The 103657-nt window shown below is 46.0% G+C and overlaps 4 protein-coding genes and 1 long non-coding RNA gene across 55 annotated transcripts; 3 read left to right on the forward strand and 2 right to left on the reverse strand.

Moving 5' to 3' along the window:
- The first annotated feature begins 6871 nt into the window (after window positions 1-6871).
- On the forward strand, window positions 6872-10286 carry Tufm (Tu translation elongation factor, mitochondrial). The gene is made up of 10 exons (XM_006980387.4): window positions 6872-7158; window positions 7259-7453; window positions 7924-8090; window positions 8303-8407; window positions 8483-8647; window positions 8767-8899; window positions 8984-9088; window positions 9199-9350; window positions 9449-9568; window positions 9950-10286. The coding sequence occupies exons 1-10, from the start codon at window positions 7116-7118 to the stop codon at window positions 10121-10123; spliced, it is 1359 nt and encodes a 452-aa protein (XP_006980449.1). The 5' UTR covers window positions 6872-7115; the 3' UTR covers window positions 10124-10286.
- A 1781-nt stretch (window positions 10287-12067) lies between these two features.
- Window positions 12068-24390, reverse strand: Atxn2l (ataxin 2 like). Of its 50 annotated transcripts, none has more exons than XM_076552312.1 (24): window positions 23962-24390; window positions 22468-22504; window positions 22299-22355; window positions 22148-22219; window positions 21762-21912; window positions 20982-21106; window positions 19338-19429; window positions 18542-18742; window positions 17528-17703; window positions 17278-17388; window positions 16686-16877; window positions 16534-16605; window positions 16238-16308; window positions 15777-16072; window positions 15619-15688; window positions 14950-15096; window positions 14774-14846; window positions 14484-14674; window positions 14094-14223; window positions 13883-14004; window positions 13498-13710; window positions 13169-13358; window positions 12806-12842; window positions 12068-12546 (listed from the first exon to the last, which is right to left on the reverse strand). In XM_076552312.1, the coding sequence occupies exons 1-23, from the start codon at window positions 24252-24254 to the stop codon at window positions 12811-12813; spliced, it is 3114 nt and encodes a 1037-aa protein (XP_076408427.1). In that variant the 5' UTR covers window positions 24255-24390; the 3' UTR covers window positions 12068-12546; window positions 12806-12810. The 50 variants fall into 50 exon arrangements, with proteins under 50 accessions (XP_076408427.1, XP_076408425.1, XP_076408319.1 ...); XM_076552310.1 differs by having other exon boundaries at window positions 12068-12569; XM_076552204.1 differs by having other exon boundaries at window positions 12806-12965.
- A 14696-nt stretch (window positions 24391-39086) lies between these two features.
- Window positions 39087-46081, forward strand: LOC143268834 (uncharacterized). Its single transcript, XR_013044958.1, has 2 exons — window positions 39087-44087; window positions 44639-46081. It is a non-coding gene; the product is annotated as an uncharacterized LOC143268834 (long non-coding RNA).
- Window positions 46082-51585: 5504 nt separating this feature from the next.
- On the forward strand, window positions 51586-53971 carry LOC121831669 (zinc finger protein 143). Its single transcript, XM_042283480.2, has one exon. The coding sequence runs from the start codon at window positions 51612-51614 to the stop codon at window positions 53526-53528; it is 1917 nt and encodes a 638-aa protein (XP_042139414.1). The 5' UTR covers window positions 51586-51611; the 3' UTR covers window positions 53529-53971.
- Window positions 53972-66439: 12468 nt separating this feature from the next.
- Window positions 66440-89232, reverse strand: LOC102916319 (eukaryotic translation initiation factor 3 subunit C). Of its 2 annotated transcripts, none has more exons than XM_006980393.4 (21): window positions 89116-89232; window positions 88871-89011; window positions 87196-87261; window positions 86927-87116; window positions 86199-86324; window positions 85850-85904; window positions 85703-85764; window positions 85285-85412; window positions 82607-82766; window positions 82373-82476; window positions 81718-81859; window positions 81438-81563; window positions 81247-81340; window positions 80743-80933; window positions 80283-80507; window positions 75277-75640; window positions 67282-67441; window positions 67125-67190; window positions 66954-67041; window positions 66702-66864; window positions 66440-66604 (listed from the first exon to the last, which is right to left on the reverse strand). In XM_006980393.4, exons 2-21 carry the CDS (start codon window positions 88969-88971, stop codon window positions 66522-66524), a joined length of 2694 nt encoding a protein of 897 aa, XP_006980455.1. In that variant the 5' UTR covers window positions 88972-89011; window positions 89116-89232; the 3' UTR covers window positions 66440-66521. The 2 variants fall into 2 exon arrangements, with proteins under 2 accessions (XP_006980455.1, XP_076408460.1); XM_076552345.1 differs by having other exon boundaries at window positions 85285-85410; window positions 85686-85764.
- Window positions 89233-103657: the final 14425 nt, after the last annotated feature.

Raw genomic sequence — 103657 nt, forward strand, 5'->3', positions numbered from 1 at the left:
TGATCAAAACTGATCCATATTAATCCTGAAAGTATCCACAAGCCTCTTGTTTCCTGTGGAAACAAAAACATAACTTATTCAACACCGCATTTTTTACTTTCTTTTGACAAATACATTTTTTTATTTCCATTTTAAAGTTAAGGCATTCTTTAAATGAATAGGCTGATTTATTTTAGCGGTCCCTCTTTCAATCCCATGTCTCTTAGCAGCTTATCAGCAATCAAAAAAGTCAAAGACAAACAATACCATACAGGATCCAGACTTTCTGTGTATTTCCCAGGTCTACATGGCTTATTCTTTTTTTTTTTATTACTTTACTCTCTCTTTAAAGATTTTACTTTATTATTTATAAACTATTTTTTCTATGACCATCTATATCCTTTTTCTTTTCTTTCTTAAGGCTATGCACATTTTTAAACACACCATAACCTGTATAGAGGTTTGGTTTTTGTTTTGTTTTGTTTTGTTTTTTATTTTTTTGTCTGGAATCTGCTTTACTACATATCTCTAGTCTTTTTTGACCACATGAGCCTCTAAATTGCTAAGTGGCTAGGACCGCTGCCACAGCTTTGGCAGCCAGCTCTGCCCACTTCTCGGGTCTTTGAGAGCCATGCCTAAAGCTTGAGGGCCCAGTTGGAAGTAGGTGACCAAGAACTGCATTCAACACCACCCCCCAGCTCTGGAATGCCAGTGCCCTGCACAGTGGCAGGCATTTTTACTTTCCTGTTTCTAATTAGTGTGAGAACAGCTGTTTTAAGTGCTCTGCTTTATGGCAGAGTTTCTTAAAGGAGGCGTATCTTTTGTTTTTTCACCTTTCTCTGGCCCTATGTGGAAATTGGGGCCTCACGTTGGAATGCCAAGATGTACTTGTTTTTCCCCCCTACTCTTGAGGGCCCACCACCCAGCTCCCAAATAAATACATGGAGATTTATTCTTTTTTTTTCCACATGGCAAGTTTATTTGGGGGGAAGGTAGAGGGAATGGAGAGAAGAAGAAAAGGGGAGAGAGAGATAGAGAAAATGAAAGAGAGAGGAGAGAGAGAAAAGGGAGAGGTGTGTGCTATCTCTGCTAAGGGAGAGGGGGATGAGTTTTTTCCTTTTAAGGGCATTTTTAAAAAATATTTATTTATTTATTATGTATACAACATTCTGCCTCCATGTATCCTTGCATGCCAGAAGAGGACACCAGATCTCATTATAGATGCCTGTGAGCCACCATGTGGGTGCTGGGAATTGAACTCAGGACCTCTGGAAGAGTAGTCAATGCTCTTAACCTCTGAGCCATCTCTCCAGCAACCTTAAGGGGCATTTAACATAAGATGATGACAGCATGCTAGGCAGGTCTCCAAGGGGCAGGTCAGAATACTAACATTCCTCTGTTTTGATTATTATAAAAAGGTGAGTTATGGATAGCAAGTGGAGGGGAATGAGGGTGCCAAAACCTCAAGACTGCTTCCTGCTGATAAGGGGCGAAGTGGGGAGGGGGAAGTTGGGAGTCACACATGGTAGGAGGTGTGAGTGAAGAAGCATTCAGTTAGCTGTCACCACGGAGATCTCAAGCATCTGTTCCTTGAGGGGGCTGAGAAGGCAGGTTGTAGCAGTGATGCTCCAGGAGCTTGGGGGAATGGCATGCCAAATCAGGGGAACAGGAGCCATAACATCTGCTGTTTCTCTGGAGGTAGAAATGCCTCTATTCATCCTGTAAAGAATATCAATGAATTAGGAGATAACAAAGTTTTCATGAGTAGGCATGTGGGTGAAGTTAACCTGTCAGTATTTGCCCAGTTGACATCCTCAGTTGGTGACTGGTATCCTCAGAGCTGGTACAGGTGCTGGTGGTATATCTGAAAAGCCCCTGAGGGTTGATCTTGGCACAGGTCTGGCAGGAGGGGTGGACCTATGCAGAAACCTGCAAGTGTGTAAAACAACTGGAACAGATTTGCATCTTGGTGTCATAGCAAAAAGCTATGGCTTTGGGTTAAATGGTATGAACATTTATTTAAATCTATAACCAGAGAAAATTTACTGAATTGAAGCAGTTGAATGAGTGAAGGAGGAGGGAGGCTTCTTAAACAGCATCAGATCTGGGAAGGAGATGTAAGTGAACAGAAGTGAGACAGCTCTCCTATCTTCATATTAACAAACCTTAAAGCTGTTTTATAGCTGAAGTTTTCCTGGTCCTGCCTGGCCCATGGTCAGGACAAATCTCTCTCACCTGCCAGTCCCACATCCGCTCAGACCCAAGTAAACACACAGAGACGTATATTATTTAAACTGTTTGGCCTAATGGCTCAGGCTTCTTGCTATCTAGTTCTTATATCTTAAATTAACCCATTTCTATAAATCTATACCTTGCCACGTGGCTTGTGGCTTATCAGTATCTTACATCTTGCTTCTTATTGTAGGAGCTGGCAGCCTTCCACTTCCCAGAATTCTCCTCTCTCCTCATCCTGCCTACACTATACTTCCTGCCTGGCTACTGGCCAATCAGCATTTTATTTATCAATCAGTCAGAGAAACACATTCACAGCATCCCCAGCACTGTTTCTTTTATTTAATTCTCCAGGAGATACTGAGAGCAGTCAATAGTAAAAAGTTACATTGAAATCTGTTCTGTGAGTTTATCTGATCTGGTAACAAGGTAAATTGTGTCTAGACCTAGTAGTAACCCTAGGAGAGGGAGACCTGTGAATTTTACATAGAGAACTGAGAAGGCAACTGAAGCATAGCCTGGTCATCAAATGGAATCAGAGATCCGAGAAGGACAAATCATATCTGAGTGCAGACCAAGAAGCTTTCAAATCTATTAAAAATGACAGGGACCAGTCCACAACCATGTCTCTACATCGGTGGAGGCAGAAGTATCAATCTTTGGCCACCAGGTCCATAAGGTGGGAGTTTTTCTTGTGGAAGAGGGACTTATAGAAGATTGATCTTACTTTCTATAAACAAAAGGGGTGCAATCAGTTCTCTGATGTCCTGCTGCTTGTCCACGGTCTGGCTGGGTCTTGGCGGCAGGTGTCACATCTTGGGACATCTTGCCCAGAGGTCAGCATTGCCATCATCCAGGTAGAGACATCATGGTGCCTTGTAATCTTCTTCAGAGACCTTGGGTCACTGCTAGCCTTCTAGCCTGTTTTGGGAACAGGAAGCACAGGACAACGTTTTCTCTTCCATAACTGCTTCAAGGTGATTGTCTCTGGTTGATGGGGTGGTGAGCGATTGAGTGAGCCAGCAGAGCCTGTTGTGGGTAGACTAGCAAGTGAGGAGCTGCCAGGAGGGCCTATCCAAGTCACACAGCACCAATGTAATGATATGGCTCGTGGGGGGCCTTGGCGGGCTGGGTCAAGGTGCCCCAAGGTGGGTGAGGCACTCCGTGCAGACACCACAGATGGCAGCGTGGCATGATGTGAAGTTACTCACACAGCAGATGTGACATCCACGTGCAAGTTTATTTGGGGGGAGGGTAGAGGGAATGGCAGGAAGAATAAAGAAGAGATAGATAAAAAGAAAGAGAGGGAGAGAGAGAAAGAGGTATGTGCTGCTTCTGGCAAGATGGGGGAGAGACAGAGTATGGAGACTTATTCTTATTTATGAACACATGGCCTAAGCTTGGTTTGTTTCTAGCCAGCTTTTATAACTTAAATTATCCTGTTTCTCTTTACATTTTGCCTCTGGGCTTTTTATCTTTATTTATTCTATATATTCTTCTTTCCTTCTTACTCCATGGTTGGCTGTGTGACTGTATGGATGGCCTCTGGCATCCTCCTCTCCTCCTTTTCTTGCTCCTACCTTCTTTCTTTCCTAGATTTCTCCTATTTATTCTTTCTACATGCCAGCCCCGCCTATCCTTTCTGCTGCCTAGCTCTTGGCAGTTCAGCTTTTTAATTAGACCAAGAAGGTGTTTTAGGCAGGCAGAGTAACACAGCTTCACAGAGTTAAGCAAATGCAACATAAAAGAACGCAACACATGTTTGCATCACTAAACAAATATTCAACAGCATAAACAAATGGGACACGTCTTAAACTAATATTTCACAATAGCCTTGGCTGTCCTGGAACTTGCTCTGTAGATCAGGCTGGCCTTGAATTTAGAGATTTCCCTGCCTCTGCCTCTCAAGTGCTAGTATTAAAGGCATGTGCCACCGCCACCCAGCTCACAAAAAACTTTTAAAAAATATGTTTGTTTGTTCATCTATTTATTTACATATGTGTGTATGTATACGTGCACATCTTGGTGCATATGTGAAAATCAGAGGGCAGCTGTGGGCGTTGGTTCTCTCCATCCAACCATGTGGACTTCGGTAATTGAACTCAGGTTATTAGGCTTGGTAGAATCATCTTTACTCACTGCGCCATCTCACCAGGCCCTCACCTTTTCATTGGCATTTTGGAGACAGGATTTCATGTATCCCAGGCTAGTCTCAAACCCCCTCAGTAACAGAGGGTGCCATTATACTTTCAGTCCCCCTGTTCTTGCCCATCAAGTACTGGGATTACAGGCACTGGCCCATCATCGAGCTGCTCTAAGTCTACAGCAAAACCAATGCAAATCTGTAAGTCTAGAGCTCTATGTAGTATTAAAGCTGCAGAGGTGAGACTCAGGCAATATGAGACACTGACAAACCAGACTGTGTCTTGTGTACTCCATCCTTGGACCTTTTTTGAGGCAGGCTCTCATGTATCCTAAAGTGTTCTTGAATTTACGAGGTGGAAGATCGATCTTCTGGTGGATTGTGTTGCCTGCACCTCCTGAGGGCTAGGATTGCAGGTGTGCCCCACCATACTGAGTTATGCCCTGCTGGGCATTAAATCCAAGGCTTCCTGAATAAGCATTCCAACTGAGTCACATTCCTAGCCTGTCTGTTTGCTTTTTGAGACAGTTATGAAACCCAGACTTGCTCAAACTAGTCATCTTCCAGCCAGAGCCTCCTGAATGCTGGGATCCTAGGTATGCATCACCATGCCTGTTTTATGTACTTTTTATCAGAGTCTGTGGTGTGCAGCTCAATTTTTTTGTGTGTGTGTGTGTGTAGCTCAAATTCTAATTGGTCTTAATAATAAAAACCCAGTCAGAGCAGGGCGGTGATGTCACACACCTTTAATCCCAGCACTCGGGAGGCAGAGGCAGGAGGATCTCTGTGAGTTTGAGGCCAGCCTGTGCTACAGCATGAGTTCTAGGAAAGGCACAAAGCTAGACAGAAAAACCTTATCTCGAAAAACCAAAAGAAAAGAAAAGGAAGAAAGAAAAAGAAAAAAAGAAATCCCAGAGTCAGATATTGGGGTAAATGCTGAAATATCAGAGACATAAAGGAGCAACCAAAGTCACCTCTTACCTCCATGAAATCTCAGACTGAAAAGGGGCTGAGCTCCTGTCTCTGTCCACTTTATATTCCTCTCTCTGCCCAGCCATATCATTTCCTGTCTCCTGTCTATACATAACTCCAGACCTCTATGGTTAACTAATGGCTAGCTCCATCCTCTGACCTTCAGGCAAGCTTTATTTGTTAGAGCACAAACAAGATATCACCACACTCCTGTCTTGGCACACACTGTCCAACCACAGGAGATGTATGGTTTGACCCACAGAACAGCTAGATGATATCTTGCTGCATGATGGAGGAACTCTCAGCAAGATATGGAGGAATAAGTCCACACAATCCACGCAGGATTAACCTACTTGTTGGATGTGAGCACTCAATACCTCTGGAATTCTGTCAGAGACGGAACCCCAGAGATGAGCTTTACTAATTGGATGTTGTCCACTTTCATCTCTTGACCACACTCCACTTTACTGTGTAATAAACTCCATCTGTATTCTATATTATACTTGCCTGTCTCTTCTGAAAAAAAATTTTTTTTCCAGAGCTGAGGACTGAACCCAGGGCCTTGAGCTTGCTAGGCAAGCTCTTCTGAAAAAATTTTAAAGATTTGTATGCGTAAGTGTTTTGCCTGTATTATGTAAGTACACTATGTGCATGCCTGGAGTCCACAGAGGCCAGAAGAAGGTGCCAGATCCCCTGGAACTGGAGTTAAAGATGATTGTGAGCTGCTGTGTGGTGCTGGGAACTAAACCCAGGCCCTCTGCGAGGGCAGCGAGTGCTCTTAACTGAGCCATCTCTCCAGCCCCTCTTCTGGATTCTTTAGAACAAAAGATCACAAAGACTAAGGGGAGTCCAGCACAAGATCCTGGTAACACTTCAATTGATTGTTCTTTATTTTTGCCTTTTCAGTCTGTGCTCAGGCCTCAGTGTCTCAAGTGCTGGGGTCATAAGTTGAGCCTGTATCTAGCTCTGTCTGGATTTTAGAAGAGGTGTGATGCAGCTAACTTCCTTGTTTGTGCCTAGACTTGGAATCTTCATTTCTCTAGGGATGAATTTTATGGAATCTATGGCATTTGGAACAAACACTGTCAATCGAGTTTTGAGAGGGTAAATTTCAGAAAGGAAGTCAAGAGTTAAGTAGCTTCTATTATCACCCAGGGAGAGGCAAGGAAGTCATGGATGTGCAAGTTGAAAGTTATTACTACGCTTACACTCATTGTTTTAGCCAACAGGCATTTCCTGGGTATCCGTCTTGAGAAAAGCAAGCAAGCTTCTTCTCAAGGTTCCCAAGGACTATTGAAGTATGACTTCGGAATGTTAGGAAGCCCAGGATCCCTGCAAGAGACATGGGGGCGGTATTTAAGGGCCAAGGACTGGAACTCTCTGGACCCCATCCCTTGCTCCAGTTAATTTTGCTTCCCCCAGGCTGGGAGGTCTTCCCTGTGGACCGAACCCTGCCCAAGCTGACGCCTGCCGCCCTGGAGACTACATCGCCCATAAGCCTTTGAGGGCGCTGGTGCATTGTGGGATGCTGCGCATCCGCCTCCTGAAACAGGCTGAGGTGTGGAAGTTCTCTGTCCTTCCCCGCGAGACACCAGAATCCTCCTCTTCCGCCTCATGCCCGGATATCGGCGGCCATGGCCATAAAAACTGGCGGCTAGAGGCTCCCAGACTCGCTCTCCCGGCCCTCATTTCCGCCGGAAGTGGCCTCTAGTCGCAAGTGCCCGTCCTTCCCTGCACGCGCGGGTTCCCGGTGCCCAGTTCTCGGTCCCGGTGGCCGAGTACTCCCACGATGGCGGCCGCCACCCTGTTACGAGCGACGCCCCGCTTCAGCGGTGAGGGGGCGGGCTGGGCGCAGGCAGCCTGCAGACCTGGGGGGCGTCGAGGCAGCGGGGTTCGGGTCCGCTCCCTTGACTCCAAGTCCTTTCCCCGCAGGTCTCCGCGCCAGCCCGACCCCGTTGCTGCAGGGTCGGCTGCGGCCGCTGAAGGCCCGGGCATCGCCCTTCTTGTGTCGCGGTCTAGCCGTGGAGGCCAAGAAGACCTACGTGCGCGACAAGCCCCATGTGAACGTGGGGACCATCGGCCATGTGGACCACGGCAAGACCACCCTGACCGCGGCCATCACGAAAAGTGAGTGAGTTTGGTTGGGTTTGGTTGGGGGCGTCCGGCAATGCCCTGTCCGCTGCAAGGACCAGAGTCGGGGGAAGTAGGGGGTCGGAAGTCCGCTGAAGTTTAGCCTGGCGCCAAGACACTGCAGGCGAGGGATGGTTTGGAAGATGCAGGAGACAGGTTCCCCCGTGCAAGAAGAGCTCTGTCAGGCACAGTCTGCAACAGTGAATGGCTTTCTATTTGTGTGGAACGGTTTGTGAGGAGACGCTGTCCGTGGGGAGGTTACAGCGTCTGTGACAAGGACAGACCCCTTGGACAATTCTTTTTGTCGGTACCCCGCCTCCCCCTGCAAAGTTATCTCCTTGAAGAATTGGAGGTTAGAGAGCTTTAACCATCCAGATTGCTCATGTAAGAGGGATCCAGGCGTGCGCCCCGAGCCTCGTCTGCAGCTCTGAACCCGAGTTGAGAGGTGTGTTCTCTTCCTCCCGTAGTTCTAGCCGAGGGAGGTGGAGCTAAGTTCAAGAAGTACGAGGAGATAGACAATGCCCCCGAGGAGCGAGCTCGGGGTATCACCATCAATGCAGCCCATGTGGAGTACAGCACTGCTGCCCGCCACTATGCCCACACAGACTGCCCCGGTCATGCAGATTATGTTAAGGTGAGGGTTAAGGCTGGGGACAATCAGAGCCTGCTTCAGGTCAGTGGAGGTTTGAGGGGAGGAGGTTATAAGATAGTGGTGGTGTCTGGCTACGAGAACAAGGATTTGTGGCCATGGCTGTGGGCGGCAGAGATGGGGATTTTCACAGCTACCTGTAATTGATGATGCTGGAGGGCCTGGAACTAAGCTGACTTTCTCCCTCTTCCACCCAGAATATGATCACAGGCACTGCCCCTCTGGATGGCTGCATCCTGGTGGTGGCAGCTAATGACGGCCCCATGCCCCAGACCCGAGAGCACTTACTGCTGGCTAAACAGGTACTGGGGTCTGAGTGGTAGGGAAGTGAAGTTGGGTCACTGAGGACACCATCTCAGCCTCTTTCTCACTTGCAGATTGGAGTGGAGCATGTTGTGGTGTACGTGAACAAGGCGGATGCTGTCCAGGACTCGGAGATGGTGGAGCTCGTAGAGCTGGAGATCCGGGAGCTTCTCACCGAATTTGGATATAAAGGAGAGGAGGCCCCGGTCATCGTCGGCTCTGCTCTCTGTGCCCTTGAGGTGAAAGCAGGGGCAGCTGCTGTTAGAGGATGGGGTAGAGCCTTCTTTCCTCTGTACCTAGGGACTTGCATTCTGTGAGAGGAGCAGAATTTCCGAGTCCTGTCATCTCTCTCCAACAGCAACGGGACCCTGAGCTAGGTGTGAAGTCCGTGCAGAAGCTCCTGGATGCTGTGGACACGTACATCCCCGTGCCCACCCGGGACCTAGAGAAGCCCTTTCTGCTCCCTGTCGAGTCAGTCTATTCTATTCCTGGTGAGGCCTGTGCTCACTCACACCCTGTCCCTGTAGGGAGCACCTGACCTGGGGTCCCTGGTGACCTGTCCTGTTTCTTTGCAGGCCGGGGCACAGTGGTGACAGGTACACTCGAGCGTGGCATTTTGAAGAAGGGCGATGAGTGTGAGTTGCTGGGACATAACAAGAACATTCGCACTGTGGTGACAGGTATAAGAAGGAAAACTTCAGAGCCTGGGGCGGTCTCAGAATGATCCTTCCCATGTAGGTCTTGTACCTTCCTTCGCCTCAGACCACCTTTCCTCCCATCTTCTTCCTAGGCATCGAGATGTTCCACAAGAGCCTGGAGAGAGCTGAGGCGGGGGATAACCTGGGCGCTCTGGTCCGAGGCCTAAAGCGGGAGGATTTGAGGCGTGGCTTGGTCATGGTCAAGCCAGGCTCCATACAGCCCCACCAGAAGGTGGAGGCCCAGGTGAGGGCTCCAGGTGACGGTTTGGCAGGGTTGGGCCAAGTTGTCCCTTGCGTAGACGCAGGACTTGCAGCCTTTCTACCCTTGCTCTTCCTCCCTAGGTTTACATCCTCAGCAAGGAGGAGGGTGGCCGCCACAAACCCTTTGTGTCTCATTTCATGCCTGTCATGTTCTCCCTGACCTGGGACATGGCCTGCCGCGTCATCTTGCCTCCAGGGAAGGTATGATGGGGCTTGAGGATATAAAAGGAGTGGAACCTGGGGAGGTGGTCCACACCTTTAATCCCAGCACTCAGGAAGGCAGAAGCGGAAACATGCCATAGAACAGGGTGTTTTGTTTTTTTCCTGTTGTGTTTTCTGAAACATTGGAGGGCTCAGAAAACGCCTGTTGATTAAAACTGCACTAATACCAAATTCCTGATCATGGTCCCTTGTACTTCTTCACGCTGTTTGCATGTGTCTAGCAACTGGGAGGGAAGGATGAAGCTGTTCCCCGCTAAGACTCTTCAGCTGGTTGCCTTTTCCCAGGACTTGATCCCTTGGCTGCCAGCAGTTCCACAGTGAGGGTACCCTGGTGACTGCCTCTCCTTCTCCCTCCATTAGGAACTTGCCATGCCTGGAGAGGACTTGAAGCTCAGCCTCGTCTTGCGGCAGCCCATGATCTTAGAGAAAAGCCAGCGTTTCACCTTGAGGGATGGTAACAAGACCATTGGCACTGGCATCGTCACGGACTTGCCAGCCATGACTGAAGAGGACAAGAACATCAAGTGGAGCTGAGTCTGGACTTCTGCTCAGGTTGTTGAGCTTAGAGCTGCCTTGGCCAGCGTCCCTCCTGTGGACACAGGCTGCACCCAAGCAGACAGAGGACAACTAGGAACACTTCTGCTCAGGAGTGGCCTGCCGGGAGAGGTAGGCAAATAAACTGTTCTGTGAATACCGACCTGTGTCGTGTGCCTTCTGTGTAAGTAGAGGACGTGGAGGAACACTGCATTTGAGAACCCCAGAGCCATTGGAGTTTTTTTATCTAGCATCAAGTCCATTTCTGGCATACATGCCAGACAAGCTCAGACTCAAAGCCACCATCGGTGCTGTGGCAGCCTGAGAAAAACCCAATCCACTGAGCTCTGTGTGACTTCCAGCAAAAGACAACTGTGTTATCTTCCTAGATTGGGAAAAAGTTCCGTTGTCACTTGGAGCCGCCATAGGCTCAACTCTGGTGTTAATCGTTTCTTTCCCCTACTGTGTGTCTACTAGATTAATGCCTGGGTTACCTCTAGATTCTAGCACTCAGTGCAGAAGTACAAGCATACCTTAGTGAACTGCTTGTATTGTACTTGACAGGTCATCACTGCTTCCAAGCAAAGATAAGGTTAACCGGAGTTTTTAAGGCCAAAGAGTTCATCTCAGTGATAGCCTTTTCCTAGCTTGTATGATCCTCCCCTTGATTCAATTCCTGGCACCTATGTACACAAAACATTAAGGCTTTGAAACAGCTGGCAACTGTATTAGGTTCTCGGTCCTGGGTTCTAACCTCAGTACTAGAAAAACACCAACAAAAGAGGGAAACAGCTGGAAAGAAACAGCACGTGCCTGTAACTGGGAGGCAGAGGCAGGAGTACAGGCCAGCATGGTCTACCTGAGGGCCTGTCTCAAGAGCCCAGAAACACCCAAAACAAGATACTGGGGTACTCAGGAGTCATGGTTCTTAGGTCCAGTCTGACAGCTGTTTTGAGAAACCAAAAAACTTAAGTCTTTGAGTACCAAAGAAGCTTCCTATAGCTCCAGCCTAAGGAGCAGACAAGAAAGACATGGAAAACCACAAAGTACCACCATCCAGGAAGTTCCTGATGTCACAAAGCTAAACTGCCTTATGAGTTTTGAGCTACCTCCCCAAGGATGATAAAACTTGAAATCTTCCCATGAAGTGTTCAAGGACAGCTGCGCCTCCCGTTCTGTGCACGTTAGACCTGCCGTTGATTTCCAGCTTCCCTTTGCTTTCCTGTACCGTCAGCCCAGAATGTCAACCTTCCCTCTTCCCCCATCCCTTTCCCTCACCAAAACACAGCCATGCCCAGATTCCGGGGGCTTTTCCTACCCTCCCCACAGCAAGCATCTCGACCACTAAGCCCTCCCCATCTCCAGTCCTGGAAGAACTGCCTGTTGAAGAAGCCGAGCTTAGGTCACAGAATTCTAAACCCCTCTTTAACATCTTTGGTGCCTGCCTCCAAGTGGTGGCACACACCTTTAACCCCAGCACTTGGGAGGAGGCAGAGGCAGATGAATCCGAGTTTGAGGCCAGTCTGGTCTACAGAGCAAGAATTCTAGAACTGCCTACACAGAGACCCAGACCAAAGAAACAACACCTTTGGTGGGGCTGGAGATGGCTCAGTGGTTAAGGGCACTTGTTGCTTTTGCAGAGGACCTGGGTTTCGTCGCTAGCGTACGCACACGCGCACACACACACATGCACACAGGCAAAACTAACCATGTAAGTTTTACGTGATGGGGGTGAAAAAAAAAAGACAAAAATTTAAACCTGATTTTTGTTTGTTTTTTGAGCCAGAGTTTCCCTGTGTAGCTTTGGAGCCTATCCTGGAGCTCTCTCTGTAGTCCAGAACTCACAGAGATCACCTGGCTCCGTCTCCCAAGTGCTAGGATTAAAGGCTCACGCCACCACTGCTTGGCCCAGATTTATTTTTAAAAAGCCAAACTACAGGCGGGTTAAGTTAGTTTAAAATTTTATTTTTTTTATTTATTTTTTTAAAATTTTTTATGTAATAAAAAGTAAAAGTCCTTGAGGCATCTGTCTGTCGGTCTCTCACACAGGATACTCAAGTTAATGGGGAAGAACAGGGGGCCCAAGTCTGAGGTTATAAATAATAGAAAATAAAAGATCTTCCGTCTCCAGCGGGGGAATAGATGAGAGGATGGGAGGACAAGACTGGGTGGGACCCGGCAGGGGCAGAGCAGGAACCTCCCCCACCCCCGCTGGACCCCAGCCCTGCCCACTTCAAGGACCCCTCCCATTCAAGGTGCTTGGCAGGAATTCCCCAGCTCCCCAAGGGAAAGGGGTTGGGGGCGGGGCTAGGACTGGTCCGAGCTGCTGGGGGGAAGAGACATAGATCACTCTTCCCTCCACTCATGGAGGTCTCAGGTCGCGGCCAGGACAATCTTCAGTTCCCCGGGGGGTGGAAGGGGAGCTGCTGGGAGGGATGAGATTGAACTGGTTGGAGGGGAGAGAGAGAGAGCAGGAGCATTAGAACCCGAGCAGCTGTCCCTCTGTCAATGCGTCCAGGGGGTGTGGGGGTGTGGGGAGGAGCGGCCTCCTCCAGGAGTCTCAGGGGGCTGTCAGAAGCACAGGTCAATCGCTGTTTCCCAGTAGGCCAGAGAGCCCTTACTCAGTTGCCCAGCTCAGCCCCCCACGCCCCAGTCTGGCCCTGTCTGCTGCGCTGACCTTACCTCGGCTAAGTCAGGAGACAGTCGGGGTCACTGAGAGCTGGGGAGGCAGTGGGGAGGGGGGCTGCTGGATCACAACTGAGCGAGGACGGAGGGAAGCAAAGGACAGAGCCAGGAGCAAGCCCCTGGCGGCGGCGACTGTGGCTTCTGCCCACCCTACATACTTCACAGACAGGTGTGGGTCGGCGGGCGCCCTCTGGGACAGCCCTGCCTCCAAGACCCCTCAATCCCCACCCAGAACCCGTGCATCCTGCCCCACCTGCAGCCCCTCAGCTCTTCCATGCCAAATTCCCCCAGCTAACGAGAACTCACGAATCCTGTCATCGGCTCCTCCTGGAAATCCAGGCGCCTGGCCAGGCTGCTCACCTTGGGGGTGTCCGATGTAGGGGTAGGGTGAGGGTGTGGAAGCTGAGAGTGCAGGCACCCCACTCGGGGGCACCGCGCCTTGGGGGGGCCCCCCATGGCCCTGGGGGGGGTGCAGCAGCATCACCTGGGGCGGGTGGGGTGCCCCGGGGTGTGGGGGCGGGGCTGCTGTGACTCCAGTTTGGACATGGGCCTGTGGAGAGAATTAGCTTCAGTGCCCAGTGCGACAGGACACTTTGAGATCCCTTATCAAAGCAGCACCGCGAAGTGGAACAAGCACTGAAATGGGGCTACCCTCACAGCACCGTGCTCTGGCATCCCTGGGTTCCTACCTGGGTAACATGGGCCATGTTGGTGAAGCCGTGGGGCAGCTGCTGGTGGGGATGGATGGCATACACAGCAGCTGGCTGGGGAAAGCTGCTCTGAGGGGACTGGGCAGAAGGTCCCGGTGGTAGAGAAGGCGGCGTGCCTGTTAGGGCCCCTGGATGGTACAGATTCTGCTGTGGCTGTCCACTGCCCAGGTGTGGGGCCTGCCCCGCCTGGTGCTGCCGGGGTGGAAGGGAAGTATGAGTGCCACCCATTCTGCTAGGCAAGAAAACCACCTGCTCACCTGTTTCTCTGCTGAAGAATGACCCAGCTCTATCTAGCCTTCTTCTAGCCACCCATTCCTGGCCCAACCACTCGGCCCTCCCAACCCCCTCCCCATATTACAAGCACCTGAACAGGACTGGGGGCCGCATGCTGGGACTGCGGCTGGCTCCCAGTAGGCGTGGTGGCCGGCTGCGGCTGGTGGCCATGGAGCTGCGTGGCGTGGTGTGGGTACGACTGGTGAACAGTGGCTGCAGGAAGAAGGAAGGAGACCAAGTGCTCAACACCCCAGATGGATAGAGGTACGCAGCCCAGAGAAGGAGCGGGCACCAGAACTCACCATAGAGGGCTTGGGGGGTAGGCTGCTCTGCAGAGGGGTACTGAGGAGTAGAGGATGACACAATGGCCTGGGGGTGGCTTCCCGATGTCAACATTCGTGGGTTACTTTGAAGCATAGGGGCAAACACCGGCTGGTGGAAGAAACCAAGTGGTAAGCAGAGCAGCCTGGTATGTCCTGTCAGCTTCCATGCGCTGCCTGAGCCCTCAATAGTCCTAAGATACTTAAAGATCCTACACACTTAATTCAGAGGGAACAACCGAAAGCAAAGGTTCCATGTCTTGTTACAGTCTGGGCACTGCCAACCCCACAGCTGGCCACCACACTCAGAATAATAACACTGTTCCCCTCACTTGGTTTGGATCCCTCACAACCCTCAGAGGTGGACTCTACCTGTGAAGGGTAGTGTGCCATGGGCTGCATCATGGCAGGCTGGCCTGGGAACTGCTGTGGGTTGTAGGGGATGTAGGAGGAATAAGGTGTGGCAGCCACCAGGGGTGGGCCAGCAGCGGCAGCGGCAGCCTGCATCATCGGAGGGGCTGAGGCTGGCTGGTGTTGGTCTGAGCGCTGGGGGGGAAGCGAGCCTGTGGGTGGAGGGTAAACAGTGCAAGTGCACAGCTCAAGCGTCATGTGCCAGGAGGCACGAGGCAGCCCCAACCGTCCTTCCCAACAGCCCTGCTCACCTTTTGCACCCCGGTACTTGCCCTGCTGCCCAGGCACCGAATTGGATACAGGATATGGATACATCTGAGGTGCCTAAGGAGAAGAACCAGGGCTCAACGGGCCGCTCATCAACACTGGGAACAAGGCTGAGCTGGACTCCCAGCACTCTCCTTGGCTCCCCGAGTCCCTCTCCTACCTGCACAGCTGGTCCCATGTGGATCTGAGGTATATATGAGATGTACTGGGGACTGTAGAGCCCGCTCTGGCCTGCTGTCAGCACCGGTATGGAAGGTGTTGAGTGAGTACGGGGCCCTGGGGAAGTGGGAGTACTGGTAGATTTGTTCTGTAAGAGACAGACAAGAGAACACGTTATTTCTCTAATGCCATCCCTGCCTTTTTAAATTAACAGCAAACATCCATGGAATGAGGTGTACCAAATACAGCTCTTATTTTTTCTTACAGCTTTATAGCAAACCACAAGATGGGCATTCTCAAACTTAGAGAGCAAGCAGGCAAAGAGCCCTAAACGGCTGCCTAAAAAAATCCAGACGCCCCATGAGTACACCAGTTAAAGCCAGGTCAGTTGATTGGTGATGCTCCTAGTCCTAACCCTCACACAGATACCTGACATGCCCAATAGTAAGAACCAAAGTAACCTGTCAGAATCGATCAGCAGCCCTCTTCACTCAAGCCTGGAGATGCCCCTGTTTTTCCAAAGCCAGTCTAACGGCTCCTGTCCAGACTCCAGCAGTACCCCTTCTCACACAGGGGACAGTGTGCTGCTGTCCTGACACTGAAGCGCTCTCCTACACCACTCTACTGTCCCCTCCAGGAAACCCAAGTCTACATGCAACAGTCAGCTCACCACAGACAGCAGAGGCTTTGTTGGATTGAACTCCTTGGCATTGGGGTTCAAAGTAGACTTCTTTACTTGTCTGTAAGAGAAAATAAAGCCAGCTCTTGAGCCATGCTCACCAGCTGGTAAGAACCAGATACTCACCACCCACCACCACCACCACTTACTCAGTCACAGGGCCCTCCTCCTTGTCATCTCCCTTGATGAGGCCCACTGGGGGACTGCCAGTTTGGCTGGGGCAAGATGGTGGGAGCTGCTCTGGCCCCTCAGTGGCCCCTACTGCTGCCAGGGAGGGTTTATCTTCCTTATCCAATATGGATTCTGTCTTGGAGGAGACTGGGGATCCCATGGGATCTGAAGTCAATAGGCCATCCACCTCCTTCTCCTTTCCTTTGGCCTCTTCTTTTAAGATCCGGGAAGGAAATGGATCCAGGCTGGTCTCAGGGGAGCTACTAGGTTGAAGCTGGGAGGAGAAATAATCAATGGGTCATACTGTCCACTCCAGACCCCACTCTTGACCTCCTACACTCACTCTTGCTGGATCTCATCTTTTCCCACCCACTCGGCCTTTGCCCCAACACACCCCACATCCTGCTTATATCCTAGCTCCTTTACAAGCCTCACTCACCTTAAACTGGGCCCCAAACTTCCTCAGTTCTTCCAACTGAAATCGTTTTTGTTCATTCTGAAGCCCAGGGACTATGAGAAAACAGTGAAATAAGGAGAAAATACACTTTTTTTCTGAAAGATTACAGAGGGATAGTTAGTGGTCCAGGACGAGAAACCAAAGAATGAGCTCCTGACAATCTTCAAAGAAAAACGAAACCCAAAGGCAGATGGGCACTGCTTTCGAATCCCAACAAACTTCCAAAGGGAAATACTCCACGTAAATGGGACCACATAGAGTAAATAAAACACCCTCACCTTTCCCAGCTATCCGGGCCAGCTCTTGGGCCTCCAAAGTCCTACCGGGCTCCTTGGTCGGGAGTTCTTTTACTGAGAAAAGAGAGACGCCTTAAGATCCTGCCATCCAGTTATACCCCACAGCTCTCAAGCGTCGTCGACCTAGTTCTTACCATCAGTGGGGGCCAGGGAAATTTTGGGAGACGCTGGGGAAATAGAGCCTGCTCCAGGATCCACAACTGATGATGTCACAGGGATGGAGGCAGAGGACACTACTGCTGAGCCAATGGGAGGCTCAGGACAGGAAGCCGAGACTGGGGCGGGGGCAGCAGACTTGGGAGACCGTGGAGGGTACATCCGGCCCACTGGAAGAAAAGAGAGAGCTATACAACCGTTAGTGCTGGCCAGGAAGTCATGCACAGAGGGGGAAACCCAAAGAAAGCTTCCAAGGATTTCACACTCAGGGTCCTAATGTCCTGCGCAAGACCAGGGCAGGTAAGTAACACAGGCAGGAAAATGGTGTCCTCGGGTATCACCAAAGACTGGAAATGCTGCAGCTTCTCCTGCTCTAAATGTTGCTAACAACACCGAAGTCTCAACAAAACATCTGACAACCAGCTACGGACTGACAGGTTAGAACCAGGGAAACCAAGGTCTTTCCCAAAACTTGCCTCCCAGCATTTCAACAACTCATTTACCACCACCCCCAACCCCACGTACACACCTCTACCCATGCCTGCAGCCATCCCCACTCAAGTTCTCTACCTGCAGGTGTTGGAGGAACGGAAGCTTCTCCAGAAGGCCTATTGTTGGGCGAAGATAAAGTCTTGGCACCTCTCAGAGGCCGCTGCGCCTTGGGGGACATTCGGGAAGGGCCTGTTTTGTTTTGTTTTAAATGTGAAGAAAAAAATAGCTGTTTATTACATGAACACTGACACATGATCTTGCCAACCACTTAAAATCCTATTGCTCACCCTTCCCATCTTCCCGTTTCTTCCACCACATCATAACCTACCTCCATTGATACCACGTGCCTCAGACCCAGGGCCGGGGCTGCTGTTATCAAGGTGGTGAGGGCCACGAGGTGGCAAAGAGCTAAGGCCAGGTCGTCCTCCTCGAGAAGCGCTGCATCGGACTCCTCCCCGGGGACCTTCCCGAACTCGCTGAGGCAGAGGGATATACTTCCCCTCCCTGGAGAAAAACTCAAGTAAGGGAAGGAGGCCCCAAATCCACCCACTGTAACAACATGGAGCCTTTCTAAATCAATCCCACACCAGACCCCAGTTTCCATTATCACACTTCCTTCATCTGTCATAGTACAATGTGTATCTATGAATTTAGGACATTATATCTCAACTCAGACCCAATCCAAGTGGCTAAGAGCGTCACAATTTTACCACTCTTCACCTATCACAAAGGCCAAGGAGACCCTTTTATGAGATTCTGTGCATGTGAAATCTCATTTAATTTGCTTTTCGAGACAGGGTGTCAATGTGTAGTTTTGGAGCCTGTCCTGGAACTCTCTCTGTAGACCAGGTTGGCCCTGAACTCAGAGATCCGCCTGCCTCTGCCTCCCAAGTGCTGGGATTAAAGGCGTGTGCCATCACCAACCAGCCTGGGAAATTTCATTTTTTTTGTGTGACAGAAACAGTACACACAAATACATTAACAAAGGAAAACTACATACCAAAACAACAAAAAAAAATTTGTTTTGTTTTTTGAAATAGGGTTTCTCTGTGTAGCCCTGGTTGTGCTGAAAGTTGTTCTGTAGAACAGGCTGGCCTCGAATTCAGAGATCTGACTACCTCTGCCTTGCAAGTGCTGGGATTAAAGGCATGCACCTGCTACCTCCTGGCCCAAAAAACTTTTAAAACTCCTCAAGTCTCTTACTGCAAATTACCAACTTTCTAGGCTTCATTCTAGACCTCAAACTGAGAACTACTAGGTATTAACTAACCCACACACAGTAAGGTGTACAGAACAGAACAGAAGAACGTACAGAAGCTCTTCCTGCCACCCCACTAGTTACCTGGACACCAAGCTGGGGCTCTCCCGCCCAGAACCCTGCCGCTGAACTGCACTGTGCTTCTCTTCCTCCGTTCGCCCATCATCATTTTCCATGGCAATCCGCAGGCGGTACTGGGGACTCGACTCAATCTCTCGAGCCAACTGGGCTGCACGGAGCTCCCGCTGCCGAAACTCTTCTGAGTTGTCCTTTTCCAAGGGAACCCTGAAAAATACACCCCCAGTGCACGAACACAATGAACAGACAACACTGCTGTAACCCCATAACCAGTTCAAGTCCACGGCAGTCAATCTATTTCTTTGGGTTTTTTTTTTTTCTTTTGTAGTGCTGAGAGCTGAACCCAGGGCCTTGTATGTGTCAAACAAGCTCCACTAGTGAACTTAACCCGCAATTTAGTCAGCATATACTCAACAGACATCTACCAAGTCCTAGGCAAAGCACTGGTATTTGGGAGACTCAGATTAGGTTAGGCTGGCTGGCCAGCAAGCAATCCCCACCCCCCCCCAAGGTATACCACCACACTCGCCTTTTTATAGGGCTGCTGGGGACAGAACTCAGGACCTTATGCTTATATAGCACGTACTTGACAACTGAGTTACATATTCCCAGATTAACAAAGGTTACTTCTACCCACAAGGAAAGCAGTTCAGCAGCAAACCATGAGGAAGGACTACTAATAAACCCAGAAAAACACACACCATACAAAAAACTGTTTCATTCAGAGGTCTGTCTTACTAAATAGCAAGTCCTGTACCTTACCCACCCAACACCACCACCCTCAAACTTCCAAAACACTTACGTGTAAGAAGACAGACTGCTGTCATAGGTAGTCTTCACTCCATAGTTCTCCTCATTAAATTTGAACATCTCATTGGGATCCCATCCATTGGACTAAGGAGAGAACAGGAAGAATGTTTAAAACCTAAAGAAAGAGAAACTGACATGCCATTCATTCCTTTCCACCAAATTAAAAACTCTGGTACAAACAGAATGAACCAACATGCACACATTAACAAGATTTGTTGTTGTTTTTTGAGACAGGGTTTCCCTGTGCAGCTTTGCACCTTTCCTGGAACTCACACTGTAGCCCAGGATAGCCTTGAACTCACAGAGATCCGCCTGTCTCTGCCTCCCAAGTGCTGGGATTAAGGCATGTGCCACCACTGCCCATATTAACAAGACTTTTGAAAGAAGATTTTATGTGTGTTTTGCCTGTGTATACGGAGTCAGATCCCTTGGAACTGGAGTTACAGATGGTTGTGAGCTACCATGTGGGTGCTGGGAATTGAACCAGGGTCCTCTGGAAGAGCATCCCATGCTTTTACCCACTGAGCCATCTCTCCAGCCCAACAAGATCTGTTTTTGAGAAAGGGTCTCATGTGGCCCAAATGCAAGGAGGCTAAGGACTGCCTCGAGCCCTTGGTCTTCCTGCTTCCATGCCCTAACCTCTGGAATCAGAAGCGCTATCATGGCTCTCTATAAGTTTTTTGTTTGTTTGTTTTAAAGAAACTTAAAAAAAAATTTTACATTTTAGGCCGGGCGGTGGTGGTGCACGCCTTTAATCCCAGCACTCGGGAGGCAGAGCCAGGCTGATCTCTGTGAGTTCGAGGCCAGCCTGGTCTACAGAGCAAGATCCAGGACAGGCACTAAAAGTACACAGAGAAACCCTGTCTCAAAAAACCAAAAAAAAAATAAATAAAAATAAAAAAATTTACATTTGTAGGTCTGTTCCTGTGGCACAAGCAGGCATATGGAAGCCTGAGGACAATCTGTAGGAATCTGTTCCTTTTTACTACTTGGCTTGGTAGCAAGCACCTTTATCTGCTAAGCCACCTTGCCAGCTTCATTTATACAACTTTAATTGAAGGAGTTGTTTTTGTAAAGAAATATGGACCTACACAGCAGTCACCTTATGCACCATTTTACTTCCTTTGTTTCTTTAAGAAGAACAGGTTTTTGTTATATAATCCAGGTTGGCCTGGAACTCACAGTTCTTCCTAAACTTCCCAAGGCTGGATTATGGGTATGAGTTATCATGCCTAGTTTATTACATCCGCCCTGGACCCTGGTACAGGGATTCTCTGTGTAGTTTTGGTTCCTGTCCTAGAACTAGCTCTGTAGATCAGGTTGGCCTGGAACCCAGAGATCCACCTGCCTCTGCCTCCCTAGTGCTGGGATTAAGGGTGTGCCCTCCTCCCCGCCCCTATACTTTTTACAACAATAAAAAATTAATGCCATGAAGAAATGTTAACAGTAGTCAATGTTGTTGACCCTTTTTCCACCTTCCTTTCCAAGAACCAACAGCTGGTTCCAAGAACAGACTTCAAAACAAATGAACCCGGCCTACACACACACACCAGAAAGAATGAACTTCTTCCACCTACACCAGGAGCCCACATTCACCACATTCAGCCTGCCCTGGTCTTGGGAAAGGAGCCCATACCATATCGGATTCCAGGTCGTAGTCATCGCTGTTGCTGTCGCCGCCCTCCCAACGCTGCAGCACCTTCTCCTTGTGCTCTCCGTTCACCTTAGAGTTCATGGCAATGGCCGAGTCAGTGAACTTGTCTGTGTGGCAGAGGTGAAGAGCGAGAGTCAGCTGATACATCTTTCTTCCCATCTTCACTCCTGACACCGTGTGGTTTCAGTTAACAAAGCAAATTTTTTAAAAATAGCAGATTTAGATATTATGTTTGTATTTGGCAACTGGTAGGAACATTAAATGACAAATCTAGATGGGGTGGCAAACGCCAATAATCCCAGCACTCAGGAGGCAGAGACAATGTGATGTCTGTGAGTTCAAGGAGGCCAGCCAGGGCTACACAGCAAGACCCTACCACACAAAACAAATAAGAATTGAAAAGCAGCCGGGCGGTGGTGGCGCACGCCTTTAATCCCAGCACTCGGGAGGCAGAGCCAGGCTGATCTCTGTGAGTTCGAGGCCAGCCTGGTCTACAGAGCGAGATCCAAGACAGGCACCAAAACTACACAGAGAAACCCTGTCTCAAAAAAATAAAATAAAAATTCAAAAGCTATAAATTAAACAAGGGAATCAGGAATAACTATAACACCAGTCATAATTCACTGAACTCTATTAAACATCAAGATATATTTTCAAGATGGAACACTCAATCATCTCTACCAAAAAAGGTGCTAGAAGATAATCAAGTCAGCATGGTCAACCTTCTACTCAATGAGCTTGACACACAGTCTAGCACAATACCTTTAGTAGCATAATTGAAGTCAACATTTCGGAAGTGGACAAGCAGAACATCACTTGGTTTAAACACCATGGTGTCCACAATGTCTTCCCGCCGAGGCCCACCTGCTGGCTCAGATGCTTTCCGGTGTACTGCGTCTACTGCCAGTTCAAACTACAAAAGCCCCGTTCCCAACATTCCAGGGTCAGTATCAAGGAGGGGGGAAAAGACTGTTTCTTTCTTATCCTTTCTAATCTTTCAACACCAAATTCTCATGTTGCCCCGCCTTTTTCGACACTAGCCAGAGACCTTAGCAAAAGCCTCACACCTGTCTGGTGTCACCCAACACACATCCTCAGTCTCATTCTCCTCCTCGGCTTCAGAAATAAGCTAATTGGAGTGCACTGACCTTTGAGCTCAGAGTCTTGAAAATGCCCTCATAAGTGGTGCCATTCTTCACCTTGACGTCACAAGTGGAACCCTGGCAGGGTGGAAGATTAAGTCACTGCTGGGAACAGAAACAGCACATTCCTCAAACACCCAAGTGAACGCTCTCTTACCACCACAGCCGTCAGGAAATGCAGCATCCTGGAATTGTTATAGACACCTTCAAATACCTGTCACACAAGGGGAAAGTAGGGGCGGCAGGTAAAGACTCTGTTTCTTACCAGACTGCCCCATATATTTTAATTCTTAGTGTCTCTATAGGAGGGGAAAAAAGACACTCACAGGTGACTGCGGGGGTCCCTTTCCGGTGCTCTGTCCCCTGTAAGAGAAGAAATAAACTCGTTTTACAGTGAACCTTAGAATAATGGACCATGTCAACTTGCTGATTTAGGTTACCAACCGATTAACTAGCAAAATTTTTCCAGCTCTCACATTAAAGAGGAAAGTAGGCATTAACGGCCAAAGCATTTTCTCCAATGCCATATTAAAATAAAAAAAAAGCCAACAACAATTTAATAAACAATGGCTGTCAAACGCTCTGGACAGCCAATGCAATACAATCTTCTGACTGTCTCCAGAGGCCAGTACTTCACGCTTCCAGTACACTGTCACAATATTAAACAAACCAAAAGCCTAATTAAGTTTCGAAGGTGAAAGCTCGGGCACCCCGGATGCAGCACTACTTAGCTCAGTCACATTACCTCCCAGAGGAAAAAAGCATTTTCAGCAGCCTTAGATTACAAATCCCGGGGTGTACGTTCCATACCCCACCCTTTCGCTCTCATTCAGCCTGCTACCCACTCTGAGGGGATCCCCAATCGCCAGGTAACAGCGCTCCTCGACGGCTGATGTAACCGGCGGTTGAGGAGGGTGAGGAGGGGGCCGTTGGCGGGGCTGGGGGACCGCGCAGCCGCAAAAGCCATCCACCGGGATGCCTCGCCCGGTCTGCGCCTGCGCACTGAAGCCCACAGCCCTCTACCAGCCCCTCCCGACCAGAAGCCACTGCGCCTGCGTCTCGCGCCGCTCTATCGCATTGACACCTCGAGAAAACCGAGGGCACCCACTCCTCAATCGCCGATACCAGACACCCCTAAACCCTCCATGCGAGCCCCCCCTCCCCGGCCTCTGCTTTACGTGTTACCGGGGCAAGCCAATGCCCGGGTCATAAGACAGCATCCGCGCGCACGTACGAGGAGGGCGGGCGGGCGCGCGCGCGCAGGAGCTTCCCAGCCTGCAGTCTTCCCAGTAGCCGCTGCTTCCGCGCCCCCGCCCACCCCGTCCCCTTCCTACTGGCTACACCGGGCCGAGGAGGGAGCCGTCCGCTCCCAAGTCCCTCCCTCCCCATTGGTCCAACTGCGGGCCGCGCGCCCCCCCTCCATTGGCTACAGCCGGGGACCCCTTCATGCAGCTTACTCCCCATTGGCTGACACCGGGGACCGCGAGATCCTTCGTGGTAATGGAGCTGGGGACCCCATCACCTCCTCAACCCCCCCCCCCAACTCCCTTTTTCCGACGGAGCTGGCGGGATGCGCCCCGCCTCCCCTCGGGGCCCAGACCCCAAGCGGCGGCCAGGCCCAGCGAGCCGAGCGCCGCCCCTCGGCTCCTGGAGACCGCCCGGAGAGGTTCCCCTCCGACCTGTTGGCACGAGGGGCCACCCCCACCTTCATGGGGTTCTGGGGCCCCCAGGTGCCCCTCAACGGCGCCGGGCTCGGGCTCGGGCTCGCCGCCGCCGCCTCCTCCTCGGGGCTCTTCCCCGCCAGGAAGTCCCGTCCTCACCTGACGCTGCCGATAGCCACGGCCCCTGGCCGCTCCTGATGCTGCGGTGGCGCTGGCGCCGCCAAGATGCTCTCGGCTCCGCGGCGAAGCCCGCTCCCGGCAGCAGCTGCAGGCCCCAGGCAGGAGGCGACGGCCGCGGGAGGCCCCGGGGGAGCCGTGGTGGCGGGCAGCGGCCCCGGGAGGCCGCCGTTGGGAGGGCTGCTCCCGCCGGGGGGCCGCCGGGCCACGGCCTGTTGCGTGGGGGGCGGCGGCTGGGGCTGCGAGGTCTGTTGTGGCGGCTGAGGCTTCAGCATGATGGCAGCGTCCGGAAGAGAAATGAGAGGGAAGGGAAAGAGGGCCCGGGGCTGGGCCCCCGTCGGAGAGCGCGGGAGGGAAGCGAGAGAGATCGCGAAGCCGGGGACCCGCCGTTGGCGGGCGGGCGGGCGGGCGGGGGGGGGGGGAGCCCCGCGGTGTCAGGGGTGGATCGAGGAGACGGCGGCGCGAGGAAGCGGGCGCCGCGAGGCGGAAGGGGAGGGGGGGATCTCGCGGGCCGGTGGAAAGCGAGAGGGCGCGAGCCGGCCTGGAGCGCGTGCGCGCCGCCGGGGGGGAGGAGAGAGGGAGGAGCGCGGGCGGGGGAGGGGACGCGGGCGGGCGGGCGGGCCGGGGGTGGGGGGAGAGGGAGCGCCGCCGGGAGGTTAGTTCCGGCGAGGAGAGGGAGGCTCGAGTGTGCGGATCCGGCCGGTCTAGCCCTTCGCCGCGGAGAAGGAGGCCGCGCAGGCGCTTAGGGCACCTCTGGGTCTCCGGGTCCCGAGCCACCTTAAAGGCTGGCGGCCGCGGTTGCTTCCCAACGAGCGTGGGCGGGGCCAGAGCCGCGAAGGGGGAAGCGCCGGCCGGCCGGCCCGCCCCTCCCACGCCGCCGGCGTAACGTCAGAAAGTCTCCGCGGTGGTGTGAGGTGTCACGTCGTAGCGTGAGGTTCTTCCGCCACTTAGGGCCCGGTGGGCGGAGTCTCGAGTGCCAAAAAATCCCTATGCCGGGGGGGGGGGCGGGGGGGCGGGGAAATCTGGTACAGGTTACTTTAGGCAGGTGGGGGGCGGGGGTAAGTATTAATGAGCATTAAGATGATTCGTTTGAGCGTATTTGCGTTCTAATAAACGTGCCCAGTTCTAAAATAAATGTCAGTAGTTGTTCTTTCCGGGAGATAGGGAACCCCTGAATAGCTGCTGCAATACAGGCCGTCTGGAGGCCGGGCTATTGCATAGCAAGACACTGTCAGAAAACCGTGGTACAGGGCTTGCCTATGAAAGACGCCTTCATTAAAAATTAGGGCAGCCGTGGTGGCTCACAGCTTTAATCCCAGCACTAGGAAGGCCAGGTAGGAGGATCAGAAGTTTGAAGCCAGCCTGGATTATATAGTAAATTCCAGGTCAGCTGGGAGACCCTGTTTCAAAAGCAAGAAAAGTTGAACGCCATTCCATGCTCTGGGCACAAGAATAATTGATCCACTCAAATCTCAAGCTAATAGGAGATTTACATAATTTGACCAGAGGTAATTTGGTAAAGCATAGAGAATTGGAAAGAGTGAGCAAGATGAGAACTTGTTAAAAAAGTAAAAACCGGCCGGGCCGTGGTGGCGCACGCCTTTAATCCCAGCACTCGGGAGGCAGAGGCAGTCGGATCTCTGAGTTCGAGGCCAGCCTGGTCTACAGAGCGAGATCCAGGACAACACAGAGAAACCCTGTTTTGAAAAAAAAAAATAAGTAAATAAAAATAAATAAAAGCCCAGCCGGGCAGTGGTGGTTGCACGCCTTTAATTCCAGCACTCAGTAGGCAAAGGCAGGTGGATTTCTATGAGTTTGAAGCCAGCCTGATCTACAGTTTGAGGTCCAGAACAGCTAGGGCTACATAGATCTTATCTCAGATTTAAAAAATAAAAAACTGGGGCTGGAGACATGGCTCAGTGCTTACTGCTCGTCCAGAGGCCTTCAGTTCTTCTACACTGGGAAGCTCACAACTAAGCCTGTACTGCCTGCAGCTCCGGCTTCAGGGTATTCCACATCTTCTGGCATGCAAATGCATGTGTTGCACATTTATTCAGACACATATACATAGATACATACACATTTTTTTTTAAATAATGAACTGAGGCGTATACCATAACACTGGTACCTCTAAAATTAGGGGAAAGAGAATAAGCCAGTTGACTGTTAACAGTTAAGTCTTGGGGGCTGGAGAGATGTCTCAGTGGTTAAAAATGTGTATTCTTCCAAAAGGACATGGGTTCAATTCCCAGCACCCAGGTCAAGCAGCTCATAACTGCCAGTAACACAAGCTCCAGGGGATTCAACACCTCTGGCTTCCGTTGGTACCCACAACCGTGGCATCCATTCACACAGGCACACATACACATGATTAAAAGTAAAGTATTTAAGAAGAGAAAAGAAACTTCACTGATACAGGAAAGCAGTATTTAGTCTGAAGAATATTCATTCCTAGGGCAGTCATTTTGCCACAATATCCCTAGTACCCAGGGTACTTGTGCAGGATGCCAGGTTGAGGCCAGCTACATAATGAATACTGCTTCACAAAAGAATAAAGAAACGGGATGTTCACTTCCATTTGCCACCTGCCTGCTGTTCCGCTTGAGCATTTGAGTTTGTAACCTGCTGCTTTTAAAACTGAGACTGGCCGGGCGTTGGTGGCGCACGCCTTTAATCCCAGCACTCGGGAGGCAGAGCCAGGCGGATCTCTGTGAGTTCGAGGCCAGCCTGGGCTACCAAGTGAGCTCTAGGAAAGGCGCAAAGCTACACAGAGAAACCCTGTCTCAAAAAACAAAAAAAAAAAAAAAAAAAAAAAAAAAAAAACTGAGACTGGGCCTGGGAGCAGCCACCACATTACCCAGTCAGCTATGACCTAGTAAGAGACAGAGACTGGACCATTCATCTCCACACATCTGCTCTGCACTGCTGCCCCGCCTTGGGCCATATCCAGGCCTCAGGAAGGAAATGTCCCTGCAGGCCATGCGAGAAGAGGTTATGGAATCTCCAGTTGGGATTACTGGTCGGACATAGTTCACTCAAAAGCAGTAAATGGCTGGTGGTGCCTTTTTTGGTCCTTGTTAGTTTCACCCTGTAGCCTTAGCTGGTCTTGAACTCTCCAATTTATTTTATGAGTATTTCTCTGCATGTATATATGTGTACTGCATACCTGCGTGGTGCCTTCAGAAGCCAGAGGGTGTCAGATCCCCTGGGACTGTGGTTACAGGTGTTGGGAGCTACGATGTGGGTGCTGGGAACAAACCTGTTTCCTGTGAAAGAGCATCGAGCACTCTCAATAGCCCAGCCACCTCTCTCTCTAGTCCCTCAATCCCCTCCTTCCTTTTTTTTCTTTTCTTTTTTGGACAGAGATCTGCCTGCCGTTGTCTCCTGAGTGATAGGGTATGTGCTTTTATCCCAGCACTCGGGAGGCAGGTCTTTGGAAGTCCTAGGCCAATCAGGGATACAATATAGTGAGACCTTGTCTCCAAAACAAATGCAAAATAAACTGAACTAAAATAACTAGAAATTTCCCAGCTTGGAGGAGGGAAGATTTTGTATTTCAAATAACACGTCTGCAGCCTACAGTGGGTGCCTTCTGGATTGGGTGAGCCCTAAGATCTGTTGCTGTCCTTCATTGGGTAGAGTAGAACTCTGCAACCTTACACTATTCCTAAACATCTTTGCATGGCACCAAGAGCAGCCTCAGCCCTCCCTGGGAAAATGCAGCAGCACCCCAGGTCGCCCTTTGCCATCAGTTTGGTGGATATAAGCTCCCTTCCTGAATTCCTCCTCCACCTCCTTCCCAAACGAAGGTTCTGGCTCTCGTTTCTCTCCCGGTAGACACCCAGGCTCAGTCTCCATAGCTGCAGCCCTTGGGAGCAGCACATGACTTCTAATTTGTGCTGTTTGTCTCCCTCCCTTCCATTCTTGTTTATTTGTGGAAGGATCTCACTGTGTGACCCAGGCCAGCCTTGATTCTCCTGCCTCAGCTTTTCAAGTGCTGGGTTTGCACTCATGTGCCACAGTTCAGGGTTCAGGTGGTTGACACCTGAACAAATCCCTCCCCATCTACTCCCACTCTGTTCACTGAGATTCTGCAGGCTCCTGGGGGTTACAGAGCAGCTTTTTCTGGCACAGTCCATTATATACTGGAACCTGGTTCTCAGCCTCTTTGCTCACCTCGTCATATCTCCACTCTTGACGTAAACACAGCCTCAAGGATTGAGCTCAGTTCATCCACAGATTCCTACACAGTCCTGAAATAGGAATTGACGAGGGAACAGAAAGGCATCAAATGCAAGAGTTTAACCGTGGTGGCTTGCACCTTTCATCCCAGTGCTCGGGAGGCAGAGGCAGGTGGATCTCTGTGAGTTTGAGGCCGGCCTCAACTACAAAGTGAGTTCCAGGTTAGCCAGGGCTGTTACATAGAGAAACCCTGTCTAAAAAAAAAAAAAAAAAAGTAAGCATGGGCCGGGCGGTGGTGCTGCATGCCTTTAATCCCAGTGCTGGGAGGTGAGGCAGGTGGATCTGAGTTCAAGGCCAGCCTGGTCTGCAGAGTGAGTTCCGGGGTACTCAAGGCTACTCAGAGAAACCCTGTCTTGAAAAGCACAAAAAAACAACAAAAAAAAACTTTTTGATGCATGCCTTAAATCCAGACACTTAGAAGGCCAAGGCAGATGTACCTCTGGTCTAATCAGCAAGATCTAGGCCAGTCATGGTTACAGTATGCGGCCTGCTCTCAAAAGAGGAAAAAAAAATTTTTTAACTACATTTTGCTTATTGTGTATAGAAGATGGGCACAGCATGGCATTTCAGTGGAGGTCACAGGACAGTTTACAGAAGTTGGGTCTTTCATTCCACCTCATGGACCCAGGGGCTAGAATTTAGCTCAGTCTTGGTGGCAAGAACCTTTACCTCCTGTGCCCCCACACTTCCACATGAGTGAACTCTGTGTTACAGCTTCCCTCCCAAGTCCTGACAAGCCCCTGGAAACAGGGTAGAACTCTCCCACCACCTCACTGAACACCTTCCGCAATACCACCAGGTAAAGCTTAACCTCCAGCGTCGGCCCCTCCCCCTCTCACTTTGCTCAGCTGTGATTTGGTTTTTTTATTTTTTTATTTTTTATTTTTTATTTTTTTGGTTTTTCGAGACAGGGTTTCTCTGTGTAGCTTTGCGCCTTTCCTGGAGCTCACTTGGTAGCCCAGGCTGGCCTCGAACTCACAGAGATCCGCCTGGCTCTGCCTCCAGAGGGCTGGGATTAAAGGCGTGCGCCACCACCGCCCGGCGATTTGGTTTTTTTAAATCTCTCCCATCTTAATCCAAAGGAGAGTGGATCCAGTACCCCCATCTCCAGAGAGCCTCAGCCTGGTGTCAGTGGGGACAGCATTTCCAAGCCTATATTAAGGGACTGGAACCTGTCTCCTGTGGTACCTCTTCCCTGCCCCTCCTTCCTGTGACACAAATTGCTAAATTGGTCTTTTAATAAGGATCCCAAGCCGGGCGGTGGTGGCGCACACCTTTAATCCCAGCACTCGGGAGGCAGAGCCAGGCGGATCTCTGTGAGTTCGAGGCCAGCCTGGGCTACCAAGTGAGTTCCAGAGAAACCCTGTCTCAAAAAACCAAAAAAAAAAAAAAAAAAAATCCCAGAGCCAGATATTAGGGTAAATGCTGAAAGATCAGAGAGACAAAGAACAAGCCACTGCCACATCTCACCTCACCAACTCCACAAATCCTCAGACTGAAATCCTCCGAGTCCTCATCTGAAAGGCTCCAGCTGAATAAGCCTTTAGTTCCCTTCTGCTCACACCTTATAAACCTTTCTCTGCCCAGCCATCACTTCTTTCCTAGTGCTGGGATTAATGGCGTGTGTGTGCTTCCCAAATACTGGGATTAAAGGTGTGAGATCTCAAGAGCCGGGATTAAAGGCGTGTGCTGGGATTAAAGGTTTGTGCCACCACTGCCTGGCACTGTTTCTCTCCTAGACTGAGTCAATCTCCTGTAGTCCAGGGTGGCTTTGAACTCAGAGATCCAGGCAGGTCTCTGCCTCCTGAGTGCTAGGATTAAAGGTATGTGCCACCACTGCCTGGCATCTATGTTTAATCTAGTGGCTTCTTCTGTCCTCTGATCTTCAGGCAAATTTTATTAGGGTACACAATATATCACCACACCTTACTGCCCTTCAGACTTGGGGGTTGGAAAACACAAATCGGTGATAGTCAAGGTTTCCTTCAGAAGGAACTTGCCTGATTTCCGTGTCCGCAGACCCCAACCCCCAGCATTTTCAGTGTTCCAGAAGGCAGTGGGACCTTGTCTTCTCAGATTGCCCTGCTTCCTTCAGGCCCGCGTCACCGTCTCCCACACCTGTCATTCCTCTCTCTCTCTCCGGGATCCCCATCCACCTTCTTCCTTCTCTCGATTGTACATAAAAGATGGAGAAACTGGATGGCTTAGTGGATAAAGACAGCTGCCGCCAGGCCTGACTGCCTGAGTCTAACCCCTGGAACCCTCGCGGTGAAAGGAGAGAGAGCCAACTCCAACAAGTTTCATCTGACATGCGAGTGAGCACCATGGCATTTGTGCCAGCTCAGACACGTGTGCACACACAAACCATGTAGTGATTTAGACGTAGAAAACTCAGCTGGAGAGATGGCTCTGCTCTTCCAGGAGACCTGGATTCAGTTCCCAATACCCACATGACAGTTCATTACCATTTGAGACTCCAGTTCCAGGGGCTCTGATGCCCCTTTCTGGCCTGTGAGGGCACCGGGTGTGCACATGGTACAGACATGCATGTAGACAAAAACCATATACATAAAGTAAACAAGTAAAAATAAAACTATTTTCTTTTTTCGAGACAGGGTCTCACTACATAGCCCTGGCTGTCCTGGAGCTCACTCTGTAGACCAGGCTGGCCTTGAACTCACAGGAGATCTGCCTGCCTCTTCCTCCCCAGTGCTGGGATCAAAGGTGTGCGCCACCATGCCTGGCCTAATTTCCTTACAAAAAAAAGTAGAAGCCTGCAGCAGCGGGGCTGTCCGGGATGGCAGTCCCCTGGTTCCCTGTCACCCCCAGCACTTTGTGTCCACTGCCAACCTCCTCAGCGTGGAGATCAGGAAGTGGGAGTAGGTTCTTGGAGTCTCCGGAGCAGGCAGCTCCCTGATCTTGAAAGCCCGGGCTTACTTCCAAGAGAAAGGTCTTCCCACGCCGGCCACACAGCATTTCTCAAACATCGGACTTTTTTATTTGGTTTTATGTTATTGTTAATTTTTTATTGCTCTTTTCTGCTTTCAGAATCAGGGTCACACTATTAGTTCCAGAGTGGACCGGAGCTCAGCTCTGCTGTCTTAGCCTCCCGAGGACTGGAATCATAGGCATGTGCCGACACATTTGTCTTCCAGACCCCAGTACCCCACTTTATTTTTTTTAAGTGCTTGGGATCAAACTCAGGGCACCTCCTGGGCAGAATCCTACTACTGTGCTGTTTTCCTAGCTCTTTGTTATTTGAGGGAGGAGTTTGCTATATAACCCAGGGTGACCTTGAACTTTCCAACCCCCACCTTCTCCTAAGTACTGGGGTTGTAGGGAAGCACTACCACGCACAACTAAGTCTCTAGCTAATTGTTTTTATGTGCGTGTGTTCATGTGTATGCAGATAGAGGTCAGAGGACAACTTGGGGATCCTGAGGATCCATCCCTGTGATTTTTTCCTAAGACAGGGTCTCTCACTGGATTGGAACTCCTGTAGCCCAGGCTGGCCTCAAATTCCCTGTGTAACCAAGGATAACCTTTAGCTCCTAGTCGTGCCTCCATCCCCCAAGTGCTGGCTTACAGGCATGTGCCACCACCACTCCTGGCTTTTCAGTGCCACGCTGTTCTATGTCCACACAGTGATTAGTGGCCAGGTCAGAGTGCTTGGCATAGTCATCACCTCAGATGTCCATCATTTGTTTTTGCTGAGAATATTCAAGTCTTTTCTACTGGCTATTTAACAAGACTCAATTGTTGCCAACCAAAGTTGTGCTGCTGTGTACTGAAAGATAATGTCCCTCCTGTGCAGCTGCCCGCTATACCCACTAGCTATCACCTCTGCCACTCCTTCCTCTTCCCAGGCTCTGATAACTCTGCCCTGAGCTCCGATTTGAAGCTTCTCCACAGAGAGAGCATGAGGTATTTCTGTGACCAACTTACAGTTGTCTTTATTTTATTTTCTCTAATTTCTTTCTCACTTTCTGGCAGATACGTTTTTCCGTGTGTGTGTGTGTGTGTGTGTGTGTGTGTGTGTGTGTGTGTGTGTGTGTGTGTGTGCGTGTGCCCTCTCCTGAGTGTGCACATGCACAAGTGTAAGTACACAGCATGCATGTGGAGATCAAAGGAAGTTGGTTGTCAGCCTTCACCTTCCACCTCGCTTGAGACAGGGTGTGCTGTTTGCCACCATGCACACAGGACGCTGACCTATGAACTTCCAGAGGATTCTTCTGTCTCTATCTCCCATGTTGCTGGAGAAGCACTGGGGTTACAGATCACAGCTTTCACATGGGTTCCAAGGGTTCTAACTCAGGGCCCCCTACTTGCATAGCAAGCACATTTACCACTGAGCCGTCTCTCCAGCCCCGTCTCCATCCCCTTCTGTTTTTCAGAACTTGTTATTTTTTTGAGCAGTGATGTAATGTTAAAATTCATTCATTTGTTCATCAGTGTTAACTAATATGGAATGGACTGACTGTAGGAAGCAGAGGGAGCACTGAGGGAATGTGTGCAGTTGATATTGATGTAGGCATGGCTAAATCAGTGGCCCCAGAGCCTCAGACCCATGAGAAAATGGCAAAGCCTTCCTCTGGTCTGTATGCAGATATTGATAGTGTAGGCATAAAACGTCCACCATAACTTTCTTCCCCAACAGATATGTACAGCCTGAAGACTGCTCCCCTACAGAACCTGGCCTCTGCTCGACTGTGTATAGTATACAAACTAAGCACTCTGGGTGTTGCAGTTTCTCGATCAGAGAGCCCAGACCACCCGAACGCAGCTTTCTGTACGTGTCCATTTCTTTACTTACTCATCACCCCCAGCCAGGCCAAGTCTCTGAGGCTACACAAGCTAGGAATACATCAATTGTATTAACTAATTGAGACAATTGACCTTGTCCATCATTGCCAAGTGATCCCACCTAAGAAGATGCAGTTATCCTTCATGAAAATGTTTTTATTCTTTCCCTAAAGGAGGAGTCTCAGTCCCAAAGGTCAGTCCTAGCCCTGAATATCCAGCTACCTAAATGCTGTGGAATAATCTTCTTGGACATTGTGAAGATGCATCTCTACCAAGGCACCTTCTTTTGGTTTAATAAAGAGCTGAATGTCCAATAGGTAGGCAGAAAAGGATAAGAGGGACTTCTGGGCAGAGTTAGGAACTCTGGGAAAGAATCATAGAGGTGGGGATTAGCCAGCCAGACATGGAGGAATTGAGACACACAGTACTCAACAAAGGTAACAAGCCATGTGGCAGAATGTAGATTAATATAAACGAGTTAATTTAAGTTGTAAGAACTAGTTGGGAACAAGCCTAAGCTAAGGCCAAGCTTTTATACTTAGTAAGAAGTCTCCATGTCATTATTTGGGAGCTGGCGGGACAGAAAAAGTCTGAGTACACTTAAACTCAACATTGTAAAGCTAACTTCCAACAACTAACAAAAACAAAGGTGAGAGAAACTGATTTGATAGACAAATGAACATGAATATGTTAAGTAATCATGTCAAGCTTTATATATATGGCTGTCCTGGAACGATATTTTGTATTTTATTTGTGTCTTAGTCACTGTTCTATTGCTGTGAAGAGACACCATGACCAAGGCCGCTCTTACGAAAGAAAGCATTGAACTGGGGGCTTGCTCACAGCTTCAGAGGTTCAGTCTTTACCATTCATGGCAGGGGACCTGGCGGCAAGCCTGGTGCTAGAACAGTAGCTGAGAGTCGCACCCTGATCCTCGTGCAGAGAAAACAAGGCTCAGTTTGGCACAGGCTTTTGAAACCTCAAAGCCTACCCCAGTGACACACCTCCTCCAGCAAGGCCACACCTGCTCCATGTAATCCTCTCAAACAGTTCCATCCCCTGGCGACCAAGCATTCAAACGTAAGCCCCTTTGGGGGCCATTCTTGTTGACATCACCACACTTGGTTTATATATGTGTATAGGTGTATGAGCCACAGCGTAAGTGTGGAGGTCAGAGGACAACTAGTGGGCATCCTCTCCTTCTACCACACAGTTCCCAGGAATGGAACTCAGCTTGTCAGGCGTGGCAACAGGCACCTTTAGCTGTGGCCAGTTTTGCCAGGCCTACAGTTTTGTTTTTGAGACAGACTCACTGTGTAGTCTAGGGTAGACTTGAACTCATGGCCTTTTGTCTCAATCTTCTGACTGCTAGGATTACAGGCATATACCTCTGTGCCTGGCAGACACGATTCTTGACCCCAACTGTGGAATATTTCTTTACTCTGTGTGAATATATGTCACTGTGATTGGTTTAATAAAGAAGCTGACTGGCCAGTAGCTGAACCGGATAAGGTTAGAGGGAGAGCCAAACAGAGAATGCTGGAAAGAAGAAGGGCAGAGTCAAGAGTCTCCAGCAGAGGCAGAGAGAGGCAGGATGGGAATGCCGTACTGAGAAAAGGTACCAAGCCACATGGCAAAGCATCAATGAGAAATATGGGTTAATTTAAATTTAAGAGTTAATAACAAGTCAGAGCTATTGGGCGATCATTTATGAGTAATATTAGGCCTCTGTATGGTTACTTGGGGGCGGCTGGTGGGACAGAAACTTCCACCTATACCCATCACATAAGCAGCCACCAAATTGCATCCTAGTCGAAGGTCAGTGATTTCAGCCAGTAAAGTAATTCTTTTGTCTGCAGTTTGTTCAATCCCAAATGTCTTGTCTCCCGATACAATGGAACCATTGTGTGTCACCTGGAGGGAGAATTCCTCCCCTGGGGGCTGAGACCTCTAAATGAGCAGAGCTCAAAGTTGACAAATGAGAAATAAACAAGCAGGTCGTGTATCATTGAGAGTACAATGGGACCCAGTTCCACCCTTGGTCCTGATTTGTGAGTTCTGGATGGAGAGAACAGCATCTCAGAATGGTCTCTGATTAAAGTATACCTTCTATCCTGTAAAATGGAACCTCATTTGTTATAGTTTGAATCTGAAATTTACTCCCAGACTTGTGTGTTAGAATATTCGGTCCTTCCCTGGTGGTGATTTTTTTTCCCGTTTTTGTCTTTTTGAGACATGGTCTTGCTATGTAGCCTTGGCTGGCCTGGACCCTCCCCATGTAGACCATGCTAGGCTTGAACTCAGGTCTGCCTGCCTCTGCCTTCTGAATGCTGAGATTAAAGGCATGCACCATGCCCCTTTTGACCATTTAAACTTTTTGAATTTATCTTCTTCATTTTGTGTGTGTGTGTTTGTGTGTGTGTGTGTGTGTGTGTGTGTGTGTGTGTGTGTGTGTGTGGCAACCCCATGGAGCCAGTCCCAAATTTTGCAAAGGTTCTGGGGATCAAACTCCCGTCATCATCAGGCATGTGCAGTAAGTGTCTTTACATACTGCGTCATCTTACTGGCCCTGGTGGTGCTGTTACGGGAGGTTGTGAAGCAAAGAAATAAAGGTGGAACCCAGCTGAAGGAAGTGGGTCAGTGGAGAGGCAGGCCTTGAGGTTTTATTTATGTATTTAGTTATTTATTTTGAGATGATCTTACTGTGTAGCTCTGGCTGGCCTGGAGCTCCCAGACCAGGCTGGCCTCAAACTCAGAGATCTGCCACCTCTGCCTCTGGGGTGCTGCAATTTAAAAAAGCATGCCCGACCACACCCAGCATCCTTGAAGTTTTCTAACTCGGCCCTACTTCCTGCCCGGAGGCAGCATCATGATGACAGACTTGGCACAACCACCTGCATATGCCACCGTGGAGCTGCCGGCGTGCACGCCTTCCGGGTTACGATGGACCGTATCCTTCCAAGCCGTGAGACAAACCCTTTCTCCTTTAGGTTGCTTTATCTGTTACTTGGTCACAGGGACAGGAAAAGTGACTAATACAGAAAACTGGTACATAGAAGTATTTATTTGTGATAACATGACTATGTGGTTCATGGGGCTTTGAAACTGGTTTGTGGGAGGAATGTGGAAGAATTGGAGCTATGGGATAGAAAGACTCTAGGCTATTGTAAGAGAGCTTACATAGGCCATTTTGGTAGAAGTGTCAAAGACCAGACTGCTGAAGCAGGCTTTTTCTTGGGCCACTAACCAGCTCCCAAATCATGACATGGAGACTTCTTATTAGTTATGAATGCTCAGCCTTAGCTTAGGCTTATTTCTTGGTAGGTCTTATAACTTGTTTCTCTTCATCTATGTTTTGCTTTAGGGCTTTTTACCTTTCTTTCCTTCTATATATCTTATCTTCACTGCTTCTTGTGTCTGGCTGGTGGCTACTGCTTTCTCCTGTCTCTCCTCGTCTCTCCTTTTTCTCTTGAGCCAAGATTTCTCCTCCTACTCATTTTCTCTGCCTACCAGCCCCACCTATATATCCCTTTCCTGCCTAGCTATTGGCCGGTCAGCTTTTTATTAGACCAATCAGGTGCCTTAGGCAGGCAAGGTGAAACAAATGCAACACATCTTTACATAATTAAACAAATGCAGCATAAACAAATGTAACACATCTTTACATACTTAAAATAATATTCCACGGACTGGAAAGATGGCTCAGAGGTCAAGAGCAGTGGCTGCTCTTCTAGAGGTCCTAAGTTCAACTCCCAGCAACCACATGGTGGCTCACAACCATCTGTAATGAGATCTTGTGCCCTCTTCTGGCGTGCGAGCATAAATGCAGGCAGAACACTGTATACATAATAAATATATAAATCTTTAAAAAAATTCACAATTGACTGCTGATGGAAATGTAGACAGTAAAGACAGTTCTTACTAGATTTCAGATGAGAAATCTGAAGTTTCCTGGGAAGTGAGCGTAGAGGCTATTTTCATTTGAATATGTGAGTTTCAGGAAGTTGTGTACTGCCTGTTCTGGTACTGGGAACCAGACACAAGTTCTCTATAAGAGCATCAAGTGCTCTTAATCACTGAGTTGTCTCTCCAGCCCCACCCCTTTTATTTACTTTCTTTTCTATCATCATCATCATCATCATCATCATCATTTTTGTTTTTCAAGACAGGGTTTCTCTTTGTAGTCTTGGCTGTCCTGGAACTCACACTGTAAACCAGGATGGCCTCAAACTCAGAGATTGCCTGTCTCTGCCTCCTGAGTGCTGTGATTAAAGGTGTGTATCACTACCACTTGGTTTATTATTATTAAGACCTGCCTCTGCCTCCTGAGCACAGGGATTAAAGGTGGGCGCCACCACAACCAGCTGCTTCTCTTTTTCCACCCACCCACCCCCATCCTGTAACAGGGTTTCTCTGTGTAGCCCTGGCTGTCCTGGAACTTTCTCTATATAGCAGGCTGGCCTCAAACACAGAGATTCACTTGCCTCTGACTCTCAAGTGCTGGGATTAAAGGCATTTGCCACTACACCTGGCATTGCTTTCTTCTTAAAAATAAATTTTGTGTTCTATTTTATGTGTATAGGTGTTTTGCCTGCATGTACGTCTGTGTATCACACGTGTGCATGCCTGAGGAGGCCAGAAGAGGGCATTAAATCCCCTGGAGCTGGTGTTACAGATGGCTGTGAGCCACCATGTGGGGCTTGGGAATCAAAGCTGGTCCTTTGAGGGCTGGAGAGATGGCTCAGCGGTTAAGAGCACTGACTGCTCTTCCGGAGGTCCTGAGTTCAATTCCCAGCACCCACATAGCAGCTAACAACTGTCTGTAACTCCAAGATCTGACACCCTCATACAGACATACATACAGGCAAAACACTAATGTATATAAAAGAATAATAAATTAAAAAAAAAAAAAAGCTGGTGCTTTGAATGAGCAGTCAGTGCTCTTAAATGCAGAGCCATCTCTCCAGACCCTAGAGTTTCTCTTCTTCATCCAGTCCAGGACCCCCTTCTATTAACCTAATATACATACTCCCTCACAGACATGGGGTTTGTGTACTTCTGTACATTTATTTATTTTTATTAATTTATTACTTAATTTATTAATTAATTTTTTTAATAATTAATTTTTTTCAAGACAGAGTTTCTTTGCGCCTTTCCTGGAGCTCGCTCTGTAGACCAGGCTGGCCTCAAACTCACAAAGATCCGCCTGCCTCTGCCTCCCGAGTGCTGGGATTAAAGGTGTGCACCACCACCGCCCGGCTCTTCTTCTTCTTCTTCTTTTTTTTTTTTAATGTACACTGGTGTTTTGCCATGGGTGTGGGATCCCCTGGAACTGGAGTTACAGACAGTTGTGAGCTGCCATGTGGGTGCTGGGAATTGAACCTGAGTCCTTTGGAAGAGTAGTCAGTACTCTTAACCACTGAACCATCTCTCTAGCCCCGAATCTAAAGATTTTTATTGGATCATTTATTTGATATTGGATCTCCACAACACTTCTACCTTGCACTTTAATAATTTCCAATGTAAATTTAGACAGGAGTGCATCCACAGGAGTGCATAACTAAATGCATTGTGAAATGCAGAAGTCTGTTGAACATTATCTGATGTTCAAAAAGCTATTGGAATTGTAGTCTGAGCTTAGAAAACACAGCTACTATAAGTTTGTGGGAGTGAAGACTTTTAGTGTTTTGGGTTTTCTGAGATTTTTTTTCCACCATAATACTTTTATTATTTGGGAATTTCACATTTTGCACCTCATCATACTTCCCTGGCCTCCCATCCCCACCTCCACCACCCCTGTGACCTCCCCCCTCCAAGAAAAAGAAGAAAGATATAAAAGAAGGAAAAATAAAACAAGTCCAGTTTCTGTTGTTCATATATTCATTGGAGCATGGTTAAATCCCAGTGGGCAGTCCCCTAAAGAACTGAGTCCTTCCCCACCAGTACCCCTATCAGAAGCCATCAATTATGGAGAGCTATATTTCAGCATCCTTATCACAGTTTTGTGTTTGTTTTGTCTTGCTCTTTTTTTTTTTTTTTTTTTTTTTTTTTGAGACCCTGACCGGCCTCAAAGTCTGATCTCTGCCTGCCTCTATCTCCCGAATGTTGGAAAGGCATGCACCATTACCGCCCGGTAGATATGCACAAAAAACTTAGGTCAGATCACACTTAGGAAGTTAGCTTTGAAATGCAAAATTTATATACCTGAGATTTAGGCATGTCTTATGAGTTTAGGAGTAATAGGTCTTAATACTTAAATTAACTTTTTAAAAAGATTTATCTTATTTGTATGAGTGTTTTGCCTGCATGTATGTCTCTGTACCACGTGTATGCCTGGGTCCAGTAGAGGTCCGAAAAGGGCATCAGATGCCCTAGAACTGGAGTTACAGATGGTTGTGAGCCGCTGCCTTGTGGGTGCTCGGAACTGAACTCGGGTTCTCCGCAAGGGCACTCAGTGCTCTAATTCACTTGAGCCATCTCTCCAGCGCCTTAAACTAACCCTTAAAAACAAAGTTAAAAAAACGCGAGAAGACCAGACTGACTACGTACCATGTGACAACTGCTGGCCAGGGAACATAAGTCATTTATGTGTTAACTGCGTGAATCTGCTTTAAATCCTTGGGCATGAATTGTGGGGACTGGATGAAGGCGGCCGAGACAGGGGCTTGAGCGAGCCGGCGAAGCGGAGCACCAAGAGGAGCAGGCGCGCCGGCGGGAACCCCGGTGCCAGTGGTGTGGGGGAGGCACAGTGGGAGAGTCCCATCCAGAGAGCTGGTGCGGGCTGACCAGGCTGTGGAGGGAGGACTACGGCGCGACAGGAGCTGGCGGAACGCAAGGCTGCGGAGGGCCGGCGAAGGGCCCGGCTGTGCGCGACGCATGCGCGGAAGCGGGGGGTGCGGTCTGGGCTGAGCAAGTCTGAGATTGGGGAGTGTCGAGCGGGTTTCTGAGCTGGTTAGTACCGTGAAAACAGCATTTTGGGAGAGGTTGAGGGGGTCCTCGGACCTCGCAGACAGGCGCCTGCACGGAGAAGGGTGCACTCCAGGGAGTTAGTGCTCGGCGGGAAATACGGCCGCCGGGAGAGAGACGGCCAAAGCAAAGGGCAATGACAAAGGTTTTTTTAATGGAGCAGCAGAACTTGAAAAGCCGCGCAAGAGTGGCACAGGGAGGGGCAATTTAATGAAAGGTTTTGGAAGAGGGTGGGAGAAGCAGGGAAATGCCACTTGCTGCTACTGTGTATCTGTTTCTTTTTGAGTCCTTAATCAAGGACTTGGACGTGACAGATACCGGTTTAAGACCACCGAGACGAGCCAGATGCTGTCTCCCTGGACAAAGCATTTTGAGATTATGTCCAAGGCATATGAGAGAAGAGGCTTTAGGCACTTGAGACAGAATGGCACCCGTGAGGTGCACAGACGAACAAGCGGAGAAGAGCGAGAGAGACGGGGTCCTGGAGCCCCAAGGCCAAAGATAATGTTGTGTCCTCCGATAGTGTGTATGTATGGTCTGGGCTGCTCCTGAACCGAGCCATGTGACCCAGCGCTGAGATTTTCCCTGGTCCAGAGACTGGCAGGTGTCCCTGGAAAGTTGACTCACTAGACAGGATGAAGGCCCGTGTTGGATATAAATAAAGGGAGTGCTAAGAGGACGGGGAAGTCCCCAAAGGGACATCGTTTTCAATGGTGTCCGATCCGAGTCACCTCACCGTTATATGAGGGGTGGGTATGGAAGAGGACACCAAGACAATTAACTGCGGACTAAGGAATTTGTCGGAAGGGTCACTATAACCATGGACACATAGAGAGAGGGGTAAGAGCATGTAGAGGCTCTGACGAGAGTTCAGGCCCCACCACCAGAGGCAGACAGGTGACTCTCAAGCGTGTCAGAGCCTGCGTGGAGAAAGGGAAGTCTTGTATAGCTCTCTGACGACGAGGGAGGTTGACAGAAGAGTTGAGGCCAGGATCTCTGGCTTCAGGTCGGCTGCAGGTAAGAAGGTGGAGAACATGGCGTGGACTTCTTTGCTGTCAACTCACTATCCAGGTAGAGACCATGGCTAGGTAGGAAGTCATAGCCCGTGTCTTAGGTGCTTGTGGGTTGTCTGCCAGAGAGGGAGAGCTGTGCAAAGCAGTAGCTAGATTCTCACACAGAACAGTAATCTGTCCACTTGTGGAATTCCATGAGAGACCTCTATGTCTTTTTTGTTTGTTTTTTGTTTGTTTGGGGGTTTTGGTTTGGTTTTTGGAGACAGGGTTTCTCTGTGTAGTTTTGGTGCCTTTCCTGGATCTCACTCTGTAGCCCAGGCTGGCCTCAGACTCACAGAGATCCACCTGGCTATGCTTTCCAAGTGCTGGGATTAAAGGCGTGCGTCACCGCCGCCCAGCTAGGATTTAATTTTTTTAAATTTCATTTGTTTTATTTTATGATTATGGGTGTTTTGCCTGCATGTACTGTGTACCATGTGCTTGCAGTGCCTGAGGAGGCCAGAAGAGGGCATCGAATCCCCAGAAACTGGAGTTACAGATGGTGTGACCTGCCCAGTGGACGCTGGGACTTGAACCGGAAGAGCAGCCATGCTCTTTGCTGCTGAGCCATCTCCAGTCCCCAGCATAGTCACAGCTGCAAGCAAGGCTGAGTCCACCCTATGGGTTTGGCAAAAATCTGAATTTTCCTCAATCGCAAAAAAGGCTTGTGTAAATGGAGTCAACCCTGTTGGCGGAGGTGTGGATGAGCCAGCCCCGAAGCAGTAAGCATGGAAGAGATGTCCGTCCCCACTATTCGTCTGTTATGTGGAGGTATAGGTAGGAGAAAGATGCCGCCCCCGCCCCGTACCGCCTGCAGCAGACAAAAGAGCTGACCCTCCCCCTTACCAGCTGCAACACTCCTCACCTACTCCTCAGGCCCTGTTCCTCACCTCCGCAGCCCAGCAGAACTGGCCTGGTGGTCGGAGGTGAGGGTGACCCAGCCCCAAAGTCGTGAGCAAGGGAGAGCTGTCCACATTACTCCTCTGACATGTGGCATCCTGGAAGAGAGATGCCCTCTCCACCCATCAACGCCTGAGACAGGTGGAGGAGCTGGCCCTGGGGTCATAAGAGCGGGAGGGGTGTCTCTGCCCCTCACCAGCTGCAGCACTCGGGAGAGTGGCCTCTGTACCTCACCTGGGCAACACAATAGAGCTGACCCTGACGTGTGGGAGAGCCGCTCCTGAGGGTGTGAACGCAGGAGGGCTGGCCCCGCCCCTCCCTCATTGCTACCGGAGGTGAATTAGCCAGGGCAATGCTGGAGCGCTCACCCTGGTGGTGAGGACAGGGGAGGGCTGGTGGGTAGACCAACCCTGCAGCTGCCCAGGCCCAGAACCAGGGTTATGACTTGTCCCGCCCCAGCATCCGCCCCCTCTATGATCTGCTGGAACACAGGAAGGGACCTGACCTGCAGATCCAAAGCTGCAGGATCTCCACAACACAGGACAACAACAGGATATCCAAGAAGAGTCCTAGTGAGGGCCCAGCATCGATAGTGTAGCAAAAACCAGAGGTCTCGAACAAGACTAGTGACTATTTGCAATGAACACTTGCAAGTAAAGATGTACGGACAATGGGGTTTACGGTGTGACTCACTGTGGCACACTGCAGCTTCCATGATGAGATTTTTTTTTTCCTTTTTTCTCTTAAATTTTGTTTTATTTTGGAGAGGGCATTCAGGGGCGGAGGGCAAACTCAAAGGGGTGGGGAAATGAATGAGATCAAGATACATGATTGAAGCATGATCCTAATTAGTCTTAACAATAAAAACCCAGAGTCAGATTTTAGGGTGAAAGCTGAAAGATCAGAGAAGCAGAGCAGCAGCCTCAAGAGACTTCTTACCTCTATGAAATCTCAGACCAAGTCAGGGAGATCCTGTCTCTACAAATCCTCAGGCTGAAGGGAGGGGGGGGCAAGATCCTGTCTCCACCTGCTGTATATTCCTGTCTCTACCTCCTGGATGCTGGGATTAAGGGTGTGTGCCACCATTGCCTAGCTTCTGTGGTTAACTAGTGGCTAACTCCACCCTCTGATCTCCAGGCAAGCTTTATTTGTCAGAACACAAACAAAATATCACACATTTCCCCCTTTTTGTCTAAAAAAAGTGAAGGTTTTAAGTAACATAGAAAAACTATATACAATAAGTACAACAACTATATACAAATATATACAGGCAATAATTACATTAACAGTGTCTAGTCCATTAGCGTTTGACAAATTCAATGAATACTCCATTATCTATCCTGTCTTGGTGAGTCCAAAGTGTTATACCTAATTCACTTTTTTTTTTCCTTTGGTTTTTTGAGACAGGGTTTCTCTGTGTAGCTTTGGAGCCTGTCCTGGAACTCACTTTGTAGTTCAGGCTGGCCTCGAACTCACAGAGATCCACTTGCCTCTGCTTCCTGAGTGCTGGGATTAAAGACATGCACCACTACCTCCCGGCTTATCCTATTTCTGTATCCCCCCCCCCTTTTTTTTCTTTTTAGAACAAGATCCCTGAATCTAATCTCCTTTGTTCAGCTTTTTTCCTGACCATTACCAACAACAACTTGTAACCAATCCCCCTAAATAATGACAAATATCCATAACACACTGAACGACCACAAACTACCCACCCCACCTCTAGGGAATGTGGGTGCCATGTTCTTAAAATTACTTCTTGCTGTCTGGGGGCAACGGCATCTTTAGGGGACCCTGAAAAAAATAAGATAATTTTCAAGTCCTGGGAGAGCTAGCTGTATCATTGGTTGTCCAGTCTCTGTGTAATGGGAAAGTGCAGGGCTTGTCTCAGGTCCTGGCTTGAGTAGTCTGTGAAGCTGGATCATCTCAGTTATCCACCTTGAAATTGTCCTGAGCAGTTTGTAGTTCAAAGCCAATCTTTAGATGGTGTTTGTCAGCTTAGTGGTGTTACCACAGTCCATGTGGAATCATTGTAGGATCCCATCATCTTTTTAGAGACTTCAGAGATCACATTAGGTCAGATTATTCCTTTTCTTGGTAATTTTTTCTGGATAGTTCTCCAATCTTTGAATGCTTATTTGTCCAAATGTGAGACCAAAATGAGCCATCTTAGAAATGCTTTTACCCTAAAACTAAGGCCTAAGATTTCTCCTTTTGGGAATAGGCCATTAGTTACTGAAACCAGTCAGTTCAGATTCCAGAAACCAGGAAGTGTAAAAAGTATAGAGTCACAAGAGAGTCACGAGGTAATGCCTGCCAGACTATGGAATGTCCTCTCCCTGGTTTCCAGGGTAACTGACTACAGAAATGCTCCCACCTGAGGGCAGCCAATGAGAAATGGTGGCGGGCAACCACTCCCTTAGAAGTAATTTCTAGAAGTCCCTAGAAGCGAGCCAATCAGAATTGTACCCCTACTAGCACCCCTAAATGATGTAACCTTGTGACTTTTCCCTTTAAAAACTGAGCTTGCAGACAGGTGGGCGCTTCCTCCAGCCTCCACTGCGTTGGGTGTATTGGACGAAGTCCCTGCCTAGGCTTGTATTGCTTTTGGATATCCAGAATTAAACCTTGCTTTTGCATTCCGGCATGCTCGTCTTTGGTGGTCTCTCTGGGGGTCACGATCTGGGCACAACACAAAGGTCTTTAAATTCTTAAAAATGGTTGTTTTTATTTTCCTGGAAAGAAAGTCAAAAACAAAATCCTCCCCAACCCTAACTTTGGGGAGTTTCCCTTTTGGCAAGTTATATCTGATCAAATGAAAAGCATTTGTTAGTTTTATTAGTTTAGATTGAGTGGTCACACTGTTTGATGAACTATTATCACCTCTTCTAATCAAGATATCTCTCTCTCTCTCTCTCTCTCTCTCTCTCTCTCTCTCTCTCTCTCTCTCTCTCTCTCTTTTGAAACAGGGTTTCTCTGTGTAGCTTTACACCTTTCCTGGATCTCACTCAGTAGACTAGGCTGGCCTCGAACTCACAGAGATCCGGCCGGCTCTGCCTCTCGAGTGCTGGGATTAAAGGCGTGTGCCACCACTGCCCAGCAAGAGGTCTCTCTTGTTCAAATATAATCTTTATCAATTTTTGCTTATGGTTTTTCCTGAAATTTTTGTTTTATTTTCTAAAGCTGTTCTATTATCCAGAGCAGTATGGTTTTTTACAATAAGCATTAGATTCTTTAATTGCTCTGGGAAGGAGTTTTCTCCACAGTGAATGATTGAACCAAATTTGATGTGGGAGCCTGAGAAAAGCCCCTCAAGGCATTTCCTGACAGCAAAAGGTTACATTGTCTGCCCTTTGTTGATCTGCATTCATTGGTCCAATGTCTGCCTTTGCCATACCTTCTGCATACTCCAGTAGGGAGGGGCCTTTTGTTTGGATTATTCCTAGAAAAAAACATTGTTTCTAGGAATGCTCTATTTACAATCCCTTTTTAAGGTACCTTATTTGCCACAATTAAAACACCTGAAATTTTTCTTCAAGCCTTTGGAAATCACCTCTCCTATCTAAGCATCATCATGAAATTCAATATTGATTGCATCTCAGATCCATTCCTCTATGGGTGCTGATCTTGCTTTTAAAGGCCTAACTATCCTTTTGCATTGTGCATTAGCATTTTCAAAAGCCAACAATTCAATTATTTGTCTAGCTTCTGAATTTGGAATCATTCTATTTACAGCTAAAGTCAATCTTTGTATTTAAAAAAAAATCAGTGAAGGTTTCTTGTGGGCCCTGTATAACTTTAGTAAATGACTCAGTTCTCTTTCTGACTTCCTTCAATTCTGTCTTGAGCATTCAAAGCTGCTGCATGACATAGAGCCAGGGTGTTCATTATATAGAGACTGTCCTTGTAAATCAGCATAATCACCCTCTCCAAGAAGTTGGTCTTGGGAGATTTTAATACCTCTAGCCCTACTTTGTTAAATGGTCCTAGCCTCATCTTTCTACCAGGTCCTCCACTGTAACTGAGGACTAGGTTCTAATACTGCTGTAACCAAGTCTCTCCAGTCTTGTGGGATAATTCTGTTACTAATTGACCATAAATTTAACATCTGCTTTGCAAAAGGTGAATGAATACCATATGAGATTATAGCTTCCTTGAATCTCCTTAAATCTAACATTTCCACAGGAATCTAGTCAGCTCTTACACATCCCTGGGGATACCTGTCATTTGGCAGTTGTTCCTGTAAGGTGACTGAATAAATTACAGTTGGTTGTTTGATAACCTTGGGCTGTTACTCTCTAATTTTATAATGCAATGATGAGGTTGGTTCTCCTTTAAATTCCTCTGTCTGGGTCTGAATATCTATATGATCTGTTTTTCTAAGGCTTATATCTTAGCACTCATATCTACCAACTTTCTTAGGGATAACCAAGAATTATCAAAGTGATAATAAGAATTATCAAAATGATAATTAGCATTATGTCAATCCTAGTTAGGTTGATTATCCTTCATTTAATTGTTCCATTTTTAAACCATTCATCATGAAATCATACAGAGACATAATTCTCTCCATTGTAATAGTGTTTCCCATTTTTTAACATGGGAAAAAACTCTTTTTAAACTAATTTCCCCCTTTAAGAATTCCTGGGGGTGCTGGGTGGTGGTGGCACATGCCTTTAATCCCAGCACTTGGAATCCACAGGTGGATGTCTGTGAGTTCAAGGCCAGCCTAGTCTACAGAGTGAGATCCAGGACAGGCACCAAAACTACACAGAGAAACCCTGTCTGGAAAAAAAAAATTCCTTGGGGGGAGCAACTGGGGGTCAGGGAATGGGAGGAGGAAAGAGAGGGGGATTTGTGGTTGGTATGTAAAATGAATAAAAAATTCTTAATAAAAAAAAAGGATTCCAAATTGTCTCACCAAATCTTCTGATGATGCTGAAGATGATGGCAAAGTGTGAGGCTGACTGCTGCTGCATAGAACAGTAGAAGCCCAATCAGATGTCAAGGCAGCTACCTAGTGTGGCAGCAGCCTGAGAAGGGGGCCAAGGGAAAGCTCACAACCCACAGGAGAGAAGCCAAAGGGCCAGCATCTGCAAGGGGGATGTGCGAAAGCGGCGACCCTCAGAGGCACTTGGAGCCCAAGCACCTGTGGAGTTTGATGCAGGGAGGCTGCAACAGGAAAAATTCCAAACTTGCTCAGAGGCTTGGGGAAAAAAAAGAAAGGAAAACCTAGCTAGGATCACTGCCTGGCCTCTATAGTTAACTAGTGGCTAGCTCCACTCTCTGATTTCCAGCCAAGCTTTATTTGTCAGAACACAAACAAAATATCATACAACACATGATGTAAAACACACATAAAATAAATAAAAAGAAAGTAAAAAAAAAAATCACCTAAAAATAGGTGCTTTGATATACAAAAACAAAAAAAGCCTTGTATAAGAGACTAATACTTCCATCCGACAGCACCTCCCTATCTTCCAACTTTAGGTGCCCATCACCAGAGCAGAGAAAGACTAGGTGTTTCGTTCTTAGGCTTCTCTGTGTGTGTGTGTGTGTGTGTGTGTGTGTGTGATATCAAAGGAATTATGGTTGGTGGAGATGCAATCCAGAAGTGTGTGTGATGGCTATTCTTGGTTGTCAACTAGACTGCATCTGGAATTAACTAAAACTCAAGAAGCTGAGTACATCAGTGAGGAACTTCTTAATTTAATCATACGAAGTGGAAAGACCCACTTTTAATTTGGATCTTTTGAGGTGGGAGGATACACCTTTAATCTGGGCCACCTTCTGCTGGCAGCCTCTGGAAAGGACATTGAAGAAGAAGCTTTTGCTTCTTGTTCTCACTCTCACCAGCAAGTCCGTCCCTCCACTGACATTAGAGCCGACTTCTTCAGGATTCTGGTGCACACTGAAGACCAGCTTAGTGGATTCTAGACTTTCCATTGGCAGACAGCCATTGTTGGACAAGCTGGACCACAGCTTGTAAGCCATTCTAATAAATCCCATTCTATAAAGTCCAATTTTTAGAGAACCCTGACTAATACAAGTTTTTGTACCAGGAGCGGGGAATTGATGAGACAGACCTGACTGTGTTGTGGACATTAGAACTTCTGAGTGTTTAAAGCTTGGTGAGCTTTTCTGTAGGAGCATGGAAGATAATATTGAGAATAATGCAGAAAGTGGAGGCCTGGTTCTGCTCTTCCAGAGGGAAGTCTGAGAGTCCCTTAAAGACTCTATCAGGCATTTGCTATTTTGAGTTGAGAATCTGTGGTTCTGGTTAGCTGAGGCTAAAGAATCACCCATGATTAACAAGAGACCAGCATGACTGAAGTAAAACCTTTGCTTTACTGGAACATTGATTGTTGTTTTAAAAATGATAAGCAGTGCTAGTTGCCATGCGGAAAGGTCATGAGGCACGAGCCATGACAAAACCCAGTATCAGAGCTTTATTGGGGGGGAGGGACAAAAGAACCAGGCCTGGGGAAGAAGCACATGCCTAGAGCAGAGAGAGAGAACAGAGAAGAGGGAGGAGTCTGTGTCCAGCTTTTTAAGGATTCCCGTGAACATGCGAAGGTGGGCTTACAGAGCTACAGAGCTACACCACGCATGTGCTGATTGCATGACCATGCAGTGTGCCAGCACGCACTGATGATGTAAGACGCAAGACCCCTTGCTTAGCTCCTGAACTGCACATTTGAGGCCATGCAGCTGGAGTGGTGGCAGAATCCTAACATTGATACTGGTCATCTGGGACTGAGAAATTAGTGGAGATTAAAAAGAGACTAACAGCTGGGTGGTAGTGGCACATGTCTTTAATCCCAGGACTTGGGAAGCAGAGGCAGGCAGATCTGTGTGAGTTCAAGGCCAGGCTGGTCTACAGAGCGAGTTCCAAGACAGCCAAGACTGCTTCACAGAGAAACCCTATCACAAGAAACAGAGAGAGAGAGAGAGAGAGAGAGAGAGAGAGAGAGAGAGAGAGAGAGACTAACATCACTGAGGTAAAATCTTCTGGGAATTGTTTCCTGAGAGTTAGCACCCAGAAGCTGTGTTCCAGTGGTAGCCAAGAGTGTACCTAAACCTGGTAGCCAAACTTGGTCATGTATAAGAGTCACCTCACTCAGGTAGTACTGGTTTGGAAGGCATGAAGGTCTCATGGAGAGTAGCTGAGGCTGGCACTGAGAGGCCATTGGTAAAGGTGCAGCTCGGTGGCCATTGAAGGCCCAAGATTGAAGGGGTCCTGCAGAGAAGTTGAGACTTAGCACATGAAGAGAGCCCAGGAGAGGCTGTTGGTGAAAGTGCTTCCCAGCGGCAGCAGAAGACCCCAGCAGTTTTGAGATGCCAGTATCGTCAGATGACCACCAAAAACAGCAGCAGCCATTTAGTGGGGTAAGCTGGAGCCTAGGAAACAAGCTGTGTGTGCAGCCCATGGCAGAGCCAGAGAAGTGGCCCAGGCCCTTTGGAGGAGATCAGAAGATCGTAGGAGGAGCCCAGACATTAGATGCTGAGTTATTTACACAGTTTAGTTGTGTGCTTCGATCTAATTGTAACTGTGCCCTGGTTCTTCCTTGTTGAAGTAAGAAATCATTTAATTTATTTTTCGACAACATTTTTTTTTTTTTTTGAGACAGGGTTTCTCTGTAGCTTTGCGCCTTTCCTGGAACTCACTCTGTAGACCAGGCTGGCCTCGAACTCACAGAGATCCGCCTGCCTCTGCCTCCCGAGTGCTGGGATTAAAGGCATGCGCCACCACCGCCCGGCCATTTAATTTATTTTTTATTTTATAAATTTAACAAAAATTATTTTTTATTTTATTTTTTGTTTTGTTTTTTGAGAAAGGGTTTCTCTGTGCAGCCCTGGCTGTCCTGGAACTTCTTCTGTAGCCCAGGCTGACCTCAAACTCAGATCCACCTGCCTCTGTCTCAGTGCCGGGATTAAAGGCGTGTGCCACCACACCCGACTTAAATAGACTAAATTTTAAAGTGATTTGTAAAGTCTGTGGGACTTCTTAAGCATATAAAATGTTTTGTATTGTGATGTTTACGTTAATGTGTGGTCTTGAGGATGAATAAGAAAGGAAAGGGTGTGGCTTAGCAGTGGCGTCTGTGTGTCAAGGTGACATGGGGTTAGTTGTGCTGGCTAATTTTATGTCAGCGTGACACAGCCATAGTCATCAGAGAGGAGGGAGACTCAACTGAGAAAATTCCTCCACAGGATTGGGCTGTGTGCAAGCCTATAGGGCATTTTCTTAGTTATGGATGGGGGAGGGACCAGTCCATTCTGGATGGTGCCAACCCTGGGCTGGTGGTCCTGGGTTCTATAAGAAAGCAGGTTGAGCAAACCATGAGGAGCAAGTCAGTAAGAATCACCCCTCCACTGCCTCTGCATCAGGGACCTCCAGGTTCCTGCCCCCATTACTTTTGATGAACTGTTATATGGAACTATGAATGAAAAACAAAACAAGACCTGGGCTGGAGAGATGGCTCAGTGGTTAAGAGCACTGGCTGTTCTTCCAGAGGACCTGGGTTCAATTCCCAGCACCTACATGGCAGCTCAAAACTGTCTGTAACTCCATTTCCAGGGGACCCAACACCCTCACACAGACATATACTTAGGCAAAATACCAATGCACATAAAATAAAAATTAATAAATTATTTTTTAAAAACACACACAAGAAGCCTTTCCTCCTCAAGTTGCTTTTGGTCATGGTGTTTTGCTTTTGGTCATGGTAATAGTAACCCTGACTAAGACAGCATGCCAAGTGCAGACTTGTTACCCACGCTGAGAGAGACGTGCTAACAAGAGACCGCTCCTTTTCAGTTCCAGTCCTCTTTCTCCCAAAGCTTTCGCCCAAAGCAGGTATGGACTGATGCATCCCCAGTTGCCAGGGCTGGTGGTGGGGAAGCCGGTGGGAATGCTCAGGTTTGTGGGGCCCGGCACATTCCCTTCTCCCCTGAGATTTCCTTTGCTCTTTCTGAGGCCAATGCCCCACAATTGACCTACAGATGCCAGGATGCCTAACACAAAATTTAGCCACAGAATAATTGCAGTGCCTGAAGAGGTGGTGGTTAAACTCGGGGAGGAATCGTCTCATCCCCTTTACTGCAATTAGAAAATGGGAGCTAGGGAGGGGGGCTTTCCAGACCGGGTGAGCGCACATTCCTTTCTCTCAAAATCACTTCCCAGGATCTAGCCAGAAGGACTGTCACAGGTGAGGGAGAGAGGGAGGGTCTAAGGAAATATGCTATCTCTTCTAAATCCCTTAGTCTATCTGTGTTTAAAAAGGAGAATCCCTTCCAGTCAGTTCCATAACACAAGCCAAGAAGTGATCTTGCTCTCTCAGAGAAAGTTACTCAGTCAATGAATCAAGGCAGGTGATGTAGAGCTAGCACATCACTGGCAGAGTCAGGATGAAGATGGGATCAGGGAACCAGTGAGATGGCTCAGCAGGTAACTTCACCAACCACCAAGCCCAATGACCTGAATTAGGTACCTGGAACCTACTTGTTGGAAGGAGAAAATCAACTCTTGCATGTTGTTCCCTGATCTTCACACATGCCCTGTGGCCTACACATGCCCTCTGCACAAATAAAGACATGTAATAAAAAATGTTAAGAGGGGATGGTAAGGATCTTAAGGAGAATGTAAGGATGGAATTACAAAGGTAGAAAATGCTGTTGGCCCAAATAAATCGGGATTCTCAGGGAATGACAGAGTTTCCTGGAGGAGGCATGGAGGCTCAGCATGTCACCCTGTGCCTGACAGAGGCAGTGACCGTGGCAGATGGTGACAATTTAGAAAATATGGAAGGTGTAAGTTTACAAGCTGTAACACTTGCAGATGGCTCTACTGCTTACATACAGCATAATTCTAAAGATGGGAGACTCATTGATGGCCAGGTCATTCAATTGGAAGATGGTTCTGCTGCCTATGTTCAACATGTCCCCATACCTAAAAGTACAGGGGACAGTTTGCGGCTGGAGGATGGGCAAGCGGTGCAGCTAGAAGATGGAACCACTGCATTTATTCACCATACTTCAAAAGATAGTTATGACCAGAGCTCACTTCAGGCAGTTCAATTGGAAGATGGCACAACAGCGTACATCCACCATGCAGTGCAAGTCCCACAGTCTGATACCATCTTGGCAATTCAGGCTGATGGGACAGTGGCAGGGCTGCACACTGGAGATGCTACAATTGATCCAGATACCATTAGTGCGTTGGAGCAGTATGCGGCAAAGGTTTCCATTGATGGGAGTGAAAGCGTAACAAGTACAGGATTAATTGGAGAGAATGACCAAGAGAAAAAAATGCAGATTGTCTTACAAGGACATGCTGCAAGAGTAACTCCTAAATCTCAGCAGAGTGGAGAGAAGGCATTTCGGTGTAAATACGATGGATGTGGCAAACTCTATACAACAGCTCATCATCTTAAGGTCCATGAACGTTCACACACAGGAGACCGGCCTTATCAGTGTGAGCATTCAGGCTGTGGGAAAGCATTTGCGACAGGTTATGGATTAAAAAGTCATTTCAGAACTCATACTGGAGAAAAGCCATATCGATGTTCAGAAGATAATTGTACAAAATCTTTCAAAACTTCAGGAGATCTACAGAAGCACATCAGAACCCATACAGGAGAAAGGCCCTTTAAGTGTCCTATTGAAGGCTGTGGTCGGTCCTTTACAACATCAAATATCAGAAAAGTGCACATTAGAACACACACAGGAGAAAGACCTTACTACTGCACAGAACCAGGATGTGGGAGGGCATTTGCCAGCGCAACCAATTATAAAAACCATGTGAGGATACACACAGGAGAAAAGCCATATGTCTGTACGGTTCCTGGTTGTGACAAAAGGTTTACAGAATATTCCAGTTTGTATAAACACCATGTCGTTCATACTCACTCTAAACCGTACAACTGTAACCACTGTGGGAAGACATACAAACAGATCTCCACACTAGCCATGCACAAACGGACAGCTCACAATGACACAGAGCCCATTGAGGAGGAGCAGGAAGCCTTCTTCGAGCCTCCCCCAGGTCAAGGTGATGATGTTCTTAAAGGGTCCCAGATCACATATGTTACAGGTGTAGAAGGAGAGGACATTGTATCTACACAGGTAGCCACAGTAACCCAGTCTGGGTTGAGTCAACAAGTTACACTTATATCCCAGGATGGCACTCAACATGTCAACATATCTCAAGCTGACATGCAGGCCATTGGCAACACCATCACCATGGTAACGCAGGACGGCACACCTATCACGGTTCCCACTCACGATGCAGTCATCTCCTCAGCAGGAACACATTCTGTGGCTATGGTCACCGCCGAGGGCACAGAAGGACAGCAGGTTGCAATTGTGGCTCAAGACCTGGCAGCATTCCATACAGCCTCTTCAGAAATGGGACACCAACAACATAGCCATCATTTAGTAACTACAGAAACCAGACCTCTGACCTTAGTGGCAACGTCCAATGGCACTCAGATTGCAGTTCAGCTTGGAGAACAGCCATCTCTGGAAGAAGCCATCAGGATAGCATCTAGGATCCAACAAGGAGAAACGCCAGGGTTGGATGATTAATACTCAACCACAGAGCAATAAAGTAGGAGGAAGGAGCCTCCCATCTTCTGGCTGCAGAGATCCCTGAGGCCCAGCCCAGCAGAGCAGAAGATCCATTCCTGAAGCACTGTACACGTTTTTTATGCAAGAGTGGAGAACATTTTCTTCTTGACACTTTTGTGTACATAGCCCCTGGAATAAATTCCCAAAGTGATTCATTGTGTACAAGGAAGTATGAAATTAGGGCACTACAGCAATCCTTCATGTTACTCTTTATCACACAGCAGACTTCTGGAATCCACCCACAAGACCGTCCAGGTCTATACAGAGTCAAGATGAGATTTTAACTTACTGTGAAAAAAAAAAGGCTATATCTAATGTGCCGAAGGCTCTACATGTCAAACAATCATAACTTCAAAGCCATCACAGAAAATAAAGGATGCAAGCCTTCAGATGTCCCTCCAGTTAGTGTCTGGATTTTTTTCCCACCATACACCCCTTTTTATTTGTATTTCAAGAATTGAAGACCTCATTTATAGTGTCCCATCCCTGTTTATATAATGCTTCTTCAAACTAAAATGCTAATTATTTTAGCATTACATTGGATTGTGTACAAAATGTAAAAGTTTGGTTATTTTAAAGTAAACATTAAATCCTGTGTTGGAAGGCAGGCACAGTGGCTTGTGCCTGGAATCCCAGTATTGAGGAAGCTGAGGCAGGAGGAGTGCCATGAGTTTGAGACTGGCCTGGGCTAGGTAGTGAATTCCAGGCCAGTCTAGACTACAGAGTAAATACTTCCTCAAAAGACAAAGAATGAATGTCCAGTGTTTGGGTTGTTAAAGAGTCTACTACTCAGCCTTCTGATTTTTTGCTACTGTTTTTTATGATAATCAACTATGAGGGTTTCCCATGGGTCCAGCCCAGGCTTATAGTCCTATGGCTGGAAACTGATTTACTGAAAAAACTGGGTTAGTGAGTTATGTAAACTATTTATTTTTGTTCTTAAGCTTTTGTTTTAAAGCTTATTTACCCTAAAGTTTATTATTGATTTTGAATACAGCAGTTTTTAAAACAAACAAAAAAAAAATGTTAAGAGGGTATTGAGGAAGACCAGCTTCCCCCCAGGCCTTTACCCCCACAGGGTGCTCTTGAGCAGGGAGAAATAAGGACTATGTAGATAGAAATACAGAGAGGAGAAAGACAGTTAAAAAACAAAACAAAACAAAACACAGGATAGCCTTGGGAGGGCCTGGGTCAAAACCCACCAGCCCCTTCTGTCTCTACTAAAGGGCTTTTAAAGGAATGCCAAGGGGTGGAACAAAAGACCTCCCCCCAGCACAGCCAAGTGCAGACCATTTCAGACACCTGGTGACTGCATGCTGTCAAGCCATCCCCTAATGCAGCCCTGCTGTGTAAAGCAAGCTCAGATCTCACTAGGAAGCTTTTGTGGGCCCCCACAGGCTATCAGTTATGTCAGGTAAGCCAAAGGAGGAGAACTGCCAGCCTGAAGGGTGATGGTCTGGTGTCAGGTGGAGCCCAGGGGGAGGAAGGGTTGACTTAGTCCCCCTTCCTGTTGCTGTGATAAAACAACCTGGTCAAAGCAGGTTGGCTCAGAGTTCTAGGTTACAGTCTATCACAGCAGGGGAGTCACAGGGGCAGGAGCCTGAAGTGCTTGAATGCATCGATGCTAGTGTTTGTTTGCTTTCTCTGCTCTTAGACAATGCCCAGGGAATGATGCCACCCATGGTGGGCTAGTCCTCAGTTAACGTAATCATGGTAATTATTAACAGAAATATTCATGGGCAAACCCAATCTAGACAATCCTTGATTGTGATTCCCTTCCTAGGTGATACTAGATGGTGCCAAATTAAAGTCAAAACTAACCATCACACTTGGTTCCTCTTAAGGATGTGCGTGAACTCCAAAGGGAGCTGGCCTAGTGCTGCCACCTGCTGGGAGGCTAGGCTCTGGTCAGCAAACCACAGTAGAGATTCAACTCTTCTGCTTTTCTTTTTGGCATTGGGGGGTTGAGTTTTGGCTGGAGGACCTTAGGCAATCTGGAATGGCAGCTCTTTTTCTGTTGGCCTTTAAAGGTGTGTGTGTGTGTGTGTGTGTGTGTGTGTGTGTGTGTGTGTGTGTGTGTGCATATGGAAGTCAGAGGAAAAGCTGCAGGAATTGTTTTTCTCCTCTCCATGTTGGTCCCAGGGGTCACACTCAGGTTGTCAGGTCTGGCACCTCTATCCACTGAGCCATCTCACCTGCCTGTAAGAACTTTTTCCAGATACAGCTGAAGGACATGGTGGCACATGCCTTTAATCCCAGCACTTGGAAAGCAGGGGTCCCAAGATCAGCCAGGGCTACATAGTGAGCCCCTGCCTCAAAGGAAAATAAAAATAAAAAAATAAGTTCCAGCTGGAAACTGTCAGAGGCTCTAAGCCAGTGGGTCAAGACCTCTTTGAGAGTCAAATGATCTTTACACAGGGGTCACCTATGACCACTGGAAAACACAGTTTTATCTATAACATCTATTAACGTTATAATTCATAACAGTAGCAAAATTACAGTTATGAAGTAGCAATAAAGATAATTTTATGGTGGGAGGTCACTACAACATGAGGAATGTATTAAAGGGTCACAGCATTAGGAAGGTTGAGAACCACTGCCATAAAGCTTCTGTCTGACCTCGAGTGATAAACATCACCTCAGAAGGATAAAAACAGTAAGGTTCCTTTGTCTGACACTCCGTCTGGCTGTCAAAAATATGATCTGGTAAGAAAGTCAACAAGCAGTGCCAGAAGATAGCTCTCGCCAGAAATCATCAACTTCTTTACAATTTTCCCCCAGGCTCACCAGGGCATGTAGGAACTGTTGTTCGTTCGGGCCTGTGAGACTGACCAGCTGCCTCAAACCTCATTTCTGTCAATATGATCTCGAACCTACACTATTAATCATTAATTGAAAACAGGTAAGGTTTAGCTTAAAGAATGGAGCGAAGGTGGCCATTAGTGTTGCACATTTATGATCCCCAGGACTTGTGAAACGAAGGCAGGAGGCAGTTCTGGGCAAGCCTGAGCTCTCTCTACAGAGAGAGGCCCTGAAACCTTTAAACACTTAAAAAATGTATGTTGTAGGGCTGGGGCCGGGGGGATGGCTCTGTAGTAAAGAGTTTGTACTGCTCTTGCAGAGGACCTGGTTTGGTTCCCAGCAGCCACGTCAGGTAGCACAAAAGTGCCTGTAACCGCAGCACCAGGCAGGGGTGAAGTGGGGGTCTGAACTCCCGGCCTCCTTGAGCATCTTCACCGACATGTACATAAACACACCCACACTAAGAATAAACCTGAAAATCTGGGTGTGGTGGTGCACACCTTTAACCCCACCACTTGGGAGGAAGAGGCAGGTGGACCTCCATGAATCTGAGGCCAGCCTGATCTACATAACCAAGACAGCCAAGGCTATAGAGTGAGACAGGAGGTTTCGGAAGTTCTGGAAAGAAAATATAATTGTTATTAATGATGAGAGGCCAAAGCTAAAATTACAGGTAAATGGCATTGAGACTAAAGGTTTAATGGACACTGAAGCTGATGTATCTATAACTTCTCAAGAATCTTAGAATCCCAATGGCTTTTACAAAAAGTCTCCACTCAGTTTTTAGGCATTGGAATATTACCTCAGGTGAAACAAAGTATGGAGTGGATTAAATGTATAGGACCTGAAGGACAAGTAGGGATATTAAAGCCTTATGTGGCTGATACAGCCATGACTTTACGGGGGGAGAGATTTGTTACAACAATGGGAGCTCAAATTAATATTCCTACAAGTTAAGAAACAGCTCAATGTCAGGTGGTAGTGGTGCATGCCTTTTAGTTCTAGCACTCAGGAGGCAGAGGCAGCAGATCATGGTGAGTTCAAGACCAGCCTGGTCTACAGAGTGAGTTCCAGGACAGCTAGGACTGTCACACAGAGAAACCCTGTCTCTAAAAACAACAAAAACCAAAACCAAAAATTAACTCATAAAATGATGTTAAAAATGGATATATTCCTGGAAAAGGTATTGGAAAAAATTATCAAGGAAAATCACAGGCTATACAAGTTGTCCAACAACAGGACAAAATAGGAATTGGCTATCTAAATTTGTAATAAAGGCCACTGCCAGTAACTCAATTGTCCTGCCTTTAAAGTGGTTAACTAATACGCTTGTATGAGTGGGGCAGTGGCCTTTAACTAAAGAAAAAAATTATAGGTGCCTGTCCTTTTAGTGGTTACCAAAAGCACAGTTAGACTAAACATTGAGGAAACAACTAGTCTTTGGAATTTTCTTGTAATTGTAAAAAAAAAAAAAAAAAAGGAAAAGAAATCAGAAAATGGAGAATGTTAACTGATTTGAGAGCTGTAAGTAAAGTAATTCAACCTTTGGGATATTTACAGTTTGGAATTCCTTTACCATCTTTATTACCCAAAGACTGAACTATTATGGTTATTGATTTGTTTCTTCACTATCCCTTTACAAGAACAAGATAGAGAAAAATTTGTGTTTACAGTCCCTATTTATGTTGTGGGATATTTGTATACTGTGTGAAAATATTTTGCTGTGATTGGTCTAATAAAAAGCTGAATGGCTAATAGCTAGGCAGGAGGTATAGATGGGACTTCTGGGCAGAGAGAAGTAGGAGGAGATAATCAGGGCAGAGAGGAAACAGAGGAAACACCAGTGAGACGTGGAAGGAATCAGACATACAGAATGAAAGAAAGGTAAAAAGCCACGTGGTAAAATATAGATTAATAAAAGCAGGTTAGTTTAAGCTATAAATGTTACCGGAACAAGCCTAAGCTAAGGTCAAGCATTCAAAAATAGTAAGTTTCCCTGTCATTATTGTGAGCTGGCAGCCCAAAGAAAAAAATCTGATTACATACTTATAATAATGCCCAACCTGTAAAGAGTTATCAATGGAAAAATCCTTCCTCAAGGAATGTTAAACAGTCCAACAATGTTTTGTGCATCAACCACTGGAAGTGGTTTGTAAACAATTTCCTCAATCCATTATTTACTGTATATAGATGATATTTTATTATGTTTCTGACAGATACCTTAGAAAGAATGTTTAAAGTAGTACAAGAAATTTTACCTTGTTGGGGATTACAAATTTCTCCTGAAAAAATACAAAGAGGATATTCTCTTAATTATTTAAGATTAAAATTAAGTAAACAGAGAATCCATCCACAAAAGGTACAGATTAAAGCCAGGTGGTGGTGGTGCATGCCTTTAATCCCAGCACTTGGGAGGCAGAGGCAGGCAGATCTCTGTGAGTTTGAGGCCAGCCTGGTCTACAAAGTGAGTTCCAGGAAAGGCTCAAAGCTACACAGAAAAACCCTGTCTCGAAAAAAACCAAAAAAGAAAAGAAAAAAAAAAAAAGGTACAGATTAGAAGAGATCAATGTACTCTTAATGATTTTCAAAAATTATTGGGTGATATTAACTGGTTGTAGCCTACCATTGAGTTGTCTACTCAAGAGTTAAGTGTAGCCACATGTTTTTTTCAGGTCCCACCCAGCCCTGTGGTCCTGCAGCTGCTTATCAAATAATCATTCAGTCTTTTTTTTTTTTTTTTTTAAGATTTATTTATTTATTTATTATGTATACAGCATGTATGACTGCAGGCCAGAAGAGGGCACCAGATGTCATTACAGATGGTTGTGAGCCACCATGTGGTTGCTGGGAATTGAACTCAGGACCTCTGGAAGAGCAGTCAGTGCTCTTAACCTCTGAGCCATCTCTCCAGCCCCAGAGTCTTAATATTATTAACAAACTGTATGGCCTATAGCAGGCTTCTTGATACCTAGCTCTTATAACTTTTTAAAAAATATATCTTCTTATTTTTTTTTTAAGATTTTATTTATTATGTACACAGTGTTCTGTCGTTCTGTCTGCATGCATGCCTGCAGGCTAGAAGAAGGCACCAGATGTCATTACAGATGGTTATGAGCCACCATGTGGTTACTGGGAATTGAACTCAGGACCTCTGGAAGAGAAGCCAGTGCTCTTAACCTCTGAGCCATCTCTCCAGCCCTAGCTCTTATAACTTAACTCAACCCATAACTATTAATCTATGTATCAACACGTGTTCTGTGGCTTTACATGAGTCCCATTACATGTTGCTCTTTCAGGAGCTGGCTTGCGTCTCTCTAGCCTCTGCCTTTCTCTTTCCTGTCTCTCTCCTTGGATTTCCCACCTGCCTCTAAGCTGCTTTGCCATAGGCCAAAGCAGCTTATTTATTAACCAATGGGAACAATATATATTCACAGCATACAGAAAGACATCCCCCAGCAGATGGGCCACCCTGACTCTTCTCAAATGGTTTATGACTGACAAGAAATTAAGAAAACTCTTTCAAAAAAGGTTACCTAATGTGACAGAAATGGATGTTATGGAAAGTCTTGCAGATAAGTTAGCCTCTCAATCCTGTACATCACTTTTACAGATTTCTTGTTCTAGCAATTGTTATCCTTGTTCTAGCAGTAATAACTTTATTGGCTTTAAAATGTATTTGGGCTTATTTGCATAAGATTGTAAAACAAAACCTTAGTGAAAAGGCTGTATTTGCCATAAGCCTCCATAATCTTCAACATAATTCATTATAGCCTAAACAGAGGGGCAGATGTAACGGGGAATCCTTCAGTGCATTGCAGCTGGCTTGAATTCCTGAGTGTTAGCACCTGGGCTTTGAACTGTCTTTCTACCTTCTGTTACTGATGCCTTTTGTTTGAAGTGTTTGAATCTTATCTGAGTTCTTCCTGAAGGATTCAAAGCTTTTGAAAATCTTCGTTGAGAGTACTTGGAAATCCAAAGGTTTTGTGGCTGAGAATTGCTTTAGCATTTTGTTCCTTCAAGGAACTCAGGATTAGAGGTTTTGGTATTCAGAAACTAACCTGCTAAGGTGTAAATTGTAAAACAATAAAGAGGCCTTTTGCAAAGAATATTCAGTCAGTCCACCAGAAGCTGATTCACCTTGCTGCTTTGCTAAGTCAAAACCCATCCTGGACCGACCCTCCTTCTTCCCCGGTTGCGGGCACAGCAGAAACACTGACAAACTTCAGTGGAAGGGCTTCCTGAAGTCAGTACAGAGCTCACTTAACGACATTATCTCTTCCCTTTTTGGGTTTTTGCTTGTTTTCTCTATGTAATCCTGCTGGCCTTGAACTCAGAGATCTGCCTGCCTCTGCCTCCCAGAGTGCTGGGATTAAAGGCGTGTACCACCACCCAGTTAGCCCCATTTCTAACATGTCTTCATGTATACTAATTATGGAAGTTACTGGAACAGACAGTCTCTTGAAGGGTATTTTCTAGTCTATGTAATTGACAAACCCATTTGGATTAATTCCTAAGGGAAGGGACAGTGTGTCTTTGTAATCATATAGTATTTCCGCAGTTTATAATATCCAGTCTCCAGCTAGAGCCAGAGGCAGGACTGAGATCCCATTCATTTGACCAAAGATCCTGCGAGATTCAAACGACTTAAAAATAGCCAGGGTAGTGGTGGCAGTGGCGGTGGCACACTCCTTTAATCCCAACACTGGGAGGCAGAGGTGGGCAGATGTCTGAGTTCAAGGCCAGCCTGACTTACAGAGTGATCCAGGACAGCCAGGGCTATACTAAGAAACCCTGACTTGAAAAAGCAAAAAGAAAAAGACATGTATGAAATGGACACTGTTTTCCCTTATTAGGCTCCCACAAAGCCTTGCAACCCCGACCCTTTCATATGGTACTTTAAATACCAAGGAGGGGCAATTATGACATAGGGGATGAGATTCAGAAGTGATTACTGTGGAGGGGACCCTAAACAGCTAGACCACACAGCTGCCATGACAGGCTTGGAGGCCCAGACACAGCTGCTGACAGGCAACACCTGGACCCAGGAAAAGCCATAAACCAACCACACCCAGTGGGGCCTGCATCTAAGAGGAAATACCTGACATTCCAAACATTCCCTCTAACCCTAGACAAATGTCAGCTAATGTCCTGAGCCAGGCAATCCCCTCACCCCAACCTCTGCTATGATAAAAACCCCACTGGGTCGGACAGAGAGACCAAGCTCAGAGCTTGAAGATAATAAAGGCTCTTGGCTTTTACATGTGGGATTAGGTCTCCAGGTAGTCTTTTAGGGAGCCCTGTGATCTGGGCATAACAATTACGAAGGAAGGGTCCATCCTCAGAGTCTGACAAGTCACTGCTTACCAGTATGACCAGGCTGGGAGGCAATGAGGCTAGCTGCCTCACTGGACTAGCTGCCCCAGGGTTGAATGTCACTGGTGTCCTGTGCCCTGGAGGCCTGCCAGAGGCGAAGGAGTTTGCAATGGAAACAAAGAGGCACCAACAAGCCTTTCTTCTGCAGCGTTCCTCTGCGCCCTCTACTGGCAAATCAGTCCTCACTCGTGCTGTGTCTAGTGGCAAGCAGAGCAAGAACAGCTTTGAAGCTGAGAGGCAACTCCAAGTGATACCTGACCCAAGTGAGGTACTCACAAAGTGTCTGCTGCAAATAGCAAGCTGCTTGTTTTTACACAAAAGTAGTCATGTTTACTTTATTGTGTCCCTTTCAAATAACTGAGGTGCCGGGGATCTAGCCATCTGGTGTTGGGGTTCAGATGGTCTCCAGTTCTTCCTGGGTACAAGCTCAAACTGCAGGCATGAGATAATGCCTAGGAGGAATGTCTTTGGGGCAAAACCAGGCCACAAGGTTAGGGTCAGAGACTGCTCAAGCTGTGCCTGCAGAGCTCTCTCTAGTTTTTGCTAGGTAAACAATATATAAAGTGTGGAAAAATAAAAATGGTCATGCCTAGGCAACCTGAGGCTCATGTTAGGAAACACTGGACTATTAAATTATATCCCCGGGCAGCTTTTGTTTGACAGGGTCTCACTATTCACTGTGTAGACCAGGCTAGCCTTGAACACAGATCTGCCTACATATACCTCCTGAATGCTAGAATGAAAGGTTTGTGCCACTGTGTCTGGCTTATCATTTTTTCTGACATAGGATCCTGCTATAGTCCAGGCTTACTTTGAACTTGGGTGTCTCTTGCCTCTGCCCCTGAATTATAGGATCACAGGCCACCATTCCTAGCTTCCCTGACTTCAACTCTTGTGGAGTTTGTGAACTCTGGGAAAAGACTATAGATTCAATTGAATTATAATTAAAGATTTATTGATTAGCTGCTTGTTGTGGAATATTACTTTAACTATGTAAAGATGTGTTACATTTGTTTACATTGCATTTATTTCATGATGTAAAGATGTGTTGCTCTGCCTGCATTAGGCACCTGATTGGTCTATTAAAAAGCTGAATGACCAATATCCAGGCAGCAGAGGGATAGGCGGGGCTGACGGGGAAGAGAGAATAGAGGAATCTAGGCTGGAAAAAAGAGAATGAGCAAGAGAGAGGCAGCCAGCCACCAGACAGACAGACAGACAGGGAGTAGGACATACAAAATGAAAGAAAGGTAAAAAGCCCCGAGGCAAAACATAGATGAAGAGAAATTCATTAAAATAAGTTGTAAGAGCTAGCTAGCAACAAGCCCAAGCTAAGGCTGAGCATTCAAAACTAATAATACGTCTCTGCGTCATGATTTGGGAGCCGGTTGATGACCCAAAAGAAAGCTTGCTACCTTTGGCTTTCCAATGTGGGGCCGGAATTTTCACATAGAGAGCTGAAAAAACAAACAATAAAAACAAATGGATACAGCTCCTTTAAGAGGCTCTGCTATCCTGAGAGCACTTGAGAAGCAGGTAGAAACAAAATCGTAGTAAAAACACCTGGAAGTGTGGACACCAACTTCCTAGAGCTGAGTCAATTAAATGCAGCTTCTGGTTAAACACTGAAAGGGGCTTAAGGCTCTGCTCTCACGAAGAGGGGGCTTATCCAGCCACAGCCACGGAGGAGGGTCTAGCTGTCGCTTAGCAGTTTAAGGTTTGGTTCACATGGTCAGAAAAGGCTGGAGACATGCAGTAAAGACAGGTCCAGAAGGAAAAATCCTTTAAACAGGTTACAGTGTGTTTAAAAATGTGCACAGACTTAAGAAAATGGGTATAGACAGTCATAGGAAAAAAATAGTTTAAAAATAATAAGAGTAAAGTAATAGAAAGGAAAAAAGCCACGTAAAGATGGAAAATACACAGGGAGCCTGGACCCTGTATGGTGTTATGGTGACTTTGAATGTTTTTTGAATAATATAAATATCTGTAACCTAGAAGACACTAAATAGAAAATTATAACAACTAGACATCTATAGGAACTCAGAAAATGTTGGTATCCAGTTGTTTTTGTTTTATTTACAGAGTTCTAACCATATTCAATAAGCTTACAAATCTTAAGGTACAGAATTTTTTTTTATTTTAGCTGTTTTAAAAGCACACAGTGTCCTTTCTTGGGCTGTTTTTTTGTTTGTTGTTTTTTCTCTGTCCTAGAATCAGATGGTCTCTTGACATAATACAGATTTTTGAGGAAAATTTTTAAACAAACAAGCTTGGGTCATGAGAGGGAAGCCATAGCCCAACTCCAGAGCCAGCTTTTTTTTTTTTTTGGTTTTTTTTTGAGACAGGGTTTCTCTGTGTAGCTTTGCGCCTTTCCTGGAACTCACTTGGTAGCCCAGGCTGGCCTCGAACTCACAGAGATCCGCCTGGCTCTGCCTCCCGAGTGCTGGGATTAAAGGCGTGCGCCACCACCGCCCGGCCAGAGCCAGCTTTTTAATAAAGTAGAACAGCATACAACAATATTTTAATATTATCCATAACCAAAAGACCTGAATTCCTGCAAAACCTAATCCAGCAATCAGATGGAGAAGCCAGAGCAAGCAGTAGAGTGTGGGCCTGCTGCATCTGTGATGTGAGCAGCAGGTGGTGGAACACAGGCCTTAAGGAACTCACGTGGCCCAGCCCAACAGTGCAGGGGAGTGGTGTCAGCCAGAACTCCACGGTGAGACAGGAGCTAGCTGGGAGATACAACCTTCAGAAGCAGAATGAGGGGAAAGGATCTCAGAAGGAGAGCATGGAGAACTGCTTGATGTACCTGTGGGACTTAGACAGCAGGCTCCAGCAAGGCAATGAGACAGAGACAGAGTAAGCTGCAGGAGGAACCTAGCAGAGGCAGCCAGGAGCAGTCCATCTCACGGAAACCCTGAAATGTTGTAGTATGCAGCTCAGGGGCAATTTGGCTGTGCTTAGTTTGATTCCCATCTCTGCAACAAAGCTTGAAAACACAACTCCAACAGACAACAAAGGCGAAAGACAGTACAGTAACATAATCAGGAAGACAAGATGAACTCAAGACATACAGTGACTACCTTCATTCATACACCCAAACCAGGAAGTAAGGTGTCCCTTCTGCCCCAAAGACTGGGTTTATGATTGCGTCCAATCTTATGTTTTGTCTCTTTAACTTGCTTTTTGCTCATGGTGTTTCATCACATCAAAAACCCTAACTAGCCGGGCGTTGGTGGTGCACACCTTTAATCCCAGCACTCGGGAGGCAGAGGCAGGCGGATCTCTCTGAGTTCGAGGCCAGCCTGGGCTACCAAGTGAGCTCCAGGAAAGGCGCAAAACTACACAGAGAAACCCTGTCTCGAAAAACAAAACAAAACCAAAAAAAACCCAAAAACCCTAACTAGCACATCATCCACGTGCTGCCTTCTCACTGTGGTTATTTTTCTCTTTCCAGTGCTAAGGATCAAACCTGGGGCTTTGCAAATGATAGGTATGATGGTGGGATCTTACTGTCCCCTCCAAATTCATATGTTGAAGGGTTGGTCCCTAATGCATCAGAGAACACCCAGAGCAGAGCCCTTGGAAAGCCATTAGCTTATGAATGATCTGACCCAAACATTAACTAATAGGGATTCCTGGGAGGTTGCAGAAACCTCAGGTGAATCCATGTTGGAGGAATAGATCACTGGGACATTGCCCTTCAACAGTGTCTTGTCCCCTTCTCCACCTACAATCTCTTAACACTTGGTTAAGAAATTAATTTTAAAAATTCGTGTATCGTTGAGTGGTGGTAGAAAATGCCTTTAATCACAGCACTTAGGAGGCACAGGCAGGAGGGTCTGAGTTTGAGGCCAGCCTGGTCTACAGAGCAAATTTCAGGACAGCCAAGGCTACACAGAAACCTGTCTCGAAAAGAAAATACTTCCCCAAGCCAGCAGTGGTGTACACCTTTGATCCCAGTACTTGGGAGGCAGAGGTAGTTGGATCTCTATGAGTTTGAGGCCAGAGCAACAGAGAAACCTTGTCTTGGAAAAAAAACAAAGCCAAACCAAACCAAAACTTCCTATCTACTGGGGACTAAAACATTTATAAAATACAAGCAGGAATCATACAAATTATTAGAAAAAATAATCACAGTCTCTCAGCTTCTCAATGCTCACTTGTGATCATGGTACTTGGCCTACACCAGTTAACAGTGAATCTCTGCTGATCACTGGACCATAGTGGTCTGGACAAATTCTCCCCACCTAGAGAATCACTACCCACCCCACCCCAGTCCATTAAAACCTCCTATACACTACACCCCATAATCATATCCTGTCCAATATACCTAGCTCCTTCATAATCCCCCTGCCCACCCCCACCCCCACCCACAGGGTTTCTCTCTGTAGTCTTGGAACTTACTCTGTCGTCCAGGCTGGCCCCAAACTCAGAGATCCTCCTGCCTCTGCCTCCCAAGTGCTAAGATTAAAGGTGTGCACCACCATCACCCAGATCGTATAACATGTTATGACATTTTCCTGCTAATGTCAAAGAATAACAGCTCTCTGATTTGAGGGTTATGTAAAATTCATTGTGCATCTGAACCTTGCACCAGTCATTGGGTGGAAACTCAGAAACATGTTTGGCAAATGAGTCCAACTTAATTTAGCTCTGTGGCAAAAAGCAGACAACAAGCAACTATATAAATTGTCAACAGACTTTTAATAATTGAGGTGGATTTAGGAAAAGCTAAATAGTCTGGTCGCATTGACAGAAGTGGAGAACTCAGTAGGCTGTCTGTGACTGCTGCTGGCGGTAGCCACCACGGCGCATATAACCTTCGTTTTTTCGGTAACCATCCTTTTGGTCTGCAGGAGAAAGGTGAATAGGAAAAAGAGGGAGTGAATGCCTGGAGAGAGACAAAGGTGCAGAGATCCTGGGAGAATGGAGAGGCGGAACACTCACCTCGGAAATAGCCACCATAGGTTCCCTGCTTATGGTCAAATACCCGTTCATTGTTCTCCACTAGGCTGCCAAGCTTCTCGGCCAGCTGCAGAGCCAAGTTCTGCTGGGCAGTGGGCTCAGTACGGTGCATCACCACTGTCTGTGTCGGCTGGTCCAAAGAAGCCTGAGGGAGAGGGACAGACGGGGTCTAGGTCAGACTATACTGGCTTCTTTGTGACTCTACCTGCTCAATCCACCATCTCTGGCCCTCACCATCAATTCTTCATTAATGATCATCTTGCTGATAATGGAGTGAACAGTGGGTAGATCCAGTTCGAACATATCTGACAATGTCTCCATACTGGGGAAATAAGCCAGGAAAAAGAGGGCGGTTAGGAACCTTGATTACAAAGCTGGGTTCTATACCCCCAGAACCCATCCTACCTGATTGAGTCATAGACACTGCTGTAGGTAAAGAGGTAGGTCCTCAGTGACTCTTCCTGGATCTTCCTGTGAGAGAACAGAAAAAGGTGAGGTCCTAAGGGAAAGAGACCAGCCAATGTTTTCTTTTCCACCCACCACAGCTTTCGTTACTGCTCACCGAACTAGCATGGTGCGAACTTTGTCAGCCTCAGGGAAAAGGTCCCACACTTTCCCATTCATCTTTTCATTAATGATGAAACTGTGGCAGGTCTTCCAGTCACCCATCTTCATGGCCTTGGAGGCAGCAACCACATGCTCCCTCATTGATTCAGGAGGACCTGAAAGGGCAAGAATAAGACAGGGCTGAAAGAAACTTGAAGCCACGGCTCCTGCTCTCATGAGTACTGTTTAAGGAGAAAAAGAGGCCAGAAGGGCAAATAATCAGACTAAAGACTTTACCAGCTCTCCACTCAGTATGGACAAGTCACTTAGTAGCTGAGACACTGACTTTGGTATGAACCAGTCCATAAAGAAAGACGTTTCAGGGACTGCTGAATCCCTTGAAACTGTTGACAAATGGTTGTTGTGTAAACCCTCTTGTGTATCTTTCTAGGAAAAAGGTCCACAGCTTTTCATCAGATTCGCTTAAAGTTCCTTGACCTTAAAAAAATTACTGGGTGGTGCTAGAGCGCCTTTAACCCCAGCAGAGGCAGGTTGACTTCAGTTTGAAGCCAGCCTGATCTACAGAGTGAATTCAGGGACAGCTAGAGTTACACAGAGAAACCCTATCTCGAAAAACAAAACAAGAGTCTAGGGGCTGAACAGATAGCTCAGTAGTCAAGAGCACTTGGCTGCTCTTCCAGAGGACCTGGGTTGAAGTTTCACAACCTTCTGTACTCAAGTTTCAGCAGATGGAACACATTCCTTTTGCCTCTGTGGGTACGTGGTATGTGGCAATACACACAGGGAAAACACACACACATGCACGCATGCACAGCTTTGGGGATGGAGAGATGGCTCTTTCCCAGTTAAAGAGTCATTAAAGGCCGGGTGGTGGTGGTGCACACCTTTAATCCCAGCACTCGGAAGGCAGAGGCAGGCAGATCTCTGTGAGTTTGAGACCAGCCTGGGCTACAGAGTGAGTTCTAGGAAAGGCTCCAAAGCTACACAGAGAAACCCTGGAGAGAGAGAGGGAGAGAAGGAGGGAGAGAGGGAGGGAGGGAGGGAGGGAGGGAGAGAGAGAGAGAAAGAAAGAAAAGAGTCATTATAGAACCTAGATTTGGTTGTCAGCATCCTCAAGCTTCTATAACTCTAGTTCCAGAAAATCTGATACCCTATCATGGCCAGCACCTGCATGCATGTGATGCATATAAATGCACACAGATATACATACATATACCTTTTAAAAAAATGTTTGAGCTGGGTGTGATGGAACACACCTTTAATCCTAGCTCTCGGGAGGCAGAGGCAGGTGGATCTATGAGATCAAGGCCAACCTAGTTTATAGAGAGTTCCAGGAGAGCCAGGGCTATAAAGAAAACCCTGCCTCAAAACAAAACAAAAACGAAAAAGTTAAAATATTTCAAATAGGATATTTATCAAACTCCATTAAAAAAAAAGAGAGAGAGAATCTTACTCTACATAACATGGTAGCTTAGAACCCACTACAGGGAGCACTAGCTGGCCTCAAGTTCTTAATTAATTTTCTTGTCTTTGACTTCTGAATGCTGGGATCACAAGCACGCGATGACACCCAACTCAACCTTACTCCTTTTCACATTACCTGTTGTTGGATATTTGTACACTGTGAAGATATATTGCTGTGGCTTTTTAATAAAGAGCTGAATGGCCAATAGCTAGGTGGGACTTCTGGGCAAAGAGAGGAAACATGTGATGAATCTAGGTGTGAGAGAGGGAGACTCCAGGATGGGCAGTATGTGACAGAATATAGATGAATAGAAAGAAATGGGTTAATTTAAGTTTTAAGAGCTAGTTTAAAACAAGCCTAAGCTAAAGCCAAGATTTCATAATCAATACGAAGTCTCCATGTCATTATTTGGGAGCTGGATGCTGGGACAAAGACTCATTCATTACATATGGTGCCCAAAGTGAGGATCAAACGTCCAAACATAGGGCCTGAGAGAGCTAAGAAAAGTTTTGGACAAGGAGCCAGATGTGGCTTCCTGGACCTGCAGTCTCACAGACCGGAGAGTGCTCAGCATACAAAGGCACAGCTACTGGCTGCTGGCTGCTGCCTGTGGGCTGGAGCCAGCCACCTAGGGCTATGTGCTAAGCTGAACTATGCAGCAGCTTGATGTGGCAGTTTAAGATTTGTCTCATGTGGTCAGAGAACGCTGCAGGTGCTTAGTAAAGCCAGGTCCAGACACATGAAAAGCTCTAAAAAGGTACAATATGTTTAAAAATGTATTTATATGCTAAATTAAAAAAAAAAGAGAGAAAGAAAATGGGTATAGGGAATCATAGAAAAGTTTAAAAATAATGAAGTCTTTAAAGAAAGAGTAAAGTAATATACAAAGAATAAGCTATATAATGATGGGAAATACATAGGGTGTCTAGTGTATAGTGCTTGTTGACTTTGAATTTTTTAAATGCTAATGTACAAAAAAGCAATAGCTGCTGAGAGACACTGGATCATGGAAACTGCTAAATTAAACCAATCTAGACATCTTAAGAACGTCTTCACTTCAGAATGCAAGTCGAAATATACGTTGCTCTGGGAGAGGTTATGCCTTTCTTTTCACAGGAAACAAGAAGTTACTGTTCTCTTCAAAATTAATAAAGATCAGATTTGACTGGGGGAGACTTCCTGAGGATCTTGGCTATAGACATGAGATGAATCAGATTTATATTACAGTTTGGTTATACAGTCCAAACAAACTTACAAAGTTGACAGATGCCTTTAATCTGCTCAAATATAAAACAGAAAATCATCTTTAGCCAACTTGTGCACAGCATACATTCCACACTTGTGTTAATACAGATGTTACTTTTAAAAGTTTGTGTTTTCAGAACAAAGGACCAGACACCAATAAAAACAAGACAAATAGCCCAGGTGATCCAGCCTCTGAGAATTCCTCTGTTGCAGTTTCCTCAAAAATCTACATCCAGAACTTCAAAGGTGCTAGCTGAGATGGTCTAGCCTCACAGACTACTCCATTCAGACTTCAGATAAGCCCTACATTTTCCCATCACACCGAGACTAGACAACAGCTAGCTCTCCCAGGATTTGACCATTATTTTAATTTTTGCAGCCACTGCCCCCAAACATCAGGAAGCAGACTAGAGAACACAACGTCCACATTATCAAGAGGAGTGGGTTGCTTTAGTTGTTTGTCATCATTTGGGGGTGGGAGCAGTTACAATTTCTTACCGGTCATGGTCAGGGAGAAAGCTAAACAAAAAAATATATAAATGATGGGATAAAAGGGTGGATCAAATCTTTTGAACAACCACTAGTCTCAAATACTTTACATTGGTATGGATTTTTGTATATTGATACAAATTTAAGGTTATTTTTGTTATATTGTATATATATTTCTACTCTTGTTTAAGGTATTGTACTTATGCAGCTCATTTAAAAATGTAAAGTTTTATACGGACCAATGGAATCGAATTGAAGATCCTGACATCAATCCATGCACATATGAGCACCTGGTTTTTGACAAAGGAGCCAAAACTATACAATGGAAAAAAGAAAGTATCTTCAACAAATGGTGTTGGCATAACTGGATGTCAATATGTAAAAGATTACAAATATATCCATCTGTCACCATGCACAAAACTCAAGTCCAAGTGGATCAAAGACCTGAACATAAATCCAGTTACACTAAACTTAATAGAAAAGAAAGTAGGAAGCACTCTTGAATGCACTGGCACCGGAGACCATTTCCTAAATAAAACACCAACAGCACAGACCCTGAGCACAACAATTAATAAATGGGACCTCTCGAAACTGAGAAGCTTTTGCAGGGCAAAAGACACAGTCATCAATAAGACAAAAAGAGCCAACAGAATGGGAAAAGATCTTCACCAACCCCACATCTGACAGAGGATTGATCTCCACAGTATATAAAGAACTCAAGAAACTAGACATCAAAATACTGAACAGTCCAATTAAAAAATAGGCTAAAGAGCTAAACAGAATTCACAAAACAAGAATCACAAATGGCTGAAAGACATTTAAAGAAATGCTCAACATCCTTAATCATCAGAGAAATGCAAATCAAAACGACTCTGAGATACCACCTTACACCTGTCAGAATGGCTATGATCAAAAACACCAGTGTTGTTGACAGTCAATGTTGGAGAGGATGTGGAGCAAAGGGAACACTCCTCCACTGTTGGTGGGAATGTAAACTTGTACAACCACTGTGGAAATCAGTATGGCGGTTTCTCAGAAAATTAGGAATCGAACTACCTCAAGACCCAGCCATCCCACTCTTGGGCATATACCCAAGGAATGCTGATTCATACCATAAAGATACATGCTCAGCTATGTTCATAGCAGCACTATTTGTAATAGCCAGAACCTGGAAACAACCTAGATGCCCATCAACGGAAGAATGGATGAAAAAAATGTGGTACATATACACAATGGAGTACTTACTACTCAGCAGAGAAAAACAATGAAAGCATAAAATTTGCAGGCAAATGGATGGAACTAGAAAAAAATCATCCTGAGTGAGGTAACCCAAACCCAGAAAGACAGTCATGGTATGTACTCACTCATAAGTGGATTCTAGATATAAAATAAAGAACAATCAGACCACAACCCATAGAACCATGGAGGCTATATATATATAGCATGGAGGTCCCTAGGACGACTGTGGCTTATAATAAATTTCGGTTTTACTCAATTATTGAAAAAAAAAATAGCCAATGAATGGAAACACATGAACTATGAACCAAAGGCTGAGGGGCCCCCAGCTGGATCAGGCCCTCTGAATAGGTGTAACAGTTGATTGGCTTGATCAGTTTGGGAGGCAACTAGGCAGTAGGACCAAGTCCTGTGCTCACTGCATGAGTTGGCTGTTTGAAACCTGGAGCTTATGCAGGGACACTTGGCTCAGTCTGGGAGGAAGGGACTGGACCTGCCTGGACTGAGTCTACCAGGTTGATCGCAGTCCTCGGGGGGAGGATTTGCCCTGGAGGAGGTGGGAATGGGGGGTAGACTGGGGGTAAGGGGAAGGTGTGGGAGGGGGGAGAATAGAGGAACCTGTGGCTGATATGTAGAACTGAATGGTATTGTAAAATAAAATAAAATTATATAAAAAAAATGTAAAGTTTTAGTCCTTAAAAACTATAACAATCAAACTTATAGTCATGTTAGGTATATTTTCAAGGTCAGAGATATATTTTAAATAGATAAATGGTCTTTTTCTTCAAACACTTCAGAGACCTACAGAATATGGCATTTAACATGTTTTAGTAACATAAGGCTTTTCATGACAGTGAGACACATTTGCTCCTGGCAGCACCAATTTACTTCAAGAGGATGACAGGCACTGAAGAACCTCCTTATGGAGTTTGCTTTCAATGTGTCAAAGCTAGCCACTTCAGCAAGAAACTGCCCTTGCCTCAATTGCCGACAGCATGCTGTCCAAATTGGGTGATCAGAACACAAAAGAAGGTGACTGCTGAACTTTGCCAAGACAAGGTAGGATAGTCCTTCAAAATTCCTGCTTCACAAAAATGTCTGTCAGATATTCTAGACCCGTAGGACAAAGATAGATCCAACGTCATGGAGGAACCTTGGGTGACTGTCCAGGCAGCCAGCTGCTCCTGTCACTTCTATCGTTTGGCAGTGCTTGCTCTGCACTTACTGTTTACTTAGATAATGCTATACCCAAGAATGGATGGCTCAGTGTGTAGAGTGTTGGAAGCCAAGCCTGACGTCCTGAATTCAATTTCCAGCACCCACATGGTGGAAGGAAAGAACCAATTTGCCAAGTTGTCCTCTGCTCTCTACATGTACTCTATGGCACACATGTCACCCCCCTCCCCAACAATAAACAGAACAAAAAATTTAAAAAGAAATTTAAGACTGATATATTTAGCCTCAACCTAAATGATCTCTATGAAACCACAGGTTTTATGTACTGATTTGTGACTCAGCTCCCAAACACGATCTTGAAGAACAAGCCAGAATGTAACTGGAATTTAGGGAACAAAGCACAAAAGTCCCAAGTCTGGAAATGGGTAGCATATATAAATATGGCTGACACTGGGACAAACATGGGTTGTGATCAGGCCCAAACTGCAAACACCCACCTTCTTGGATTAGCCCCTACTCTGCCACTTTTGGTAAACTTTGTAAAAAGACAAAGCCAGGCATAGTGACAATATGCCTCTGAAGCCAGCACTGGAGAGGCAGGCAGGTGATCTCTTTGAGTTCAAGACCAATCTGGTCTGCACATGGAGACTTGTCAGAACTTACTTCCACAAGTTGTCCTCTGACTCCAAATATTTAAACAAGGTTGGAAGCTCTAAGAATTATCTCTACAAATCAAAAAAACAACAATAGTGCAAGACTAAGTAGGAAACTGGCTTGCTTTTTTTTTTTTTTTTTTTGAGGCAGTCTGATCATATAGCCAAGAATAGCCTTAAACTTGAAGTCCTTATGTCAGTTTCCCAAGCACCAAGATTCCAAGTGTGTATAATCAGACCTGGTTTAGAAACCGGCATTTAACTCTATTATGCATAACAGAGTCAGGACTGTGATGAACCAGAAAGTCCTTCTGTATAGCTTTTACTTCAGTTCTCAAAGCTAGCTCCATGAGAAGGCAAGCCTAGGGCAACTAGATCTCCCAAAATTCTATTAAGACACATGGACATTCAGATTTTCACTGAAGTATTCCTAGAAAATAAAACATCACCGTGTAAGCCAAACACAATTTGACTAAGGGGCATCTGCATCTGAACATGGCCATATAAGCAAGACCAAAGGACCAACATGTAAGGAGATGACCATGGAAAGGAAGCGTGGTTCACTCAAGTACTTCCACGAACCACTGTATAGGAAGGTGCAGTCACTTCCTGCCCCAGTGACTCACTTACTCAGCCCCTGTATGAAAGCCTTTCAAAAATGACCAAAGTATGGCTGGCAGTGTATCTCAGCGGTAGAGCACTTGTCTAGCACATAAGGCCCTGGATTCCATCCTTATCACCACTTCATTTATTTATTTTTTTAATTTCTTTGTGCATGTTGTGGTGGTGCATGTCTTTAAGCTCAGCACTTGAGAGGTAGAATCAGGCAGAGGATTTCTCTCACTCACTACTTATTTTCTTCAACCAGGATCTTTCCTTGAGCCTAAGATTCCCTCCTGGTTAGGCTGAAAGCCAGCAAGCCTTAGTGATGCTCCTGTCTCTGCCTAACTGAAACTGGAGTCACAGTGTTTTCAGGGATGCCCAACTTGTTACACAGGTGCTGGGATCCAAACTCTGGTCCTCAAGAACGCAGAGCAAGCACTTTTAACCACTGAGTCATCTCTACAGCATCCTAGTATCACTTGTACACACCTTTAATCCCAGCACTTGGGAGAAAGGTGAGTAAATTTTTTTGAGTTTAAGACCAGCCTGGTCTACACCATAAGTTTCAGGGTGGACATGGCTACATAGTAATACCATGCACTAAAAAAATCAAACAAAAACAAAAAACTGATTAAAGAAACCAATGTTAAGATTCTTGGATGGTAAAACTCTATTATGTTTACTTGGGTGAAAGACAATGGGGATGAAGTTGAAAAATAGTAAAGAGGTATGTATTAACTGCAATAAACTAGGACAAATCCTTTAAATTTAAATCCATACTGCAGTTTTATCATCAGGTAAAAGGTAACAAGAGTATTCACATATCATGTTTTATTATTAAAGCAAATTTAATCATTTTTTTTTTATTGAGACAGGATTACTAAGTAGCCCTGGGTGGCCTGGAACTTTCTTTGTAGACTAGGCTGATCTCAAACTCAACATGTCTAGAATAACAAATTATTTCTCAGAAACTGTGCCAGGCAGTCAATATAAAATATAAATCAAATGCAATCATCTTGTGAGGAAGTTATTCCATCAACTTTTCTTAATGCATATGGGCAAGCAAAGATGCCCATAAGCAAAGATCCAAGAAGTGTACAGGGCTACACAGGCACACACTCACCTAGCAGGGGCTGCCGCTCTCCTACCCGCAGTTGGTGATGGAACTGCTTGCTGATCATGCGTCTTCGGGCATCACTCTCATGGGCAGCCATGTAGGGGATCTCCAGGAGCATGGCAGACACCAGATAAACACACTCCAGCAGTTCCAGGTTGATGTGCAGATGAAAGGGCACCTGTCGGCGTCGCTCTACCTTCTCCTGTTCCTGGTTGCGCTCCTGTAGGCTGCGGAGCAGCAGACCCTGGCCCAGAAGCTCCTTGGCACGACCACTTGACTGGATATCCAGAAGGGCATTATGTGCATCCTTTGTCAGACCTTGGCGGAAGGCACAGATGCCCAGTTGTACCATGGTACGGTTATACAGGATCTGAGCACAAAGGGCAAAGGAGACAGTCATAGGCAAACAGTTCATTTAATTCAGCAAATACACTTCAGCATCTATTTTGTTTTGGCAGTAAGTAGGCTAGGGCCAGAGAACAAAACAGATTAGGCCTATCTTCCACTCTAGAGGTGGGGTGTGCATTACTATGAGAGAGGTAATCTAAGCTAAGGAGAAAAATAAACTGAGGGGAAGATTTACAAAGTGAGTTTGTATGGTGATAGAGATTGACAATTTGGTAAAGGCTTTATTGTGAAGAATAGCTAAGAACTAAAGAAGCCATATAGATAAACAGGGATAAAGTCCACAATAGAAAAAGGAAATGCAGTGGTCCAGATGAATAACTGACCCAAGTATACTTGAAGAATAAAAGTGATGTAGCTGAGACTTGTCAAAGACTTTACCATAAACCAGAGAGTGGGCATGTGTAAAGCAGGATTTAAAGATGGGAAACCATGGTACTTGGTGATAAACTCTGACTTTGGCTGTTATAATAAGAAACCAACATGGGAGGCCTTGCCTTCTTGTGGGAGGGAAGAGGGGATCTTTGATTGGTGTGTAAAATGAATGAAAAAAATTTCCTTAATTAAAAACAAAAAACCCTCCAGTTTGTACTATTAAAATTTCCCAATTATTTTGAAGAGTTTTAATTTATCTTCCTTGTTTCTCAAAATTTAATATTACAGATTTAGAAACACTAAAAAAGAAAAAAATAATAAATAAAAAAAGGAATTCACAGAAAGACAAAGTGGACATGAAGGCAAACCAAAGCGAGATCAGGAGGAAGGTGGTGGGCTTATGATCTCTTAGGAAAAGGGAAAGGATAATCTATTCTGGAAAGATAGCTCAGTGCTCTTCCAGAGGACCTGGGTTCAGTTCCCAGAACCTACATGACCGCTCACAATTGTAACTCCTGTTTTAGGAGATTTGGCACACTCACACAGGCATATATGCACATAAATAAAAATAGATCAATCCAAAAGAAAAGAAAAAAAAGGGAAAGAAATGACCAGACAGACTACAAAGAAAAACGGCTCAAGAATCAGACGTAAAATGAAAGAAAACCAGGCATGGGGCAAGCAAGGTGACACACACTGGCAATGCTAGCACTCGGAAGGCAGAGGCCGGTGGATTTGAATGAGACCCTGTCTCCAAACAAGAGGAGAACCAGCACCATCAAACAGGTCACTGAGGTTTCTGGTCAACAAGATGGAAGGATGTATGGGTTTGCCACTAATCAAGACAAGGAAGACTGTAAACAGAAAAAAACTGGGGGAGGGGGAGCGCAGAGAGGCAGGGATTAAGGTTTCTTTTTTTTTTTTTTTTTTTTTTGGTTTTTTTGAGACAGGGTTTCTCTGTGTAGCTTTGCGCCTTTCCTGGAGCTCACTTGGTAGCCCAGGCTGGCCTCGAACTCACAGAGATCCGCCTGGCTCTGCCTCCCGAGTGCTGGGATTAAAGGCGTGCGCCACCACCGCCCGGCCTAAGGTTTCTTAATTGAGGGTCTTGATGTGCTTTGAACTTATAATCCTCCTGCTTCAGCCTCCCAAGTTCCTGGTGCAGATATTATACAACTGGTCCTGCATCCCCCAGAGTTGGGAATTAAACTTAGGATATTCTACATACTGGTAAGTTTTCTATTACCTCTGAAACACACAGCCCAAGAGTAAGTTTTATTAACTACAATAATAAAAATATTAAGAGATCATGAACATAAATTTAAAGAACCTTTAAAAAAAAATTCTACCCAGAGCTGAAGAGATGGCGCAGTGGCAAAAGCACATTACACATCATTACTCTTGCAGAGCACCTGAGTTTAGTCCCCAGTACCCATATCAGATGGCTCCCAATCACCTTTTGCTTCAGCTTCAGGGGGATCCAATGCCTCAAGCTTCTGAGGGCACAAACTTATATGCACATGGCCACACACACATAATTAAAATTTTTAAAAATTATTTTTAGAAGCAGTCCTTGCCTAATATACACAAGGCCCTGGGTCTGATTCCCAGCACCACATAGTAGCATGGAGGTACAGGACTACAATCCCAGGGCTCAGGTGGTAGAGGAAGGAAAAAATCAAATGTTCAGGGTCATTCTTGGCTACATGGCAAGTTTGAGGCCAAGACTATAGATACTCCTTAAAAAAAAAAACAATATTAGCATTTGGGAGTAGGGAAGACAAATAAAGAAAACCAGCAGGGCCAAAGAGATGGCTCAGGAGGGATAGGTATTTGCCACTCATGTGAAGCCATGTGGTTGTTTTTGCAGTTTTACACAAAACCACCTTAGCAAAATAAGAGGGCAACAGAATATTTGTTATAAATGATGCTGGTACAACTTAGTATCAATGTGAGGGGAAAAGAGAACTGACCCTAATCTCATACTACATGAGATTAAGTCAAGATAAACTGTAAGTCTAAATGCAAAAATCAAAACCACAAAAGTTTATCAAAAGATAGGAAAAAAAGATGAAAATACTTTTATGAATTTTATTTTTATATTTCTCAGGTTTTTTTTTTTTTTTTAAGACAGGGCTTTCCTGTGTAGCTATGGCTGTCCTGGAACTTACTCTGTAGCCCAGGCTGGCCTTGAACTTACAAAGATCCACTTGCCTATGCCTTAAAGGTGTGTGCTACCACTGCCGACTATTTTTATTTATTCTTTAAAAAACTTAAGCCATAACTGGGCAGTGGTGATGCAGGCCTTTAATGCCAGCACTTGGGAGGCAGAGGCAGGCGGATCTCTGTGAGCAAGGCCAGCCTGGTCTACAAAGCAAGTTCCAGGACAAGAAAGACTACACAGAGAAACTCTGTCTCAAGGGAAAAAAAACAAAAACAAAAAACTTAAGCTGGGCATGATGGCAACATGCCTTTAATCCCAGCCCTCAGGAGGCAGGTGGGTCTTGGTCTATATAGCGAGTTTCAGGATAGCCAGGGCTACACAGTGAGACTCTGTCTCAAAAGACAAAAAAAGTTCAAAAATTTTTATTTTGTGTGTGTGTTTTGCCTGCATGTATGTCTGTATATTACATGTGCACCTGGAGCGAGAAGTCAGAAGAGATGTCAGATGATGGTTGGGAGCCACCATGCTAGGAGCTGAAACTTGGGTTCTCTGCAAGAACAAGTGCTCTTAACTGATGGGCCATCTCCCCAGATCCTATTTTAAGTTATGTGTAGGTGTGTACCTGCATTTGGGTATGTGCATGAGGGCAGGTGCCTTGGAAGCCCGAAGTGTATTCTCTGAAGCTAGAGTCAGTGACAGTTATGAGCTTCATGGTGTGAATGCTGGGAACTGAACTTGGGTCCTCTGGAAAAATCTCTCCAGTCCCCATCTTCATAAATTTTAAGCAAAGATTTATTTAGACACAACTTAGAAAATATATTAAAATAAGCCAGGTGGCGGTATCACATGCCTTTTTAACCCAGCACTAGGGAGCAGGTAGAGGCAGGCATATCTCTGTGAGTTCGAGGCCAGCCTGGTCTACAGACCTAGTTCCAGGACAGCCAAGGCTGTTATATAGTGAAACCCTGTCTCAAAACAAAACAGAAATAAATTTAAAAAAAAAAAAATACTGTAACAAAAAGGCACAACTAAGACAAAAGAGCCTGGAATGAAGTATCTGAAATCTGATAAAGGGGTGGTCATCCAGCCAGGCATGGCGGTGGCCTTTAATCCCAGCACTCAAAGGCCAGTCTGGTCTACAAGAGTGAGTTCCAGGACAGCCAGGGCTGTTACACAGAGAAACCCTGCTCAAAAACCCAAAAGGAGTAGCCATCCAAAATATATGAAGAATTCCTATAACTGCATAATAAGAACATAAATACTGAAGTGTAAAAGACTGAGCAAGAGTTGGCCTTTCATCGATGAAATAAAAAAAGGATGAAGAAAAGATATTGTCTAGACCACCACTCCCGGGTAGGAGAGATGGCTCAGCGGGAAACAGTTCCCTTGCTGCACAGACTCGAGGATCAGAGTCTGAATCACAGGAGCCACACTAACGGCTGGATGGAGAGGAGTGCATTTATAACAAACCGCACTGCTCCTACGGGAGCACAGGAAACTCCCGGGAAGCCATGCGTCAGCACAAAACACTCTTGTTTCAAACGAGGTGAAAGGTGAGGACCCATTGACCTCTACACATGTGCCATGGCACACAGCACCCGCCCCCAATACTTAAAAATTTACAAAATATAAATGTATTTCCCACAACACACACAAAAGGGAGCTACACCTCAATGTGGCTTTAGTACCTTCTCCATATAAAAAGGTCCTCAAAATGTTGCTATACAGAAAACTGGCTGCCCCATTGTCACGAACCCTCCTAATTTCACTGTATCACAGTTATCTAGGTCCCTTTCCCCTCTAGTTTAACTCCTTCAAAAACCCTTTTCCTCTTTCTAGAAAAGTAAGATCACCTCCTAATGTTTTAAACCAGACAGTAGGTAAATAAATAAATGTTGGCTGAACCCAAATTGCTAAGTGGATTTTAACGTTGTGGGATAGCACAAATTTTATGTCCATGTGGGCAAACAGGTGGAATTCTTGTTGAGTCCATTTACTTATCTAAGAAAGAACAGGGGCCTGAGGCCTGGCTTCTCCTTCACCACGAAGGCTGGTTATCTCTTTCACCTACCTGTACTGGTGGATCTGCATGCTGAATGTTGTCTTGTAGGTGGCTCATGAGCATGAGGTCACGGGCCTGATACCAGCGGGAGTGGAGAGCATGATGGTAGATATGGCAGAGGATTGCACAGGTACGGATCCGGTCTGTACGGTCCTTGGCATAGATGTATTTGCAGAGTCTTTCCATCAACACAGCTGAGTCCTCACCCTCATTTTCTGCCTGGTCTTGCTCAGACTAGAGGAATAGAAGATCTTAGTGATGGCTATCCAGCAAAGACCATGGCTTTAAATGGCTTAGGCCCCAGCAACAAAACACGGGATTCTTTCCAACCTCAGTGCAATCCCTCCGATTCCCCTCCTGTTCTATTTCAGAAGCCCTTTGGAGATAGAAGACTTACCATCAAGGCCTAACAGATAAGGAGGACAAATTCACACTTCTCCCACACCTCACGATTGCCAAGTAATCTCACCTTTGAGGACCCTTCAGGAGGAGTAAGCTGACGCTGATGGGCCTTGTAGTCGAACTTGTAATACGTGTGCAGGATGCGCCTCAAGTAGATCTGGCAGATTTCCTCAGTGGTACCTTTCTCCTCCAGGTAGCGCTGCACACGTTCAATGATGGCACACACTTGTGCTTCATCCTTCAGATGCTCCACATACTCTGGGAGGGAGGACATCCATCCTCATCTCAGATGTGAGTACCAGCTTTCCCAACCAGATCATGAATCCAACCACTCTGGCTTGCCCTCTACAGCTATACCCTGAAAACATCATCCTCTCCCATGAGCTTACCATCTTACGGCTTAGGAAGGAAAAGCACCTCAATTACCAACTTGGTCAGCAAGGCCTATACATTTAGCACTTGCCTCCAAGGGCTGTCCTTTCACTCTGACTTTAATGCTTATAACACCCCTAAGTCAGTATCACCTCCTATACTCTACTTCTCACCAAAGTCCCTATTTGGACAGGCTTACCTTGGGAGTGAGGATCAGTATTTTGCATTATTTTGGTAAATTCTTCATCCATTCGCTCCACCAGAGTTAGGATGCAGCCGCGTACACGCAGTGGCTGAAGAAATATGCAAAGAAGGAACACAATTAATCCAAGGTTCTGGCCTAATCTCAACTCCTGTCTTCCCAATTGTGCTGCCAATCCCTCCCTTTACCTGATCAAAATTGTTTAAGTTCTCACTCTCTTCCAAAATGTTCTCTCCAACGAAGATGTTGGAATGTGCAACCAAGATATCCATCAGTTCATTGATGCAGTCCAGGCACATCTGCCACATCTCTGGCTGTCAGGAGATGAAATGACGAAGTTAAAGGATGGAATGAACGATGTTTCGGAAGAACACCAAGAATCACAGGGCTTTCAACACCCAAGCCTTAAAACACTAGGTATTTTCTCCTGAACCCCCCAACGTAACCCCGGTACCCTTCTGTTCTCACCTTCATGTACGTGGCCAGGTTAGGGTTGTAGTCGTAGAGAGAGGCAATGATATTGAACTTGATCTTGACAATGACACCCTCCCCCAGGTTGTTTTCAGAAGCAATCTGAACCAGCAGCTGTAGCAATTCAATCTGGGTGGCACTGGAGGGACACAGAACTGGGTCAGGCTTTCAAGATAAATGGCCAGTCTCACCCTGTTATGCAGGAAGCCCTCTTCAGACCGGCACACAGCCAGTTCCACATTTCTTGACGACCCGTGTATGTGCTTCTTGTTTATTGATGGGTTCTTCTGAGACAAGGTCCCATAGAGCCCAGGCAGGAAGACCTTGAGCTTCTGATTCTTTGCCACCCAAGTGCTGGTTTTATGTGAGGTTAGGACTCAAACCCAGGGCTCCATGTATGCTGGGCAAGCACTCTACCAACTGAACTATATTATAGCCCCAATCCTTGCTTCTCTTTTAAATTCCCAATAGAAACAATGGTAATGTTAGCCATCCTGAAGTGCTATTTACAAAAGGTCTTCATTCTTCCCATTCTATTAGGTTACGTAACTAAAGACAAATATCATTTCCATTTACTTAACTGTAGTAACAGAAGTTCAGTAAGCTTTCAAACTATGAAAACTTAGCAATGGCCCAAGCCTACGAATCTCACCGGTCTGTTCCCTTCTTGCCTCTGGCCTGTAGAATCTCATTCAGCTTCTTGATGACAACAGCATGAGTAATCTCAGTTCCCTTGGCGAACATTTTTGGCTTCTCCTGGGCAAGAACATATCCTGTCACACGCACGTCAACAGAAACCTGTTCTTGTTTTAGGTTCCCTACCACTCCAACCAGGTGGGCACCTGTACTCTCTCCCAAATCCATCTCCTTACTCCGAACTCCTCACCTTAACCAGTGGGACTCCACCGCGGACCCTTTCCCACTCCCCGCCTTCATTGTCCTCCTCTTCCTCATCCAGGCGCTTAGACTTCCTATCGTGCTTCTTCTTGGCTTTGTCTTCCCGTTTCTTCTCAGCTGCTTTTTTGTCCTCCTCTGTGGTGGGTGCTCTGACAGGAGACAAGGAGATGAGAGAGGAGTCCTCTTCCCACCTCAGGGGTTACCTTACAGGTGCACACCACCAGTATTAATTAATGCATTAGGGATTGAACCCAGTACCTCATTAATGCTAGGTAAGCACTCTATCAATTCAACTACATCCTAGGCCCAGAACCCACTTCTCCAAATTTGCACATACGCCAAGTATGCTCAGTAAGTTGATGTCTCTGGGTCTACATAACTATACATTATGTCCACAGCTCTGAGATTAGAGGAGCTAATGCTTCCAATCAACTTCATTTTCCCTATACCCAAGTATTACTCCCAGTACTAAAGATACTGTGATCCAAACCTCAAAAGTATAATGAATTCAAACACCTGTAATTGTTTGACCTCTCTTATGACAGACCACATTTCAATACAGCCATATCTTTTATTTTTAAATTATCTTATTATCTTATGTGTCTAAGTGTCTTGCCTGTACATATGTACATGTATCATGTGCATGCCTGCTGAGGTTAGGATGAGGTCATTAGGGCCCCAGGACTGACATTACAGATGGCTGTGTGTTGTCATGTGGGTGCGGGAATCAAACCCAGGTCCTCTGCAATAGCAACAAGGGCTCTTAACCACTGAGTCAATTTTTCAGGCCTTTTTTATTTTTTTGGATAGCCTGGAACTCTTTATGTAAATCTGGTAACTTTGAACTCACAGAGATCCAAACAACAAACGCCCCAAACATTTATAAACATACAATTATACCTGATTAAAGCTATTAAAAATTTAAGAGATGCCAGGTGGTGGTGGCAAATACCTTTAATTTCAGCACCCAGGAGAGGCAGAGGCAGGCTAATCTCTGAGTTTGAGGCCAGCCTTGTCTACAGAGAGAGAGAGAGAGAGAGAGAGAGAGAGAGACAGACAGACAGACAGACAGACAGACAGACAGACAGACAGAGACAGAGAGAGAGTGAGTCCAGGACAGCCAGGGCTACACAGAGAAACTGTCTTGGGGGGGGAAAAAGACATAACATGTCTATGAGATACTCTAAATCCATTAATAAGGAAAAAATCCTCTATGTCCTATACTTCATTTTTCTCTAATTTTGAAGGTTGGAAAAATAGAAAGTAGCTCAGTGACATGCTTGCACAAGTATGAGATCTGAGTTTGATCCCCAACACACACACACACACACACACACACACACACACACACACACACACACACTCCTATAGCTATATATGTAACAACAACTAATGAAAAAAATGTGAAAGACAGCAAGGGTGTATAGATGTACGGGTTTGGAAGGAAAGGAAAGAGAGAAATGGGAAATGATGTAATTGTATATAACCCACCCCCAACACACACACAAAAGCAAGCCAGGTAAGGTAGCACCTGCTTGTAATCTCAGCATCCATCCCAGAGATAGATGGATCCCTGGAGCTCACAGCCCAAATAGCCTAACCCACCCAGCAAACTACAGGACAATGGAAGACCCTGCCTCAAAAAAATAAGGCAAGGTTGGGCATGGTGACACACCATTAGTCTTCCATCACAGCACTTAGGGGGCAGATACTGTTCCAAGTCAGCCTGGTCCATACAGTGAGATCCTGTCTCAAACAAAATTAACTTACAAAGGTGAGTAGTTCCTTAGGAATACCACCCAAAGTACACCTTGGACTTACACACACACACACACACACACACACACACACACACACACACACACACACACACACACACACACGTGAGGGCCTGGGAGATAGCTCAGCAATTAAGAGTACTGGCTGCTTTTCCAGAGGACTTAGGCCCGATTCCCAGCACCCACATGGTGGTTCCCAAGAGTCTGTAATTCCAGTCTCAGGGGATCCAACACTACCTTCTGGTCTCTAGGGGCTGGGCACAAACATGGTGCATAGATAAATATGCAGACAAAATAGTAAGATTAAAAAAAAAAAAAATTGAGACAGGTTCCTGCTACATACCCAAGCTGCCCTCAAAGTTTTAATTCTCTGTCTCAGTCTTCTGAATTCCTAAATTTTAGCTCTGTCAAGAGTCTGAATAATGTACATGTGCAGTGCACACTGCAGCACAACACTCAATACAATACATAATCACTGAAGACCAAAAATGTAAAGAATGTCAATCAATAAAAACATTACTAGATGTCAACAGGTTTAAAAATGTGCTTGATGATTAAGTAAATCTGAAAGTTAATTAAAGTAATTATCTTTACACTTTACATACTATGCATCAAGAAGCTGATTATCAGGAAGGGCCAACACAACAGCAACCACCGAGTGCTCACCACATGGCAGTCCTGGACTGAGCCACCTCCCTGTGCCACCTCTAACAGCTCTCCTGGGAGGCAACACTGAGGACTGAAAACGTGCAGCTTGCCCACTATCCCACAACCAACAGGTGCCAAAGTGAGACCTGTATCTAGAATCCATGAAAACAAAGAACAGCCTTCAAAATGACTAACGGCTTTCTGACTCTCACTGTGACCCCCAAACCCGTTACTTCCTTACTTTTTAAGGAACTTTGAGGCCAGAACAGTTTGTTTTCCTTCCTCTTCTTCTGAGTCTGAATCAGAAGATGTAGAACTGGTGTCCCATTCTTCATCATCTTCAGAATCTTCAGAGTCTTCATCATCATCCTTTAAGGAAAGAGAGGATAAGGAGGAAGGCAAGAGACTTTCTCTGCTCCTCCTGCTGACATAGTCCAGGTATTTCCATGAGCAGAACAAGAGCAGCTATTCATGGAATCAAGGTATGTCCAACAGACAACTAGAATTTGAGATTACAAATTACCCCAAGGGAAGTAAGTACCACACAGCCCCCCAGCACAGTGCTAGGCCTGGCAGTTAGATCCCAATCCACCCAGTGTCCAATACAACAGGAAACCCCTTGTCACGTCAATCCCCGAACTTTCTTTGACTCTCCGAACCTTCTTCTTCAAGAAAGCTGCAGCACTGACTCCAACATCATCCTCATCTTCATCTGAAGAGCCTGGAAGGAAGTGGGAGGAATAAACTAGACGATGAAGGGAACGCATGCCTTTCTAACCATCTGCAGTAAAGGTCTCTTCTCTCACCTTCTGAGTCTTCCTCGTTCTTCTCTGCATCTTCATCTGCAGACTGCTCAGGGTTCTGCATTGAGGGAGACCAGAGAATTAAGGATGCCTACAATCAGCCAGGCATGGCAGTGCACTCCTTTAATATCAGCACTGGGGGGCAGAGGCAGGCAGATTTCTGAGTTCCAGGAGAGTCAGAGCTACATCCTGAGACCTCCACTACAACAAAAATGCCTGCTAAACAGAACTCCTTCTCAAACCCAGACGCTGTTAGGGTCTTTCTCTATCATGCTACCATGTGCTAGTATTCTTGCAGTTTTGTCACGGGATCATTTCCATAGTTTAACAAGTTAGCCTCTAGCCGACTCACCTGCTTGTAGTTTGTGATGTGGGACTCAAAATCTCGGTTGTATTTTCGGATCTTCTGGCGCAAGGTACTCAGAGCCTTGGCATTGTTCTTGTTCATCTTCTTTTTTCCTTCTTTATCCTCCCAGAGCTAACACATAAGAAAGGAAGAACGGGGAACAAGACTAAGTGGCATTTCCACAACTCAGGCTTTACAATCACCTTTTGGGTCTCGCTATCTTAGATGCCATCTGAACCACGCATTAACGATGACTCTAACTTTTTGTCTGCAATGCTGGGAATTGAACCAAGGCACGTGCCCTACAACTTTTATGTATCTCTACTACAAATACAAAACCCCAAGTAAAAAGTGCTTAAAAACATAACCTGCAAGCTGGGGAGTGGTGGTGCACCCCTTCAATCCCAGCACTCAGGCAGAAGCAAGGTGGATCTCTGAATTCGAGGACAGCTTGGTCTAGGATAGCCAGAGCTACACAGAGAAACCCTGACTCAAAAAATACAAAACAAAACAAAACAAAAAAAAAAACCAAAAAACAAAACAAAATCCCAAAACCCATAATATAATCAAGCTCTTGTCCAAAAAAAAGTAAGTCTTCTCTTCTTGCTTTAGCTCATTTTCTATTTTCTAGGGAACACTGTATGTAATAAGGCGGAGAACCCTGAGGAGAAGCCTGGCTACAGGAAAGAAGCATAGCCAGGCCCACATCCCCTTCTGTATGCTCAGAGTCACACCTCATTAAGATAGTCCTCCAGGTCAGCCAGTATGCGGATATAGAATCGGGGGACACCTTCCTTATCCACAATACTCTTGGCTTTCCCATAGGCCTTTCCCAGGAGCTCAAACTCTTCCAGACACTTAGTGACATCTCGAATCTTCATGGCATTACGGATGGTTCGTATAAGGTTGGTCAGCTCCTCAAACCTGGGTAAGGAGTTCAATACCAGATTAGTTCTGTCTATCATGTAGAAAATAACATCGCTCCCTTATCACTCAGCCTCACCTCTTGTCCTTAGCACTTCGGACAACTCTCTTTGTATCCTCCTCATCTTCACTCAGTAACAAAGGCCTGTATGGAAGAAACAGAGACCATTAACCTTCATTCTTAGCTACCTCTTCTCAGATGAAGCAGGTAAAGGACCAGGACATCCATACAATCCTCTTTTCTGATCCTGCTCTTCACACTCATCTTAAACAGCTACAACTTTGAATACAGCCTTTGTCAAACCCTGACAGCATATACGATGGCATCCCCCCTCCCCAATTAAAGAGCTTATTTACTATATCAAACAGCTAATTCCATAATGGCACATATGGCTACAGAAATACCTAAGAAAGAAGCACTTCAACTCTAACAGATAACGGAAAAGCCTTCAAGGAGCTAGTACCTGAACCAGATCCTAAAAAGAAACATTTCCCAAAAGGAAGGGCCACTAGTAAAGAAAAGTTTTAGTGAATTCCGGGGTGGTAGTGGCACACACCATTAATAACAGGACTGGGGAGGCAAAGGCAAGTGGATTTCTGAGTTCGAGGCCAGCCTGGTCTACAGAGTAAGTCCCAGGATATCCAGGGTTACAGAGAGAAACCTTGTCTGGGAAAAAATAAATAAAAAGAAAAAGAAACTTTTAGTGCTACAGAGATGGCTCAGAGGTTAAGAGCACTGACTGCTCTTCCAGAGATCCTGAGTTTAATTCCCAGCAACCACATAGTGGTTCACAACCATCTGTAATGAGATCTGGTGCCTTCTTCTGGTGTACAGGCATACATGCAGACAGAACACTACATACATAATAAATAAATAAATCTTTAAAAAACAAGTTTTAGCGAATTTTAGCACCCCTTTGCTTATATTTCTTTTTTTTTTTTTTCAAGACAGGATTTCTATGCGTAGTTTTGGTTCCTGTCATGGATCTCTGTAGACCAGGCTGGCCTCCAACTCACAGAGATCCACCCGGCCCGCCCTGCCTCCCGAGTGCTGGGATTAAAGGCGTGCGCCACCACTGTCCGGCTTGTTTATATTTCTTTTTAATGAGAAGGGCCAAAGCATTCAGTAGGCAAGTTTTTTTTCACTTTGGACAATGTCATGGAATCATATTCACATGGATATATAGATTATATGACACATATATTACATATTGCACCATACATGACATATAATGTATATTACACGCCATATATATGACGTATAATACATATTCTCGTCTACAATTCTCTATAAGTCTCTGTGGTGGTACATATACATATCTTAAAACACTACAGACACACAGCAAAAATAATCAAAGTTTTGAGAACTGTTTCAAAATTTTAAAAATTTTAATTTGCAGAGATGAGGGAAAGAAAGTTAAAAGGTGAACACAGCAGTGTTTAACCATCTGCACACAGAGCTGGAGGACAGGACTTCGGAGTCACATCAGACTAGACGCTAACCAAGCACTGTGCGTCTCCTTCCATGAACACAAATAAAGGACTGCGTGGTGGGGAGAGTTTGGCGAAGGCCAGTGCGGCACAGACGGGGGAAGAGAGGGACTCGGAGAGGGAAGGTGGGGAAGGGATATGAAGCCTCCGGCTGCTGATGCAACCAACGCTAAGCAGCCGGAAACCTCCGCAGCGCCCCAGGCCACTCGGTCCCCTCCCCACACGCGCCCCGCCGCCTGCCCAGCCCAGCGCCCCCAGCTCACTGTCGGCCGTAGTTCCCGGACACGGGCTTGGTGACCTGCTCCTCCCCGGACGACGACGACTCGGACTCACTGTCCGAACCATTGGTGAAAAACCGCGACATGGCGACGGCACTCAAGGGCTGAGGCGCGCGCGGCCGGAACCTGAGGAAAACCGCGGCGTCAGGGCGGGTAGACAACCGCGGCTACCACCTCCCGACCCCGTCCCCGGGCACCGTCTGCTCGGCCCCCACCCCACCCCGTCCTACCCGGAGCACGAGGCTCAAGAGACGCAATCCAGCGGCGCTCCGGTGTCCCAGAGAAGAGGCGAGACAGACGCGACGCCGGAAGAGGAAATGGTTGGTGAGTCACTTCCGGGAAGCACTAAAGAACTACAATTCCCAGTGGTCTTTGCGCCATCCAGGGCCTGGGACGAGTTTGCTATGGAGGTATCTTTTCTTTTTAATTAAAAAAATTTTTTTATTATATTTGTATGGCGTTTTAAAAATTTTATTTATTTATTTTTATTCATTTTACAACATACAGTTCTCCCTTCCCTCAACCCCCCCCCCCCACACACACACATCTTCCCCACCCCACCCCCATCCACTCCCATCCACTCCCTATGGAGGCTCTTAAGTCTTAGAGTCTAAAACTTTAACTTGTTGCTTGCTGCTTCCCAGAACCGCCGCGACTACGCTGCAAGACTGAAAAGATATAATTTGGTCAGTACCTGATGGTGACCTGTCAGTAATCCCAGACTAGGAAGGCTGAAGCAGGAACATCTTGGGTTCAAGGTGGACTAAGAAAAATGCTGTGGCCGCACATCTGAAATTCAGAGTAGGAGTCTAAGGGCTGGTGGCCGCTGACGGCCAGCTAGGTTTTGGAAAGGTTTTTACTGTTATTGTTGTTTTTGTTTTGTTTTAGAAAACAAAAGGGGCTGGGCGGTGGTGGCGCACGCCTTTAATCCCAGCACTCCGGAGGCAGAGGCAAGCCTATCTCTGTGAGTTCGAGGCCAGCCTGGTCTACAGAGCGAGTTCCTGGACAGCCAGGGCTGAAGGGTGAACCTAATTAGTCTTATCAATAAAAACCAAGAGTCAGACTTATCAATAAAAACCGTGTCTCGAGACCCCCAAGCAAGACCACCACAGAGCCAATATCCGATGCAAGTACAAAGAGGTTTATTGACAGTAAGCAAGCCCTGGCTTGGTCTGTGTCCAACACACTAACTAGCCAGGCGAAGGAGGACGGCCCTGAGCTCTCAGAGTGAAGGGTTTTCAAAGGGAAAAACCGAAAGCTAGGGGGTACAAGCCTTTGCATTTCAGGGTCACCCTTCAGTTAACAGGAACATTTAGCCAAGAAGAACTACAGAAAACAAAATACATTTGGAGACTCTCCCAGTACTATTGGGGACTTTGATGGATTAAGCCTTTGTTTCAGCTTCATAACTATTTCTTGGCCAGCAGCCTACCCACCCTGCGGGGGGAGGGTCACCTTGACCAGAGTCTTAGCTGCGTGTTTATGTCTCTGGAGTTTGGTTCAGATTTTATCTTAGTATTGCTAGAAATGAAGTTTTCTTTAAAATGGAGTTTGTCTTGCTCTCTCATTCCCTCCTCTTCTTTGTAACTATGAGAGCCCAATCATGGGTCTCGGTTTAGCCTTTCTTGATTGGATCGTCTGTCTCTCTAATAAATCACACTAATCTATTTAGGATGCAGGGGCCAAAAGTCAAGAATAATAGTAATATAATAATAGGACCCAACAAAGTAGAGATCAAAGTAGTCAGCCAGGGAGAAGCGTTAAACCATGATTCAAACCATCCCTGGTTTGCTTCCTGTTCTTTTTTTTTTTCTTAAGATTTATTTATTTATTTATTTATTTATTTATTTATTTATTTATTTATTTATTTATTTATTTATTTTGTATACAGTTTTTCTGCCTGCATGTGTACTTGCAGGCCAGAAGAGGGCACCAAATCTCATTGTGGATGGTTGTGAGCCACCATGTGGTTGCTGGGACTTGAACTAAGGACCTTTGGAAGAGCAGTCAGTGCTCTTAACCACTGAGCCATCTCTCCAGCCCTTGCTTCCTATTTTTCTGTTTTGCCAGCCCCTCTCTCACTGTGGCCACTGAGTCTCTTACTACTCCTGAATGGTCTATATAGAAACAGCATTCCTCACCCAGTGCTGTACACAATCCTCCCTGCTGGAGGAAGGTCGGATCCAACTTCTCTCTGTTCTGCATTACAACCTCAGCTAAGGATGTCAGGAACTCCTGAAGATGGGAGAAGGAGTTTTCTAATCTCTCTCTATCTATGGCAGCATGCAAACTGGAATAATGCTGACTCTGGGTGATCAGGGATGCTGTCCCAGCTCCTAAACCAGCTAACGCTGGCCCCCAACAGAATACTTAGTGTGAGAGCTGTCACAGGTTCTCTCTTAATACGTTTTAGGGATGTAACTTTTAGCTTATAAAGTAGCTCCTCTTCTGCATGGTAATTATCCTAGGGACCAGCCGCACCATTACACAGAAGCCTTTCATATTATGGAGAACCTGGGTATGAATACAAGGTGTTAAGCCTGAGGAGCAAGCCCACCATGTATCGTTGTGGGGATTGTTGCAGAGGGTTTGTTGCCCCTCAGGACTTTCTCTATTCCCTGGGAGTCCTGCAACTATACCCTGGAAACACTCCTTTGTAGCAGGAGTCTTAAAGGTTCTTATTAATAAAATCAAACCTGAGCCAAGTATTGGGGTAAATACTGGAAGATCAGAGAGACAGAACAAGCCACAGCTAACCTCACCTGGCCAACTTCTCAGCCGATCTTGTTTCCTCAGACTGGAAGCTTCTGTGTCCTCATATCCGAATGGCTCTCAGCTGAACTGTGCTGCTCAAAACCTAAAAGCTTAACCAGCCAAATGCTCTAGTTTCTGGTCCTCACGCCTTATATACCTTTCTGCTTTCTACCATCACTCCCTGGGATTAAAGGCTCGCTTTCTGGGATTAAAGGCGTGTGTCATCATGCCTGGCCGTTTCCAATGTGGCCTTGAACTCACAGAGATCCAGAGGGATTTCTACCTCTGGAGTGCTAGGATTAAAGGTGTGTGTGCCACCATTTTCTAGCCTTTGTGTCTAGTGGCTGTTCTGTCTCTGACCCCAGATAAGTTTATTAGGGTGCACAATATTTTGGGGAACACAATACCACCACACTCCCTGGCCTGTCCAGTCTTCCTTCTCTAGGTCACACAGATCTACATAAAGGTCAGGTGTTCAGGGGGGCCATTGTTGGGGAGGTGCTGCCGACAATAGCCCCTGTCTTAGCATTCATGATCATCCAGGTCTGGTTCCAAGGCACATGTGGATTGCCTGCAGCTGGTGTCGAAAGGATCTGCAGGCCTGGCATGGGTGTAGTGGATTCAGGAAGCTACGCCGTCAACTTTGATGGCTGTGGGTATAGTGAGCAGGATGACAAAAGGCCCCTTCCACCTGGGTTCTAGTGTTCCCTGGTGATGTCCCCTGACATATACCCAATCACCCGGTCAGAACCTGTGGGATTCAGGAGGAACACCAGACTCATAAAGGGCTCTAAGCTTTGGCCACACGTTTGTGTGCCCACTGGACTCCTTGTATGGCATTAAGAAGATCCTGATCATCTAGTTCTGCCAGAAATTCTGTCTGCAAGCTGGGAATAATAGGGGGTGGTGTCCCAAACATGATTTCGTAGGGTGTTAGTTCCATCTGGTAGGGGGAGTTCTACTCTATAGAAGGCAAAGGGGGTGGGGGGAGAGCCATCCAGTCTGCACCAGTCTCCAAGGCTAATTTGGCAAGGGTCTCTTAGAGTTCTATTCATGCGTTCTACCTGTCCAGAACTTGGGGGTCTGTAAGCACAATATAATTTCCAGTCACTCCCTAGGGCAGTGGCTAAATTCTAACTCACCTTGGACACAACTGCTGGTCCATTGTCAGACCCTATCATGGCAAGAAATTCATACCTGGGCATGATGTCTTCTAGAAGCTTTTAAACATTATCAGATATATCCGTACTTGCCAGGCTTTATTTGGGTAGTCTACCTCCCAGTAGGCTCCAGGTTTCCTTCCCAGAAGTCTTGTTCCAGGATTCTTTGCATTTGCAACAGTGTTGGTTAATTGACAGGCTTTACATTTGGAAACAATGTCTGTGACCTTCTGATGTACATCTTGGATTTTTACCCGGGACTGTCTCAGTAAGTCCTGCATTCTCTGGGCTCCCACAGGGGAGGCACGATGAATTTTTCATAGCATCCTTTGTCCCAGATGTTCAGGCAAAATAACCTTGCTGTCTGCTGACGGCCACCATCCCTGTAGGCACTGCACCATGGGAAGGGACTTTATCCAGGCAAGGTTCTCCTCGGTGTATTGAGGAATTTCAGGCAAGTCAGGGGGTCCTGGATCCACCAGGACCGGGGCCAGAACTGGGCCACTCTATAGTGCCACCTCTCAGGCATTTCGATCTGTTAAATTTTTGCCCTTTGGAATTTGTCCATCTCCTTTTTGGTGTCCTGGGCAATGTGTTATGGCCACTTTCTTAGGACTCCATAGGGCCTTGAGAAGGGCTTAGATTTCTTTTTTATTTTTGATAGTCTTACCCTCTGCAGTCAACAGCCCCCCTTTTTCATATATTGCCCCATGCACATGGGCAGTGGTGAATACATAGCGGCTGTCAGTATAGATGTTGACCCTTTTCCCTCGCCTTAGTTCAGGGCCTTTGTCAAAGCCACTAACTGCTTTCTGAGAAAAGGTGCCTGATGGCATTGGTTCAGCCCAGATTACCTCCTCTGAGGTGGTGATTGCTGTCCCTGCATATCTTTGTCCATTGTGTACAAGACTGCAGGTGACTTCTGCATCAGGCAGGGGAGTATCCTTCAGATGAGGTTGGATGCAGTGTACCTGGGCTAAAATTCCAGAGCAGTTGTGCAGGGGTGCCTCTAAGTCTGGGTCTGGTAGCTGGGAGGCTGGGGTCAGGGCACTGGGCACTTGGAACGTTATTCTGGCAGGGTTGAGCAACAGAGTCTGATAATGAGTCATTTTGGTGTTACTTAGCCATCTCTCAGGAGGCTGCTTAAGCTCCCTCCAAAGCATGAGGGGTAGTTATGGTGAGGTTTTGTCCTAAGTCAATTTATCATCCACAAATAAGTGGAAGGGCTTGGTTACAAGTCAGCAGGCTTTGCTGGAGTTTGTTTTTCCTCCACTTTCAGGGTCACCCTAGGTTTGGGGGAGGGGACTGAACCCTGTCTCCCCTAATCATTGTCCATGTCTCTTTAAGGACTTTGGCATCGCCCTTTAGTCACATTTTTAGGGCGTTCTCTTGCCCAATACCCTTCCTTTCTACAACAAGCACACTGATTCCTCCCCAGCCGGGGTCTTCTAGTACCTTTTGGCCTTTTTTGGACATTTTTGTCTCCATTTGTACACTTTTTCAGCCATTGTAATAAGTCTCTAATGCTTTTTTTTAAAAAAACATTGTAACTTCTGTAGTTTCCTTTTCATATCTGGGGCTGCCTGATCAAGGAAAGCCAAAATCGAGGCCGCTGCATTTTCTTGTGGCTCTGGATCATATGGGGAGTATCTCCTGAAAGCTTCCTGCGGTTGCGCCAGAAATGTAGCTGGACCTTCATCCTGGCCCTGTCTAACATCATAGACCTTTCTTAAATTTGCAGGCTGCTCTTAGAGCCTGGCGATAGGCTAGGAGCTTCCCCTTACCTTGTTCTGCATTGTACGCCTACTCAGGGCGGGTTGGGGGAATGCAGCATGTATGAGAGCCGGATTAGCTGTGGGAAGATGGGTAAAAAGAACAGTCTCAAGGTTAATCAGGTCCTGGGGATTCTAGGAAAAGGGGGCATTTTGAGACTTCAGTTGTACAGGTCGCTGGTAACAAGGGGCCAGTAATAAAAGGGCTGATTCCTATCATTATCAGGGGGACCAGCTACTCTCAAGGGAAAGACAATTGCTCCTGGATCAGGATTTTTTCCTCTCTATCTCCAAGTACCCCTCGCCGGTTCTCCCTCTGGGGCAGAGTCTGCAGGAACCACGGGAGGCTCTTCCTGGACTGCTGGCTCAGGTCCAGAAGCTAGAGTTTGGTAAGGAGGGGGAGGGAAGATATCTTCTTCAGTGCTTCCACCCTGAAAAATCAAAGCAGAGGGACCCCCACTTGGTGATGCCTCTTTCCTGTAGCTAGTGGGTACAAGCCTTTGCATTTCAGGGTCATACTTCAGTTAACAGGAACATTTAGCCAAGAAGAACTACAGAAAACAAAATACATTGGGAGGCTCTCCCAGTACTATTGGGGACTTTGATGGATTTTTTGTTTTAGCTTCATAACTATTTCTTGGCCATCAGCCTACCCACCCTTGGGGTGTGTTGCTTTAACCAGAGTCTTAGCTGGGTTCTATAGTCTGCATTCTATCACATGGTGTTACCTCTCTTTGATCTTACACCTCCTCTTTCTTCTCCTTGTCTCCTGGCATCTCTGCTACCACCTAGATTCCTCTTCCTACTTCTTCTCTCTGCCAGAAAGTCCCGCCTATACCTCCTGCCTAGCTATTGGCCATTCAGCTTTTTATTACACTAATCACAGCAATACATTTTAACACAGTGTACATATATCCCACAATGGCTGGGTGGTGGCTGCACATGCCTTTAATCCCAGCACTCAGGAGGCAAAAGCAAGCCAATCTCTGTGAGTTTGAGGGCAGCCTGGTCTATAGAGTGAGTTCCAGGACAGGGTCTAAACTTACACAAATAAACCCTGTCTTGAAAAACCAAAATAAATAAATAAATAAACAAACCAAAAAATATCCCACAACTGTTGTAGTCCACTAGGTTTCCTACCCAGTCCTAGTGACTGTACCCAGCAGAACTGCACAAGAGGTTGATTGGACCACGGGCCTGAGTATCAGGTGTTTGTAAGGATCTACACTTGACTATAACTAGCAAGGGGGAGGTCTTTTTCTCCATCCCTTGGCATTGTTATAAATAGACCTTTGGAATAAAGTTCTGAGTCAGTAGATCCAGGCCTACTGGAGTCTATCCTGTGTTTTCCTTCTGTTTCTCTCCCTTCTCTATTTCTAACTAAGTCTCTTATCTCTCATTCCTCAAGAGTCCCTGGGGCAAATAAATGTGGGGGCTGGTCTACCACACACAACATTTCCCCCGTTTTGTCTAAATAGAAAGAAAACGTTTTAACTCTAACACAGTAAAACAATATACAATAAGAACAATTATCAGGTAAGAATTACATTTACAATGTCCAGTCTATTTGTATTTGGCAAATTCAGAGAAAGTACTATATTATCAAGCCTATCTAAATGAATCTAAAGTTTTATTCCTAAACCATTTTTTATCATAACTTGTATTACCATCCTAAAAAAATACCATTTTAGAGCTTAAAACATCTTCTTAGATTAGCAACTTATACTTTTATGCTTCTCAGTCTTATAAACTTTATATCTTATATAAATTTCCTTTCTGAATTTGGTAACAAGGAAAACTGTACATCTTTTTGTATGTTTGTTTGTTTTTGAGACAGGGTTTTTCTGTGTAGCTTTAGAGCCTGTCCTGGAACTCAATCTGTAGACCAGGTTGGCCTTGAACTCACAGAGACCCACCTGCCTCTGTCTCTCCAGTGCTGGGATTAAAGGCATGCACCACCACCACCACCACCACCACCACCACCACCACCACCACCACCACCACCGCCGCCCTCCCAACAAGGAAAACAATAAAACTATAACTATCCTGTCTTCAACCCCATCAGAGAACCAAGAAGGATATATTACCTGAGTAAACAGGAAGTGCAGGGCAAGCAACTTCCAAAACTAATAAATGACAGAGACATCTGACTGCCTGGACGATTAACTCAAGATACCTCTGCAATGTTGGGGAATCCATGTTTTGCTTACAGGCCTAGAATATCTGATAGACTTTTTTTTTGTGAAGCAGAAAAATTTTGAAGGACTGTCCTATCTTGTCTTGGCAAAGTTCAGCAGTTGCCTTCTTTTGTGTCCTGCTTGTCCAATTTGAACAGCATGCTGTCAGTAGTTGAGGCAAGGGCAGTTTCTTGCCCAGGTGGCCTACTTTGCCACATTGAAAGGAAACTCCATATGGAGATTCTTCAATGCCCATCATCCTTTTTTGAAGTAAATTGGTGCTGCCTGGAACAGACATGTCTCACTGTCATGAAAAGCCTTATGTTATTAAAACATTTTAAATGCCATATTCTGTACATTTTTGATGTGTTTGAAGACCATCTATCTATTTAAAATGTATGTGTCTTTGACCTGGAAAACATATCTAACATGGCTTCAAGTTTGATTCTTATACATGACTACCAACCTGTATTTCTTAATTATACATTTTTAAATGAGCTGCATAGGTAGAATACCTTAAACAAGAGTAGAAACATATATACAGTATGTTAAAATAAAAAACCCTTATATTTGTATTAATATACAAAAACCCAAACCAATATAAAATATTTTAGATTAATAGTTGCTTTTTAGTTTAAAGTAGATTCAATAACCTTCCCCTTTATCCTCTCATTTCTATATCCCTCCTTTTTATTTTCAGAGCCAAACTCCCTTGCTTAGTTTCCTCGCTTACCATGACCAGTAACAACTTGTAATCAACCCCCCTGAATGATAATAAACATTCATAACCTACTGAATGACTAAATGCCACCCACCTCACCTCTTGGGAATGCAGGTGTGTAGTGGTATTTGCTCTGCCCATGACCTTGGGCTATATTGGCCCAAAGGAGACAGTGCTTCCTGCCCTTCTATGTGACCTCTTCCCTCCCCCCCAGAGCTGAGGACAGAATCCAGGGCCTTGTGCTTGCTAGGCAATCGCTCTACCACTGAGCTAAATCCCCAACCCCAGTACGTGACCTCTTATAAGAAGTTGGAGAAGGGTCACAGGCCCTTTCTCCCTGCTCCTACCTGTGAGGTGGATTCACTTCCAGTCAGATCAGAGGACGACTTCTGCTGTCTACTCTGTTCTGTAATTGTGTGTATTTCCTCAATTTATATCTTAATAAATTTTGTTACCCATTTAATAGACTCACATGGATTGATCATAATATAGATGTCATGTTCTCTAGACTGCTTCCTGTTGTCTGGGGTGATGGCATCTTTAGGAGACCCTGAGAAAATTGGGATAATGGTCAAGTCCTGGGAGACCTAGCTGTGTTGTTTTTTGTTTAGTCTCTGTGTGATTGGAAAGTGTAGAGCTTGTCTGAAGTCTGGCTGGAGTAGTCTGTGAGGCTGGACCATCTCAGCTAGCCACTTTAAAGTGGTTCTGGATACAGAATTTTGAGGAAACTGCAACAGAGGCATTCTGAGAGGCTGGATCACCTGGGCTACTTGTCTTTATTGGTGTCTGGTCCTTTTGTTCTGGAAACACAAACTTTTAAAGGTAATATATATATATATATATATCTGCATTAACAATGTATGGAATGTACACTGCATACAAGTCAGTTAAAGATGATTTTTTGTTTTATATTTGAGCAGGTAAAAGGCATCTGTCAACTTTATAAGTTTCTTTGGACTTTATAACCAAACTGTCATATAACTCTCTATTCATGCCATATGGAAGGATGGCATGTAATAGTAAGTCGTGAGGACAATATAACCAAGATTTATCATGTCTCATCCAGTCTCAGAGCTGTTCCCATAGTAGAGAGATCAGCATATACGTCACCTGTCCTGTAGTCTTTGTTGGTTTCTTTTTTCATGTCTGTAGCCAAGATTTTCAGGTCTCCCCAAATCAAATTTGATCTTTATTAATTTTGAAGAGAACCACAACTTTTAGTTTCCTGTAGAAACAAAGGCATAACCTCTCCCACAATGCAACACACTTCCCACATCCATTTTGAAGCCAAAACATTTCTTTCTTTCTTTCTTTCTTTCTTTCTTTCTTTCTTTCTTTCTTTCTTTCTTTCTTTCTTTCTTCCTTCCTTCCTTCCTTCCTTCCTTCCTTCCTTCCTTCCTTCCTTCCTTTCTTTCTTTCTTTCTTTCTTTCTTTCTTTCTTTCTTTCTTTCTTTCTTCTTTCTCTTGGTTTTTCGAGACAGGGTTTCTCTGTGTAGCTTTGTGCCTTTCTTGGAACTCACTCAGTAGCCCAGGCTGGCCTCAAACTCACAGAGATCCACCTGCCTCTGCCTCCCAAGTGCTGGGATTAAAGGCATGCGCCACCACTGCCCAGCCTAAGCCAAGACATTTCTAAAGTATCTAGGCTGGTTTAATCCAGCATCCTTTCCATAATCCAGTGTCTCTCAGCAGCTGTCGTTTGCTCATCAGCATTGAAAAAATTCAAAGTCAACAAAGTACTGTACAGGATCCAGATACCTTGTGTATTTCCTATCCTTACATGACTTTTTAAAAAATACTTCTCTCTCTCTCTCTCTCTCTCTCTCTCTCTCTCTCTCTCTCTCTCTAAGATTTATTGTTATTTATTAAGTATACAGTGTTCTGCCTGCATGTGTCCTTGCAGGCCAGAAGAGGGCACCAGATCTCATTACAGATGGTTGTGAGCCACCATGTGGTTGCTGGGAATTGAACTCAGGACCTCTGGAAGAGCAGTTAATGCTCTTAACCACTGAGCCATCTCTCCAGCCCCTATTTTTCTCTCTTTAAAGATTTTATTATTTTTAAACTATTTTTTTCTATGACTGTCTATACCCATTTTCTTTTCTTTAGCATCTAAGCACATTTTTAAATGTTTTAGAGGCTTTCTGTGTCTGGACCTGGCTTTACTAAGTGCCTATAGTGTTCCCTGACCATGGAGACAAATCTTAAAACTGCCATGTCAGCCTCCACATGGCTTAGCTTAGCGTTTGGCACTAGTGGCTGGCACTGGCAACTGGCTCTAACCCACAGGCAGTGGCTGGGAGCCATGTCTCTGTATGCCTCCAAACACTGGCCCGCCTGAGAGACTGCAGGACTAGGAATCCACACCCATCTCCTTGTCCAGAACTTTTCTTAGCTTTCTTAGGCCCTGTGTTTGGCTATTCGAGGCCCCACATTGAGCACCATATATAGTCAGATTTTTCTTTGGGCTGCCAGCTCACAAATAACAACATGGAGATTTATTACTAATTATGAAAGCTCAGCCTTAGCTTAAGCTTGTCCCACTAACTCTTATAATTTAAATTAACCCACTTATATTAATCTACGTTCTATCCCATGGCATTACCTCTCGTCCATCTTGCACCTCCTGTTTCCTTTCTGTGTTTCCTGTCATCTCCACCATGAACCTAGATTCCTCTTCCTACTTCCTTTCTCAGCCCAGAAGTCCTACCTAAACCTTCTGCCTAGCTATTGGCCATTCAGCTTTTTTTTTCCTGTTTTTAATTTTTTATTTTATTTTATTTTACAATACTATTCAGTTCTACATAACAGCCACAGATTCCCTTGTTCTCCCCCTTCCTGCTCCCCTCCCCTTCCCCCCAGCCCATCCCCATTCCCACTTCCTCCAGATCAAGGCCTCCTCCGAGGACTGAGATCGACCTGATAGACTCAGTCCAGGCAGGTCCAGTCCCCTTCTCCCAGATTGAGCCAAGCGTCCCTGCATAAGTCCCAGGTTTCAAACAGCTATCTCATGCAGCGAGCCCAGGACCTGGTACCACTGCCTAGATGCCTCCCAAACAGATCAAGCCAATCAACTGTCTTACCTATTCAGAGGGCCTGATCCAGTTGGGGGCCCCTCAGCCTTTGGTTCATAGTTATGTGTTTCCATTCGTTTGGCTATTTGTCCCTGAGCTTTATCCAACCTTGGTTTCAACAATTCTCGCTCATATAAACCCTCCTCTTTCTCGCTAATTAGACTCCCGGCGCTCCACACGGGGCCTAGCCGTGAATCTCTGCATCCAGATTCCTCAGTCCTTGGATGGGGTTTCTGGCACAACTATTAGGGTGTTTGGCCATCCCATCACCAGAGTAGGTCAGTCCCAGCCGTCTCTCGGTCATTGCCAGCAGTCTTTTGTGGCTATTCAGCTTTTTATTACACCAATCACAGCAATACATTTTTTACACAGTGTACAAATATCCCACAAGATCAGAGGCCTGAGGCTTCGCCTTTGCCTGCCTAGCTGCGTGCATCTGTCTGTGAATATGTGTGCCTATCTCTTTGTGGCCTGTGTGTCAGTCTTTGTGTGTGCATATGCCTGTTTGCAGCTCTCAGGACTAAGTCACTTTTCTGTTGCTGTGAAGAAACCATGTATGACCAAGGCAACTTATAGAAGAACAAGTTTATTAGGAGTTTCAGAGAGTTTCAGAGAGTGAGTCCATGACCATCAGGGCAGAGAGCATGGCTCATGGCACTGGAGCAGGAGCTGAGAGATTATATAACAAAGAGGGAGGGAGAGAGGGAGGGAGGGAGGGAGGGAGAGAAACTGAGAAAAACATGGGCTTTTAAAACTCAAAGCCTCCAACCAGTGATACATCTTCTCTAACAAGGCCATAAACTATTTCTGTTTTTTTTTTTTTTTTTTCCAAGACAGTGTTTCTCTTTGTAACTCTGGCTATCCTGGAACTTGTTCTGTAAACCAGGTTAGCCTTGAACTCTGAAGTCCTCTGCCCTCTGGAGTGCTGAGGTTAAAGGCATGGGCCTCCAAGCCTGGCAAGGCCACAGTTCTAAATCTTTCACATGTGTGACTTCCCGTAACAAACAAACAAAAAAAAATTATTTAATGTCCAACATCTTTACCAATAGAGGAAATACAAATCAAAGGTCAAAGTGAGATGCCACACTCACTAGAATAACTGTAACAAGACAAAACCATAACTACCAAAAGCGCGCGCGCGCGCGCGCGCGCGCACACACACACACACACACACACACACACACACACACTGGTGATGTGGAATATTATTTAGAGTGTTACTTTTGTTTATGCTGTGAAACACTTGTTTAATGAGGCAATGTGTTGCATTCTTTTATGTTGCATTTATTTAACTCTGTGAAGCTGTGTTACTTTGCCTGTCTAAAACACCTGATTGGTCTAATATGGAGTTGAACGGCCAGTAGCAAGGCAGGAGAAAGGATATGTGGGGCTGGTAGGGAATAAATAAAAGAGGGAATAAATGGGAGGAGACATCTGAGAGGAGCAAGAAAATGAGGAGAGAAGGATGCTAGGGGCCAGCCATGCAGCCACCCGCCAGTCATGGAATAAGAGTGAAAGTGAGATATACAGAAACAGAGAAAGGTAAAAGCCCAGAGGCAAAAGATAGATGGGATCATTATAGTTAAGGAAAGCTGGCTAGAAACCAGCCAAGCTGAGGCTGGGCATTCATAAGAAAGAATAAGCCTCTGTGTGATTTATTTGGGAGCTGGGTGGTGGGCTCCCTAAAAGAGTAAAAGAATACCAACAGGTTGGCATAGGCCTGCAATCCCAGCAGTCAGGAGACTGGAGCAGGACGATTCAACATTTCAGGCTTATAGTAAGACCCTATCTCAACAAATAAAGTCTTCCTTCCTCTTTTCTTCTTTCCTCTCTTCCTCTTTCCAAACCCCAGAATTTCACTATGAAGTCCAGGCTGACTTAAACTTGAGACCCTCCACTTCAGCCCCTGAAGATTTGGAGTTTAGGTGTATGCTGCAGTGCCTGGTCCAAAAGGAGAAATCCTTTAAACAGATTAGTGTGTTTAAAAATGTGCATAGACTTAGGAAAGAAAACAAAATGGGTATAGACAGTCACAGGAAAAAATAGTTTAAAAAGAATAGTCTTTAAAGAGAGAGTAAAGTAATATAAAGGAAAAAAGCCACGTAAAGATGGGAAATACACAGGGAGTCTGGATCCTGTATGGTGTTGTGTTGACATTGAGTTTTTTTAATAATGTAAATATCTGTAACCTAGAAGCCATTAAACAGAAAATTATAACAACCAGACATCTATAGGAACTCAGAAAATGTTGGTATCCAGTTTTTAATTTAATTTTATTTTATTTACAGAGTTTTAACCATATCCAATAAGCTTACAAATCTTAAAGCACAGAAAGTTTATATTTTAGCTGGTTTAAAGCACACAGTGTCCTTTCTTGGGCTGTTTTTGTTGTTCTTTATTTCTTGTTTTTCCTCTGTCCTACAATCAGATGGCCTCTTGACACAGAGGACAGTGATTTTTGAGGAAAACTTTTAAACAAGCATGCCTGGGTCAAGAGAGGGAGGCCATAGCCCAACTCCAGAGCCAGCTTTTTAATAAAGTAGAACAGCATATAACAATATTTTAATATTATCCATAACCAAAAGACCTGAATCCCTGCAAAACTGAATCCAGCAATCAGATGGAGAAACCAGAGCAGAGTACAAAGCAGCACTAGAGATAAAAATGTCTGAGTGTGGGCCAGCTGCAGCAGTGAGGTGAACAGTTCCTATTTAATCAGGTAATGTTACATCCATCTCGGGTCTTCAATGGCGCTGAAGACTAGATTGCTATAGTTATAGTTTTCTGTGTTACCAAATTCAGAAAAGAAACTTACAAAAGTCATGTAAAGTGCATAAAGTTGAGAGACATAAAAACTTAAGTTGTTTATCTAAGAAAATGTTTTTAAGTTTAAAAAGGTATTTTTAGGTTGGTAATACAAGTTATGATAGAAAGCGGTTTAGGTATAAAACTTTGGACTCACTAAGATAGGATATATAATGGGAGTATTTTCTCCAAATATGCCAATTACAAATGGACTGAACATTGTGAATGTAATTCTTACCTGATAATTGTTCTTACTTGCATATAGTTTTACTATGTTAGATTTAAAACCTTTCCTTTTTATTTAGACAAAAG

The sequence above is a fragment of the Peromyscus maniculatus genome, chromosome 1 (assembly GCF_049852395.1).
Source record: "Peromyscus maniculatus bairdii isolate BWxNUB_F1_BW_parent chromosome 1, HU_Pman_BW_mat_3.1, whole genome shotgun sequence".
NCBI classification, from domain to species: Eukaryota; Metazoa; Chordata; class Mammalia; order Rodentia; family Cricetidae; genus Peromyscus; species Peromyscus maniculatus.

What these genes read in the sequence shown, in the direction of transcription:
- Tufm (XM_006980387.4), top strand. Translation starts at nt 7,116, where the DNA reads ATGGCGGCCGCCACCCTGTTACGAGCGACGCCCCGCTTCAGCG. An exon ending in CTGCTCTCTGTGCCCTTGAG is followed by an intron (nt 8,648 to 8,766) that starts GTGAAAGCAGGG and finishes TCTCTCCAACAG; the next exon opens with CAACGGGACCCTGAGCTAGG. An exon ending in GTCAGTCTATTCTATTCCTG is followed by an intron (nt 8,900 to 8,983) that starts GTGAGGCCTGTG and finishes GTTTCTTTGCAG; the next exon opens with GCCGGGGCACAGTGGTGACA.
- Atxn2l (XM_076552177.1), bottom strand. Translation starts at nt 24,254, where the DNA reads ATGCTGAAGCCTCAGCCGCCACAACAGACCTCGCAGCCCCAGCCGCCG. An exon ending in ACATGGGACCAGCTGTGCAG is followed by an intron (nt 14,847 to 14,949) that starts GTAGGAGAGGGA and finishes TCTTCTCCTTAG; the next exon opens with GCACCTCAGATGTATCCATA. An exon ending in AGGAGCCGATGACAGGATTC is followed by an intron (nt 12,966 to 13,114) that starts GTGAGTTCTCGT and finishes CTGTCTGTGAAG; the next exon opens with TATGTAGGGTGGGCAGAAGC.
- LOC121831669 (XM_042283480.2), top strand. Translation starts at nt 51,612, where the DNA reads ATGCTGTTGGCCCAAATAAATCGGGATTCTCAGGGAATGACAGAGTTT.
- LOC102916319 (XM_076552345.1), bottom strand. Translation starts at nt 88,971, where the DNA reads ATGTCGCGGTTTTTCACCAATGGTTCGGACAGTGAGTCCGAGTCGTCG. An exon ending in CGAAGTGCTAAGGACAAGAG is followed by an intron (nt 87,117 to 87,195) that starts GTGAGGCTGAGT and finishes CTCCTTACCCAG; the next exon opens with GTTTGAGGAGCTGACCAACC. An exon ending in ACATCACAAACTACAAGCAG is followed by an intron (nt 85,905 to 86,198) that starts GTGAGTCGGCTA and finishes CCCTCAATGCAG; the next exon opens with AACCCTGAGCAGTCTGCAGA.